This window comes from Polyodon spathula, chromosome 10 (genome assembly GCF_017654505.1).
Source record: "Polyodon spathula isolate WHYD16114869_AA chromosome 10, ASM1765450v1, whole genome shotgun sequence".
Classification (NCBI taxonomy): Eukaryota; Metazoa; Chordata; class Actinopteri; order Acipenseriformes; family Polyodontidae; genus Polyodon; species Polyodon spathula.
Genome location: NC_054543.1, coordinates 20,459,154 through 20,600,463, shown reverse-complemented (window position 1 = coordinate 20,600,463; position 141,310 = coordinate 20,459,154). Strand labels below are relative to the sequence as shown.

The 141,310-nt window shown below is 39.7% G+C and overlaps 1 protein-coding gene and 1 long non-coding RNA gene across 2 annotated transcripts; one reads left to right on the top strand and one right to left on the bottom strand.

Moving 5' to 3' along the window:
* The first annotated feature begins 35,789 nt into the window (after positions 1 to 35,789).
* LOC121321915 (V-type proton ATPase subunit B, brain isoform-like) lies at positions 35,790 to 127,481 on the top strand. Its single transcript, XM_041261305.1, has 14 exons — positions 35,790 to 35,958; positions 58,127 to 58,182; positions 59,240 to 59,338; positions 64,470 to 64,563; positions 65,754 to 65,831; positions 68,193 to 68,332; positions 83,548 to 83,649; positions 86,026 to 86,123; positions 86,406 to 86,529; positions 89,931 to 90,081; positions 105,282 to 105,364; positions 122,977 to 123,081; positions 124,048 to 124,177; positions 126,247 to 127,481. The coding sequence occupies exons 1-14, from the start codon at positions 35,847 to 35,849 to the stop codon at positions 126,387 to 126,389; spliced, it is 1,515 nt and encodes a 504-aa protein (XP_041117239.1). The 5' UTR covers positions 35,790 to 35,846; the 3' UTR covers positions 126,390 to 127,481.
* LOC121321916 lies at positions 126,453 to 128,943 on the bottom strand. The gene is made up of 2 exons (XR_005950988.1): positions 128,793 to 128,943; positions 126,453 to 127,616 (listed from the first exon to the last, which is right to left on the bottom strand). It is a non-coding gene; the product is annotated as an uncharacterized LOC121321916 (long non-coding RNA).
* Positions 128,944 to 141,310: the final 12,367 nt, after the last annotated feature.

The following is a 141,310-nucleotide window of genomic DNA, read 5'->3' as shown; positions in this document are numbered from 1 at the left end:
ATTGGGCACATGAGATAGGTAAGCACAGGGAACATAAACGTAGCAAAAAAGAAAGGGAACAAATTGATAATGTGTTTCCTTTTCACACTGAAATGTTTTCCCCTATTTTCTGTCATAGAAAAACGAATAAGGAGAGACGGATGGCAAAATGGGAGGGAGTGTCTTTGAGACAAGGCTGGGGTCTGGTGGGAAAGTGCTTGAATGGTAACAAACGTCAGTCGAAGGGAGTCGGAACACAGTGTGACCGAGAGGGTGAGGTTATTGGGCCGTCCAGTGCAGATGCTACAACTCTCAATATACACTCAAGCGCAGACATAGTGTGCGGTCAACACAATGACCCGTCACTAGTACACACTTAGGGGCAGGTCCAGTCTATTGAAGGTAAGGATGTTGATGGCGCTGGGGCGCTAGTATATCTACACTTTAGTATCAAGGGGAAATTACTGTATAGGGTAAATCTAGCCGCAGGCACAGGACAGCCTGTAACACAGTTATTGGTTCCCCCGTCTTGTTGGTCTGAGGTCATGAGGCTGGTGCATGATATCCCCCTTTTGCTGGGCACCTCGGAGCTGACAAGACAAGGGAGCAGATATTGACTCGATTCTATTGGGTAGGCCTTCATACTGATGTGTTGAAATATGTAGCCACATGCCCAGACTGCCAACAAGTAGCGCTGGGTCGAATGCGCCCAGCCAATTATTTGCACTCCTTTTGAACACATTACAATGGATATAATGGGCCCTTTGCTACCTTCTGACTCTCTCCATTGAGATCCACTAGTGCTACTGCAATAGCCACCGAGTTAGTACAGATTATGGCTAGAGTAGGGATCCCCAAAGAGATCTTGACTGATCACGGAAACAATTTTTTGTCTAAAATGTTACAGGAGGTATATAAAATATTAAAAATATGTTCTATCAGGATGTCTGTTTATCATCCACAGACAGACGTTTGGCGGAATGTTATAATCAGACCTTGAAGTCGATGCTGAGATGAATTGTAACACAACAGTAAAAACATTGGGTATCACTTATTCCCTACCTCCTTTTTGCAATGAGAGAGGTGCTGCAGAGTTCAATAGGGTTCTCCCCCTTCAAGCTCTTATACGGCCGACAGCCTCACGACATCCTCTATCTGTTGAGAGAGGGGTGGGATAAGCACAAAGGCTTGTCCAAAAATATAGTGAAGCATGTGCTCCTACTAAGAGATCGTCTAGATTTGATCGGTCGTTTGGCCCAGGACAACCTCAGATCGGCTCAGCACCGACAACAGCAGCATTACAACAAAAATGCACTAATTCAAACCTTTCGACCAGGAGACAAGGTAATACTGCTACTTCCCGAATCGAAATTCTGTGCTAAATGGCAGGGGCCATATGAAGTGATTCAGGCTATAGGGAAAGTGAATTATGAAATTAGACAGTCCAATTGCGGTAATGAACGTGAAATTTATTATGTAAATTTATTAAAGCCCTGGCAGGCAAGGGAGGTTTCGTTCATAGCCCTAGGCAATATAAAGGATGATTTAGGCCTCTGTCCAAAGACTCCTAGCACAACCAACAACTGGGTCCAGATCAGCAACGGGAGATGTGTAAGCTTATTGAGGAGTTCAAGATTGTTTTGTTTAACTAAATTTTGTTTAATAAAAAACTGCACAGCCACGCAGTGTTTTGCCCCGCATTCCTGCCTTTGGTGTACTGTTTTCCTGGAACCTGACGTCAAGCACATCACCACATCAACCATCCTGCCACACGTGATGTCCGTCATGGAATATAACAGTGCCTTGGAGGAGTCAGGCCAGGAACAGAACTGCAGGTGCCTTATTTTTGTTTTTCCTTTTTGAACATGAGAAGGAATAGCCGCAAGAAGAAACAATGATAGCAGCAGCAACAGCAGCAGCAGCCACCCCGGCAAGAAGAGACGTGGGTGGAACCATGGGAAATCTGGCCCGGGTGCACCTGGTGCAGCAACTTGGACTACCCAGAGGTGCTTCCAGAATGGTGCGGTCGCTGTGAGGTTTCCGTACTCAGCTGGAGAAAGTGCCCTTTTGTGGGACTGGTGGTGCAACAACCATTGCAGCCTGCACTGGAGGAAGAGTTCAACGCGGCTTCACTGCCATCTGCTGTCTGCTCGGTTTACCTGGTGGATGAGTGGTGTTCTGGTTGCGGCAAATTTGGGCACGTAGTTGCCATTTGCCCCTATCAAAATCAGGGAGAGGTGTTGGCTGCTCGAATGAGACAAGACCAGTCACCCCGAAGAACCCAGAAAGAGCCTTGTGGAGAAGGGCTGCCAGCTCTAGTGCTACCGGAGCAGATTACTTCATGGGGGTTTTGGGACTGGCTGGTGGACCTCGAGGGGGACAGGAAGAGGGACCTACCAGTGACGATTAACGACCTGTGGGATCAAGATGGGAAACGCTGGGAAGCTTGGGAGAAGCAGCACCACCCAGAGTCCTTCCAGTAATCAAGCACCATGGCTGCAGACATGGGAGGGGCTCCACCATTTCCAGTTTCATCGGGTGGTGCCGTGCTTACTCATGAGCCCATGAGGGAGGAGCCCAACTGTCCCATGTCCAAGAAGGGGAAGCCCTTTTTTTTTCTTCCAGGACCTAATAAATACTTAAGATGGTAAAATACAATTAGTCAAAAAGAGGTGAAAATGGCTTGCAGTGTACAATTCAGTATTTTCTATGGTAGCATAAACAATAGATTATGCATGTTGCTGTTAAGTAAGGATCCAAATATTTCCCTTTTTTTCTGCAGAACTACCAAAGCTGGTGGAAGGCATGGATAAAATAATAGATAAATGTCAAACAACTAATATCCCATGAAATCCTCAAAAAGAGGTTGTACAATATTCTAGAAAGGTAAATATATAATATATATATATATATATATATATATATATATATATATATATATATATATATATATATATATACATATATATATATATATATATATATATATATATATATATATATATATATATATATATAGTTGATTATTTATATTTATTATTAAAAATAAATAAATAAATAAATATATGTTTTTTATTCATATGGCCTAAAATGTTTCCTAAAGTCATCTGTGAATGTTCAGTAATCATTACTGTGCTGAAAAACTGTGAACCTGCACATTTATTGTTCATGTCATGACAAATCTTTTAAGCGGGGCATTATTTAAGTGATAGAGCTCGTCGATGCGGATTTATGCATCCTGAGCCGAAAGCGAGGGCGCTAACAAAAGTCAAGGTCATCTACCGCACGGTAGAGGCCACATCGAGAGGGCTCTATCGCTATTAGAAAGTGATTTATTTCTTTATTTTCTCTTTAAAAAAAAAAAACTTTAAAACCTATGTTTACCTTGAACTTCTGATATTTTGCCAGTTAACATTCTGCTGAGAAAAATAGTCCCTAACACAATTAGAAAAGAAGAATGACATACACGCAGAGAGAACGTTATTATTATTATTATTATTATTATTATTATTATTATTATTATTATTATTATTATTATTATTATTATTATTGCTAACTGGTGTTAAAAGATCCATTAATAAACATATTTTTTGATGAATTCCTGTGTCCTTGTCTGCGTTATCAGAATATTACAAATTGTCAAATTTGTCAAATTATTCTGCGTGTAGCATAGCAACGGATGCATTTTGTTGAATACTTTTTGAGATAGCGGCGAAAAAAACTGCTGTTTTTCTTTTTTTTTTGTAATTAACTCAGATGTTTTTTCATACACCTGTCTCTCAAAATATAGGAACCATTATGGATTCCGGAGGTGTAAATGTGCAACTGGGTATTTATATATTTTGGAGGGTCCTAGTTTTACAGAAATTGAACCTCCAAAGATAATGGTGTGACGTCACTGCCTGCTAGTAAGAGCGACTTGCGACCGTTCCAGTGCACTGAAAGGAGAGATGGAATGTATAGTTCAGCACACATGGGTTACAGCTGTGTTTTTGTCTGCATTAAAACAGGTAATCAGTGATACTGTTTTTGTGTTTGTGTCTTCAACACTGGTGAAACTAATGATAATATGTTAATTTAGGAAATACAATTTTCATTTTCCCCCTCTCACTTTTGCTGTTATGGTACAGTCGGGAGTTCAATGATATCGTTCCATTCCACAAACAAACGTTAGGTTATTACCATAACCCTGGTTTCCTGAAAGAGAATGACAACCATTACCGAACGGGAAGATCCTCTCTGACAGTCAATCTCTGAGCAAATATACAAAAGCTGCCCTATCAGGGCCCTGCTGTGAGGGGGAAGTCCCTCCCACCTCCTGCTGAAGAGGGACGCCCTCACAGTAGCATATCGCCATTTCTTTCAAAATCAGATCAGCTGGAGATATGACCTTGAAGGGTAATGGTTGTCATTCTCTTTCAGGAAACCAGGGTTATGATAATAACCTAACGTTCCCTTTGAATTCAAATGACAACCATTACCTAATGAGAAAGCTGAACCAAAGCTGTCGTGGCTCCAGATTACCGACAGTACAGCCTCATGGCGATGGCAACAGAGCCCACATGACGCCTAAGGGCATGCCGCCTGCAAAACTCTAGAGCCCAGAGAGGGTCTCGCTCGGTTTGTCACATCAAGGTGGTAAAAACGCACAAATGTCTGACTACCTGTCCATGTAGCAGCATTGCATAACTCATCTAAGGAGGCGCCATGAAGGAAAGCCCACGAAGTTGCCTTGCCCCTGGTAGAATGGGCTGTAATGTTCCCTGGTAACGGGGAGTCCATCTGTTCATACGCCAAGTGTATTGCTTCTGTCACCCAGTGCGCTAGACGTTGCTTCGATAGGGCCTGACCTCTAGAGCGGGACCCATAGCAGACAAATAGCTGGTTGGACTGTCTCCAGGATGCCGTCCTATCCAAATAACAGCGCAGAGCCCGAACTGGGCATAGCGTGTGTTGTCTACGGTCCTCCTTTGACTTGTGCGGGGGAGGTCTGAAAGTTTCCAAAACCACTGACTGGTTAATATGGAATGAGGATACCACCTTTGGCAAAAATGATGGATTTGTTCTTAATGTTACCCGCGAGTCACTTCCAGTGAAAGCCATACATGTGTCATCGATGGAAAGCGCATGAAGCTCACTTACTCGTCTAGAAGTGGAATGCCACTTTTAATGAAACAGGGCGCAGTTCTGCTGACGCCATGGGCTCAAATGGAGGACCCATAAGGGCCCGCAGTACCAGTTCTAGATCCCACTTGGGGACCATACTTTTCATGGGAGGACAAAGCCTCCGTGCCCCTTTAAGAAACTGCACTGCCAGGAAATGTATCAATGGTAGCAGAGGGAACGCATACAAGAGCCCCTGTGGCCAGGGGTGAGCTAGCGCATCTACTCCCAGGGGACCCCCGTCTCTTTCCATGGAGAACCATAGGGGGCAATGAGTGGACGGCTGTGGCAAAGAGGTTGACTTGTGCTGGCCGAAACCTCTCCCAAATCTGTTCCACCACTTGAGGATGCAGCCTCCACTCCGAGCTGTCTGGAGCTTCTCTGGACAGGAGGTTTGCATCCTCAAGTGGTGGAACCCTGATGGAACGCAAGTTTCTGTTCGTCCAGGACAGGAGTCTGTGCGCTGCGTGGTGAAGGCCCGTTGAGCGCAGGCTGCCTTGGTGATTTATGTATGCTACCACTGTGGTGTTGTTCGTCCGGACCTGCACATGTTTGTGCGCCAATTGCTGGCGAAAATGTAATAACGCCAGACTCACTGCATACAGCTCTTACGCATTTATATGCGCTTGCTGCCAATGTCCCTTCCACTGATCTTTTATTCCTCCCCCCGTTCCAGACCGCTCCCCAGCACAGACTGGAGGCGTCTGTAGTGATCACTTCCCTTCTGTGGGGGGATCCGAGGGGAGATCCGAGGTGCAGATTGCCGGGACGGAGCCACCATTCCAGTGTCTTCCGGCATTGTCTGGATACTTGCACCAACCGGTACCGATCTCGGACCGGGTGCACCTTGAGTGTATTCACCCAGGCTCGAAGAGGGCACATTCTCAGCAGCCCTAGTGGAAGGATTCTTGAGGCGGCTGCAATCAGCCCCAACAACCTTTGATATAGTTTGACCTGTAGGAGAGCGTCCTCTCTGAATAGGGTGTGGTCTCCAACAACCGAATCCTGTCTCCCGACAGTGAGGCAAGCATGCTCACAGAGTTCGGTTTGATCCCCAGGAACACTGAACAACCTCATACCGTCAATATTTTCTTCAAACACTATAGCAATAGTTATACAAACAATATTTTCTGTAATCTGTAACATTGGCTTTCTTGTAGAAACTGCAGTGTTTCACGTGGTAAAATGAGTCACCGCATTTTCTGCAGTATGTGTATGTTTGCACTGGGATTAACCATTCTTCTTTCAAACTTTACAATTGAATATGAATGCTTGCTAAAATTCTGTTATGGTGGAAGCCAATTATGACATTAAAATGTTTCGGTACGATTGCAGATTTCTGCAGTTCGCCATTGTGAAAATTTAACACTACTCAATGAAGTACATAAACGAGGTAGACTGTAATGCATAGATGCTATGATTACAAGAGACATAAAACAATGCTTCATGTACCACAGCCTACAGGTAGCAACAGTATACCATACAATACTATAGCAGACCCCTTTACCCTTTCACTGGCGCCTTTTCAGTGAAATGTAATGGAAAGTGTTAATATACATGTAGGGTTTGATAGATTCTATGCCCCCTGTTGCTTGTTAAAGCACACACTGACAGTAAACATTGTGGGAATGCTAATGCAGTTACTGAACATGTTACCAATCACAAGGACTATGATTTCCCGGTGTTATGTCTGTATGAACAGTCTTCGGGGAGAATTTGTCAGGTGCTTAGTGATGTCTTTGCCAATGTCATTGATGATGTTATATGTGATGACAAGTGTGACGGGAAACATACACATAACTGTGCAGAGTTAAGGCTGCATGACTAACTTAGCTTGCAATTTCCTAACCTTTTTGACATTTGCAACAAAACTTTAACGTTACTTCAATGAAGTTTTTGCTATTGAATATATATATATATATATATATATATATATATATATATATATATATATATATATGCTATATGTAATGCTTTATTTGCATGTTTACCTACAACCCATTGTTTTTAAATATATTGCTTTCATTAACCTTAACTCTAAAGCTACTTGTTATTACTTACTCTCCTGAGCCTTTTGTCAAAATACAGTTGCGCTGTACTGACGAGCCACAAAAAAGGACAAAACATGTATGCAGCTACTGTATTATGACTTTTAAAACAATGTGACTGGAAGCAGTTAGGCAACTTTCACTTGATTTGATTGGCTCTTGTAATGCTTCATTTGCATATTTCCCTACAACCCATACTGGTGTTCTATATATTGTGACATCATTTTTACTTCTATCTTTGAATCTGTATTAATTCTAATTAACATTTGTTTATATAAACGTATATTTATATTATAATGAAATGCTGGCTCTGAGGATGCATCAGCATGCATAACTTTTAAATGAATTGTGTTTATTTATTTAAATGTTATATATTTATTGGAGTTAATTACTTCATTTTTTTTCTGTTGAGTCCCACTGGCATAATCAATTGATGCATCGATTATTGATCATCTGTCCATGAATTTCCCAAGCTTACATATTGGTGAATCGATGCATCAAATTAGAACACAGTTTGAAGTCTCCAGTTGCCGGTTTACATTAAAGGGCTGGCCTGAAGAAGCAAGACTCTTTTGTAAAACCGTATTGACCTGAAAGGTAAACAAGGGGCAGCTGCAAGTAATAAGACAGCTGCAACCGTTTACCTAGATGTCATGCAGGAGTACATATAGGGGCCAGGGTAACGATGATCTTTTCCTTCATTTGGGTAAAACGCTTGGAGAAAGAAGGAGTGAGAGTGGAACTCGTAGTGTTTTGATACGTGTTGTGTTTGTTTCACTGTAGACAGTTAAAGCACTACTCCGGAGCTGTCGCAAATGGTCAGCGCTGTTCGGAGCACCCCTGCACACCACCGTATCCGTGTTTTCACTTAATGTCCCGAAAGAGGCGGAGCAAGGTGTTCATGGTGGCGGTCGTGGTGGGAGGTCCTTCACCCCCCACTCCTTCGTGGCTGGCAGCTCCCTCTTCCGGGGCTCCCGCCACACACTGTCCAGCAGTGAAAATGCCACAGGGGGAGCTGGTTTCTTGACTCCCCCCTTTCTTTGTGGCTGACAGCACCCTCTGGTGGGCGCCCAGCAGCACTGCAGTAGGGGGAGCTGGTCTCCTGACCTTTCCCCCTTTTTTGTAGCCGGAAGCCCCCTTTTCTGAGGTACCGGCCCCGGTGCTTCCTGCGGTCCTGCAGAAATAGCGGCAACCCCAGGTGAAGCAAGACAGGCAGCAGCCCCAGGTGGCACAAGCCAGGCAGCGGCCCCAGGCGGCGCAAGCCAGGCAGTGGCCCCAGGCAAAGAGGAGCCCTCAGCTACCTCATGCGCAGCAGAGCCCTCAGCGACACCAGGTGAAGCAGAGCCCTCAGCAGGCCACACCAGGTGATGGGGTATCCCTGAGTGGAGCGGGCGTGGCATTCCTGGGTGATATGAGGCAGGCATCCCTGGGCGGTGCGTGGCAGGCATCCTTGGGTAGTGTGAGACAGGCATCCCTGGGCAGGCAGTGCGAGGCAGGCATCCTTGGACAGTGAGAGGCAGGGATCCCTGGGCGGTGCGAGGTAGGCATCCTTTGGCAGTGCGAGGCAGGCATCCTTGGGAGGTGCAAGACAGGCATCCATGGGCAGAGCGAGGCAGGGCAGCAGCTGACCCTCAGGAGGCGACGGCGGGAGCGGACCCTCGGGAGGCAACGGCGGCAGTGGACCCTTGGGAGGCGACGGCAGCAGCGGACCCTCTGGAGGCAACGGCAGAAGGGGAGCAGGGACTAGCTGTGGCGCTATGGTTGGCCCTCTTCGCAGCCACTGCGGCCGAGCGGTTTTCCCCTGTGCTCCCCTCAGAAACATATGCAGGGGCTGCTGAGGCTCGGCAGCCTCTTGTCTTGGTCTGGCCTGTCGTGATGGTGGTGGAGATAGAGGCAGCTCCTACTGCTCTGCTCCTGGCGAAGGCAGCAGGGGCTCCTCTCCTTCTTGCGGCGAAGGCGGCAGCGGCTCATCCCCTTCTGGTTGCAGTGTGAGAACCAGCAAGCATGCTCCCTCTGCTGGTGGAGGTGGGAGGTGGAGGTGAAACCAGCAGGTATTCTCCCTCTGCTGGTGGAGGTGGTGGTGGGAGCAGCACGCACTCCTCCCACGGAGGTGGAGGTGGAACCATCAGGTATTCTCCCACTGCTGGAGGTGGGATTGAGAAGCAGTCCTCCCATGGCAGTGGAGGTTGAACCAGCAGGCATTCTTCCTCTGCTGGTGGAGGTGGGAGTGGCAGGCAGTCCTTCCACGGCAGTGGAAGTGCAACCAACAGGTATTTTCCCTCTGCTAGTGGAGGTGGGAGCGACAAGTAATCCTCTCACGGCGGTGGAGGCGGAACCAGCAGGTATTCTCCCTCTGCTGGTAGGTACCTGGGCTGTGGACATTCAGTCTTCCCCATCTTGAGTTGTGGACGCACCGACTTTCCCCTCTTGGGCTGTGGACGCACCGACTCCCCCCTCTTGGGCTGTGGATGCACCGACTGCCCCCTCTTGGGCTGTGGATGCACCGACTCCTCCCTCTTGGGCTGTGGACATTTAGGCTCCTCCCACTCAGGCACAGGAAGTTCAGGCTCCTCTCTTGCGCTGTAGATGCACCACCTTCTCCCACTCCAGGTCTGTGTCCCCTCTCTCCCGTTCCTTCCTTCCTCTCTGCCTCCTCCTCATCTCTGCTTGTGTGAGGGCGATGGCTCTTCTGAGTTCTCCAGGGTGCCTGTTCCTGGCTTACTTGGGCAGCCAACACCACTCCCAGATATTGGGAGGGGCAGATGGCCACTGTGTGCCCAAACTCCCCACAACCAGTGTACCACTCATCCAGGACATAGACCCAGCCAACATCCCTCTGAAGCTGCTGTTGCTGCTTCCTCCGGGTCCTCCTTTTCACTTCCATCCTCTTCTTCAATCCACACGTAATAAAACCAAAAAAAAAAAAAGAAAAACTGCAGTACCCTTCTGCAGTACTTCTTCCGACCTGTGTCCAGGAGGCACGGGTCAACCTGCACTGGACACCACATGTTACAGGAAATGGCTAAGCGGTGACGTCAGGCCAGAAGGAGGAAGTGAAAACACAGGTAACTGCAGTTCAAAAGACATGTGTTGCGCCGTTTATTAAACAAAAATAAATAAAATGTTTAAATATTAAACACTGCTAACAGACTGAAAATAAATAATTGAAGAAAATAAATCTCTAACACAAAATAAACGCTAAGGTCAGGCTGAGCAAATGCCTTCACTGATCCTTAGGTCTTTTAATTTAATCTCTCTTCTCCTCACGCTCTCCAGTTCTCCACTTCCGAACACCCACCTGGAGTGCAAATAACTGCAGGTTTTTATACAGGTGACCATCTCCCAATTAGCAACAAATTAATCACTTAATTATTTCGGGAGATGGCCATCTTCTGCATGAGGTTTTTAATCAATCCTGGCAGAGGACGAAAACAAAACAATAACAATAACAAAACAAATACAGTAAAGAATAAATAAATACACACCAAATAACATAGGGGCAGAGGGGGAGACCCATTCTAAAAATAAACACATTTAATTCATAATACAAAACATTTTACAGCAAAAATACTACTGCTGCTCTGCTCCTGGCGAAGGCAGCATGGGCTCCTCCTCCTTCTTGCGGCGAAGGCGGCAGCGGCTCATCCCCTTCTGGTTGCAGTGTGAGAACAGGGCTTTGCAACTGCCCTGCTACAGGTAGAAATAAATAAATGATTTAGAAAATGCATAAAGGAATAAATATATTTAGAAATAAATATTTTTTAAACAAATAAATGTAGAAATTAATGTTATTGTTATAAATGTATAAGTAAATGAATAAATAGCAAGAAAAAATATGTCATATTAATTGATTTGGCTGATCCTTTTATCCAGAGCAATTGACATTTGTATACCTATACAAAAAAAGTATGTTTCATGTAAAAAAAAAAAAAAAAAAGTTATACAACAAGACATTAGTGCTTCTTCACTTGTAGCTTATGTGGAGTAGTGGTCAGAGCACTCTGTTCTTGAATGGAAGGTCGTGAGTTCCATCCAGGTGAGGGACACACTGCTGCTTTAAAAAAAAAAAAAAATAACATTAGGTTACTTATCATAACCCCAGTTCCCTGAAAGAGAATACGACCACCTCTGACATTGGTATGGGATAACGTATACCAAAGTCATCGCGAGGGACAAGGAACAGCAGCACATGAGGGATGCACAACACCAACTAACCCAGAGGTTAGCAGTGAGAATTTATACCCTCAAGGACCCTTGGATCTACAGAAGGCAAGGCAGGGTCTACCACATTAATGCGGTAGAACGTGGAGAAAGTATGAGGCATAGCCTAGCTAGCTGCAGTACAAATGTCTGACATCGATGCACCATTGAAAAGGGCCCAAGATGTAGCCAAACCTCTAGTGGAGTGTGCGGCTACCCTACCAGGTAGGGGTAAGCCAGCACCATCATACGCAGTCGAGACCACAATCCAGTGTGACAGATGCTGCTTAGAGATGGGCTTTCCTAAGGTCTGTGTTCCGTGACAGAGAAAGAGCTGGTCAGATGGACGCAGAGCTCTTGTGTCCTCAGAGTCCTGTGCATGCATACTGGGCAGAGGAAATTCAATCTCTCATCCTCCATAGAAGTAAACAGAGGGGGATGAAAAGATTGGTTCCACAGATTGGTTGATGTGGAAGGCTGTAATCACCTGGGGGAGGAAAGCAGGGTTGGTGCACAGCAACACCCTACTGCCATTTTCCCAAATACGCATGCAGGAGCTGTGTAGAGACCTCCGCTTAGCGGAGGTGATAGCCAAGAGGAAGGCTGTCTTCATAGAAAGAAACTTCAGATCCATGGAGAGTGAGGGCTCAAACGCCCAGGAGGAGTATAGTAGCGTATTTAGTCTTGTAAATGGTGATTTTATGATTAAATGATGAATAATTTTAAAAAATACAGTGAAGTCAATTTTCTAACGTGGTGTAGCAAAAAGTAACAGAAAACAGTCACTCAATAGGAACTGTGAAACCTCCCGTCATCTCTCTTGCAATGCCAACCCCACTTAATGGTGTTTTACGTTTGTGTTCTCCCTCTGTGCAGGATGTGAAGTTGAATTTGATGGAACCAAACAGGATAACAGGATCAACCAACAATCATTGGGTGCAGTTTTGCAATGTTTAGTGAGGAATTTGTGAAAGGAGGGAGGAAGGACAGAATGTTCCAGTACACCATTAGGTTGGGTCAGATGTCCGGGGGCAGAGGGAGGATAGAAGGAGAAGTGGAATGTGTGCTCAACCATGAAATGCTTGATAAATCCTAAAATCTAGTATTAACTGTTTCTGAAATGTTTCTGACATGAACATAACAAACGCAACGGAAGGGGCAATCAAGCCCTACAGTTGCTATCCATTGGTTAAACTGAGGGAGAAGACAAGTTTAGGGGGTAAGGACAAAGGAATTGTGTGCTGCATGCCAAATCCTGATAGGAGCGAGGAATTTTGTGTGAAACATATATAACCCATGTACGTGCTTTACCCCGGCAGAATACACTAGTTACTGATAAAGTGACTGTTATTCTCCGGAGCGCTCTGTTGTTTGATGACCACTGCAATAAACCTTTGACACAACAATCGGTGTGATTGATTGTCTCCGAACATGTCTGCACTTCATTTTGCGACCCTACAAATTGGCATAGTTGGCAGGATTCTAGGATGTTCGTTGTGCTCCTGTTGGTGTGCGGACTCGTGACTAGATGTCTGGGGTAAGCGATACCTTTTAGGATGCGTAGCGGGTGAACTGGAATCCAAAAACCTGTGGGTTGTGAGGTTGCATGGGTGTAACAAGTAAAAGGTATTGAGTGTTTTCATCTGGTTGTAACTAGGTAGTGGAGTGTGTGTCTGGCGGGCACCATCGCTACATAGTTAGTACTGTGCGGACGAGAAACCTCTAGTAACAGGGGGAGTCTCTGTGAAGCTTAGGAGTGAGTAACTGGTGCAGTAGAGTATGTCTAAGAAGCGTGTGCAGACGATATAGCTCAGTGTGGATTGCAACCACAGAGAAAGGCAATAATTAAGATGGCTAGTTCAAAGCCCCAACCGGGAGTACGAGGGTACTTGACCGAGAAGTGGGCAGATAGCAGGAAGAAAGCGCTCAAAAAAGGTTGGCAACCAGATAGCCCAGACCACAAGCAAACTGAGTGGTTTCAAGAACAGAAAAAGGACAGACAAGCAGTAATCATGCTGCATCTGGCAGAGAGGCTGGCTGCAGAATTAGAGGAAGTGAAAAAGGACTTGGTCCTGTGCCAAAAGGCGTTGGCTGATAGTAAGCAGGCAGAACATGATCTCGATGTGAAGTCATGGGGGGATAGGGCTATAGTTCGTAAGGTTCATGAAATAGAGAAAATTATGGGAGTCCCCAAGGGAGAAGGATGGAATAGACTGGGGTTATTTGGAGTGGAAAGCTAGAGAATGGCAAGAAGAAAAGGCAGCGGTACAGTCAAGGGGAATCTTTAGAATAGCTCCAGTGAAAATTAAAAGGGAACCTGTAGACCCTAACGCCGCAAATATAGTCATGGATGAAAGTTCAACTGAAGTACCTTTAATGGTATCTGACACCCAAATGTACATGAGTATCCTCCCCAAGTTGAACAAGAACAGAAGTAATAGGGAGTTTTGGGCAAAATTGAGAGATTTAGTACAGGGCTACTCTTTAACTGCCCGTGATGTGTTTCAGATTGTAATGCTAGTATTGCCAGGTAGTATAGCACCACGATTGCCTGATAATATTAAAACTGGAGCATACCTTATTGCACCATCTGTGGGGCCAGGTGGCTATGCCACTAAAAAAAACTGTTAACTAATGCTATTACAGCGGCTCAGGGGGACCCCCGTGTAGATTGGGATTATGTAACCAGTATGGTTCAAGGACCTAAGGAGTCAGCTGCTGAATATGGCAGGCGCAAGTGGGAAGCCCTCGAGGATAAAGAGGGGCTGGTTATGCAGGGAAACAATAACCCGAGATTCATCGTTATTCAGGGAGCTGCTGCGTAATGGTTTACTACCCAAGTTTCAGAAAATCATGGATACAGGGATAAATCCCGGGAATACGTATAATGAGATAATGAATTGGTGTAGTAATATTGAACGGCGTGAGGATGCACGTGTGGCAGCAATCACCCTTTAAAAAGGAAATAATGAAATGTGTTATAAATGTGGACAAGGTGGACATTAGTCCACATCCTGTCCAGGTGATACAGGAAAGAAAAGAAAAGACGATAGAAAAGTGGGTAAAGGCAGGAAGCCGTGCTCCAATTGTCAGAAAAAAGGATATAGTAAGGAGACCTGTTGAGTAAAAGGCGGAGGGCTAGAGGGACAATATCCTTCTAGGACCGCAGCTGCCTCAGGGAGAGGTGAATCTTCGTCGTATGATGAGTGTTAGAAATTGTTGAATGAGTTGAGATCTCGGGAAAGCAGACCATGAAGGTGCGCCGCCCCAGTCCGATTAGATGAGAGAGTTCAGGATGATGATAGAATGTTTGTGAAAGTTAGTAGAAGGAATCGAATGTAGGATGTTAGGTGATACCGGGGCTGGAATTACAATTACCGACCTGCCAGTCCCTGTAACTAGTGAATCTATCATGATTGAAGGAGTTAATGGTGGAACTCAAATAGCTTATAAAACCAAACCTGTGTCGTTAACGATCAGGGAACAAACCGAAATTGTTGAAATGTATCATGTAAAAACAATGAAGGGAACATACTGGGATTAGATGTAATGGCACAAATGTGTTTAAATATTGATACTTATCATTGTACACTCTCCTAGGGTCTCAGCACTGAGACCCATAAGAATAGGAGGAAAAGGCGTATTGGAGCCGTCAAACACTGTGCAATAGCAGACTTCTCTACTGAGCTCCAACAGCAAGTGAAGGCATACCCGGAAGCTTGGGCAACACACTCAAACGATTGTGGGAGGGCTAAGGGTGTGGAGGTTATCATAGAAGGTGACGCCCATCCACCTCAAAGGGAATACCCAGTTAAGCCTGAAGCAGTGACAGCAGTAAAGAGTATCATTGCTGATTTACTAATGCAAGGGATTGTAGTGGAATGTAACTCACCCACTAATAGCCTGATTTGGCCAGTCCCTAAGGGAGAGGGCAAGTGGAGGCTTACAATCGACTACCAACGCCTGAACCAAGCCAGATAGTGGCTAACCCTCACACCATATTAACGGAAGTACCAGCTGAAGCCAACTGGTTCTCAATTCTGGACATAAGCAATGGATTCTGGAGCCTACCTATTAGGCCTGCAGACCAAGGGAAGTTTGCTTTCACAGTACAAGGGGTCCAATACACTTGGACCCACATGCCACAGGGGTATCATAACTCCCCCGTGGTGTTCCACCAATGCCTGGCCAAAGCACTAGGGCCATTGAGGGACAACCCGCACGGTACTGTGTTGCAATATGTGGATGACTTGTTGTTGTGTAGTACCTCTCTTACAGAAGCAAAGGAACTACTGAGGGACACCTTGCTGCTGCTGACCGACCAAGGATTCAAGGTCAACCCAAAGAAGGCCATCAGTATCACATCACCATTGGTAGGGTTCACACCACTGATCATACACACTAATCACACCCCCTTACAGATGATGGTACAAGGAAAGGTGAGAGGAGTGGCACCTGCGACACAGGCCCGATGGGCCCTCCTTTTGCAAAGGGACATCACAGTAGTTCGAGACAATCGGGTGTCCATGTCGGACACTATGCCAGAAACCAGGTAGGTGCATGTATGTGAACCAGGGAAAGAGAAAAATGGGATGGTACTAGAGGAAAGGGTCCCTGGGGACCTCCCCATTTATACTGATGGTTCTAGGTACTGGAACAATGGTGTGTTTGTCACGGGGTGGGCAACCTGGTCACCTGAAGAAGGCAACCAGGGTGTCTTTTTGAAAGGGAAGCTTGGAGGGGGCGGTTCTGCGCAAGAAGCGGAGTTGGTGGCCCTCCTCATGGCTTTAATGCGGCATGACAATCAGGATCTCAGTATTTATACTGACACCCGGTATGTGTTCGGAATAGCACACGATTATATGGCCACATGGGCCAGAAGGGGGTTCATTACTACCACTGGGGGGCAATTGAAACATCAGCTGCTGATTGAAGCCATTTGGGAATGAATAAAAGCAAACAAAAGGTCTAACTACAGCAGTGTTAAAAGTTAAAGCTCATCAGGGCTATGACTGCAGTGTAGAAGAGAAACATAATAAAATAGTTGATCAGGCAGCCAAAGAAGGTGCGGAGACAGGTGATGACTGCGCCATCTTGCCAATTGGGAGCCTCACACACGTGGAGGTTACTCAGGAAGTTCTCATGATCCAGAGAGAGATTCTTTGGGATCCTGTGTTGAAAGCACAATATGATGGGTACGGCTCTACCCTGAGTGACAGTGGACTCTACATAAGGGGGGATCAATGGGTTGTGCCCCCCGCATATGAGACGGAAGTCATCCCAACATATCATGACCAACTCCATGGTGGGTACAAAACCATTCTAGAAGTGATACGGGCCCTGGTCTGGTGGCCCGGGATGGCCAAGGCTATCTATCGATACTGTACTAATTGTTTACAATGCGCACAGGTGAACACCGCAAAGTGGGCAAATCCCTCCTTCACCGGCCCACTCCACCTAAAGGGCCATGGGAGAATGTGCAGATTGATTTTATAGGACCCCTCCCACCAGCCAAAGGAAAGACCTATTGCTTGGTGATAATTGACACATTCTCTAAGTGAAATGAGTTCTTCCCTACCAAAAACTGTAGTGCCTTAACGGTGGCCAAACTTTTGGTACAGAGAGTACTGACCTTTTGGGGTACACCATCTTGGATCGATTCTGACCAAGGTATTCACTTTACTGGTAAGGTCATGAAAGAAACGTGTAGACTCCTGTGGGTATGGCAGTGGTTCCACTATTGTATCATCCGCAATCCTCAGGGATAGTGGAACCAGCAAACCGTACCATTAAAGAAAGTATAGCCAAACGGCTAACTGACTCGAATCGAAACTGGGTAACAACTCTCCCATGGGTGCTGCTCAAACTCAGCCACTCCTTCTCGAGCTACAGGCATCTCTCCGTATGAACTCATGACTGGGAGACGTATGAGGTCACCAATGGACCTCATACTTATGAATGATGGAAAACACTCACTCTGGCTCAAGATGCTAAAGTAAAGTTCCTGCGGGAACTAGGGGAGCATCTGCGGCTCCTCAAAGATCTCAACAAAGAGCAACAGACTAAGGTGGAGAAGGAGAATGAGGCCAAATACACCCAACAGACTGAATATGAGGTGGGTGATGAGGTCATGATCATCCATCATGTGAGGACTGGGCTCAGTCCTCGACGGAATGGCCCATACATGGTGCTCATGACTACTCCAACCAGTGTGTGTATCCAAAAACAAAACCAAGGGCTATGGGTACATAAAACCCAGACAAAGCTCTATCAAATGCAGTTGACACACGAACCACCCCCACAAAAGGTGGCATGGATCACAGAACTTCCTTCAGGACACTTGCCTACTCAGGGTTCACCAATGGCCTCTGGCCTTGATTTATACAGCACATACGATTACTTGGTATCTCCTGGGAGTCAGAGTCTCGTCTTGACTGACATACAAATTAAAACGCCACCAGGGTGCTATGCTAGGATCGCCCCTCAGTCTGGACTAGCAGTAAAACATGGCATCAGCATAGGTGCCGGTGTCGTGGATGCAGACTATACCGGCAATGTTGGGGTCCTTGTCCAGAATACTGGAACCGAGCTTTTTGAGATAAGAGCCAGTGATCAAGTAGCTCAGCTTGTTTGTGAACGCATTTGCTATCCACAGGTCAAAGAGGTTCAGGGTCTTCCCTCAACGGACAGAGGGGCACAGGAGTATGGATCATCTGGAACTAATGTTTAACTAACTGTTTTGTCTTGGCTCTGCAGGTCTATCCCCGGGGACAGCATATGTGACGAAATAAGAATTCAAGGGATACCTCAGTACGTGGGGGTCGAACGCCCTTATCCCCTTGATAAAGAATGTAATGAGGATCCCACTCCCCTCAATGACACTTCCTCCTCTCCTTCTACTCCTACTAACATGACCATATACACCATGAGATATCGGGAGCCTCAATGTCAGGGAGGAGGAGGCAACCGTTCCGAGAATGGAATCATACACAGGCTACCCCGTGTGTGGTCCCCTACAGACCCCTACGGGATATGGCAATTAGGTTTATACAATGTGTATGAATCCTCTAACGAAACTTGCCTAGACCAAATTCCCAAAACTCACACATGGTGTAACATAAGAAGCGTTACAATTACAGGAAACCAAACATGGCATCGGTGGATCCATCGGATCCCCCTTTGCCCTCCCTATCCGGTGCAAACAAGAAATTCTATCTGAAGAAGCAGGTTGGTTTGGGGCAGCTCAATCCACTATGAATAATGTGAATGCTGAATTTCAGAAACAGCAGAATGATGGGACAAACTGGTACAATGCTCAAAGCTCTATCAATACAGCTACTGGGGTACATCATAATGCTGTTGCTATTAAACTAGTGGTGAAATCTCTTAAGGACTTAATTACAGCCGTAATGACAGATGTAAATATTACACAGCATGAAGAGAGATGTTATAGAATGGGGACCCTCATGATGGCACACGTTAATCGTGATATAACGGATCTATTAAGTAATAGGCTCCCTATCTCACATAGATCATCTTTAAGGGAATAAAAGAGGAGGCCTCAGAATTGAATGGGCGGCTGACATATGGGACTCTGTACTCACCCACCCAAATTGAGACTCCAGACATATATTCAATGTTACTTACCAAATTATGATCCCTTCGGGGACACCGATACAATGCCAGGCGTTGCGTCGGGTGCTAGCGTTGGTGATGCCAGAGGGAAACCATGTCTATACTCTCAATAATGTAGGTTGGGTGGGTAATGGTAGTATGTTTAGTACTGAGTGTTGTATTCAAGTAAAAGGAATTGTTGTATGTACTTGTAATGCTCGCATGAACTCAACTAATCTATCATTACGGGGGTTTGAGCAAATTGTGCAGTTAAACCAAACCCATTGGTGTGTGACATCTGATCAGTGTCACCTATCAATGGGTACCCAGCTTTGTGCCACTAATATTAGTTACGACCCTGACTGAAGATGTCATTAGCAAAGGGGGCTGGATGTATTAATGAGGTCAAACAATAGGTCACGTTTTAGTAAACATTTTAAAACTAATAGACAATTACCAATTACCATGATGAACACTACTGTAGTATGTTGCTTAAAACATTATAACACAATATTCATAATAAAGTTGAGTTCTTATTTATAAACAGTAACATGTTTAAAGCTTGGGACTCCCTGTCTGTTGCTTGGTGTTGTTTATATTATCTTCAGCTGAAATTTTTTTTTTTTTAAAAACACACTTTTCTTATACCAATACAGTATTGGTGAGCAATAATCAGTTTGTTTGAAAAATAGGTTTTAATGACTGATAATAGGTACACATGCGATGATTCCATGAGCGCTGCGGGGCTCAAGCACCAATGGAGAAAAATAAGGTTCCCTTTCAAGTAGAATGACAATCATTACCGAATGGGAAGAACCTGTCTGACCTGTCAATCACTGAGCATATATAAAAAAGCTGCCCTATCAGGGCCCTGCTATGAGGGGGAAGTCCCTCCCACCTGCTGCTGAAGAGGGTCATCCTCACAGTAGCATATTGCCAACAATATCCTCGTCGCCGACCCCGCCACAAATGAACTCGACCCCAGCTAGAACAGCTCGACATCAACCACGCTCATTTCGGCACCGACACCAACGCAGGGAAGGATAAGATCCATGGTCCAGGGTCATCCTCAAAGGTCTCTGGAACCGCGCCTGCCACTGTGACCAGGGAGTTCCCCCATACCCTCCTGGGTGCTATTGAGTATGAGACACGGTTACGCTCTGCAATTCCACTTAGGCTCACCACCCTTCAAGGGTGTGCTCTTTACCATCGTCAAACCAGTGTGTGTGATTTTCATTCAACAGGAGTTCGCCAATCTTCAACAGAAGAACGCTGTGTGCTTGATAAACCCAAATGATGCCCTCAGCGGCTTCTACTCCAGGTACTTCCTGGTGCCCAAGAGGGACGGCGGTTTCCGACCTATTCTTGACTTCAGGGTCCTCAACATGTTCCTCAAACAAAGGAAGTTCAACATGTTGACTGCACAGCGTACCCTCCAGTCTATCCAGCCGGGCGACTGGTTCACATCAATCGACCTGCAAGATGCCTACTTCCATGTCCCAATCTGTCCCGTGCACAGAAAAGATATGCTTCGTCTTTCAAGGCATCGCGTGCGAATTCTGAGTGCTGCACTGGCTCCACTCAGGCTGAGGGGGATTCGGATTCTAAACTATCTGGACGATTGGCTAGTTTGCGCGCGTTCCAAAGCATGCGCCGAGGCGCACACCAGACAAGTGTTAGATCATGTGACAAAGTTAAGGCTCTCCATACATCAACAGAAGAGCAACTTCCTACTGTCTCAGTCCACAGTGTTCCTGGGGATCACATTTAACTCTGTGAGCATGCTTGCCTCACTGTTGGAAGACAGGATTCGGTCACTGGAAGTCACACTCTCCCAATTCAGAGAGGATGCTGTTCTACAGGTCAGAATATTTCAAAGGTTGTTGGGGCTGATGGCAGCCGCCTCAAGAATCTTTCTGCTAGGGCTGCTGAGAATGCGTTCACTTCAAGCCTGGTAAATACACTCAAGTTGAACTCTGTCCGCAATCAATACTGGCTGGTGGGAGTGTCCAGACAATGCCGGAAGACATTGGAGTGGTGGCTCTGCCCTGGCAATCTGCGTCTTGGATCTCCCCTCACAGAAGCAAAGTTGTCACTACGAACGCCTCCAGCCTGGGCTGGGGAGCAGTCTGGAATGGGAGGGGAATAAGATGTGGAAGGGACATCAGTAGCAAGTGCATATACAGTGCCTATAGAAAGTCTACACCCCTTTGAACTTTTTTCACATTTTGTTGTGTCAGTGCCTCAGAGTTTCATGCATTTAAATGAGCATTTTTTTTCCACTTATCTACATACCATACTCCACACTGTTAAGGGGAAAAAGTTATATATTAAAAATAAAAATATACTAAAAGATCCTAATTGGATAAGTCTCTACCCCTCTGAGTTAATACTTGGTGGAAGAACCTTTGGCATCAATTACAGCTGTGAGTCTGTTGGGATAGGTCTCTACCAATTTTGCACACATAGATTTGGCAATATTTGACCATTCTTCTTTACAAAACTGTTCAAGCTCTGTCAAGTTCCTTGGGGAGCGTTGATGGACAGCAATCTTCAAGTCATGCCACAAATTTTCAATTGGTCATTCAAGGACATTTACCTTTTTGTTCCTTAGCCACTCCAGTGCAGCTTTGGCTGTGTGCTTTGGGTCGTTGTCATGGTGAAAGGTGATCTTCTGTCCCAGTTTCAGCTTTCTTGTAGAGGGCAGCAGGTTTTCCTCAAGGACTTCTCTGTACTTTGCTCCATTCATTTTCCCTTCTATCCTGACAAGTGACCCAGTCCCTGCCAATGAGAAATGATGCTGCCACTACCATGCTTCATAGTAGGGATGGTGTTCTTTGGGTGATACACTGTGTTGGGTTTGTGCCAAACATAACGCTTTGCACTTAGGATAAAAAGTTCAATTTTAGTTTCGTCAGACCACAAAACTTTTTGCCGCATGGCTACAGAATCTCCTGAGTGTGTTTTTTTTTTTTTGCAAACTTCGAAATGGGATTCAAGGTGGGCTTTCTTGAGTAATGGCTTCCTCCGGCTTCCTTCTCGGAGTGGAGACTGCACCCTCAGGTTGTGAAACAGATTTGGGAGAGGTTTCGTACTGCACAAGTCGACCTCTTCGCCACAGCCGAGTCCACTTATTGCCCCTATGGTTCTCTAGGGAGATAGACGGGGCCCCCTGGGATTCAGTGGTAGAGACACTACAGTCTGCTAGTGCATCTAGCACTAGAGCCCAGTACTCACATAAATGGAAAGTTATCCAAGACTGGTGCATTGCTGAGGGTCATGATCCTGTCACCTGCCCTATTGAGACAATTCTAACCTTCTTACAACACCTGTTTGATGCGGGAAAATCCGCATCCACTCTGAAGGTCTATTTAGCAGCAATATCGGTGTGCCATGATAAAATTCACTCTGTGTCCCTGAGGCACACTTCCTGGCAGTGTAATGTCTTAAAGGGGCTTGGAGGCTATGTCCTCCGATGAAAAGCATGGTCCCTAAATAGGATCTGGAGCTGGTGCTGGGGGTCCTTACAGGTCCCCCATTTGAGCCCATGGCCTTAGCAGAGCTGCGCCCTGTTTCCCTCAAAGTGGCATTTTTATTAGCCATTAAGTCTGCCAGAAGAGTAAGTGAGCTTCTTGCGCTGTCCATCGATGACACATGTATGGCTTTCACTAGAAATGACTCGCAGGTAATATCAAGAACAAACCCAGCCTTTTTGCCAAAGGTGGTCTCATCATTCCATATTAACCAACTAGTGGTTTTGGAAGCTTTCAGACCTCCCTCACACGAGTCAGAGGAGGAGCTTAGACAGCACACACTTTGCCCAGTTCGGGCCCTGCGCTGTTACCTGGATAGGACAGGGTAAGGATAGGACTATGGGTCCCACTCTAGAGGTCAAGTCCTATCGAAGCAATGTCTAGCACACTGGGTGGAAGATGCCATACGTTTGGCGTATGAACAGACTTCCCTATGCCGGGGGAAATAACGACCCATTCTACCAGGGTCCAAGTGACTTCGTGTGTTCTCTTTCATGGCGCCTCCTTGGATGAGCTTTGCAATGCTGCTACATGGACAGGTAGTCAGACTTTTACCACCTTAATGTTGCAAACCGAGCGAGGCTCTCTCTGGGCTCTAGGGTGTTGCATGTGACATACCCTTAGGCGTCATAAGGGCTCTGAGGCTATCACCGTGAGGCTGTTCTGTCGGTAATCTGGAGCCACAATAGCTTTAGTACAGCTTCCCCTTCAGTAATGGTTGTCATTCAACTTGAAAGGGAATGTTAGGTTATTACCATAACCCTGGTTCCCTGAAAAGAATGACAACCATTACCGAATGGGAAGAGTCTCTCTGACCCATCAATCACTGAGCATATATAGAAAAGCTGCACTATCAGGGCCTTCTGTGAGGAGGAAGTCCCTCCCACCTCCTGCTAAAGAAGGTCGTCCTCACAGTAGCATATCGCCATTTTTGAAATCGAAGGTTAGCTGGGGTAATGTGTAATGGTTGTCATTCTTTTCAGGGAACCAGGGTTATGGTAATAACCTAACATCCTGCACAGTGTAAATAAGTCACCTGTTCTGTCAAATTATAGTGTGGATGCTTCACAAGCAGAACTGTTATTGCAGTGTTTGAAAATATAAAATCCATTTATACAAAGTCTCCCAGCTTTCTGAAAAGATTTGCATTTCCATGTTTTTCTTTTGTACTTGTTTTGTTCTCATTAGTACCTATAGTAGATACAGCGTCCATCAGTTCTGACAAATTCTACTGTACTTGTTTTAGTGGTTTTCTCCCAGTGCTAATTAAAAGAAATAGCCACTTAGCTAACAATTTCACCCCGAGGGCTACAATGAAACGTATTGTCTTTAAATTGGGACTTTAGTGAAGACTGCATGTGTATGTGAGTACATTCATTATTATAGATAGTAATTCATAGCCAGCCAGCCAGAATTTTTGTGAATAGCAACACATGTAATGCACAATAAAATAAATATTTTATTTGTGTCATTGGTGTCAATTTCAGGCGGAGCTTCATGGTCGGCAAGGTGACACAGCTGAGAGAATTGTTTTCCTCTGTCTTCCTGTCTGGTGCTGTCAGTGTCAGTTTCTCAGCACACAGTACAGCTCAGTAACCAGGTACAAAGAGGTGATTGGTCGATGTATGAGCGTTTACGAAGGTGCTTTTAAAAAAAAAAAAAAAAAAAATGTAAATCTAACAGTGTTTTTTTTTTTTTTTTTTTTTTTAGCAAAATAAAATCTAAGTCTATTTTAGGGACACCAACTGTTGTTGTTGATTCCAACTTAGGCAATTCATATCAGGGCTAGCACATCTGAAAAGGCACAATATTTTGATATTATTGTATTTTTATTAATTTTAAGCAATTTATTTGATGAACAGTCATTACTGTTCCTCTGTAATACTGAAAATCACTGACTTTTCTTTCAAGTGTTTGTTCATGTAGGTATCAATAGGACAGTTAATATACTATGTAAAAGCAGAAAACTTGAAATTTATATTTTAAAAAAGTAAAAAAAAAACAATTAGCCTAAAAGTGTTTTTTGTCTCAAGAATTATATTATTTGATGTCAAATTTGTGAATGTTTCCTATTTCCTTGTGACTGATTAATCAATTTGCTTAATTGAGTGGAATGTGGATATGTGTTGTTCTGTAAGAAAGTCACTGGTACACGTGCAAATAACCCCAATACCAACAACGGTAGAGGGTGTCCTTTATTAATGTGGAACTGTGACGGAAATATGAGTTCTGGTGATGAATCTTCCTCCTGACCTGTGAGGGTGCTAAAGAACGGGACGAGAAGTATCTGGAAGGGCTGGCCTGACAGTTTGTTTCCGGGTCAGGGAAGTCGGTCAGCCTGGAAAGAAGCGAGACTCTGTTGTAAGACCTTGTTGTTTTGAAAGGTAAACGAGAGGCAGCTACAAGTAATAAGGCAGCTGCAACCGTTTACCTAGATATCATGCGGGATTACATATAGGGGCCAGGGTAACGCTGATCTTTTCCTTCATTTGGGTAAACGTTTGGAGGGAGAAGGAGCAAGAGAGGAGCTCTCTGTAATTAAAAGGAAAATACGTGTTGTGTGTGTATTGTTAACTGTTTGTCTTTTGTCACTATAGACAGTTAAAGCACTTCTCCAGAGCTGTCGGAAAACGGTCAGCACTATCCGGAGCACCACTACACTCCACACAAACCTATGTCTGCACCGAGTACCTGCACGTCTGCACGCACCCAAGACTGGTGACCGCGTCTTGCATTTTTGTTCGGGACTGTGCCCAGTTTTTGTTATCCCTGCGCTATACACATTGTTGTGTATAGCCGGGAAGTTATTATTTATTTATCGGTCACCAGACCTGGGTTACCAATTAAAGCACCTTGTTCACTGAATCACTGTTTTCTGTTCATCACTCCTGCACAGCATCACCGCTACACCTGTTCCCCTTACCAACCACTTTGCCACAGGAACACAGTCCAAAGCAACAAAAATATAAATCATAAGTCTCAATAGAGCAAGTGCCTCTCAGCTCTTTGGTGCACTTTCGGGGTGGTGAAAAGTGCAGGAGGGTCCAGTTCAGTTGTACGGGGTGTGTGGTGTCCAAGGTGAAAGTGCTGGCAGTAGTGTGCAACTCCTTGGCGTGACAGATCACTCTGACCCCAATCCTGATGATAAACAAGCAAAAACACTTAGCACACAAACAAAACACACGGCTCAGCAACAAAGGTTCAGTGTTATCTCAAAAGCCCTGCACTTACAAAATGACAGCCCTTATATACCAGGAGAATCAACCCCATGATCAGCACAACTTGACACACCTGCCAGTTGTCTAATGCAGCACAGCTGATCACAGTAATCTTGTCCCCTAATATGGTCATTCCACCCTGCACCAAGATGGCCGACTTCCTTTTCCTCCCCTCTCTCCAAGCCGACCTTCTCGGTACAGACGTGCGAGTACTTCTGCTTAGCGCCCTCTTGGGTTCAGGAGGGAGGTTTGCAGCTCAGAACCTTTCGCTCTCTGTCACACCACCTTATCAACATTTTTACCCCACCTGCATTAAGGCACCTCAAACTGCAGTTGCAGAGTACAATAGGCTCAGAGGGATTTATTGCCCTAAGTTGATAAGCTTGAAGGAGACCAACATGCACAAGGGACACAAGGTAAAACATCGAGTGCATTTTATTCACAGAGCCATCACTCATGTTAAGGAACAGCAAAAGCCTCAATCTTCTAAGAGAACACTTGCAGTTATACGTCCATTCAGAGGCTTGAGCAAACCAAATTTCACCTCATGCTATGCAAATGCAACATTGCAGTGCCTTCTTCACTTGCAGCCTCTGAAGGATTCATTAAAACATAGTCAACAAGAGGCTATCAGGAGCTTTGTTCACAACTATATCACTTGCCATCTACTGCATCTCTAACTGCTGTGCATATTTGTCATTTCTTAGGAGAACCCTTCAATAGAGTTGAGCAGCAAGATGTTGCAGAGTTTCTCACCAAATTTGTCCTGAAGTATCTTGCATGCTGTCAATCACAATAAGTCATTCTATGTACGAGATGTAACTACTGCTCATGAAATTAACAGGTGTTGCTTGTTTACGCTCTACGTATACATGCTGGACAATGATTCTTGGTAGCAAATGTAGGCAATGCAAATTTCTCCAATCGTGAAACATGAACCTATTTAGTCAACAGGAAGAATGATTGCACTCCAACTTAAACAGGACCATTACAAAACATCACAATGCCAAGTTTACTGCTGTGCAGAAGAGCAAAATTACTGTGGACAACAGGAATTACCAGTTAGCTTTCATTATCATACACTAAGGACAGTGTGTTACTTCAGGACCCCATGTTTCTTCCTGCTGTGGGTGCTACTGGAAAATGGATGCATGCAAATGATGCACCTTTTGAAGTCAAACCATGGCCAACAAATGCAAAGGACATAACATGGCCTTTTGTCAAGAGATTGAATGCTTTACAAATGCTTTACATTGGCCTAAGTTCATAACACCTCTATAACAAGGAGCATAATGTTTTCTTCAGCATTAAAATGTGTTAGTATATTACCCTTTAGCACTGACATGCATATGCACCTTTTTAACATTGTAAAATGGTACATATGCAACCATAAATAACATTGTAGTTTTGTACCTACATAAATATCAATATATCAATACCTACCAAAATAAATTGTTTTCAACACTCATGGATGTACATTTGCAACTAAAAGAATACAATGCTTACACTTTCAATACTGTCTAAAAGTCCCTTCTACCATTATTATACTTTCAAATCTTTTCTCATTTCCGTTATATTACTCATTACTTTCTTGTCTTATCTGTCTGTATATTTACCATACACATTCTTGAATATCTTTCCCTCACTTCATTCATTATTTTATGAAGTAAAAAAATAAGTTATATCTATAACAAAAACATACATCAATGTAAAAAAAAAAAAAAAAGTTAGAAAAACCTAACAGATGTTTAAAGTGGTGATATCAAACACAAATGCCCAGGTTAGGAGAAGCAATTGGGGCAACCTTGTCAAGCATCAAGCAAATAGACACAATTGGAAAGGTGCTGGGGCCCAACATTCACACAATTGTTGCTTCTAACTTTTTTTTCATCGCTCCACTTTACATTTAAATGCTCTTTGTACAACTTCAAGGGGATTGTGACCATTCCCTTATCAGCTCAAAAGTCACATCTGCAACAAAAACATTGACAATGCACAACCAAAAAAGATGTTCCAACACCCCCAGCCCTGGATCTGCAATGCTTGCCCCATCAACAATCACTTCCCAAACACTTATCTTGCATTCTCATTATCCCTTGCACTCATTGACATTATTGACATCATCTTCATTGTTGGCAATATATTGCTTCATTCTCTTTCACATATTCTTGTATGTATGGGCTACATGTCTGTTCGTGTGTGCCCTGAACTACCTGTGCCTTATCTGCATATTGTCCGTGTGTCTTCCCAAAGCATACTTGTCTGCACCTGTGATGATGCCTCTCCCATTCCCTGTCTGTCTTTCTAATGATAACCAAGAACACTTCAGTCTGTGTTGAGCACTTTCCTTGCCACATATGTCTCTCAGCATCTTTATTCTGGTTACAACCCAGCTGATAAGGGAATGAGTATTTCAATGTAAAGTGGAGCGATAAAGTGGAGCGATCAAAAAAAGAAGACAAGTTAGAAGCAACAATTGTGTGAATGTTGGGCCCCAGCACCTTTCCAATTGTTTGTTATCACCACTTTAAATGGCTGTTGCATTTTTCTAACTTGTTTTATATATATATATATATATATATATATATATATATATATATATATATATATATATATATATGTATGTACCCATCCCTTGTTATATTGACCCTTGGTATACTGCGGATTTGGATATATCGCAGCCTTGAAGTTGGCTCCCCGTTTTTACTGTCTAACTGCGTATGCCTTAGCTGCAATTTACAGTGCCGACAAAAAGTTTGTGAACCCCTTAGGATTTTCACATATTTCAAACCTAAAATGCTATTAGATCTTAATCTAAGTCCTAATAATGAAGATAACCAGATTAAACAAATGACCCAAAACATGATACTTTTTCAATATTTATTTATCCACAAATGATTCAAAATTCAATATCCATGTGTGAAAAAGTATGTGAACCTTTAGATTCATTAACTGGTGGCACCCCCTTGAGCAGCAACGACTTCAACTAAGCATCTCCTGTAACTGTTTGTCAGTCTCTCACATCGGTTTTGAGGAATTTTGGCCCATTTTTCCTTACAGAACTGCTTCAACACGATGACATTTGAGGGCTTCCTTGCTAGCTTCAGGTCCTGCCACAACATTTCGATGGGGTTTAGGTCTGGACTTTGACTAGGCCATTCTAAAATGTGGAATTTCTTCTTCTGCAGCCATTCTTTTGTAGATCTGCTTGTATGTTTAGGATCATTGTCTTGCTACATGACCCACTTTCGGTTCAGCTTCAGCTCATGGACAGATGGCCTGACATTCTCCTCTAGAATCTTCTGATACAATGCAGAATTCATGGATGTGTCAATGATGGCAAGCCGTCCAGGTCCTGAGGTAGCAAAGCAGCCCCAAACCATCACACTCCCAACATCATGCTTGACGGTGGGATGAGGTTCTTCTGTTTGAACGCGGTGTTTAGTCTTTGCCAAACATAACGTTTCTCATTAAGGCCAAAAAATTCTACCTTTGACTGTTCAGAGAACATTGTTCCAGAAGTCTTGTGGATTATCTATGTGCTCTTTGGCGAACTTCAGATGGGCAGCAATGTTCTTTTTAGAGAGGAGTGGTTTCCTCCTGGCTATCCTTCTATGACCACCATTCTTGTTCAGTCTTTTTCTGATAGTTGAGTCATGAACACACATTAGCCAAGGCAAGAGTGGCCTGCAGATCCTTGGATGTTACTCTGGGGTTCTTTGTGACTTCCTTCATGATTTTCCAATTTGTTCTTGGAGAGATTTTGGTAGGATGAGCGCTCCTGGGTAGAGTGACTGTGGTCTTGAACTTTCTCCAGTTGTAGACTATCTGTCTGACAGTGGATTGGTGGAGCCCAAAATCCTTAGAAATGGTTTTGTAACCCTTTCTAGACTGATGAGCACCAGTAACTGTTTTTCTGAGGTCTTCTGAGATTTCTTTTGATCGTGGCATGACATGTTGCTGCACACCTGTATGGTGAAGACAAAACTTACAAAGTTTCTGATCTTTATATAGGGTGGGGCCTCCCAAACTCACATGAAGATCTACCTAATTATTTAAACATCGGATTCAAATTTTTCCCTTAATTGAGCTGGGGTTCACTTACTTTTTCACATCCCCTGAATCTTAATTACTCATTGTTTGTCTAATTTATACATCATTTTGTTTAAAAAGACATGGAATTGGTTAATATAAAGTTATTGAAGATTTAAGAAAAGACCGGTTTTGATTCAAGAAGGCTATCATGGTAAAATAATTATCATTAGGGTTCACAAACTTTTTCTCGGCACTGTACATAGACACTTAGAATTACTGTTCATTTTATTTCGTACTACACATCTTAAACAACAATTTACAAAACAATTAAAAACAAAGCATTACCATTATACTGTTATCATAGACACATGTATTGCACAATAACACAAAGCTAATTAAATATCTACTTGCTGAAGTGGTTTTTACTTTAGCCAGTGAGGTGTTCACGTGTGGCAGCAATGCATTAGCAAAAGCCACAAGGCAGTGACGCTAGCTCCCTAGCAACAAGCATCCTATGTTGTTGTTGGCAATGGATTCTTTCAATGCTGCAGATCTGTGCATTTGAGAAAGGAGAGGAAGACTCGTGAAACTAATTGGAGACTGAAGTTGATGAGAAGCAATTACCCTTTACAGTACGAATTAAAACATGTGCTGCTTTTATATGAAAAATGAGAAAAAGCAGGTTGCGTACAGGATTTATACTGGACCCTGGTACCCCTGATAAAATGAGGCAGTGGTTGTACAGTATTTATTTGTTAGGCTATTTGTTTTTCTATGGGTCTTCTCTATTTCGTGGAAAAAAAAATGGAAACACCAAATGTAAAGTCACTTAATAGGGCGTTGGGCTACCACGTACGGTCAGTACGGCCTGATTGCACCATGGCATAGAGTCTACCAGCTTCTGGAATTCTGCAGGAGGGATGTGGTACCATTCTTCCACGAGAAAGTCAATCAACTCACTCCTGGTTGATGGAGTTGGAAAACACTGTCTCAGGCGTCGTTCCAGAATATCCCATAAATGCTCGATTGGGTTCACATCTGGTGACTGAGAAAGCCATGACATAGGGATAACATCATACTGGAAGACGCACCCCACCCCACCCCCCCTACCCCCCGGCAGGGAAGAAATGCTGCAAAATGAGGTGAAGATGATCACACAATACCATTAAGTAGCAAGTAGCCTTGACCTTGCCTTCTAAGGGAATGAGTGCACCCAAACTATGCCAGAAAAATGCGCCCCACAACATTACGGAACCACCAGAACCCTTCACTGCTGGAACTGTAGAGTTCTTTAGGTTGGCGCCACATGTGCACTTGTCCATTTGTCAAGAACATGGTGAAAGATGATTTATCTGACCATGTCACATTTCTCCACTGCTCGGTAGTCCATTGCCTGTGCTCTTTGCACCGCTGGACTCGCAAACTTGCATTGCCATGTGTGATGAGCGGTTTGTGCACTACAACCTGACTATGGTATCCCTCTCAGTGGAGTTCTCGGCGGATCGTTTTTTATGAAACTGGCTGCTTGCGCCCCAGGCTGAAATTTGCAGTCAATTGATTTGCAGTTGCTTGCCTGTTTTGCCTTGCACTTCAAATTAATGCACAGATATCACGATCCTGGAGTATGCGCTTCCGCCCACTGTTGTTCTTTGCTGATGATGTCTTTCCCTCAGAGTTCCATGCCGACATCACCTTAGAGACACCTTTGCTCATGAAACATCAGCAAGTTGAGCTGTCTTAGTGACTGAAGCTCCTGCCAAATGCGTCCCAACAATCACAGCTCTTTCAAAGTCACTGAGGTCTCCTCTTGCAGCCATGTTAGCAATAATTATAGGCAAACAGGCCTGTCCAGCATTTTTATACATGACCCTAAGCATGCTGAGATGTTATTTACTTAATTAACGCATGAGCCACACCTGTGTGGAAGCCCTTGCTTTCAATATACTTGGTATCCCTCATTTACCCAGGTGTTTCCATTTTTTGGTCCACTACCTGTATATAGAACACCAGCATGAGATGTCTGACCACACAGACACTGCACCAACACACAGATCAAAAGTGCCAGACAACAACATGGCTGGACCTGTGACTGCTAATGATCCACCAGATCAACCAACACTGACACAACCACCAGTGCCTGATGAAGATTTAAGGACACCTTCAACCACGCTTTACGCTACCAGATCAGGACGCTAAGTTAAACCTAGAACAGTGCTTGATCTGTGAAATGTAAAATGATGTAGGCAGATCGCTGCCCTATTCCAACGCTCTGTTAAAAAAAAAAAAAAAAAGTTCTTTGAAAGTTGTGTCAAATGATTGAAAAGATGTTCTGCTATTACATCATTAAAATAAATACTATTAATCTCGCTATAACAGTGGATATGTAAAGGATAATCGTTTCCTGTTAAAAGTATTTGGTATTGATGCATATTAATGATCTATGTTAAGTATTTGGACTCATGGAAACATACTTGTAATAGTCTTAAAAGTTATTGAGAGTTTTTTTTCAAAACACAGGGGGTGTAACATTTAGAGTATTTGAAACGTGTGTTGTTGTTCGTTGCATGTATGATATACAGCCACTAGGAGACGGAGGCGTGTTTCCCGGTCACGTGGAATTTCCGGTTCAATCAATAAACAAAAGATGCTTTAGCATATTCTCGTGTACGTATCTTTATTAACTTAATGTCAGACACTAACAGAGTGACACAGGAAACAGTACAGCTTCAGTTCAACCTGCTGCTTAGTTTTTCGAAGTTGGAATTTTAGACCCGAATAGCCATGTATTCTTTGTTTTGACTCAGTACTAATAAAATAAATATATACTGCATATAGTGCCTTTATTAAAGTATGCCAGATGCCCTTGGGTAAACAAGCTTTGGGGCTGTTTCTAATCGATTTCTACATCTGTATAACTTGGCAAAGCTTTTCCTTAACCAGTTCAGTGGATGCAGAACGTGCAGTCTCAATGTATGGGCAAGTCAACTGCAGGGGGGTGTTGTATGTTTGCCTTTAACAAATGACAGCACTCTGTTAGTAAGGAAGCAAGCACCACTATTTTTAGGCGTTATAGTGTTCTGAAATACTGTCTGCTTAGGTTTATTTAATGTTTAAACAGGTGCACTAAATCCTAATTTTATTCTGCAACCTACCGGTGATAAACACGTAATTTTACCAGGATTTAAGAAGACCCCTACTCATAATGCATCCGTAAGACTTTTGCACAGCCGTGTATATGTTAAAACATACATGTTTTTGTTTCATCCACATTAAAGTAACATCAATTTTTGATCTGACACTATTTTAGCACTCAAAACGATGATTAATTATAACAACAACGTTGTTCAGAAATAAACTAAATAATTTTCTAAAACAGTCATTTTAATGAGAAACACTATTCTAAAAGTATAAAATAATTATTAAAACTCCCCTTTTTCAATTATACCAGTTAGATATATTTGACGTTTGTGGTTTATCCTTCTAGATAATCATGCGTCCTACTATGTTTTTATTTTTGTGGGATACATCCGTAATATTGTGCGCATATGTTTCTCATGTTACACTGAAAGTATTGGTCTCTGCTGCAACAAGCCTACATATTGGGTTCCTTCATATATTAGCTACCGGTGCTAAACACGTTCATGGTCACTGACTAGTGGTTCAAACGTGTGACGTCAGCTGACTTAATTGAATTTTCTGATACTGACAGCAGATGAGTTATTAACAAATTGTACCCTCCATGATCCTTGAGTGTTATAATGAACACAAAAAAAAGAAAAGAAATATATGAAGTATATTTTCATATATGCAGTTTATAAATCAACAGATTCACGAACACTGTACTTGTCTTGATATATATATATATATATATATATATATATATATATATATATATATATCACCGTGTCTACAGTGTCTATAGAACGTTTACATTCCCTTTAACTTTTTTCACATTTTGAGTTTCATGTATTTAAATGAGGATTTTTTTCCCATTTATCTACACATCATACTCCACACTGTTAAGGGGAAAAAAGTTTTTATTGAGAAAAAAAATATAATACAAAACTGAAATATCATAATTGGATAAGTCTCCACCCCTCTGAGTTAATATTGGTTGAAGCACCTTTGGCAGCAATTACAGCTATGAGTCTGTAGGGATAGGTCTCTACCAACTTTGCACACCTAGATTTGGCAATATTTAACTATTCTTCTTTACAAAACTGTTCAATCTCTAATAAGTTCCTTGGGGAGCATTGATGGAGAGCAATCTTCAAGTCATGCCACAAATGTTCGATTGGATTTAGGTCGGGGCTCTGACTGGGCCATTCAAGGACATTTACCTTTTTATCCTTAGTCACTCCAGTGTAGCTGTGTGCTTTGGGTTGTTGTCATGCTAAAAGGTGAACTTCCGTCCCAGTTTTAGCTTTTTTGCAGAGAGCAGCAGGTTTTCCTCAAGGACTTTTCTGTACTTTGCTCCATTCATTTTCCCTTCTATCCTGACAAGTGCATGCTTCACAGTAGAGATGGTGTTCTTTGGGTGATGCGCTGTGTTGGGTTTGTGCCAAACAAAGCACTTTGCATTTAGGCAAAAAAGTTCTATTTTAGTTTCGTCAGACCACAACCATTTTGTAACATGGCTACAGAATCTCCTCAGTGTTTTTTGCATATTTCAAATAGGATTCAAGGTGGGTTTCTTGAGTAATGGCTTCCTTCTTACCACCCTACCATACAGGCCAGATTTGTAGGGTACTTGGGATATTGTTGTCACATATACACTTTGACCAGTCTTGGCCAGAAAAGCCTGTAACTCTTGCAATGTTGCCATTGGCCTCTTCGTAGCCTGTCTGATCAGTTTCCTTCTTGCATGATCATCCAGTTTGTTGGGACGGCCTGATCTAGGCAGGTTCTTGGTGGTGCCATACGCCTTCCACTTCTTAATAATCATCTTGACCATGCTCCAAGGGATATTCAAAGCCTTTGATATTTTTATACCCATCCCCTAATCTGTGCCTTTCAACAACTTTGTCTCTGAGTTCTTTTGAAAGCGCCTTGGTTCTCATGGTTGAGTCTTTGCTTTGAAATACGCTAGAAATGCAGCAGAAGGAACCTACAGGAACTGCTGAATTCATCCTGAAATAATGTGAATCACTACAATTTAACACAGGTGGAGGCCACTTAACTTGGTATGTGATTTTTAAGGTGATTGGTTACACCTGATCTAATTTAGGATTGCTGTTACAAGGTTGACGGACACTTATCCAACCAAGCTATATCAGTTTTTATTTTTAATTGATTTTCTACAAATTTCTAAAAAAAAATTTCACTTGGAAGTTGTGGGGTAGGATGTGTAGATAAATGAAAAAAAAAAAAACTGTTTTTATGCATTTTAATTCCAGGGTATTTATGTATTTATTTAAAAATAAATACTTAGCTACATGTAGTCTTAAACCAAAGAAACCACAAGAGGCACAAGAAAAAAAAAAAAAAAAAAAAAAAGATAAATATGATCATTGGCTTTCTTTACCTGACCCATTTTACTTCAAAATAAAGTTGTGTGAGTTTTAAAGATAAATTTGTGTTCACAGAGCCATATGGTCACCTTAAGATAATATAATATATATATATATATATATATATATATATATATATATATATATATATATATATATACGCTCAAAGAGCCATATCCCAACGTTTCGATATCATATCTTTCTCAAGGGGTGTGTGTGTTTTAATCAAAACATTGGAGGTATTTATAGGTTTTTGACGGCATGACATATACTTGTTATTGTTTACATTCAATTCTGAACATGTTACAAATCAGAAGGACCAGTCTTGTGTTTTTCATAAAATTTTGTAACGTTTTTATTTCCCAACTAAATCTATACACAGAATGACACAAGCGTAACTTCACTACACTACATTATGCACGCTCCCATTGGCGTGCAGATCCACAGGGACGCGCATGCCTTGATTTCCTCCAGCTCTCTTCCGGTATTTCTTGTCATGTGACTGGTTAAAGCGACCTGACACTTCACTTAATTTAACAATTAACAATGGCGACAGTGCTGGGTAAAAGACCTATGGACAACCTAAATGGCCCTGATGCTGCGGCTAGACAACATGCCCAGGCAGTCAGCAGGAACTATATTTCGCAGCCAAGACTGAGTATGTATTAAAACTGCTTTTTTGTAACAGCTTTGAGCTCAGCGTTAAGTTAAGCTTATCGCTTTGAATAATATATTTCACAATGCTCTGGTACCTGGTGTCACTTCCCACTACCAGCATAATTTATAAAATCATATTCTTTTATTTGCAGAAGTTTATGGAAACGTTTTGTTTTTCAATTTCAGTCGGAAACACTAGCGAAGTTAAGTAGTATTTGCATACCGCACATACATGTATAAATTATTACACTACGTTAGAACAAAACAGCGGATGTAATTTTAGCTTTATTACTGTACTGTTAAATCTGACAAGCAAAGGCACCTTATCAGTCGTCGTGTCACCACAATTATACAGTTTGAACACCACAGTATTTAATTGCATTGTATGTGTTCCATGTAGTTTTATCATAGTGTAACGCTTTGCATACAACCCACAATGAATGAAAAGGTACGATCATTCTGTCATGGGACTTGTTTATCATTTGCACGTATAATAGTAAGGGTTTCAAAGCCATGTGACACACCGGCGTCCTAAATGAGAACTTGATTATTATGATAACGCGAACAAGCGTTTACTGTTGATACAGCTCCGTTTGTGCCAGCAAGTTACGTTGGAAACAATTTGCTCAAGTTCCCCATTTTGATTTCTGAACCCTGCATGCAAGATGTTAAAATAGCACAGATGGGCTATGACTGATCCACATCATGTGACTAGATCATGTGATTTGTAACAAGAGTTTACAATCTATATTGCTGTTTCATTCATTTCCTATAAGGCCTAGCCAAAAACCCAAGAATGCCTGCAATATGTAGCACATATGTGTGCAAAATAACACATTTTTGCAGGTTTTTTTTTTAGGTGTATTCTGTAAACCATTTAATATGCATATTTCTGTTCCTTAGTGGTGCCTTAGCAATTATAAAGGATAGCAATGGCTGTACCATACATTTCGATTTAATCCAGACCTTTGATAGATGGCTGATTGTAGGTGCCTGAATTCAGTGCCTTCCTATACTTCTTTACTGACATTTTGATTACGGTGTGTATCAGATTTCTGTCCTCTGCTTCCTTTTTGTCAGGTGAAGTTAAACAGTATTAGTGCTACAGCACAGCGTTGTTTTGCACCACAACTAAACATTATTGACATTTATCTACTGAAGGAAAAGTCAGCAGTTATCTTAGTGTAAATCTGAATTTCATGAGCCAGAATTTCTGGGTAAAATCTCTCAACTATAGCATTTGGAAAACCCAGGAATTTTTCAACCAAAATGTAAGTTACAGCACATCATTTGAGCAGTAATAGTATTATTTTGGAATACTTTCTGTGCACTAATATGTTCATATTTTTTATTTAACAGCAACATTTTGTTCATCTGAAATATTGTATTGTCAATCTGACCTATAATTCAATACCCACAATTGGGCAAAAGTTTTAAAATAAGGATAGTGAGTCGTAAGTGCAGTGCATAGGTTAAGGGATTGAGCGATTCAGATACCCAGCCAGACTTGTGATTGGAACAGAAATAAGGATGTGATACCTAATGTTCTCTCTTTTCTTTTTATTAGGTAAAGACTTTCATTTTGAAACTGTTGGTGGCTTACAGTATATATTGCATAACATTACAGTTTACCAGCAATTTCAACAAACTATATTTGTACATATTTATTGCAAGTGTATAATAGAAATGGCTACTATAATAGAGCTGTTAATAGTTTAACCATGGGCAAATGGCTGTAGTATGTACATCGTACTCAGGACTGCTGAGTAGGCGTATTTATTTCAGTATTCAATATTTCTTTTTGGTCTTTTCCAGAATGAAATGTGTTCCACATGTAGTGTTACACATAGTGCATGTTTCAGTATAACAAAGGGAGGGCTTCTCATAATGGTGTTTCCAACTGGTAACAAACATTCCCAGTATTTTAAAGTTTAAAAGTGTTTAATCATGAAGTTTAAATTTTGTCGAATACAAACACCCCTGCAATAATCAAACCTAAGTGTGTATTCGTACATACTGTGCACTAGATATTGGTCATATTGTATATAACAACTTTTCATGTGTCTGAGGGCTTTACTTTTGAAGTCTGGAATTGAAAAACTAAGTTGCAAAGAAAGCCGACCTGTGCTGATTTTATTGATTTCAATGGAGAAAACAGGCCCACTGGTTTCTACAGTTTTCCAGCCAGTTAAAACATGCCTCTACACCATTTACTGTACATATTGGCTTAGGGATTCGGCAGCATTACTCAGCCATTTGAGTACTGTAGAATGTTATTGTTTAGCAATTTTTCTCTTGAACATATCACAATATGCTGTACATGGAATTTGTAAACTAGGTTCAGTCTTAAATTATATATTTGTGTCTTTTTCTGGTTGAAAAGTGCTGTGGCAGGGCCTGCACAGTGGTAAATTAGTGTTGATGTGATTTATATGTGGGAATGGGTTTATTTTGTGTCGTTTTGGTTAGTGGATTTGTTTAATTGAATTATTGTTTACAGATGGGCTCTCAATTGAGACTTGCTGCCTGCTATGCTTGGTAGAGGGGAAGGGCAGCAAGTGATTGACTGCAGGAGACACAGTACAACCGAAGAGCCTGGTTGCACACATTTTAGCCAGGGGATAAGGTACTTCTGTTATTACCCAGTTCTGAGTTGAAACTCTTGGCTAACTGGCAAGGACCCTTTGAGGTTACACGTCAGGTTGGGAAGGTGGACTATGAAATCTGCCAGCAGGAGCGACGGAGAGAGACACATTTACCATATCAACCTCTTAAAGCCTTGGTTGCAACCGTAGGCGTTGCTAGTGGCATACACAGATGATGTCCTGGACCTGGGACCTGATCTTTCTGTCTTGGCGAGAAAAGGGTCGGTACAGATTGCGGAGAATCTGTCACCAGCACAGAAATGTCTGGCTCACGGTCTGGTGGCGGAGGTTTCTGACATGTTCTCTTCCATCCCGGGGCAGACTCGAGTAGCCCATCATCACATTTAATATTGAGCAGGGGGCGGCTAGACCAGCAGCTCCAGACCCCCAGTTGGAAAGGCCAACAAAAATGACGGCCGAGGATCGACCAGAAGCCTACTTAGAGGTGTTTGAGGCCATGGCGACCTCAGCTGGGTGGGCTCCAGCGCAGTGAGCTAGCTACCTGCTGCCTCAGCTCACGGGAGAGGCTCAAGCAGCGACGAGGACACTGTCCCCGGAGCGCATGATGGATTACCCCACGCTGAAGGCGGTCATCCTTAATTGCATGGGGGCCACGCCGAAAAGAAATTCTGGGAGGAGCAGTTTGTGGCAGGGGAGAACCCAAGAGCCATTGCCCACCACCGCCTAAAAGATTATGCCCTAGGTTGGCTGAACCTGGACGTGAACACCAAAGCCAGGTTGGTGGAGATCATCGTGTTGGAGCGCTTCTTGGAGTGTCTAGCCCTGGAACCTCGGCTGTGGGTCCAGTGACAGGCACCTGATACTCTGAACTGGGCGGTCGAGTTAGCGGAGCAGTACCAGGCAGCGGAGCCAACGCCCGCGAGACTGTCTGGGAGGTGTGCGTCTACCGGATTGTCCCCTCAACTGGCCCCGGAGAAGGCGAAGGGCCTGGGTGGAAGGGGTAGTCAAGGATTTGGTCGGGGTGTCGGCGGGAGCTCCCGGCCCGGGAACTGGGGCAGGGTGGGACTATCCACGAGCTGCTGCAGTGTCGGACTGGGGTCTCGGGCGGACATCTTATTGGCGAGCCACTTTTATGGCTCCAGTGTTTCCACCTTTTGCCGAAGCCTTGGGGAGAGAAACCAGCCCACCAAGGTGTTGGACGTGCAGGGAGGTGGGCCACCTCGCCCGGGACTGCCCCGTGATGGAGTGTGACCTCGGTCACTTCAGCACGCGGGTTTTGTTATTCCTGTATCGGTGGATGGTGCAAAAACCCAGGCTCTCCTGGATTCATGGGGATGCACGCTCCTATCCCAAGATCAATGTGAATAGCAGGTGACACAGGTGCAGGTAGGATTATGTCCTCAATTGCCAGTACCGGTAGTTCTGGGATGGGACTGTGAGTAGTTTAAAGATTGGCTGGCTGCCCTGACAGCCCCGTCCTTCTTATTGGCTAAGAAGAAGTAATTGGAGAGATTTTTCCCTTTTGTGATCCTGAATGGTTTTGCCATAAATTTAAACCCCGTAAAACTAAATGGGAGTGCTGGCTCGCTAAGAATGAGGGCTGGCAATGGAGGGGGTCGGAGAAGTTTCAGGTGGGGACAGTTGGTGAAGAGTCTAGGGGGGAGGTCGCGGAGCCAGCGCAGGGGTCTGGCTCGGCTGCCTCTGCTCGGGACCGACCTGACCCCGAGTTGGAAGCCATGGGAGCTGATTTCTTAGCTCGCTCCCGTGACTTCCGACTCGAGTAAGGGCGCGACGATGTGCTGGGCAGGTTCTTTGACCAAGGAGCTGTGGTGTTGTCGGTTGAACCCTTAGGGTTCATCCTAAGGAGGGAGGTATGTAATTAGTGTTGATGTGATTTATATGTGGGAATGGGTTTATTTTTTGTCGTTTTGGGGAGTTGATTTGTGTAATTGAATTATTGTTTACAGACGAGTGCTCGATTGAGACTTGCTGCCTGCTATGCTTGGTTGAGGGGAAGGGCAGCAAGTGATTGGCTGTGCTGGTCCTCCAACGGCAGGTGGGCGGGTCTCGACTGAGTGTCCGTCAGGTTAAAAACATCCGTGGGAGATAGCTCGGGGCTGCTGCAAGGCCTGCCATTTTCACGGCACCTTTGATTTATAGTTTGTTGTACTGTGTTTTATTTTGCATTTTTTGTACAGCTTACTGTATTAGTCCTCTGTGCGTTACCATCACTGGTAACGTCACATGGCCACCTTTATTTTACTTTCGTTTTCTATCTGTTTGTTAATCAAACCTGGGCATCTGTGGAGACTTATCCAATTATGATCTTTCAGTTTTGTATTTAATATATCATTTTTCTCAAACTTTTTTCCCCTTAACAGTGTGGTGTGTAGATAAGTGGAAAAAATCCTCATTTAAGTGCATGAAATACACATATAAAATGTGTATATATATATACATTTTCGGGTTCCGGCCTTATGGACTCGGACAGAGGCAGTGATTGTAGTGTCCCTTCGCCTATGGCTTGCTTGCTTCCTTCCTTCCTTCCTTCCTTCTGCAAGGTTCCCAAGGGGGGTAATGGCACAATGATGGTCAGGGCCCTTCTCTCTGCTGGCCATATCAATGGTGGATACTGGTGGTTCTCTCTCTTCCTCTATAGTCTTACTCATCAGTTCACTTGTCGCCTCCCTCTCCTTGTGTCATTCCCGCCGCTCATATGCTGGCCCACCCCCTCTCGTTTCTCAGATCTGGTTGGAGGAGACCGCTTGGCAGCCTTTCCCCTCTGCCCAATCAGGGTCCTCACCACCTGTCCATCACGGGGGTCCTCTGAGATTCCCACCACCTCTTGGGGTCGTGCCAGCACATTCAGTGTGTGCTGGTAGATGAGTCAATACAGAAGGTTTTAGTTTGATTTCATTTTGCCAAATGAAAGCTCTTTAGCATCATCACGTAACATACATGCCAGAAACGGGAGGACAGAGGCTCTAATAGAAACATTCAGTAGACGGCGCTGTTGTAAAAAAACAAAACAAAACAAAAAAAACCCACATGGCATCCAAACGGGAAAAAAAATGTTATAAAACAAATTGTACAGACCAATTACCAGAATCATGTTCCAAAAGATGTAGCCCAAGGAATACCAGTGACGCATGCACACAACTAAAATATGACTGTGATATACTAGTCACAGGGAGGTGATGCAGTCATGGTTTCAAGCATACCCTCTGGTCTCGAAAGAACATTTTTACAGACGGCAAGCCAGAAACACACAGCTTCAAGATCACAGCTATGTCTCCCCAGTGTGTTGAAATGTGTTTTGGAAATAGTAACAGAGTGGATTCGAAGGAGGAATAATTTATTTTTAAAAGGATTCGTCTGACTATGATTTGAGTTTTAACATCAGAATTGGTGCAATATTTTACCGTCAGTAGTCACAGGTGAAAGAACACGGTAAATAAAAAAACATCGTGTATTGTAAATGGTAAGGTCTGGCATTATATGGAAAATATCTATGTGTTTTCAGTTGTTTATAGTATTGTTAAGTGGCAAAAAAATGTTGTTACTTTAGCCACCGTGGTTAACTAAGTGATCTTAGATGGTATGTAGTTATGGTATAATAAAGATTTGTAACAGTGTTGGTTGTTACAGAGCTGTGTATCAGGCACAACTTGGATGTAGTTTCATCTGTCAACAGGGGGGAATGTGCTAATAAAGTTCAGTGAAGTTTAATCTCGTCTCCGTGTTGCATATATTACACACACCGAACTAAAAAACATGCTGTCACAACCAACACATTGAAGAGTATTGAGAGCTGAAACAAATATGTTAAGCAAACCAATTTCTCAGATAATGAATAATCAACAGTGTTTCACAGGATTATTATTGTTTTTTGGCCATTAAGCAAAATGAAAACACAGCTAGCAGCCTGAATACAGCATCATTTTTCCAGGTAACAATGTAACGGCCTGTTGCACTCAACAGCGCTGACGAGAACCCTATATATATATATATATATATATATATATATATATATATATATATATATATATATATATACATTATATATATATATATAATATATATAATTTAGATGGCTCCGAGACTGAAGGTCGAGCAATTTATAAACTGTCACAGAAACCAGAGATGGAATTGTTTTCCTGTAACTCACTGAAGAGGCCCATCTATTATTTTTTTATTACACATGGATACCCTTGTGATGCTAATATTAAAGAAGATGAGGTTCACCAGTGCAGTTTGGTTTTTCAGTGCTATACAGACGTTCTATGTCATCCGTTTCTCTAGCTTCTCTGGGTGAATGTACCAGCTTTAAATTTGTTTTTATTTATTTATTTATTTATTTAAAACGTATTCTCATTTTGTTGATCAAAGCAAGACATTTTGTGTTTGAATTGAAAATGATGGTTTCAAGGAGTCGAATGGGTCAAAGTTCAAGTATATTTATACACCTTTTTTCCTTACATTAAAATTGTAATGATTTAAAATGTCTTATTTTTGTTAAAGTTCTGATACCACCTTTTGAATGTAAAGATCAATCTCTCCTACTTTCACCTGAAGAAGAGACCTTGAGGTCCCAAACTTGTGATTAATTATCATTTTGTTAGTCCAGTAAAAGGTATTACATCTCCTTCTCTTTGTCTATCATCTCTGGACTTATACGGCTACCATTTCATGTATCTTAAACTATCTTAGAAATATTAGGCAAAAGTTAGAGTAAGTCATTACTAATGGGACTTTTGACCTTATTATCCCCTATTTTTATACTGTAGATCATCTCTTAGTTTATTCACTTTTCTTAACTTTGTCTCTAATTCTTGCTTTGTATCCTCCTTTTTTAAGATTTGTTTTTAATACAGTTCTTTTTTACACCGTCACTTTCTTTTGAGCATATTCACATTCTTCTTAGACCCTTTGGGATTGCCCTTTTAGTGTGTATTGTAAGTGCAGAGGACGTGTAAATACTGGTGCATGTCAATAGGTTTACAGAAGAGGTCAGTCTCAATTGCGCTGCCTTCAAGTTTTATCATGGCACCTAAAAATTCTATTTCTTGTCCATCGAAGGTCCACCTTAATATTACTGTGTATTTAATTTGCCATTTTATGAAACTGTAACAGAGATTCTTCTCCATGTGTTCAAACCGCAAAAATATCATCTACAAACCGAATGTATTCACAAGGTTCTCTTTTAGATTTTGTAAGTAATTGTTCTTCCCATTTCCCTATCTATGTACTGGCAAAATTCCTAATTTAAATCCTATTGCTGTGCCATCTTTTTGTTGGTAATTCTTTTCAAAAAATGTAAAATTCTGAAACTACATTGATCATGTTCAGCACCTCTGCTGTTGGTATTGATTTGTCTAGTCTATCACGTAGTGCTTTTTGACAAGTTTCTGTACGAGGGACACTTGAGTACAAGGATTTTACAAACATGCAAAATAAAAGTGTATTCTTTGGAAGGTTGTGCTTTAGTGATTCAAGTCTTTTTGAAAATTGTTGTATCCTTAACATAGCTTGGTAAATTCTCAACGTGTGACCCAAGTTGTTTTTCTGCTATTATGTGTGTTGGATTGTCAGTCTTGCTGAATATCATTCGCATGGGGTGATTTTCTTTGTGCATTGCTAGGCCTGTTCTTGCATTATGTGGCTGCATGTATTTTTTTAAATTCTTTTGGTTATAATGCCTTTATTTTTTCTTCAGTCCTACTATTTCTCGTTTAACTGCTTCAATCTAACCATTTAATATCTCTTCCAATCCGGAGGAGTCCAAGTGCTTGTACTGTTAACCCTTTGAGTAGTACAAACGTTCCGGTACGTTCGCTGCTCTCTGGTCCCCAGGGTTTTTGCCACTGATCAACACAAAAAAAGTCAAAGTGAAAAATAAAATCTACAAATTGTTCTAAATTAATTACAAATATAAAACAGAAAATAATTGATTGCATAAGTATTCACCCCGTTTGCTATGACACACCTAAGTAAGCTCTGGCGTAACCAATTGTCTTTAGAAGTCACATAAATAGTTGAATGGAGTTGAATACAATGAAGGTGTTTCACATGGTTTCAGGTTAAATACACCTGTCTCTGGGAGGTCCCTCAGTTGGTTAGTACATTTCCTAAGAAAAACTACATCATGAAGACGAAGGAACGTTCAAAGCAAATCCAGAATAAGGTTATTCAAAAGCACCAATCAGGGGTAGGATATAAGAACATTTCCAAGGCATTGAATATCCCCCAGAGCACAGTAAAGTCCATTATTAAGAAATGGAGAGAATATGGCACAACTGTTTATCTGTCTAGAACAGGCTGTTCTCAAATACGAAGTATCCGGGGGTAGAAGGGCACTAGTCAGGGAAGCCACCAAGAGGCCTATGGCAACTCTAAAGGAGTTACAGTTTTCCACGGCTGAGCTGGGAGACACTGTGCATATGGCAACAATAGCCTGGGTGCTTCACAAAACTGGCCTTTATGGGAGAGTGGCAAAAAGAAAGCCATTGTTGAAAAAAAACTCGCATCAAATCTTGGCTAGAGTTTGTCAGAAGGCATGTGGGAGACTTTGAGACCAAGTGTAAGAAGATTCTATGGTCTGATGCTTTTTGGCCTCAATGCTAAGTGCTATGTTTGGCACAAGCCTAACACCGCACATCATCCTGAGAACACCACCCCTACCGTGAAGCATGGTGGTGGCAGCATCATGCTATGGGGATGCTTCTCTGCGTCAGGGTCTGGAAAGCTCGTGAAGACAGAGGGAAAAATGGATGCAGCAAAGTAAAGAGAAATCTTGGAGTAAAACCTGCTGAAGTCTGCAAGAGATCTGGGACTTGGGAGAAGATTCATCTTCCAGCAGGACAATGACCCCAAACATACAGCCAAAGCCACACTGGAGTGGCTTAAAAAACAAAAAGGTCAATGTCCAGGAGTGGCCCAGTCAAAGCCCGGACCTCAATCCAATTGAGAATATGTGGAAAGAGTTGAAAATTGCTGCTCACCAAAGGTCCCCATCCAACTTGACGTAGCCTGAGCAATTTTGCAAAGAAGAATGGGCAAAAATTGCAGTGTCCAGATGTGCAAAGCTGGTAGAGACTTATCCAAATAGACTCATGGCTGTAATTTCTGCCAAAGGTGCCTCTACCAAATATTGGCTCAAGGGGGTGAATACTTATGCAATCAATTATTTTCTGTTTTGTATTTGTAATAAATTTATTACAATTTGTAGATTTAATTTTTCACTTTGACATTATGGACTTATTTTGTGTTGATCAGTGGCAAAAATTCATGTGCATTCATAAGTGAATTAAATCCATTTTGATTCCATGTTGTAACACAATAAAATGTGGAAAAGTTCAAGGGGGGGTGAATACTTTTTGAGAGCCACTGTAAACTAAGAATATTTATTATCAACATCAAGTGACAGTGAAGAGGCGGTGCCAAGATCTGTGCGTTGCTCCATACTTCAAGGAGAATCATACGCTGAAGCATTAGACTTGCTCCCTCTGCCCAACAACCTGTTTACCCGGATGTGATTTATTCCCCCCTCTCTCTCTCTCTCTCTCTCTCTCTCTCTCTAGTTCAGCCTTTTTTTTTTGTTAGGATGTGGTGTTGTGGTTGTACCACCCTGTTGTTTATTGACTTACAGTGTTATTTTTTTAGTCAAAACCTTTCCTTATGACTAAATAAAAAATATGTATTGGTTTTATTTATTTGCAGTAAAAACGATTTGTCAATATTCATTACAAACAAACATATAGCTTGCAGCTGGTTTGTACGCTGTACTTGTAACAATCAAGCACATGCAGTAAGGAAAAAAAAAAAAAACCTCACTCCCAGCAGGACCGGCAGTGCATTTTAGAACTCACTACTCAAAGGATTAACCTTAATCCCATACTCATAATTACCCTCTGAATCTGAGATATTTTCATTGAAAAAATATTCTGCTAATCTCATGCGTCCCTGGCCAGTTTCTTTTATTGATCTATTTTTTAGTCTGTATAAACTTGTCCTTTACTCACTACTGCTTTTTGGGATGTGGTTAAAGTTTTACTTGATAAATTAAATACAATGTCTTCAGTCTTATCTTTAGTGTACTTGGTATCATTTCTTTTGGTTCTTTTTCTATTTTGAATTTTCTGTCCTATTCATGCTTAATTCTCTATTTTGTATTTTATTATTTTACAGGTTTTGTTTTTTTTGCCTCCTGGTTTTCATTGTCTTATATATATTGGTTTTCACCCATTTCTTCACAAATGTATCAGGCATGTCACAGGTCTCTGGATTATCCCTCTGCTCAGTGACATCAGAAGGGCTTATGTCCGGTTCTTCAGTGTGAAAGTCGCACATACTTGACAATTTGGTAATTTAAGTGTCTATAGTAAATGTGTAACGGACCATGATAAGTGGTATGGGATTGGCTGTGAAGGAATTACAGAACAAAAGTTTTGCACTCCAGTTGAAAATAAGGGTAGATAAAGCTGACTTATTTTTCCAGGTACAGTATCTGTTATGTTTCCACAAAGAACAAAGAAAACAGTTTTTAAGGCTGCTGTTTTATCCAGAACTTCAAAGCAATCAATCAGAGTTCCGTGCACACTGAAGAAGGCATTAACGTTTGTCTACTTGACTTGCTGTAGTTTCTTATAATTGTATGTAAGGACATTCTTTTACACAAGATAAGGAGGAGGCCAGTAATGGAAGCACCAATGTACACATTTAGATATAGAACCACATGGTATCCAATTGTGATAAAACTTGGTTAGGCCATTTATTGAGCACATATTATTCAGAATCTGTTAACATAAAGGAGGTTGTCTGTCCATTGTTAGGTATGTCACACTAACATTTCATATACTGTAAAATTGGAACTCGATATTCATGCATGCATATAAAAAGGCTTGCAAATATTTATGGCTTTACAGTATCTGGAGAACTAGATAAATTTGTTTACTGTGTAAACTTAGGAAGCCATGTCTCAAGACCAGCATCATGTCTTAACCAAAAGATGATCAAGTATGTAATTGATCTTGACTATTTACAGTATGTCATATTATTAAAACCATTTTGGTTACAACATGGCACGCCATATTTTTCTCCAATTACTCCTGATAGATTATTTGATACGAAAATGATGGGCAATATCTGATGATGAATAAAATTGTAGGGCTGTGTCCGAAGGTTCAAAGGTTCGTTCGCTAGCCAGGAATTTGAAGATTCTTTTAAAACTTCGAAGGCTCGTCAGATGACATTGACACACTAATATGGTGTGTTTTTTTCTTTAGGTTTTTTCTTCCTGTTAACAGAGTCTGTTTGTTTGACAATGTGTGAATATAAATCGCACATTAAATGTCACTCGCATGCAAAATTTGATCTTTTGATTTGTCTAATGCATATTACCTAAACAAAAGTTATTAAAAGCCACTATCAAATCATTGTACGTATTGCAACTCTACATTGCACCGCTGGCGTGTATGGAGTAGGGCGTATTGCGACATCACCGCGCATCAAAGACCGCATAGACATCACCGGGGAGGCCATTATCGCACTGGCCACTACAGCGACCTGCCCATAACAGCGCTACGACATCACCGCGACGGACACTACACAGCCAGACATTACAGCGACTGCCCATAACAGCGCTATGACATCACCGCGGCTAACTGCAATTCAGTTCCCATGAGACTGCGAAGTTCACAAACGCATCACTTACCAGGAACTTACCTGCTGGAAGGTGAACCTCTGTCCCAGTCTCAAATCTCTGGAAGACTGAAATAGGTTTCCCTCAAGAATTTCCCTGTATTTAGCGCCACCCACCATTCCTTCAAATCTGACCAGTTTCCCAGTCCCTGCCGATGAAAAACATCCCCACAGCATGATGCTGCCACCACCATGCTTCACTGTGGGGATGGTGTTCTCGGGGTGATGAGAGGTGTTGGGTTTGCGTCAGACATAGCGTTTTCCTTGATGGCCAGAAAGCTCAATTATAGTCTCATCTGACCAGAGTACCTTCTTCCATATGTTTGGGGAGTCTCCCACATGCCTTTTGGCAAACACCAAACGTGTTTGCTTATTTTTTTCTTTAAGCAATGTTTTTTTTCTGGCCATTCTTCCATAGAGCCCAGCTCTGTGGAGTGTACGGCTTAAAGTGCTCCTATGGACAGATACTCCAATCTCCGCTGTGGAGCTTTGCAGCTCTTTCAGGGTTATCTTTGGTCTCTTTGTTGCCTCGCTGATTAATGCCCTCCTTTCCTGGTCCGTGAGTTTTGGTGGGCAGCCCTTTCTTGCCAGGTTTGTTGTGGTGCCATATTCTTTCCATTTTTTAATAATGGCTTTAATGGTGCTCCGTGGGATGTTCAAAGTTTCGGATATTTTTTTATAACCCAACCCTGATCTGTACTTCTCCACAACTTTGTCCCTGACCTGTTTGGAGAGCTCCTTGGTCTTCATGGTGCCACTTGCTTGGTGGTGCCCCTTGCTTAGTGGTGTTGCAGACTCTGGGGCCTTTCAGAACAGGTGTATATATACTGAGATCATGTGACAGATCATGTAACACTTAGATTGCACACAGGTGGACTTTATTTAACTAATTATGTGACTTCTGAAGGTAATTGGTTGCTCCAGATCTTATTTAGAGGCTTAATAGCAAAGGGGGTGAATACATATGCACGCACCACTTTTCCGTTATTTATTTTTTAGAATTTTTTGAAACAAGTCATTTTTTTTTCATTTCGCTTCACCAATTTGGACTATTTTGTGTATGTCCATTATATGAAACCCAAATAAAAATCAATTTTAATTCCAGGTTGTAAGGCAACAAAATAGGAAAAATGCCAAGGGGGGTCAATACTTTCGCAAGCCACTGTAGCTTTGGGTCACTGTCATGCTGAAAGGTGAACTTCCATCCCAGTTTTAGCTTTCTTACAGAGGGCAGCAGGTTTTCCTCAAGGACTTTGCTCCATTAATTTTCCCTTCTAACCTGACAAGTGCCCCAGTCCCTGCCGATGAGAAGCATCCCCATAACATGATGCTGCCACCACCATGCTTCACGGTAGGGATGGTGTTCTTTGGGTGATGCACCATGTACAGAATGTTTGCGCCAAACATAACACTTTGCATTTAGGCCAAAAAGTTCATTTTAGTTTCGTCAGACCACAAAACTTTTTGCCACATGGCTACAGAATCTCCTTTTTTTTTTTTTTTTTTTTTTTTTTGCATACTTCAAACAGGATTCAAAATGGGCTTTCATGAGTAATTGCTTCTTTCTTGCCACCCTACCATACAGGCCAGATTTATGGAGTGCTTGGGATGTTGTCACATGCACGCTTTGACCAGTCTTGGCCATAAAAGTCTGAAGCTCTTGCAAAGTTGCCATTGGCCTCTTGGTAGCCTCTCTGTTCAGTCTCCTTCTTGCTCGGTCATCCAGTTTGGAGGGATGGCCTGATCTAGGTAGGGTCTCGGTGGTGCCATACGCCTTCCATTTCTTAATAATTGTCTTGACTATGATTCAAGGGATATTCAAGACCTTTGATATTTTTTTTATACCATTCCCCTAATCTGTGCCTTTCAATAACTTTGTCCTGGAGTTCTTTTGAAAGCACCTTGGTGCTCATGGTTGAGGCTTTGCTTTGAAATGCACCTACAGGAACTGCTGAATTTCTCCTGAAATCATATGAATTACTACAATTTAACACAGGTGGAGGCTACGTGGTGTGTGATTTTGAAGGTGATTGGTTACACCTGAGCTAATTTGGGATTGTTATAACAAGGGGGCTGGGCACTTATCCAACCAAGCTATTTCAGTTTTTATTTTTAAATTCATTTTCTACAAATTTTGACAATATTTTTCTCACTTGTAAGTTGTGGGATAGAATGTGTAGATAAATAAAAAAAAAAAAAAAAAAAAAAAACTATATACCACAACAGGTGAACATTTTGAAAGGGGGTGTAGACTTTCTGTAGGCACTGTATGTAGTACATTCCTATTAACACCCCTATTTGTAGTAATTATATTTAGATGCTACATTCCTAAGCTCCCCCTATTCTGTTTTCGAATATAAAAAAGCCCGAGAATAACAAACTGTCAGTTCAGTGTGTTAGTTACTTACTCCTTTTTTTTGTGTGTTGTGCTCTTGTAGCCCTGAATAAATATATTTTCAATGAAATCACTATTTAACGTGTAACTGAAGCATACATTGGGATACCTTTGACGAACAACTGTGGATGTCGGTCAACTGCATATACGATGAGCCTTCGAGGGTGGAAGACGCACTCAAAGAATATGAATGCAATAATAATAATAATAATAATAATAATAATAATAAAACAAAGCTTCTGCTCGGATCTCAGGATCTCAGATACAGGTATTCCGAGGAGAGCTGCAAGTTCGAAGAGCCTGGTCGAGTCTACGTTTTTTAATGTCCCTGTCGGAAGAATCAGCAACGGATGTTGCGACGTTCAGAGTGCGACCAGGGACCTGCCTTAAATATGTCTGATGTATTTCTAAAGGTCTTTTAAATGGACCATCGCCTGTATTTATACAGACTACAGTCCAGAAGACCCTAATAATTATCTGGGATAATAATACTATAATAATAATAATAATAATAATAATAATAATAATAATAATAATAATAATAATAATAAAAAAAAACTACGTGCCCAGAAGGTGTATAAAGGGGAATTATCTGACTACAACATTTTAATTTCAACAACAAAAGCATTATGCTAGAAAGAAAACCATGGGTTCAACAGGGATATGACAGGGCAGAGAAGCAAGGTAAACAATATAAGTGTAAACTATTTTGTTTAAAAAAACAAGTCTGAACAAAATATATAATTAAATAAATAAATAAATAAATCTAAACACGTCATGTCCTTGTATTAGTCTCCAATCCCGGATATCCTGTGGAGGAGTAATCATATACAAATATGTATGTTAGAACATGTGCTGAGTATCATTCTGCAACAACTGAAAAACCAAAAAAATTGATATGCAGTCCTACATAAAAAATGCTTGTGGAAACACGCTTTTATTGCATTGAGGTTTTAATTAACGTATTTACTAGTCTAGTTATGATGGAGCTCTATGGGAACAGTGAAAAAAAATATAGTCTTCTGCAATCAGAAAATCTGTGGTGAACCCTGCTCTGAGTGCGTTGTGTGACCAAGTTCCTGATAAGTGTTGCTTGTCTGAACTTCGCAGAGTCTTCTGGGAATTTGAGTTTGGCACGGTGATGTCGTAGAGCTGTTATGGGCAGTTAACGGTCGGCACTGTAATGTCTGTCGTGGTGGTGTCGCAGGGTATAGTATAGTATCCAAAGCAGTGGGCGGGTAGTTCTAGTAGCTGTATTGCTTCAGTAAAATATGTGCTCAGTACAAGACAGTGTAAGAAAAGTGCAATGGTAGAATATGTTTGAAGCATACAAAATATGCACTAACTCCGCCCGCCCCGCTCCAGCTCGGGCTATCCAGAGGCAAACCTTTAATTTCTTCATTCTCCGTCTCGACAGCAAAGCATTGTATAGTGTAAGCTGTATTGAAAGAAATGTCTCCCAAACCCCTCTGCTGTTTGGGATTTTTTTGTTAAATGCCCAGACGACGAGAAAAAAAATTGAATGCATAATGTGCAAGTGACTCGTATCATGGAGGTATAACCAATCTCTGGGGTCACTTGACAAGCGTAAGTTTTGTTGTTGTTGTTGTTGTTGTTGTTATTGTTATCAGTATATTTTTAGTAGTAGTAAAGAGTGACTGATAACCTGCTTGGAACGATGACTGTTAAAATAAATACATCTTTATTTTTATATAGCGCATTTCATAGTCGACCACCATCACAAAGCACTTTACAAGATACGACTCTAGGATGTGTGAACTATGCAGAGTCACTTAAAGAACGTCTCACTTGAAAGACAGAGCACAAGGAGGTTAAGTGACTTGCGCAGGGTCACACAATGAATCAGTGGCTGAGCTGGGAGTTGAACCGCGGATCTCCTGGTTACAAGCTAGTTTCTTTTACTTACTGTACCACACAGCCTGCCTAATTCTGCTGCAGTTGGTGCTGCTGCAATGCAAGCTTGCTGTTTATCGCAAGCAGCCTCAATTATGTGTAAATAAACAATGTGTATTTTTGTTTAAATTATAAAAACATGATTACTGTTCTATATAATGTATTTTCTGTATGTCACTGCCCTATTAGCAAAATAAATTGCAGATTTCGGATAGCAGTTTGACAATGGTTTCTCTCAGGTGTGAATCTTTTATCTTCTACACCTGCCATGCTAAAAGTGTTCAAATCGTAAGTTGATTAAATCAATTGTGAAATTGCATTGCTATCACAGGTGTGAAGGAGCACACGGGAGCCACACATTTCAAACAATGAACAGCCTGTTTCTGAGAAGGGTGTATTAGAATTAGTTAAGAAAAAAGGGTTAATATTCTTACAGATGCATTTCAATTGGAAAAATGGGTTACTGGAATGAGGTAAAAATCTGATAAAATTTCGTGTTCCTTCTAATTTAAGATCTTTTATTTACTCTCTTGAGTTTTGAGACTGTGCTTGGAGTGTACTTGGTCACCAGTTTGCACCCTGTAACACAGACAAGTTAAAGATAATGCCATAATAAATAGTGCCGGGATGAAGATTCTTTTAAAATTTATTTTCAGGTATTCATTAATTACTAATAAGCAGGAAAGCAAAGATTATAATTCATACCGTATTGCAGTAAGAAAAAAAAAATCTCCTGGGAGTACATTACTGTAAACCTGATGGTACCCTATCAAATTACCTGTTTTAAGCAAAGTTAATTTTCTTAAATTTTTTAATATGAACGAATACGAACATGGTCTTTATTTGTTTGAGTATGCAGTAACATAATTGTATAGATACATACAGATAAAAATACCGTGTTTGCTTGGGTGTGGCTGGTCACTACGTGCTGCCACATTCATATTCAGCTCAATGAGAGTCTGTGGTACACAACCGTTATCCTGATGTGTCATCCTAATTTGGCATGAATACAGAAGTCAAATAACATTGACGCCCTGTGTTATTCATCATGCAGCTCTTCAGTCAGGATCTTGTCCGTTTTCTCAAACATTTCCAGTTGGCATGTGTAGTGAACCTCTTCTATTTCGTTGTCTTTAAGTGGTATTGCCGTGTTCCTCTAGTCATCATTGCTGGGTCGATTGTTCATTATTGCCAATGTCATACACGTAATTAAAATAACTCCAATATGACCCACCCTTACTAATAGACATGTCTTACGAGTGGTTATATGTATATTATAGAATTGATGGTGTAAAAGAGGGCTAGATTCGCAGTTATTTGTCATTGGCGCAGTTTATTTCTCGAAATGAAACGACTATAGATGACTTATGAACCCCAAAGTTGAGTTTCTTTTTGTTTTGTTTTTGGTGGGTGTGCAAGCATTCATATGGAAATGGGTAGTAACATTTAATGTACCCTGTTTAAGAATAACTATCTTGGTCAGTCTGTTTACACCACAATACAAAATATACATTATAATCATGGTGTTATTTGGAAATATGAAATCACCACTGACTTGACAAACACGCTAGCACTGTGCCCATACCAATGTCAATAACTACAGATCACTTATGGGTGACTTTTTGTTGGGGGAATGTAAGTTTACTGACAAAAAAATTGACTTGGAAAATAAAATGTATTTTGACTGTCCAATCAAAGCTTTTGGTTTAAAATGTTATAAATAATCATCCTTGGCTATGTTGCTTCCCGTTTTTTAAATAATGTTTTATAAATGTTTTATAACCAGTGCTTGGGGAAATGCAAGCCACCAATCACATTTACAATTTAGATGAAAATATTTTACTTTGTGTGCCCTGGAGCTGTTCATTCCATAAATGTGTTCACGACCCATAATTTAAGAACAGCTGCCGTGTGTGTGTGTGCGTGTGCGTGTGCATATGTTTGCCAGGGGTACCTGAAAAGGAACACATAGTAATTTCGATGTAAGCTGGGAGAGTCCTAAATTTAAAAAAAAAATGCCTGTAGCACAGGGTGTTACAATGGCCTCGGCAGATAATGGGTTAGGGTCATGTGACTTTTCAGGTGGATACACACTCACTTGTTGCCTTGTTTTTGTTTGTAAAGCACACCCCATTGTATGTGATCTTTATTACAATGGTACATAATTTCTTATATGCCACTAGATTATGTCTGACGGAAAATGACTTTGACGAGTAAGGGGAATACATTCAGGACATGCCAATACAACTCTTGCCTGTATAAACTAAATCCCCCTCTGGCTATTGTAGTTTATCACAGACAAAGCTAGGTGTCAATTCTCCAATTAAATAATAATAAACAGATCCTAATGAACGAAATGAGAAATTGTTAACAATTTCTCAAGATTATCACACTGTGATGAAGTTATTGAAAGATTTACATATCACCCAAATATTTTCTTGTGGGTTCTGTGTGAGATGGTTAGAGAGGGAGTGTTAATATGAAAATAGAGATAACGGAATTCTCTTGTCTGCGACTGTGCAATTAAATCGTTAAAATAAATATAACATGGTAATAAATGAAAACATTAAAATATGGAACATGAACCAAAGTAAGAATATATTTCATAATAACGAGAAATGCCCTGTGTTTAAATGCGTGTATGCATGAACAATAATAATTTAATAATGTTTATTAATAATAATAATAATAATAATAATAATTCATTATAACAATATGTGAGCATTGCAATTAGTATTCTAAGCTGTGTCCCTTTCTAAGAAGCCTCCCTTTATATTGTGTGCAGTGAATGTGTGACATCCTTCACTGTTAATACAGCTTTGTAAGATTTATTCAGTGTTAGAATGATGATGTTCCCCTTTTCAGCCCAGAAATTAAAATGTGTTGGAATGCTCGATGCCTCTTTTCACACTCCCCTGAATGGGTTCTTTAGTATTTCACACCAAGGTTTCCTTCAGGGTGCTAGGTCAGGCTACCAAAACAGCTTCTAGTAGGGGATTAGGACCAATTAACATCTTTGTGCACAAAAGACACTAGCAGCTGAACAGGTGGCCAGATGACCCCACTAGAGCTGCCTGCCTAACAAGGGATTCTGTACTTGAGCTCAAGTGGTCAGGGAGGGTGGAGAAAGTTTTTCATGAAAATTGAAAATGTTGCTACTTGATGTAGTGTGAGGTATGGCTGTTTATGTAGAGCAAGTCTTACAAAAGTGTCTTGAGGCACCTTAAGGTTTTTAAAAAAAAAAAAAAAAACAAACAAACAAAAAAAAAACAACTGGATGAGCTACAATACAAAGATGGTACTGAATTGCCAAGAGTTGAAGTTACTATACCAGTTTCAGCGTTTTGGAATGCAGTCAGAATCACGCTGTACAGTATGTTTAATTATCCCTCAGAACAGAGTGGTAAACAGCTGCAATGAGCAGGCAATGTGTTGGCCATTCAGCTCAGTTCCGTGTTAATTGCTGCCAGACTCATTAACCTACATTTCACAAACTGTACTGCGGATGAAAATATAAACATGTTTTCTGTCCAAAAAAAAAAAAAAAAAAAAAGAGGAGTTGTACAATAGCCATTGAGTTTTTATTAAATCCTAAAACTTCCAGCAGCGATATAGTATTTTGAGGGGTTGTGTTAAAATGTGCATGTTCTCCTTGCTTTCTTCCTTATCATATTATAAGCTGAGAGGAAATCAGTGCATCATATTTCTTACACTGGTAAAACTATAAGCAGCTCAGAGCACTGAAACATTTTGATACTATTACCAATGTACAAATGAATTATGAACGACTAAACTTTTTTATCCAAAAGGACTATACTGGTTTGTATATTGTGCTTGTATAACTTTAGGATACTGTTTGTTTATATTTGACAGTTAATACATTATTTGTTTCACATGACATGTTCCACAGAACACAAAACAACTTTTTAGACTATATAGATTACAATGCAATTTAACATTTTCAAATTTAGATTTGCACAGAAGGATTAAACTAAAATCCGGTTGGTCTTCTCTGCTGGCCTGAAACTAAACTTAAGGGTGCATTTTTTTTTTTTTTTTGCTTTTCTGTTGTTGCTCTGAACCTTATAGATGTTGAAGAATGGGGAGTTCTATAGAGGGTGAAGGCTACACTGTTATATTTTGTCCAATTTTTTTTTTTTTTTCACACTTGAGCGGGTAGTCTTTCTGTCCTGGCCTTACACTTATTAGGGTATGAAATGCAGGTGTGTGTGGGAAACAGCAATTGTGCATTGACAGGCTATTTTGTTGGCCACTGCCTAATTAGTGGCATTGTGGATGCACCCTGCAAGGCTTTAGTACTTTGCTGTAGAGCCAGTCTGTTCTAATTTCCTTGCGCCTTTGATATCCGCCAAGAGATTGACGGTTTGCACAAAAAGCAAGAGCACCATGGAGGCCTTGGTGAAACAATGGGCTCTCTTACTTATAGATACCACAGATGTAGGACCAGTTTGTCAAGCATGGCAAAATCATCTCCAATATCAGAATCTTTAATGTTTTCCCATAGTAAGTAAAAGGTTTCAAACCCAATCCACACCCTCCTTTTTTGTCATTGCATTTCACATGTTTTTGCTAGTTTACCTTATGAACATGACGCAGCAGGCTATACAGGTGTCAAGCTTACATAGAATTGTGGTTTATATTAGCTGTGTTTAGATTTGTGTCGTCCTTGACTTAAAACAGTCAATCGTTATCTCTGTCGAGTGGTGACTACAGTACAGTAAACATTTTAGGTAACGACAGCATGTTTGTCTACTTGACTTTCATTCGTCAAAGTTCTGGTAAATAAAATTCAAGAGTGTTTTTGTTGCTTTATGCATTTGAAAGGTATGACTAAAGAAAGAGTAGCACTGAAGTACATGAAGGAAACCAGCTCTGTTGGTGAAATAAAATAGGATCTGTCATTCAGTGTGATTGCTGAGATCATTCCTTTTGTCCTTGCCCATGGGACGGTCGTATCGCTGTAGGTCACAAAGGTTAAGTGCATGTTGTTTAATGTTCAGGAGCAATTTGTTGGAGCTACTGATATTTGAAATGCAATTATTTAGTAATAATAATAATAAAAAATAATTTATAAAAAAATAATCAAGGGTTAACAAAATACTGTAATAAATTACTTTTTAGAGTAATTTTATTGATGTATTTATTTTTTTGAGCCGGCTCTGATTCTTTATTAAAACTCCTTAGTGCGATCATTTTCCATTTATTTTTTGCATCTGACCAGCAGCTGATCAAATGCGGCTGCTGTGGAGATATTCAAGCCAAGGAAAATCACAGCAAATAAAATGGATGACAATCAAAGTTGATGCTTTCCTATTGACTTTGGGTAGTGGTATCTCCACCGCTATCAATCACAGCAGCAGCGTGCTGGTCAGAAATGGCTCAGAAACTGAAAGTGACAAAACCTGTTACATAGGTTTGCAATGAACAACTCCAGATTCTAGTTTATTACTGTATTGTACTGTACTGAAAAATATATTGCGAAGAGGAGAAAATATAATTGTGTTAAATGGTTGTTATTTTTAAATGTTTTGCAGCCTACTCTACAGTGTCTGGTGTAAATGGACCCCTTGTTATTTTGGACCACGTGAAGGTACATTTTGACTTATTTCTATTTCTATTGTATTTCCAGTTGGATTGATCACCACTTGTATGTATTGTTGTTTCTATAATTTGTATCTAAGTGATCGTGCTATATTAAAATAACTGGAAACTTACACTAGCCTTGCACCAAGTCCTAGGGTTCAGAGCTACCTTTAATAAAGTATATTATGTAAATACTCAGGGGGTTTATTAAATAAATTGTTCCTCCCACAGACTGTTTGACTAATTTGTGCTGTGATACCTGCAATCCATTTAATAACATTTTACCAAGGCCCTAATTCAAACTCCTGGCACCTGGTCATTTCAATTATATACATGACTGGGTAAAGCGCGAGTTTCAAGCCTTGAAATATTGCTTTATTGTAATTAAAAAATGTATTTATTTATTTATTTTTTAATAACGTCCATGCAATCTTATAAGAAAAACATTCTGAAATGTATAACTTTAGTATAAATCTAAACCCACAGCCCCTACCCATACCTTCAGTGATGACTTTTATAATCCTTAACCTTGAATCTGGTAAATCTGGCACGGCTACATCTGATTACCATCCATTCCGTTTCATAAATGTAGATTACACAATTTTGACTAAGATTAACTGCTAGGATTGATCAAATAGCCAACAATTTAATACAAGAAGATCACAATAGTTTTATTTCTTGAAGATATTTGCATAATATATTGCTTTGGCCAATTTGTTCACCAATTTGAATGTTTCTTCACCACTGTAGCCCAGATGAACTCTGTTTCTTGTGCCTAGCCAATTAGCTGTTTTCACCTGCTGAACCTAAGCAATGGATCTTACCCAGCTACAGAAAGCAAGGGCTCAGTCTGGGAACTCTGCCTGGACTTGTATGGTGCCTGACCACTAGCGATCAATGAAGGCAATCTGTCCCAAGACATTTTTCCTCCCTAACCCTGCGGGAGCGCAAAAGCCAATGCAGCACTTTGCTCACACAGGATTCAAATCCTGATTGCATGACTCGCCCTGCACTTCAAGCCGCAGTGCTGTTATTTATGATCTCTTGTTTTTACTGTGTCTTAGTTCCCCAAGTATGCAGAGATTGTTCACTTGACCCTGCCTGATGGCACCAAGAGGAGCGGACAAGTGCTTGAAGTCAGTGGCTCCAAAGCCGTAGTCCAGGTAAGCCTATATAAACAGAACAGCATTGACTATCAAGTGTTATAACTGTTACAAGCAGATACCGTTTACAGCATGCCAGAGTTTCATGTATTATCTTTAAACTGTTTTTGTAACATAATTGCATCATTCTAAATATCCAACATTGGCTTTTGAAACACTTGGATTTGGACAGCTTGACCATTTATTGTAAATTCAAAAATAATTTTCCTAAACATACAGGGATGTACTGCTATAATTACTGTATATAACACATCAAAGCTGGATATCAGATTAGTATTTTTTTATTTTTATGCTTTTTGCCTGCATATAATCTACAGTCTCAACAACAACCTTTGAAAAATAAGTATAAAAAAATCTAATGTAATATATATATATATATATATATATATATATATATATATATATATATATATATATATATATATATATATATACATACACACACACACACACACAGTACTGTGCAAAAGTTTTAGGCAGGTGTAAAAAAATGCTGTAAAGTAAGAATGCTTTCAAAAATAGACATGTTAATAGTTTATATTTATAAATTAACTAAATGCAAAGTGAGTGAACAGAAGAAAAATCTACATCAGATTAATATTTGGTGTGACCACCCTTTGCCTTCAAAACAACATCAACATATCTAACATAGGCTCCCTTGAGAAAGATATGTACAACATATCGAAACGTTGGGCAGCTGGCTCTTTGAGCTAATATATATATAAATATATATATATATATATATATATATATATATATATATATATATATATATATATATATATATATATATATATATACACACACACACACAATAAAGGCATTATATCAAAAGAATTAAAAAAAATACATGCAGCCACATAATGCAAGAACAGGCCTAGCAAGAGGAAATCCTAAAATGCACAAAGAAAATCACCCTATGCGAATGATAGTCAGCACGATTGATAAACACACATAATAGCTGAAATAGCAGAAAAACAACTTAGGTCACACGTTGAGAAATTACCAAGCTATGTTAAGGATACAACACATTTTTTAAAAAGACTTGAATCACTAAAGCACAACCTTCCAGAGAATACAATTTTATTTTGCATGGATGTAAAATCCTTGTGCCCAAGTGTCCCTCGTAAAGAAACTTTAGAAGCATGTCAAAAAGCACTAGATAATAGACTAGATAAATCAATACCCACAGCAGAGGTGCTGAACATGATCAATGTAGTTTTAGAAAACAGTTATTTTACATTTGTTGATAAATTACAAACAAAACGATGGTATAGAAATAGGATCTAAATTAGGAATGTATTTTGCCAGTACATACATGGGGAAATGGGAAGAACAATTACTTAGAAAATCAGAAAGAGAACCTTTAGAATACATTCGGTTTGTAGATGATGTTTTTGGGGTTTGGACACATGGAGAAGAATCTCTTTTTTCCAGTTTCATAAAATGGAAAACGAAATACACAGTAATATTAAGGTGGACCTTCGATGGACAAGAAAAGAAATAGAATTTTTAGATACTGTAGTAAAACTTGAAGAAGGTTCAATTGAGACTGACCTCTTCTATAAACCTACTGACATGCACCAGTATTTACACATGTGCTCTGCACATCCAATACACACTAAAAGGGCAATCCCAAAGGGGCTAGGAATAAGAATATGAAGAATATGCTCTAAAGAAAGTGATTATGTAAAACGAAGACATGTATTAAAAATAAATCTTAAAAAAAGAGGATACAAAGAAAGAATTAGAGAGACAGAGTTAAGAAAAGTGGATAAACTAAAAAGAGATGATCTACTAGATTATAAAAATAGAGATAAAAAGGTCAAACGAGTCCCATTAGTAATGACTTACTCTAAACTTTTGCCCAATATTTCTAAGATCACTTGTGTATTCTACATAATTCAGAAAAATTGAAAAAAGTGTTTCTTAAGGCCCCAGTTGTAGCGTTCAAAAGAGAAGCTAATTTAGGCGATATTCTAGTTCACAGTAAACATAAAAGAATAATTGACAGAATAGGTTCTACAAATACTTGCACTAGTACATGTAAAGTGTGTAAATACATGGACAAAAGTAGAAATATAATTAAACATAAGAACACTACATATCCACTAAAAACTAATACCTACTGTAAAAATAGCAATGTTGTTTATGGAATAGCCTGTGAAAAATGTGATGAAATAAAATATGTTGGAGAGACTGGAACAACTTTATATAAAATAATTCAGAACCACCTTTCATTAATTATAATAAAAAAAAAGTTAAGGACATGACATAAATGATGTAACGTTTGTATTATTAGAACAGCTAAAATTAGACAATGCGACATATAGAAGAATAAAAGAAAGTAAATGCATAAATAGACTGAACACAATTATGCCAGCGGGACTCAACAGAAAATAATTAACTAATTAATTCCAATAAATATATAAAAGTTAAAAATAATTAAATAAACAAAATTAATTCAAAAGTTGGGCATGCTGATATGCTGGGGAGACCATATCAAGGCTGATCCTCAGAGCCAGCATTGCATGATAATATAAATATGTTTATATAAAATAATGTTAATTAGAATTAATGTAGATTTAAAGATATAAGTAAAAATTATGTCACATATAGAACACCATTACATCATGTAAGAATAAATCATGGATTTGAATATAAACAATAACAAGTAGTTGTCATGCCGTCAAACACATATAAATACCTCCAATGTTTTGATTCAAACACAGGCTCCCTTGAGAAAGATATGTACAACATATCGAAAGGTTTTAGGGCAGCTGGCTCTTTGAGCTAATATATATAAATATATTCTAAAACATGCATTTAAAAAAAGATTATACTTTCTGTAAATAGTTATCCAAGTCCATATCCTGACATTGGCTTAATTTCAAGTAATCACGTGTCACAGAGACGGCCGGAGTGGGTGTCATCAGACCAGAAACAGGAAATAAACAACATGGTTTCGCTCAGCATTTAATAAATAAACAGAACAGAAAATAAACGGTGGTAACAAACAAAAACACATGACACGACACTGGTAGCCAAAATAAACAGACAAACAAAACGGACTATCACTAAACAAAACACGGTGAGCTTCTTTAACTATTATTATTATTTTATTATTTATTCTTATTACCTCCGTCTCCAATCCTGTTCTCCACTCACCGAACACACAACCCAAAATACACACGGGAGGGCACTATGCCACATATATCCCCCCCTTGTGCAAAGCACACATGGCCTCAATGGCCACCTCCACCCTTAAAATCCCCCAAAAGTTTTGCTCAAAGTCCTGGGCCAAGAACAGGGACTTTAAGGGGTTGATGGGCAGCAATGTTGCCAGTAGCCAATGCTGCCAATGGTGCAGCTGTCAGCAGACCTGCTGACAGCTCCCAGACTGACTGCTTCAGTCGGGACAAGTCCAGCAGTGGAAAATCTGCTGGGGTTGGTGGTCTCCAGACCTCCCCCAAGATCTCTGGCATCGAAACTGCTGTGGGGGAAGGCAGTCTCCTGACCTCTCCCCCCTTTATTGCCGGCAGCTCCCTCTGGGGGGACTCCAGCCCCCAGAACTCCTGCAGCGAAATTGCTGCGGGGAAAGGTGGTCTCCTGACCTCTCCCACCTTTTTCGTAGCCGGCAGCTCCCTCTGGTGGGGCTCCAGCCACACTGACCCCTGCGGCCAAGCAAAGCCGGCTGTGACCCCTGGCAAAGCAGTTCCTGCGACCCCAGGCGATGCGGAGCGGCTGGCAACCCCGGGCGATGCGGAGCGGCTGGCAACCCCGGGCGATGCGGGGCGGCTGGCAACCCTGGGCAAAGCATGGCAGGCATCCTTGGACGATGCGGAGCGGCTAGCATCCCTGGGCGAAGCATGGCAGGCATCCCTGGACGAAGCGAGGCAGGCATCCCTGGGCGAAGCGAGGCAGGGAGTCAGGACAAGCTGGGGTGCGGGTGTTGGCCCTCTTCTCGGCCACTGCGGCCGGGCGGTTCTTCCCCATGCTTCCCTCAGCAGCCTAGGCAAGGGCTGCTGAGGACCGCCAGCATCTAGTCCTGGTCCTTCTGCTGAAGGGAGAGGCAGCTCCTGCTACTCTCCCCCTGATGGTGATGGAGGCCGAGGCAGCTCCAGCTCCTCTCCTCGTGATGGTGAAGGAATTGATACCAGCAGGCATTCATCCTCTGCTGGTGGGGGAAGTGATACCAGAAGGCATTCACCCTGTGCTGGTGGACAGGGACCCAGCAGGCATTCACCCTCTGCTGGTAGAGGTGGCGGAGGCAGAGGCAGCTCCTGCTGCTCTGCTCCTGGCGGTGGAGGTGGCGGAGGCGTGTAGTCTCCTGGCGGCGGAGGTGGGAGCAGCATGTAATCTACCCTTGTTGCAGGGGACTGGTGTGGCTCTCCCTCTGGTACTGGAGACGGCAGCAACGGCTCCTCTCCCTCTGGCGCTGCAGGCAAAGCCAGCAAGCATTCTTCCTCTGCTGGTGGAGACTTGGGCGGTGGATGCTCTGCCTTCCCCTTCTCTGCCTCCTCCTCACCTTCCTCTCCTGGGCCAGTTCCTCCTCTCCCTCTTGGTAGGGGCAGTGCACCACCGGGTGCCCGAACTCCCCACAGGCAAGGTACCAGCCTTGGTCCTCTAGACCACAGAGGAGGTCCTCCAAATCCTGGCAGCCATCTCTCCAGCTCCAGACTTCAATTTCTTTATTTATTTATTTATTTTTTTTTTTTAAAATGAATTTTTGCAGTTCCTGCTCTGGTCTGCATCTAGGGGGCACTGGTAATCCCGGTCTGACACCACGTGTCACAAAGATGGCCGGAGTGGGTGGCGTCAGACCAGAAACGGGAAATAAATGACAGAGAGAGGTGGAATTTGGTGGAGCTGAGTGAATGGTTTCGCTCAGCATTTAATAAATAAATGTGTTATTTTATTATTTATTCTTATTACCTCTGTCTCCAATCCCGTTCTTCACTCACCGAACACACAACCCAAAATACATACAGGGGAGACCACACCATGTCTCCATTTTAAACCTGTTTCTTTTAAATACATTTTAATTGTTGATTACACAATGCTGCAACCTTTATTTTTGTTAAAGTTTAAAAAAGAATTGGCTATGACTGATCTCTTCTTTTTTCCCCAGGTGTTTGAGGGGACTTCAGGTATCGATGCTAAGAAAACAGCCTGTGAGTTTACAGGTGACATCCTTCGCTCACCTGTGTCAGAGGACATGCTTGGTAAGTTGACCATTCAACAGGAAGACGCTTGTTTAAACAAGTCTTTGTATAGCGGACCATGAAATCATGTATTGAGAATCCAGGTTCTTTTCACAGTGTGTTGCTTGCAGCTGTGTGAATAAAGCCCAATTGCAGATGGTAGTTTCCCCTTATGACAGAATAGCAATGTTATGTTTTAATTGTTGCTGATCTGTGTGAAATGTGATAGTTTTTCTACCTTTCTACCTGTAAGTGTAGCGATCTGAGCCCCAGTGTTAGTCTTAACATAATTCAGTTATAATATCGAATCCCATGTAGGCCCATTTGTGCAGTTTTGCTCATTAAGATCATTTTTCCACCCAAAATGTGAGCAGAATCTTTAAACAATCTTCAATATGTTGTTTGTTAGCCATGAGATGAAATGCATATTAAAACATGATATAGTTTAACGGTGGTGCTCACATATGTTTGTGTATAAGTATTTAATTATATATGTAAAAAACTGCAGCAATATTGAAATAAATTTGCCTACCCTGTACACTTACTACTATGTATACACTAAGCCCAACACCTATAGTTGACCTGCATATTTTTGACAATGGTTAAATATTTAGGTAAAATTCTAAATGCTTAATACTTTAACACTAACTATTAACACCTGTATTTTACATCAGTAAAAACTACAAACTGTATAGCCTTACTGTTTACAATTGCAGTGCTGCCCACTGTAAGATAATAAGACTGTGTCATAGTTAATAAATGCAAACAACTTCACCCACAGCTGAACAAACCAACAGGCAAAATCAGCAAATACAAGTGATTTATTTTGCTTTATTTTGAGGGGGAAGAAAAAAAATCTTCAAATTCCAGAAAATTGTGCCGCTATGAATAAAACTATACAAATGTAATATTAGTGTCATTCATAATCCGCACAACTTTGAGTGTGACTGTCTTGGACATGTTTTCTTTGCATATCATCCCCCTGTACCCTCCGGTTTTGAGATGCTCAGACAATGTTGCATGAATCGCCCTGTATAGAAGTTCATCAATTTGTTTACAGCTAATCATAACAAATACAACCTACTGTACATATCAAAATGTCAGTTGCTTGTGATGAATGTCTGGAATGTAGGTATTCTTAGCCCTGGACAGTTTTCTTACTGGTTGACCATCTTCTGAAGAGCTTGATATTAGAGTCCTGTTTTTTCCAGGTCGAGTATTCAACGGCTCTGGTAAACCTATTGACAGAGGACCCACTGTGTTGGCTGAAGACTTTCTGGATATCATGGGTATGACAGAACACTCAGCAGTGTACTAAATGTGTGCATGTTTGTAGGGTAATTTCACCAATTTAACTAGATTTAGAAAATAAATTAGAGATTTCCTTTAACCTGATTTGTTCAATGTGAGGTCCCTAATTTCTGGTAAAAGTTACATGCTGTCTTTCACACTATGTTTAATCTCTATTCCAAATCAATCTGCTAGAAAATATGTAAATGCAACATTCATTTATGTAACTTATTCTACTTAATGAAAGAAAAGCCCATACATGCCTTATGAATGCTGTCTTCAGTGTAGACTCAAGTCGGCTTCCTCGCTGCCCAATAATTTCTGTATTTTAATTGTAGTGTAGCACTAAAGAATAGCATTTGCTGTCAGTGGCAATACACTAACCAGCAGTGGCAACTAGTCTCTGGTTTGAGTGACAAATTGTAGAAATCAAACAACTTTAATTTCAGCAACTTTATTTCAGCATGTCATAACAACAGCAACAACAACAAACAGCATGATCAGTTTAACACATCTAGGCAACTAGATATTGTCAAAAAAAAATTAACTTCCGCTAATACATTTTTTTTAATGATAACTTAAATATTGAAACTTTCAATGCACGAATCTGCAGTCAAATCCTAATTTAAAAAAAAAAAAAGAAAAAAAAAGATTGGTACTGTACTTGTATTCTTTTACTTGCTTACATTTAAGAGGTCGATAAAAACAAACGTTACAAAACATGTTCACCTTTGTGTGGGAGGTGCCTGAACTGATTTTTTTTTTTTTTTTTAAGTGTTATGTTATTGTTTCGTATACTGTTGGTAATTTAAAGCTTGATACAGCCCACGACCCCAAAATTAAGCCTTGATTTGGAAACAATACAGAGGAACTCAATTTTAATATTGTCAAGGCTTTAGTATTAACCATTTGAACTGGGATAATAAAGCCTAAAGTCTACCACACCATGCATGGAATTCTAAGCAAACCGCATTACTCATGGAGTATTGAGGAGAACTTTGTTAAATCTAATACAATATAAAATCACGAAAACAGCAAATAGAAAAACTTTCTATGTAGATGTTTTTTTTTTTTTTTAACGCAGCCATTTTCTAATAGCAACAGAAGCCTCAGGTGGGTCTTCAGCTTTGGACATTTAACAGCACAAGGCAGGCCTTGCAGACAGTAAAGCCCTCTTCTTCGGGTTCTGCTGCTTATTAAATAACAGTAATCCTAGTACATGGTAACTCTAAAATCCACATTTCCAAAAATTGAGACGTCTTGTAAAAAAATACTTGGAACTCCACGTGAAGGCATTGAAATATTACTTAGGCCTTCAAATGAGGATCACCCAAATTGACCTGTGACATGTGCATTTTAGAAATAATACCTTTGCTGTACCCTAAATTTCATGTATATGCAAACATTTTTCGTGCAGTTGAACCCTAAGTGCTGCTGGGTAGCATGGTCGACTGAGGAAAATAAAATTCTGTATTTATGTTTACAAACATCAGACACATCTATTAAATATTTAAACTGACATATTCCATGGAAAAGTAAATAGAATTCCATTTATGTTTTCAATTGCAGATTAAGCTTTAGCTTCTGCCCTGAACCAATTTCGTGACCCTTGGCAATCACTTTTCCTGCATCTTCTTCTGTTAATCCAACCACATTGTGAAGACCACTAGTGACCTTTAAATTACGTTTATCTCCTTATGAATATACACACGGTGTAGCCAGCATTATATGCAGTCTTGATGTAATTCCGTTGTGTGGTCTGTCTCTAGAAGAGTAATGTTCAAAATGCTTTTGGGGGATGAGTTCCTGAATTCTAAACTTTAAGCAGTCGGATATAAATAGGTATATTTGTAATGTCAAACTTCAGTGATCTACATCTTGATGACTATTTACAACACCAATGAAATGTGTCCTTTAGGATGTAGTTAAACCTGTATGAATGCTGTTTCTTTTGTTATATCTTGCTGTCGTGTTATTTGGAGGCTCTTTGTCTGTCTGTCCATCTGTCTTTCTGTATCTCATTTTCAAGGTTTTCATATATGTAGAGAAGCATTTGTCCAGTTTTCACACAACTTGCTAAGGACCTTCTTTAGCACAAGTTATAGAATGTATCATAATCTCAGGGTACATGGAGGCTGATGGTCTGTATGTCATGTTACAGTTTTGCACATCTAGAGAATCAGGTTATCTTAATAAGGTGTCTTAATCTTTATGTATGTGAAGTCTGTCTGTGTCCCACTTTTTTTATTTTTCATGTTCAAACATCTTTCTTTCATAGAGTAAGTGGATATTTAGCACATTTACTACAGGATTTTAGTAGCAAATGCTCAGATTGTTTTGTTTTTTTTAAACCCCTTTAGGTCAGCCTATCAACCCTCAATGCCGTATCTACCCAGAGGAGATGATTCAGACTGGTATCTCTGCTATCGACGGCATGAACAGTATTGCCAGAGGCCAGAAGATACCCATCTTCTCCGCTGCAGGTCTCCCACACAACGAGGTGAGAAGGTTACATGGAAAGCCATGTGTGTTTGATATAAACTTGATGTATACCTGTATACATATTGAGCAGGGATTTCACCTGATAAAAACTCAGTTTGGTACTGTACCTATAAATGCATTTATATGCAGGGTGATTAGAAAGTAAGTTTACCACATGAGATATGGTGCATTGATGTGTTAAAGTTACTTTCTAATTACCCTGTGTGTGTGATGTCACCATAGCTACTTGTTTTTTTAATTGAAAATCCTATTATTTTTCAGGTAATCCATATAAATCTGAATAAAACATTCACATGTAGTTTAAAAATATTATATAGAACAGCAATGATGTTTTTATAATTATAAAAAAAAAAAAAAATAATTGGTTGTGCCTCCATAATATAATTTTGTTTTTGGTTGTCTGGGTATTTAACACAAAAATCCCAAACAGCAGAGGGGTTTAGAGTGTTTTTCTCAATACTTATGATATATCTGTGAAATATTATGATATACAACGCTTTGCTGTCGAGGTGGCGAATGAAGAAATTAAAGGTTTGCCTCTGGATAACACAAGTTGGAGGGGGGAGGGGTGGATGGTGCTCAGTTTTCGAAATTAAAATTTATTAGTGTTAGTGTATATTATTTATATGTTTCAAACTTATTCTACCGTAGCACTTCTCTTACACTGTCTTGTACACTAGGTATTCATTACATATTTTACTGAAGCACTACAACCTTTATAGGTACCTCCAGTGCTTTGGATACTATGCCCTGCTCCATACACAGCAGCGGCGCCGTATAGAGTATTTTATGTCAGAGCTGCCGATAGGCTCCTCCGGGGAGTGACGTCCCCGGTCCCGGCTACAATGGGATTAAGTAGTCACTCTGCGGAGATAACTTTCTCTTTTGCATTGAACCTGCCAATGTGAGTGATGCGACCTCGCAAGGTTTGTTGGTTGTCTTCTCTTTTCAGGGAACCGGGGTCACAACCATAACCTAACGTTCCCTTTCAATTTGAAGATGACCAACACAGTACTTTTGGAAAAGTATACCAAAGCCATCATGCGGGAGCGTGAGTAGAGACAGCAGGCGAGGGACTACAACCAAACTAATGTTTGTGGTGTAAGCGTGCAACCTCAAGGACCCTTGTGCTTAATAAAGGCATAGAGGGATCTATAGAACCTAGTGGATGTATGCAGAGTAGCCCAGCTAGCCACAGTACAAATGTCAGTCAATGAAGCTCCTCTAAAGAGGGCACATGACGTAGCAACTCCTCTGGTAGAATGTGTGGCCACCCGTCCGGGTGAGGGTAGGCCGGCATTAGTATATGCAGTCAAAACTGTGACCACAATCCAGGGAGGCAGTCGCTGTTTCAAGAGGGCTTGACGCAGGGTCCTTTCACCATGACAGACGAAGAGCTGGTCAGACTGACTCAGCACTCTCGTCCTAGCCACATAACATCTCAATACCCAAACCGGGCAGAGGAAGTTCAGTATCCGATCCTCCACTGAAGATAAAGGAGGGGGGTGGAAAGCCTCTAGTTCCACAGACTGATGCAGGTGGAAAGCTGTAAAACGAGTGATCAGGAGATGATTTATCAGTATGCATGACTATGAAGAAGTATGTAATAAATACAGCGAACAAGGGGTGGGATGGGGCTGGAGATGCAGTAGTGATTGTCCTGTTGATATGCAGTGCCTTCTATACCTGTTTTATTGTGAAAAATACTTTTAAACGCAAGTGTAAAATAAACAGCGCATGTGAAAATAAGTTGGATCTGACGCGCTTGACAGGCACTGAATAAATAGACTGTAATGAGTTAAGGTGGGCCTCTCTTATCCCTTTAGGGCATGTAGGATCCTTAGACAGACCTCCTACTGGAGGGGCTTGAACCAAGGCCACAATGGTAGAGTCCACCGGTGGGAATTCCGCTAAGCCCAGCACCCCCTTGCCTTACAAGGAAGCCAGCAGGGCTGTTTGCTTCAAGAGACTGTGCCGAGGCTGGTCGTTTTCAAGAGGACTATACCTCCAACAGATTATCCGGAAACACCAGGAAGGGCTGGAGGTGTGAAGCCTGCACCATTCTGAACACAGAGCGGTGCTGTTCAGGTGCTGCCACCCAGGGAACATGGAGGCTCGCTCCAATCGTGATCACATCACCCCCCCCCCGTCTTGCTCAGCTGCTCTGGCTACCTGTAAAGTTCAGGATTATTTTCAAAACTCTCCAGCTGACCTACAATGCCCTTCATCATACAGGTCCCAAGTACCTCCTCAATCTGCTGACCTGCTTTGTCCCTACCCGCAAGCTGAGGTCCTCCGACTCTGGCCTGCTTGTTATCCCCAAGCAGAAGTGCACCACACTTGGAGAACGCTTGTTTAGCTTCACAGCTCAAACTCTTTTTGGAACTCTCACCCAGCTTTGGTGTGTGATGCTCCCACCGTCGCTCGCTTTAAATCAACTCTTAAGACCCACCTGTTCTCTCTTGATTTCCATACCTTTTAAGCCTACTCTATCTGCTATTTATCTGCTGTGTTGCAGGTACTATCATGTATTATGCACTTTCCACTGTATCTTAATGTATTATGCTTTATTTTATTTATTTTTTACTGTATAGCAGGTATTATGCATTTCTGTTTTAAAGTATTATGGATTTTCTTGTTGTTTCTGCATGGTGGTCCACTATGAAAGGCGCTATGTAAAATAACGATTTATTGATTGATTGATATGTGCCCGAATTGAGCCCGAGGGAAGGGTAACACCAGTCTGAGGTAACCTCAGAGCTGGGGCCTATCTGTTTGGGTCAGTTCTTGGACCTCTATCTCTTCCTGTGGGAAGGAGCCACCGTCCCAGGAAGCTGTGATTGAATTTGCATCCTGTTCCTTATCGCACATCTTGCTCCGAGATGTCCGGAGCAGGGGAAAGAGCCTGTTGCCTGACCAGGTACTCCAAAACCTGAACCATCTGGCTCTTCAGTTTGGAGATATCCTTTGCCACTGCAAGTGTCTCGCCCGCTTAATACTCCTTGAAGGAGACTTTCAGTGGCTGCGAGATCGATGGGCTGGATCCTGTGTGCAGGGAATGCTCTGTGAAGGGCTCAAGGGCAGATGAAGGAGCTGGGACAATGCACAGATTGTGCAGAATGTCTCTTCTCCCAAGGTGGAGGAGTTGTGCTGCATGCTCAGGCACCTGACACAAAGGAGGTGTTTGGGGGGAGTATCCCTCTATAGGACGTGCAAGGGTGAAATTTGGACATGTTCTTGACATGCTGGGGAGCAGCATTGAGGCACGGAGCATCTAAGCACGGAGGGCGCTGACGCTGCGAGGCGCTGAGGGCACGGAAGCACGGAGCATCCAAGCACGAGGTTCTGGGGCACCAAGGGCGCCAAAGCACCGAGGCAGCCAGGCTCTGAGGCACCGAGGGCAACGATGCAGGGGGCGCTGAGTACCGAGGCTGGCAAAGCACCGAGACTCTGGGGCACCGATGCAGGGAGCGTTTAAGCACTGAGGCACCGAGGCTTTGGGGCAGGGAGGGCATCAATGCAGGGAGCATCTGAGCACCGCGGGTGCTGAAGGCAGTGCTTACAACGGAATGGAGTGCAGCCTACAGATAGTAAGAAAAAAGAGAGAGAATTTTTTTTTTTTAAGACCCAACGCACCAAGGGTTTTTTTTTGTTTTTGTTTTTTGTTTTTTTGGGCCGTGCTCACAGAGTGGACGGTCCGAGTGAATCCAGGGGAGTTGACTTAACAGCAGGCGCAGCAGAGCCGGGTCCCAGTGAAGTAACCACGCATCACTCTTTTCTCTCCTCCTCTTTTTTTTTTTTTTTTTTTTTTATAGCTGCTAGTAGCAGAGGAAGAAAAACACTAAACAGCAACGCTGCAATGTTAGGAAGGTAAAGTACAATCGCCAGGTGTTGTAGACTGTTGAAAAGATTAAACAGCAGCACAGTTGCGCAGCTTATATAGCTCAGTCTTCAGAAGCCAAGTTTCTTATTCTTATTTTGGGGAAGTTGCAAGCCAACTAACAGCAACTCCAGAAAAACTTGAGTGAGAGCTCTTTCACACAGACTCAATCATGCAACTGGACAGGTTAGTTTATGTCTACCATACCTACCTGAATGAGAAGCAAAAAGAGAAAAGTGATCACCGCTCGGTCCCGCCTTTGGTAGGCAGGACCGAGGACGTCACTCCCTGGATGCTCAGTAAATACATGACCTGTGGCAGGCATATCCCATAAAGTATTGGTTGTTGGTCATCTTCGAATTGAAAGGGAACCAAAGATCCAACTTTTGCACGTGAGTGTCATTTAATGTGTGAATTTGTATAATATTCACACATTGTCAAACGGTTTCTGTTAACAGAAAAAAAAAAAAAAAAAAACCTTTGAAGGTTTAAAACTACCTGTGAAATCCTGGTTAGGTTAGTGAACAAACCTTCGAACATAGCCCTACATATATTTACTGGGACTGTTAGAAAAAGTGTGTGTGTGTGTATTAGTAGCAAAAGAACATACAGTGCCTATAGAAAGTCTACATACTCTCTCAAAATTTTCACCATTTGTTGCATTATATCAGTGGCCTTCAAAGTAATTTGGGCACGGGCATAAATTGACCTTACTTGGCTCTTTGTGGGCACACTGACTTAAACACTGCCTTCCCGCGACACATACAGTGTGTGTATGTATATGTGTGTGTATATATATTGTGATGGATTGCCTTCTGGTCACATGTTTTTCTTCTCCAAATAAACACTTTTAGACACAGAATGCCAGGAAACACCGTACCATGTGTTTATTATGTACAACAAAAAGGAAATAAACAAAACAAAACTTAACCCGTTCTCGGGCCCTGTCTAAACAGTTCTTTCTCTAACTAATAACGAGGCAGGCAAAGCCTGTTCCCTTGTCGCCAAAACCAATTCACAATCCGAATCGTAATCCAAATACCTTTTCCAATAGTTCAATGTCCAGTTTCACCGTAATAATATACTGCTCTCTTGCTCTCCAACTCTCCCAATCAACTCCTACTGTCACCACTGCAAACACACACACTCACACCCTTTTAAACATAATTAATTGGCCCACTAATTTATCTGTTGACTAAACCTGGAGTTGGTCCAGACTCCAGTAACCTCTACTGGGTCCTAAAGCCCCCACGTATGGTCTCTACTAAATAAGACCTATTTACTTTAAACCAGATTTAATTATTTTATTTCACATCATTAACATTTGGTAGTTGATCAATTATCCCATCTTTAGTTTTAACCTCAAGCACATTATATTATTTAATTTCTTTGTTTACCCTACAGTTAGTTTATGTTCTCCTGTGAGCGTTCTACAGTGAGCGTCGGGTTGCTTCCATCCTTAAAATTTAAAAGATGGTGGTTCATAAGAACAAGGTCAAGCAGCACACATTGGGGACAACAAAGCTACAGACCGGCAGATGGGGAAAACGACTCTCCACTGACCGGGATGACCACCAACTCATTCGAATGTCACTCAGCAACCATGGGATGACATCAAGTGACCTACAAAAAGAATGGCAAACGGCAGCTGGGGTGAAGTGCTCGACGAGGACGGTTCGAAACAGGCTCCTAGGGGCAGGGCTGAAGTCTTGCAAAGCTAGAAAAAAGCCCTTCATCAATGAGAAGCAAAGAAGAGCCAGGCTGAGGTTTGCAAAAGACCATAAGGATTGGACCGTAGAGGACTGGAGTAAGGTCATCTTCTCTGATGAGTCCAATTTTCAGCTTTGCCCAACACCTGGTTGTCTAATGGTTAGACGGAGACCTGGAAAGGCCTACAAGCCACAGTGTCTCGCACCCACTGTGAAATGTGGAGGATCGGTGATGATCTGGGGGTGCTTCAGCAAGGCTGGAATCGGGCAGATTTGTCTTTGTGAAGGACGCATGAATCAAGCCAAGTACAAAGTTGTCCTGGAAGAAAACTTGCTTCCTTCTGCTCTGACAATGTTCCCCAACTCTGAGGATTGGTTTTTCCAGCAGGACAATGCTCCATGCCACACAGCCAGGTCAATCAAGGTGTGGATGGAGGACCACCAGATCAAGACCCTGTCATGGCCAGCCCAATCTCCAGACCTGAACCCCATTGAAAACCTCTGGAATGTGATCAAGAGGAAGATGGATTGTCACTAGCCATCAAACAAAGCCGAGCTGCTTGAATTTTTGCGCCAGGAGTGGCATAAAGTCACCCAACGTCAATGTGAAAGACTGGTGGAGAGCATGCCAAGACGCATGAAAGCTGTGCTTGAAAATCAGGTTTATTCAACCAAATATTGATTTCTGAACTCTTCCTGAGTTAAAACATATTAATATTGTGTTGTTTAAAAATGAATATTTTCTTTGCATTATTCGAGGTCTGACAACACTGCATCTTTTTTTATTATTTTGACCAGTTGTCATTTTCTGCAAATAAATGTTAAATAAATTTTGTATTACAATTACATCACATTATGCTAAATTCTTCACAAAGTAGCAGAGGACAGTTTGCAGTCAGATTTCACATTCATATATACTGTGATGGTATAATCTGTTGTTTAGTTTGCATCCAAAATACTACAAATCCAAAGCTGTCCGTGTTTTGATTTCTTTTTAAAGCGACTACAGATGTGGTACAGTACCTGGGAACAGCACAGTCTTCAGCACTGCAGAGCACAGTCACTCAAGCTTTAATTCAGCTTGGTAGAAGTAAAACAAACATTAAAAGCAATGAACAGGATTGTTCATTCATGGCATGACCAAACAATCTGATACATCACCCCAGGTTTAGGTCCTTAAAAAGTAAGTAACGGGGTTCTGAAAAATATAGCGTTACACATCCCCATGTGTTGCTACAACTGTTTAAATAACATACCTGTAATTTTTGTTCATTGTTAGCACCCTGACAACTTTTTAAAATCTGTTTCAAAGCTCTTTTCAAAGCAAAATGGCTGCTCTAGTGCACTGGTGGTGTAAGAATTATTGCCCACATTGTCAAACAGGTAACAGCAATGGCAGTCCATGATGTGGTACAGAACACAAAAAAAAAACAAACATACCTTTGTCACCAAAGAATGCTGACTTCTTAAATATAGCAAATCAGTACGTGTATATTGGGGAAACTGACAAATATGATGATTAGTTATGTACTAACACAAAAGTCTGCTTCTTTAGTAACATTTAACTATCTGCAGTATTAAGGCAGTTGCATTCATTTTAAAAACCAAAGTGAACAGTGTCAACTTAAAATCCATTATGAGCAGATTGGCACTTTTATGCTTCTCTTCCAATACATGGTATTGCCATTCAGGCTGACTTCATTAGAAACTGTGAAAGCTAAGGTCATAGCCTGCTGTTTTTAAGTACATCTTCTGTGCTTGACAACATCACACCTGGTGGCTAATGGGTTTCTAAATGCCAGATTTTTCTTGGTCTTTTCTTCTTTTTCTTGGTCCTTTTTTTTGTGTTTGTTTTCCAGATGTATTTTGCTTCATTAATTTGAAATCTGATTAATTCCACCAAGTTTAACATTTCCTCTGAAAAACCTGCTGTATCAGGTTTTACTCTGAAAAAGAGAACCATTGCTGTTCTTTTCAGAAATTTCCCCTGCTCTAAAACAGCAGCCTCTGTAATTTGTTCCATTTTTTTTTCTATCTGTAGCTAAATGTGCCAGGTCTACTCTTTTGTTTTATTCATGATTATTTAAACTAACACTCAAACAGTGAATTATTTTTACAGATTCAACACTTGTCACTGCTATGCCTTACATAAGAGATTCAGTTGCACATAAAAAGAAAAATGGGCAATTCAGTGTCTCTTTTTACTTCCTTGCTTACTGCCCATTTTAACCATGTTAAATAAAATAAAAGAAGAAAGCAAGGGATTATTGTTCTACCGTTTGTGTTTTATATACTCGCTTTCTTGTTGTTTCTGACTCGGGTTAGCATGCACGGTGCAAAATCAGATTACTTTGGCATAGACTGAGAAAGCCCAGTAAGAACACCTTTTGGGAATGCTATTTTGTAAATTGCCAAATACTGTATAAAGTTGCTTTGTTTTAGAACAATTTTCACAGATTTTCTTTGTATAATATACACGTCGTACCATACTTTGGTGTTTTAGACACACGATGTGCCTGTTAATTTCTAATGTTAATAAAGCAACTACCATGTAGTATAATGACTCCCTATGAGATGTTTTTACATCCGAGATGGACCCCTGGAACCAATTAAATCAGATATGACAGATTCTACTGTACCTGCAAGGGTCCTATTGGATTATAGCCAAATATAATCTGAAACATCGGAGGATAAAATTGTATGGTAAAATGTTGGTGCAAAGTCATGGCAGTTCACCCTTTAAAGTGACAGATAGACAGACATGAACAGCACATAAGGGTGCCAATTTATAATTTTTTTTTTATTATTTTTTAACCCTAAAAATACAGACTGCTGTAAACTCATTACAGAATTCTGATTTTGAACTTTTACAGTTGATGTCTGCATGTATTGCCAGTTTGGATTGGTTTGACTATACTGTAAGGTATATAAATATAATCGCTAGTAGTGCAGAGTACATTTTCTGGCTAAAAACAAACAAACAAAAAAAAAGTAATTACCGAGAGGGTCCTGTTTTTAATATGGATCAATTGATTTGACTATATACACATATACATACATACATACATACATACAGTGGCTTGCAAAAGTCTTCAGACCCCTGACCAATTCTCTCATATTACTGAATTACAAATGGTACATTGAAATTTCGTTCTGTTCGATATTTTATTTTTAAACACTGAAACTCAAAATCAATTATTGTAAGGTGACATTGGTTTTATGTTGGGAAATATTTTTAAGAAAAATAAAAAACTGAAATATCTTGCTTGCATAAGTATTCAACCCCCACACATTAATATTTGGTAGAGCCACCTTTAGCTGCAATAACAGCTTTAATACTTTTGGGGTAAGTATGTACCAGCTTTGCACACAGTGTCGGAGTGATTTTGGCCCATTCTTCTTGGCAGATTTGCTCCAGTTTATTCAGGTTGGTTGGACGACGTTTGTGGACCGCAATTTTCAAATAGTGCCACAGATTCTCAATGGGATTGAGATCAGGACTTTGACTGGGCCACTGTAGGGCATTCACCTTTTTGTTCTTGAGCCATTCCAGTGTTGGTTTGGCCTTGTGCTGGGGATCATTGTCCTGCTGAAAGGTGAATTTCCTCCCAAGCTTCAGTTTTTTAGTGGACTGAAGCAGATTCTTTTGCAGTATTTTCCTGTATTTTGCTCCATCCATTTTCCCTTCAGTTGTAACAAGATGCCCAGTCCCTGCTGATGAGAAGCATCCCCACAGCATGATGCTGCCACCACCATACCTTACTGTAGATATGGTGTGTCTTGAGGCATGGGCAGTGTTAGGTTTGCGCCACACATATCGCTTTGAGCTTTGGCCAAAAAGCTCTATCTTGGTCTCATCTGACCACAAAACCTTTTCCCACATCGCAGCTGGGTCACTCTCATGCTTTCTGGCAAACTCCAGACGTGCTTTCAGATGGTACTTTTTGAGTAACGGCTTCTTTCTTGCCACCCTCCCATACAGGCCAGTGTTATGCAGAGCTCTTGATATGGTTGACTGGTGCACCATTACTCCACTCCCAGCCACTGAACTCTGTAGCTCCTTCAAAGTGATTGTTGGCCTCTCTGTGGCTTCTCTCACAAGACTCCTTCTTGTTTGAGTGCTGAGTTTTGAGGGACAGCTTTTTCTTGGCAGTGCCTGGGTGGTGTGATGCAGCTTCCACTTCCTGATTATTGATCCAACTGTGCTCACTGGGATATCCAAACACTTGGATATTATTTTGTACCCTTTCCCTAATCTATGCATTTGTATTACTTTATCTCTAACTTCTGTAGAATGCTCTTTGGTCTTCATTTTCCTTCAGATTCACAGCCTTACCAATGATCCTTCAACAGTGGGGTTTTTATCCAGAAAATGTGACAGCAACTTTAATGGTTCACAGGTGGAGGCCAATGGTAAGGTAATTGTGTCCTCGTTAGGGCAGTTTCTTTCATCTGTGCAAACTGGGAGCTTCCACAGCACAGGGGTTGAATGCTTATGCAAGCAAGATATTTCAGTTTTTTTATTTTTCTTAAAAATATTTTCCAACATAAAACCAATGTCACCTTACAATAATTTGTCACAATTTTTAATGTTTTCAGTGTTTAAAAATACAATATCAAACAATATAAGAGAATTGGTCAGGGGTCTGAATATGTTTGCAAGCCACTGTATTACACACACACATACATATATATATATATATATATATATATATATATATATATATATATATTATTACTAATATATATAATATTACTATATTAATACGGCATGAGTGTGGGGGTAAATCATGACTTCCAATGATTATATTTTAAATTATTATAATTGGAAAACAATGCTCTGCCTGTAAACTGTTAATGGTGGGGGTGTGTACGTGTGTGTGTGTGTGCTATTGAACAGTGCTTGACAAACCAGTCAAGGCTAAGTTCATTGTGTTAAAGTGTTTTCCTCATATTGTTTTCTTCTCAATGACTGGCATTCTGGATTGTCCCAATCTCTGATTATTAAAATAAAATTGAATACACATTTGTTTGATAATTTAGAATAGAATGTTTCGTTCTCATTATTGTGATTGCATAACTGTTAGTTTGTTTAAAATGAATACACTATTTTCAATTTGTAAAGCTCTTCGAGACCATTGTTTGACTATTTATGCGTTGCCCATGAAGAACCATTGTGCTTTCTCTTTGTACCACATGTAATTGACCATTTACTTATAAAGATAGATTTAATTAAACTATTTCTTTTTGTAGTTGCTGTGGGGAGCTCAGAATTCAAAACTAAGCACAATCATTATTGTGATGTCACTGCTGCATGCTGGCCTTTGAAATACAACAAATAACAGACTTTGGAACACCCATACTTTTTCAGTTGTAAGAACTTACTGTGGCTTCTTAGGCCAAGTTCTTCAGACAATTTCAATCTATTGGTACCGAGACCTGCCCAGTTTGGATTAACAGTGTGTTGGTATTGGAGAGGCTGTTGTAAATACTTTGAATGTCTCTTAGAGTGGGGGTGATCATGCGACCTGTGAGAGCGATGGCAGCTTTAGGCTTTTTTCTCCTTGCCTCTCCCCGCTTAATTTGCTTTTTAAGGAGGGCTTAATCCCTTGCTACCTTTCTGTTTTCTATACTATTTGATGTCTGAACTGTCCAAGAATGTCATCTTTGTTGAAAGAGACCTAGCTCTCACTCTTCTCCTTCTAAAGGGGGAAAAAAGTGTGGTGGTGGTGTGGTGTAACCCTGTCTTCTAACACATACTGTTGATTAAACATTTCAGATATCTGGGTATTGATATCCTCCTATCCTTACATTCCACTGTATCAAATAATTTTAACAACATTTTTGTTCAGGTGAAATCAGACTGAGACACATCTTCCTAATTCGCTACAGGCCCACATCTCTTATTAAAATGAGTATACTTCCTTGCGTCAATGTTTTCCAGGTCAGTGCTCCCTCTTTCTCCCCTTCCTGAATACTGGGACGAACTGCACACTTTGATATCTAAATTTATGTGGAAAGGTAGATTGCCACATATTAAATTTTCCACTCTACAGCAAGAGAAGATTTCGGGAGGTTTATTGCTGCCAAACTTTTTAAATTATATTTTTGATCATTTATATTACGTCCACTTACTGTCTGGCTTGATCCTGATGCTCATGTCTCATGCACTTACTAGAAGAGAAATTGGTATCTCCATACAGATTAAAAGATCTGATTTACTCAAACATTCCACTCATGCACTGCAGATTTAGAGTTAATTACTATATGGCGTTCTATTGAAAGACAAAACTCCAGCTAAAATGGCATTCTCTCACACCTATCTTTAACTATGCGGTCTTATCAAGGGGTCGTCCTTTCTTTCCCACTCTGGAGAGTAGGGGAGTACATATTCTTACTGATATGTTTAATACTGGTCGCACATTCCAGGATATACAATCACTGTACAACTTACCAAGCTCTTCCTTTTTCTTTTGTCTTTGATAAAAGTGCTTGCCTATGGGGTTCCCTAGGGTGCACTACATTACCAGTACATCCACTCCATGATATGTTGAACACGGGGTAAAACAAAGGGGCTGGTTTCTTCATTATATGAGTGTCTTTTAAAAACCTCATACAAATCCTTAGTATGATTTGGAATAATTACCTAGCTTCCTTAGATGTTGAGGGTAATTGGGATACTGTCTGGAATAATTGCAGGGAATGTGTTCTGTTCGAATAGGCCCTAAAGCTTACCTGATTACCAGGTTCATTTAAAAAAAAAAAAAAAAAAAAAAAAAAAGAAAACAGTGTGAGCTAATTCACTTGCCTCTATGGGGTTTCACCCTAGCTTTCTGGTCAGGACTGAAGGAGCTAACTTGCTTTCACCTTAAATTCTCATTTAAAAAAAAAAAAAAAAAAGAGAAGGAAAATGTTGCTGCTGTTAAGTGGAACTAATAAAATACAAGCTACACCCATCTACATTTCTTGAAACAATCTTTATTATCCATAACTATTAAACACTATTGATTTAGTGCTTAGATTTATTCTTATAATTGACAAAATATTACCCATGGCAAATTTTTGTTATTTTTTTCACCCAAGGCATTATTCTTTGTGTTTTGAACCTGCTTTACTATTCAAATTCAAACACAAACAAATACGATTTCAGTGTAACTAAAATAATCGTTCTAAAGCTAAATAATGCAATAATGGACCACAATTGTTTTATTAAAACTAAATTCATTCATGACTGCAAAATGTAATCAAATGATGTGAATAGTCATGGCAGTTGAGGTCTGCTCTTATTGTTGACTATAGGGCATCTCCCGGAAACTGAAGAGACCTCCCATGACCTCTTTGACCCGATAGTATGTATGTATTTATTTATTTATTGTATTTATATAGCACTTTTTATACAAAAGTATCGCAAAGCACTGTACAGTACAGAAAAATCAGAACAAACAACAATTCATTTGTATAGCTTGTCACACATACAACTGCCACAGTTAGACCATTTAAATAACAGTATACAGATAATATAAAAGCAGCAATTTTAAAATTACATTAAAACCCGCTAAGATAAGAAAGCCATTTTATAAAAGTGTGTCTTGACTTGAAAACTGTAACGCTCCCAGCTTCCCTGACAAACTAAGGCAGAGCATTCCATAATTTAGGAGCTCTACAAGAAAAAGCCTTACCTACCATGTTGCTGTTTTTGACCCTAGGAATAAGCAGCAGACCCGCATACTGTGATTTCAGAGTGCAGTTTGGAAGATACAGGGTCAGTAACTCCTGCAAATAACTAGGTGCTAATCCATTCAGGGCTTTCTAAGTTAACAGCAAAATCTTAAATATCTATTCTACACTGCACAGGGAGCCCATTTAAATAGGCCAAAGCAGGGTAATAGGTTCACTTTTCCTGGTTTTAGTCAGAATTTTAGCGGTGGTATTGGGACACATTTTGGAAAAACGTGCATTACAATAATCAATTCTAGATTAAACAAATGTATGCATTAGTCTCTGCATCAGATACGGAAATAATTGGTCTAAGTTTGGCTTTATTTTTTAAATGGTAAAAAGATACTTAACTTCCGTAATTTGAGTCTCTAAACAGGGCCACAGCTAGAGTGGGCAGCCGCCCAGGGCACAAACTGTTTTGGGGGGTGGAGGTGGGGGTGGAATGACTGTTTAAAAAAATAAATAAATAAATAAATAAAATGTATTAACCCTTGTCATATCTCGGCTGTTCAATCACCAGTCTTGTTTTTTTTTTTAATTGAAATGACCTGCCCACATCTGATTCCTATTTACTTTGTTTCTGTGTGTATTTAAAGCGATGGATAATTATTTCGCTATAGTCTTTTTGAATAAAAAAATAAGCTATATATATATATATATATATAAAATGAGACCTCTATACACACAAATACATTTATTTTATCACAAACAGAATAATATTATATATTAAGTTTCAATTGTCTTACAGCTGGTCTGCATTCACCATTTCTGCCTTTTTTTTTTTTTTGTAAAATACACATCACAAAACCTTGTGTAGCTCTGCAACTGAACAAGCTATTATAGTTATTACTGTATCAATATCTGTACATACCCAAAACTCCTATAACGTTGGGGGGGAGGGGTTGGTAGGGGAGCAAATATTCCCTGTCCCAGGTGCTGAAATACCTAGTTACTGCTGTATCTCCAATTGATAGATCAGGATCAAAGATGACCCCCAAACTCTTAATTTCTAATTCAAGTTTTGATGAGAGACTGCAAGGGTTGAGCTCATGTAATCACACATTTCCTTTTAGTTGGTTCTGTGATCCCAGTAGCATAGCCTCAGTGTTGTCTGAATTCAACAATGCTTGATGTATGCAAGGCAAGTAGCTAATAACACCCAGGCAGATTTTCCTGGCTTTAGGGACAAATATAGCTGGGTATTCACTCCTTGTCTGCGGATAATGTGACCTAACGGTAGCATATATAATGAAAACAGCAAGGGACCTAGAATGGAGCCCTGTGGAACACCACAGACAACTTCCGATAATGTCGATTTTACCTCCCTGATAGAGACGAACTGAAACCTATCAGAAATATAAGATTTGAACCTCAGTTGTTGAAGGGGGAATGAGAGTGGTAATTATTTGAGTCTGTTCAGATGGTTCTCCTTATGCCCTGCCTCTCACCGCACGAGCTAATTTTAAGGCATGGCAGGATTAGGATTAGGGAGGTAAAATAACATTATAATTTAATCATTTAAAGAGGGTGCCATTTTACAAAGGCAGGATTTTTGGTTTGGCTGGTTTACCATTCTGCAGTGAAGATGAGTCTGGCTGTCTGGAAATTTACAGGGGTATTTGAAAGGTTCCTTCCAGTTTAATACAGTATCCCAAGTTCACGTTTAAAGGTGATTTCCTGGGGCACTGTTTACTGCATTGTTCTGTCGGTTGCCATTTTGTACACTTCATCTACGCCATTCTTTTAAAGGTAGTTTCAGGTGGCAGCAAACCGACTTCATTATTTATGATAGGTCAAGTTTGGCTTTCTTGTACAAGTAAAGATATTTTGCTTTTTAAAGCCCAAGTTCTTCCAGTGCTATTGATACTCTAATGCTTGCCTGTGTGTTTTGTTGTGTTTTGACAGATTGCTGCCCAGATTTGCCGTCAAGCAGGCCTGGTTAAGAAGTCAAAAGATGTCATGGACTACAGTGCTGATAACTTTGCCATTGTGTTCGCTGCTATGGGTGTAAGTAAAGGAAGAGAATGAAGGGTTTGTGTAGATTGCTGAAGGATTGAATGTATATGTGTCAACTAACCTGCTTGAGGTAACTTTAAAGCAACAGATAGTGGTTTAATTGTAACAATCTAAACAGTGGTGAATACAAATACCACTACGTTACAATTTTAAACCATCTTTCCCCATTTTTTTTTTTTAATTTGTTTTTATTTTTTATTGAAACATGTTAAAAACCAGGATTGAATGTTTGCAAAATGTAACTTTTTCCTAAATTCCTACAAAAGAGAGAAAAAAAATCTATCCACTTGTACCTCACTGGGATAAGCCACAGCCAGATTTTATTCGAGCACTCCTAGATTGTATCAGACAAGTGTTATAAAAATCCAGCTGTGGTTAATACTGGTGGGTTTTAGCTTGAAAATCAATCTCTTAGTGAAGGTAAAGTAATTGTAGCAAACAAAATAATTTCATAAGTCTTGCCCAGTTTGCATTCCCATTAGCTACATACAGTAGGTCTCAAATAGGGTGTTTATGTAAAAAATAACCCACGACAGGGTGTGTGGTGAGACAATTCTTACCGCTCGCCCTGGGTGGGTTATTTTGCTTATAAAATGACTACACTTTTAAATTGAAAATAATTATACAAAATAGCTTTTTTAAGGAAAAAAATAAGAAATATATTATGTATCCTTCCACTGAGAAAAAAAGTCTCTAAAGACTGTTTGATTGTAACATATTTTGTACTTTTAATTGCCAAAAACATTACATTGAACATTGCCATTTATAGTAAAATTTGAGATGAAATGGAATTTGGGAATTGAAAGCAGACTGATTTCCCACATCTGAGGGAGGATTCACGGAACAGCCAAACACTGCACTTGACGTCGAGGGAGGAGCTTCCGAGTGTTTGTTTATTTATGTTTTTGTAGGAAATGATCCTGCTTCACACCAATGGACGGTAACTGGCATAATTTCCCTAGATTGTAAACCAGCATTAGATGATATGTGGACTAAACGACTTCCATGTCAGTTTGTGCAGTGCTGCAGTCCTTCCCGTCCGCGGCGAGCACAATAGAATTCTATATCGAAGCCGACCTTGTTTAAAAGCCCAACGGTTGTGTCAGCAGAGAGCAGGAGAGATTGTCATTTTGTTTTAAATATGTTTCTGAAATTGGAGGGTAGTGGTGAGATGTATTTGTTGTGTCTAGTTAGATACTCGCTAGTCAGTTTTATAGGGCGGTATTTAGTTTAAATAGATGCAACTCCTGCAAATAACGCATATGCTGAATGAGACTTGTGTGGTGATTTCTCAGATGGCTTTTGAATAGTGTTACTGCTACTGTTTGCCTCGGAGTTGTTTTTGTTCTGTTCTAATTCAGTAGCACAGTATATTTGCTAATTTTTCTGTAATTCTTAATGACAGAGATGGGAAAAAAAAAGATGTTGAATGATTTTTAAATGCTGTTTCAGTTGCATGTTGACATTTTTACCTACAGAAACAGTGTTTAGATAAGTGTTACTGTTAAGGTGTAGTAATATTAATAGATCAGGTAAGTAAGTTGGTCTATGATGTCACAGCCGTGGGTTAGACAATTATTACCGGATGGTCATGTGATCTTGTTCAGCCAATCACAGCATTTAATTTATCCAAGCCATTTTATAAAAAGAAACAGCATGCATGTTTGTTTGTCCATTTTAAAGCTTGACATCTGGTTCTACACTAGGTTAAAGACTATTTCCAGTTTTCTTGTGTGTTCATGCTTTACTTTCTTGGTCATTTCACCACAGCAGTGTCTTCTGGGTGAAAGGCATGTTACTGGTTGAATGGATATCAGTCAATAGGGGAACCAGCTGATTGGTTATTGACATGAAGTGCAAGTATAAAAACATAACTTGCAAACAGATTTATTTAAGCTAGAGTTGTATTAATATTATATTTTAAAAAGAAAATACATATTTCTTTCAAAACTGCACATTTTGAGATATTTTATAATAAATGGATGTGCATAGCAGACACAGTGTATGGAACTACAGTTAGCTATAATTACTTTAAGAGGTATAGTAAATCACCTGGTGGAAAACAGCACTTGGATATTATTTATAGGTGGCAAAGGGTGATTGTATTTATTCTAACAGTATTTAGATCATGATCACAGACCCTAGTTCTGTTTACAGTATTGGTACATATTTATTTAAATTCGATCATTGCTTACATTTTATATAAATGTAATTTAAATAATGAGAAACTCATTGTTGTGATAGGATAAATGGGCTACACCTGAATGAAAAGAACATGGCTAAAAAATAACCATGTTTTTTTTTTTAAAGAAAGGGATATTTCTTGTAAAGCATTGTTTTATGACCTTGAATTTGCTTGTGCTTTAGGTTAATATGGAAACCGCTCGCTTCTTTAAATCCGATTTTGAGGAAAATGGCTCAATGGACAATGTGTGCTTGTTCTTAAATCTTGCAAATGACCCCACGTAAGTAACTTTAATTTATTTAAAACACCTATTCAGATGCTTACAGTACAACTCTGTGTAGAAACGGACCAATTCAATTTGGTCTAGCATTGTGCTTGAATGTATACCAAGAAATCAAAACCTTGTGAAGGTCATAGGTAGCTGTCAAACTCTCAATAAAATATGAGTTCATTTTTATTACTGCAGCCTTCTTTTTTTCAATAGTATACCTTGAAAGTTTTGCTGCACAATAGTTCATTCTGTGTCATTAGTTGTGTCTAACAAAGATCTTCCTTTTGACAGCATTGAGCGTATTATTACCCCTCGCCTTGCGCTGACTACAGCGGAGTACCTGGCTTACCAATGCGAGAAACACGTCCTGGTTATTCTCACAGACATGAGCTCCTATGCTGAGGCTTTAAGAGAGGTAAATGTATACTTTGCTGTTTTAAATTAGGGCTGTGCAAATACTTCTATTTTCTGAGTAAATCCGTTTAACATGTTTTTATCAGAAACCTGTTAAAAATATGTTCATATTAGGAAAAGATGCCTTCGATCCCCTATACAACAGAGTACCAATCAATGGCAATGAACGTCCGCATTGATTTAAGTCTGTTGGAAGCTAATACTCTCTTCACCTGGGGCAGTGACATTTTTACTGCCATATGTCCTTAACAAGGCTGTAAACTGACGAAAGTAGAAAATGCCACTAATTTGTCACGAACAGGTGACCTTTTTCGAGAGCTGATCGCTCTGACTGAATTATCTGCTGCTGTGTATACTGAGAGATGTATTTCTGTCATGTTTATCCAGAGACTAAATCCTTCCCAGAACTACAATCCCACAGTTTACTGCTGAGATTACACATTTTAAAGTGAAATCCAAATGATTGGGAATGGGAATACAGATATCCACAGATAGTGAGTGTGTGTGTGTGTGTGTAGGTTAAATTAGATCATGACAGGTTCTGTATTCAATCACACTGTCAGATAGTTATTGATTGATAATCAATGTTGGTAAATGAAGGAACACTATTTGTTGTGTAATTAACACGTTTAAAAGTGGGGTTATTCCATTTAATGCCTAACTTAAAACATAATAAAGACATGATAAATGCAACATACGATATTCCTTCTGTAGGTAGCCCTTTTTATTCCTTCGCCATCCTGTGTGCATTGCACTTAAGCAAAAAACAAACAAACAAAAAACGTCCACAAATAACATTTACAAAAAAAAAATCTCTATCGGTGCATCTGTACTGCTTTTCTGTGACCTGTACTGTGCAGTAGGGGGTGAGATAAAGTCAGTGCTGTATTGTTTTGATTTAGGTTGCTAAAATCTAGTTTTCAGCATTGGAAGTAAAATAGTAGAAATGAACGACAAAGCAAAAAAAGCAAAGTATATTTTGATGATTGATCATGTCAAGATATTTCCCAAAGAAACTGTACATGCAGATGGAGGTAACTGTTTTACATATCTTAATGTGTCTTTGGAGAAAATACGATTGATTGCTATTTAGCTTCAGAATCGCATATTAAACAAGGCTACTACAGAGGCTGCTGAACAGAATGTAAAATAAACAGCTTTCAGAAACCAAACTGGAAAGTCAGCCCAGACAAAAAGTATTCCTGTCGGCAAGTTAAATCAGTACTACAATGATCTAGGGCAGCCACCTCGCTTCAGTTCAACCTGGTGCTTAGTTTTTCGAAGTTGGAATTTTAGACCCAAATAGCCACGTTTTCTTTGTTTTGACTCAGTACTAATAAAATTAATTATTGGATGGAACAAATAACATAACAACGAACATGCTGCATATACTGCCTTTATTAAGGTGTGCCAGATGCCCTTGGGTAAACAAGCTTTGGGGCTGTTTCTAATCGATTTCCACATCTGTATAACTTGCCAAAGCTTTGCCTTAACTTCCAACCAATTCAGTGGATGCAGAGCGTGCAGTCTCAATGCATGGGCAAGTCAACTGCAGGGGGATGCTGCATGCTTGCCTTTAACAAATGACAGAACTCTGTTTAGTAAGGAAGCAAGCACCACTATTTTTAGGCTTTATAGTGTTCTGAAATCCTAATTTTATTCTGCATCCTACCCATGAAAAATATATAAATTATTTAATAATTTATATATATATATATATATATATATATATATATATATATATATATATATATATATATATATATATATATATATTCCTTTCACAAAAATGGCCACTGAAATAAAAAGCCTTGACAAGTAAAGACATTGTTATTGTCCAATATCTTTAAAAAAGTGAGGTTTTAAAATGGCCCTCATCTTGCTTGGCTCACTGATGTGCAGCCATCTCCAGCTTCTTCAGTCGTGTTTTTTTTTTTTTTTTTTTTTTAACTTCCATTCTATTCTGGGATTTAAAACCATTCAGTCAGCTGTATAGTGAATTAGGTGTACAATTTATTTAAATATAAATAAGTCTTTAGTCACAGTGTTTAAGAACAACAAAATGTAAGAAATGAGACATATTATATTTAAGTTCTGGACCATGTAGAACTTGGATTCCCTTGGACAAAAAAACAACATTCACACACCGCGTCAGAAATATAAAACAAAGGTTTACTTAAGCATAAACAGGGGTGTACAACTAATCTAATATTATAGAAAGGAAATGCTATTGGTTAGATATATGCATGAATAGTATACAGTTCATTGATTGCATAGTCAAACAATTACAACGACCATAACGTCATTAGCATACATGGTTAATTTACTAATATTGAATATGTCTGATCACACAAAGTGTCTACTTTGCATTAGAATTTTCAATACCCATTTTTCGTTGTAATCGATCGTGTCGGTATGCACGAGAATTAATTCAACTTTTCAATCAGAACGGTAACATTCCAGTACCTAATTGACCAAATTAGAATCCAACATTGCAGTACCTAATTGAGCAAATTAGTTTTACCATGTTAATTTAGTTTAGACGTGATGTACCAAACTGATAATATGTTATCAACCTCAGTTGGTTATATATAAGGCTTCTGTTTTTCTGACTTTATTAATTGTATTTTTCGGTGATTTATTTTTAGCTATTTTCTAGTTTTATGTAAATTGTTTTTTTTGGGGGGCTTTCTTTTTGATATACTGTATGAAATTTAGTTTAGTTTTTTTTTTTTTTTTTTTTTTTTTAAATACATATAGTCGTAACCTAGTACTTGCATGCTTAAGTTGTACCTTCTGTCCTTTGCTGTCTTCCACAACAAAATCCCTAATGTCACAGGCACATTCTTCTAGGGTTTTTGTGTGTAGGCATTTTTGTACGTTTTGCCACAATTCTGTTTTAAATCCTCCATATTTTAACTGTAATACAGCTTTAAATCCTGTTAACAAGCTTTCATTCTGACTGTAATCTTGTTTTAAATCTTGCAAGCAGAGTCTACATTAGAAATGTAGGGATGTGCTGTCACTCGGTAGTTGGGGCGGGTTTAAAATATTCAGAATGAATCAATACTGGGGACCTACATTTAGGTCCAGGCTAACTCTGCTTACTTAAGACTTCAGACTGCTCTACAAGTATAAGAAGCTACTGTACTGTAGTAATGTTTTGTATTACCACTATACACGAGGACTGGCCCTCTTAATTAAAATGTTATTCAGATTCTGGCTCAAGTGAACAAAATTCGTGAGTTTTCACTTTGCTTGGAAACAAAAAAAAAAAGTATTCCGGGATATCAAGCATGAGGTTTGGGTGTGGTATAATTGGTAATGGGTAAATACCCCACCCTGGTAATTAATCACATAAAAACAGGATTGGCTTTTGAATCTTTTTTTTTTTTTTTTAAGGTTTCGGCAGCTCGTGAGGAGGTGCCTGGTCGCAGAGGGTTCCCTGGGTACATGTACACTGACTTGGCCACGATCTACGAAAGAGCCGGGAGAGTAGAGGGCAGAAATGGTTCAATTACACAGATCCCCATCCTTACCATGCCTAATGATGGTGAGTCGACTTGTGTGTGGTTGTGGATTAGTTGTTTTGGTGACAAATTTGCTAATCAAATTTAAAACCATATGTGGCAATGTTGCCCCGCCCCTGTGTGTATTTCTGTGTTGTATGTTGCGTGTTGTGTGTTAATGTTGGTGTATAGTCATTGGTACACGGGATATAAATGGGTCTGTGTAACACGAGTGTTTAAAATGTATATTTGTATTTAGGCACGAGAATTGCACAGCACTTCACATGCAGGTAAAATGTAGTAATATGCGAGCACAGGGAATTGCACTTATTAATTCATGTGCAGTTGTACCGAGACTGCAATTGAATGATTGATTAGCAATTCTCGGTACAGCTGCATAAAAGCAGCATGTTTTCACTCACTCTGGGTTGTGTGTTCGGTGAGTGGAGAAAGAGATTGGAGAAGGAGGTAACAGTAATAATAATAGTTAAAGTAAGAAAATCTCACCTTTTTTGTCTGTGTAGTCCATTTTGTTTGTATATTTATTTTGGCTAAAGTGTCGTCTCCAGTGTTTTGTTTGTCTTGCAACCTGTTATTTTCTGCTTGTGTAATCATTAAATGCTGAGAGCAAGTAAGCGCTCAGCTTCTCCAAAACTCCACGTCTCTATTTATTTTGTGTTCGTTCCTGTTTCTGGTCTGACGTCACCCACGGCAGCCATCTTTGTGACACCATATCAATCAAATAAAAAAAAAAAATGTATTTGTTTGCGTGTTCGGTGGAGGCAAGTACAGAGGGGAAGAGAGAGCAGAGGTTATGGCGGGAGGTGACATTGGGGTAGGTGGAGTAGGGAGAGGGGAGAGACAGAGAAAAATAGATTAAATAGTGAACAGAGAGGTCCAGTGGGGTGACAGAGAAGGTTGAGGGGCGACAGGCCCTGGAGAAGATGAGGTCCAGTTGATGGCCAGCTTCGTGGGTAGGAGGGGATGAAGAGAGAAGTTGAAGGAGAGGGAGGGGGAGGGAGAAGGAAAATGAGGATGGTGGGAGGGTGTCCTGCTTGACCCAAAGACTCAGTGTCCTGAAAAACCATCAAAGCGGAGAAAGTAATTGGTAATGGAGTATTTGTTATAAATAATAAATATTTATTTGTTCAACTTGATCTCCCTCTGATTTACTTTTTTAATATTGTTCAAAAGTTAGCTAAGCACTTACCTTGGGTAGGTGTTTACAGAGCAGCTCTTTTGCTGGTTCTGTGGCACCACCTGGTTTCAATAAGTGGTACTTTTAACACATGCTGAGACACCTAGTAAAGTTAGCGCCCTTAAATGAATATGGTGTGCATATTGAATAGCTCCTTCGTAGTATTTTGTGACATAATTTGCATACATGTCCAACCCTTAACATTATTCATTCTATTTAAATAGACTCAAACGTTGAACGTTTTCCACATGCTTATTTCCATGTGCTAGGTTGTCTGCCACTGGTTAGTGAATACAGCAGGTGTATGAAGCATGCAGTAAAGGGGCTTATTGCTTGCAAAACACATTATCTCTGTTTAGTGAATGAGGCCCACAGTGTCTAAATTGGAGATTAAATTGCTCAATGACCCAAAACCTTATCTGGAGCGCTGTTATTTATTTTAGTTTTAATTCTGTGCAAACTGTTCCAATTTACTATTTTAGCTCCTAATAGTTATATTTTTTAAATCTAAACTAAGTCTGTAAATGAGTTACATCATGATCATCCAGGTTTTTAGAGGGTTTGTATTTCATGGTATGTTGGTGTGACAGGGTAGCCGAGTGGTGACATCAGGCCAGAATGCAGGAACAAAAACACACAGGCAGGTACTGCAGGGCAAAGGTGCGGTGTGCACCGTTTATTTCAATAACAAAAGGAAATAAAATATTTTAACAAAAAAAAAAAAGAGCACTGCTCACGGAGCCAAATAAAAAGGTTGAAGAAAAACAAATCTCAAACACAAACAATAGGTCAGACCGGGCAATTGCCTTTACTGTTCCTATATACAGTGCCTGTAAAAAGTCTACATCCCCTTGAACTTTTTTCACATTTTGTTATGTCAGTACATCAGAGTTTCATGCATTTAAATGAGGATGTGTTCCCACTTATCTACACATGATACTCCACACTGTTAAGGGGCAAAAAAGTTTTTTATTGAGAAAAAAATAATATATTAAAAATACAAAACTGAAAGATCATAATTGGATAAGTCTCCACCCCCCAGAGTTAATACTTGGTGGAAGCACCTTTGGCAGCAATTACAGCTGTGAATCTACTGAGATAGGTCTCTACCAACTTTGCACGCCTAGATTTGGCAATATTTGACCATTCTTCTTTACAAAACTGTTCAAGCTCTGTCAAGTTCTTTGGGGAGTGTTGATAGACAGCAATCGTCAAGTCATGCCAAATATTTTTGAATGGATTTAGGTCAGGGCTCTGACTGTGTGGGCCACTCAAGGACATTTACCTTTTTGTCCCTTAGCCACTCCAGTGTAGCTTTGGCTGTGAGCTTTGGGTAGTTGTCAAGCTGAAATGTGAACTTCTGTCCCAGTTTCAACTTTCTTGCAGAGGGCAGCAGGTTTTCCTTCTCTGTACTTTGATCCATTCATTTTCACTTCTATCCTGACAAATGCCCCAGTCCCTGCCAATGAGAAACATCCCCATAACATGATGCTGCCACCACCAAGCTTAACAGTAGGGATGGTGTTCTTTGGGCGATGCGCTGCACTGTGTTGGGTTTGCGCCAAACATAACACTTTGCATTTAGGCCAAAAAGTTCCATTTTAGTTTTGTCGGACCACAGCATTTTTTACCACATGGATACAGAATCTCCTGAGTGTTTTTTTTATGTACTTCAAACGGGTATCAAGGTAGGCTTTCTTGAGTAATGGCTTCCTTCTTGCCACCCTACCATACAGGCCAGATTTGTGGAGTGCTTAGGATATTGTTGTCACTTGCATTCTTTGACCAGTCTTGGCCATGAAAGCCTGTAGCTCGTGCAAAGTTGCCATTTGCCTCTTGGTAGCCTCTGATCAGTCTCCTCCTTGCTCGGTCATCCAGTTTGGAGGGACGGCCTGATCTGGTCAGGGTCTTGGTGGTGCCAAACACCTTCCACTTCTTAATAATCGTCTTGACCCTGCTCCAAGGGATATTCAAGGCCTTTGATATTTTTTTTATACCCATCCCCTGATCTGTGCCTTTCAACAACTTTGTCCCAGATTTATTTTGAAAGTGTCTTGGTGCTTGTAATTGAGTCTTTGCTTTGAAATGCGCTACCCAGCAGAGGGAACCTAAAGGAACTGCTGAATTTATCCTGAAATCATGTGAATCGCTATAATTTAACACAGGTGAAGGCCACTTAACTTGGTGTGTGATTTTGAAGGTGCTTAGTTACACCTGAGCTAATTTAGGATTGCTATATAAGTGTGGACACTTATCCAACCAAGCGCTTTCATTTTTTTATTTTTAATTAATTTTCTACAAATTTCTAGAATTTGTTTTTCACTTGGAAGTTTTGGAGTAGGATGTGTAGATAAATGTTTTAATTCCAGGCTATAAGGCAACAAAAGGTGAACGTTTTGAAAGGGGGTGTAGACTTTCTCTTGGCACTGTATATATTTTAGTTTCGTTTTTATAATCGCCTTGCTCACTCTCGTTCCTGCTTTCCAACACCCACCACTAAGGCAGCGAGCTGCAGGCTTATATGCAGGTGACCATCTTCCGATTAGCAACAAATTAAAGCTAATTCGGGAGAAGGCCACCTTCTCCACAAGTTTTTTTTTAATAGTGGATGGGGCTTCCCATCCACCCTACCAAACAGCAAAAAATAAAAGAAAGCATTCAGCTATGCCGTCAATACGTTTTTAAATAAATACAAATAAACAATAGCACGGCTTTACCGTCATATTTACCCCTAATAAATCATAACGACAACTACGACAATGTACAGTGCCATGAAAAACTATTTGTCCCCTGACTGATTTTCTGCATTTTTGCACATTTTTCACATTTAATTTGGTCAGATCTTTTTGTGGGTTATAGTAGCATATAGAGGGAGTCTGAGAGTAAAAATTACACCAATGTTTGGTACTTCTTTCATTTGTTTGGTGTGCAAGGTAATCAAACATGCAATGTAGCTGTTTGAATACTTTGGTTAACAGTCAGGCCTGATTTGGGCCAGCCGTGCCCAATATAAATCTGACTAACTTTGGCCCTTACCATCAGAGTGAAGTTGTCAGCACACAGGTTCTAGAGGCACATCATGCCGTGATTAAAAGAAATTCCTGGAGACCTCTGGAAAAAGTTGTTGATATCTATCGGTCTGGAAAGGATTACAAAGCCATTTCTAAGGCTCTGGGGCTCCACCAAACCACAGTCAGAGCCATATTGTCCAAATGGAGAAAGTTTGGGACAGTAGTGAATCTTCCCAGGAGTGGCCGTCCTGTCAAAATCTCTCCAAGAGCAAGGCGTAAAATATTCCAGGAAGTCGCAAAGAACACTGGAACAACATCCAGGGATCGGCAGGCCTCTCTCACATCAGCTAAGGTCACCATCAGAAAGACACTGGGCAAAAATGGGATTCATGCCAGAGTAACAAGGTGGAAACCACTGCTCACTAAGAAGAATATGAATGCTCATCTCAAGTTTGCCAAAAAGCACCTGGATGACCCTCAAGAGTTCTGGAATAATGTTCTATGGACAGATGAGTCAAAAGTGGAACTTTTTGGCCTACATGGGCCCTGTTCTGTCTGGCGAAAACCAAATACTGCATTCCACAGTAAGAAACTCATACCAACGGTCAAGCATGGTGGTAGTACTGTCATGATTTGGGGATGCTTTGCTGCATCACGACCTGGACGACTCGCCATTATTGAAGGAACCATGAATTCTGCTGTATATCATAGAATTCTACAGGAGAATGTCAGGCCATCCGTCCGTGAGCTGAAGCTGAAGCGCAGCTGGGTTATTGCTGCTAAAGGTGGCATAACCAGTTATTGAGTCTAAGGGGGTGAATACTTTTTCACACAGTGACATTGGGTGTTGCATAACTTTATTTAATAAATAAATTAAATAAGTATCAAAATGTTGTGTTATTTGTTCAGTCAGGGTCCCTTTTATCTAATATTAGATTTTGGTTGAAGATCTGTTAACATTCAGTGTCGGAAATATGCAAAAATGCAGAAAATCAGACAGGGGGCAAATACTTTTTCACGGCACTGTATTTACACAAGCAGGGCTTTTCCCTGCCCCTTTTAATAATGTGCAGGGCTCTCCCCTGCTGCCCAGCTACAATTGGTGTTTTCAGTGAGATAATTTAACAACAGTTTGATATGTTTGGGACTGCTGATAGTGAGCTTATTATTGAAGGTGACTTTACATAGCCTAATTCTAATATTAAAGATTAAGTAGCTTCAAATTTCTCTCTCTCTCTCTCTCTCTCTCTCTCTCTCTCTCTCTCTCTCTCCCTCCCTCCCTCGGGTTGTGGAATCAGTGGGAGGAGTTTGCTGAGAGGGTGTAGTGCTAATCGACATGGGTGGTAGGAGCGGAATTTTGCTGTACTTTTTTATTTCTTTCTGTTTATTTATTTTCTCGTTTTCTCTGTGTGTTGACCTCATTATGGGGTCTTGTGAGGGCTTGGGGGTCTCGCTCGGGAGGGCTAGGGGCTCTCACTGGCCAACGCGGGGTACGCTGTTTACTGGACACCAGTGTGTTGGTAGAGTAGAGCCTGCTGGCAGTAGGAGAGGAGGTGGGAGTTACAAATATCATGTCTGCATCCTGCATGAACAAGTGGCTTGTCATCTTTTTAAGAGCTGATACTTGCAAACAAGTCAGTAGGAGAAGGGTTTTCATTAAAAGGTGAATTTGTTCAGAAATAATAATGTCCAATGCTCCACCTTTTTTAAGAAATGAAATATTGTAGAGGGAATTGGCCTGATATGGAAAGTTAGTGTCTCAAATTAGCAACATTTCCCTGGGTTGTAAAAAAGATACCATTTAAACATTTTCGGAGACAGGCTTTCTTGCTGCTAAAAAACCCAGGGCAAATTATTGATGTTGCCTGGAGTTTAAACTTTGAAGGAACCCATTGTGTTGTGTTTGATATAAATGATAATATGCAGTGTTTTAAGTGTGGAGAACAGGGGCATCTAAGAAGAGCTTGTCCGAGAAAGCATGCTAGACCTGAGGCAGGACAGGAGCAGGGTGCTGCTGGCGGGGTGGGTGTTGGGGATGAGCAGCAGAAAGAGCCGGCTCCCACATCGCAGCTGGAACTGGAGCCTGAAGAGGCAGGAGGACAAAAAGCTGAGCCACCACAGGAGATCAAGTAAAGTGACCCAGCCACAGCCAAATGTCAGATACACAAGGCAGCATCACTGAGGCAGAGCTCTGAGTTTGTGCTCGAGGGGAGCCTGCATTCTCAAACTAGGGCTGCCCTCCCTCCCAGTGCAGAGGGAGAAGGGGGTAGCGCTGTCGGGCTCCGGAATGGGTTCGGAACTCAGAGCTGTGCAGGTTTCTCCTCTCCATGAATCTCAGGCAGCAGAGCAGGCTATGGATGCGGTGAGAGGAGAGGAGATTAATGCTACAGAATCAGAGCCAGTCACGGAGGAGCTGATGCCTGGAACGAAGCGAGCAGATGGAGGACGGCCAGAAGAGATGGAAGGGGAACTTTCTGACTCCTCCTTTATCTCGGACACCCTGGTGGACAGGGTGAGGGGGCAAGTGCAGAGATGGCGGAGACTGCTGGCTCAGCTGTCTTTCAGGGGGAGGGTCCTAGTTATCAACAACTTGGTGGCCTCCATGCTGTGGCACAGGCTATTGTGCCTGGACCTCCCCGGGACCTGGCATGGGTTTGACAAGCACTTGTTTTAATTGCAAATTCTAGGATCAACAAGACAGGACTCCCATCTTTTTATCAAAGTGTTTTTAATGCCTGGCGAGCAGTGAGAGTGGCTAGAGGTAAGAAGCCCCTATTCTTTAATCTACTCTTCCCTGTGGAGTTTTTTTTCAGTTAGTGGTGCTCTGTGCTAGCTTTGTGAAGACAGCAGTGACCAGGCTGGCCAATCTGATAGATCTTGAGCTCTCCCACTGGTTAACTGCTGCCCATCTGGTTGGGCCGCTGGGCTGGCATTCGGAGAGGTTGGCAGGGAAAATGAGGAGTGGGCTAAGATGCTCCCTCTCCCCAGGACTCGTGGCCTTGAAGGAGGAATGGTACAGGGCAGAGGCAGGACTCCATCTTCCCTGGGCTGCTAGTGTCTCCAGCAGTAGGTGAGGAAGGAGAGGGAGATGAAGGAAACATAATTTTAACATTTTTAAAGAAACAATCTTTCACACAGCAGAGTAAAATGTTGTGTCAGCTGTGTGTAAACCAGTTACAGGGGCTGGTAGACTAGGTGGAGGGGCAGAGGCTAGTGTGGAGAGTGCTTTAAAGCTGCCCATCACCAAGAGAGCAGGAATCTGGCAGTGGAGGATCCTGCACTATATAGTGTCTATAGGCAGGTTTCTTCACAGGGTTGACCCCAGTATCAGTGCAGTGTGCTGTTTTTGCTCTACATAGCAGAATACTTTCCACATGTTTCGTGAGTCTGAAAGACTGAGGCCAATTTTCCATCTCATACAGGAGCTTCTGCAGGGCCTAGGCTTTGTTTTTAATAAATAATTATTGGGGTCCCCTACAGTTTTAAAATAAGAAACATGTGTTTTAATCAATTTTCTAATAGGTCAGGCAAACTGGCAATTTTAAAATCACGTGAGAACAAACTCTCTGGATCCGGGCTAACCAATATCAGGGTGCAGTTCAGGGTGTTGGTGGTCAGAGTGGATTTTGAATATTTCAAAGTGGTCAGTAACCTGGGAGGCTTCCAGGAGAGGTGGTGTGTGGGAGATGCAATGTGTGCTGTGAGTGAGGAGGGTGAGCTCTAGTTTTAATTTTTCTTTGTATTTTATAGTTTTGCAGTGTTTCATTTTGTATGTCTGTTTTTTTAACAGAAAGAAAAAAACTGTTTAGATTTTTTGTATGGCTTTTATTTTTATTGTGTTTTTTTAGTGATATTTTATGATCCTTTTTGTTTGAAAAACTTGATGTTGATTTTGTAGGATTTTAATACTGATGCACTGGGGAGGTTTTGGCTGTTTCCCGGAGGCAGCAAAAATCTTATTTTTGTTGTGTTTTACCTTATTGTAGTTTTAATGGATTTTAATTGGAATGGTTTAATAGAGGATCTTAAAAGTCAAGTCCAGTCTTTCTCTCTCTCTCTCTCTCTGGCATGACTACAGCAGAAGTATTGTGAAATTACAAAATAAAATAATAAAAAATAAAGAAAATCATCATACAAAATGATTACAAATTAAAATCCCCCCCACAGGTCTATCTTATCATAGTTTGATCAGTTTGAATATGATTATCCCTACTGCACATGTTTATTCTTCCTATTGGCATTTTACACGCAACAAAAATATAAACGCAACATGCAACAATTTCAAAGATTTTACTGAGCTACAGTTCATATAAGGAAATCAGTCAATTCAAATAAATTCATTAGGCCCTAATCTATGGATTTCACATGACTGGGAATACAGATATGCATCTGTTGCTGAAACATGAAGTGATGGCAGCGGATGAATGGCATGACAATGGGACTCAGGATCTCGTCATGGTTTCTCTGTGCTTTCAAATTGCCGTCGATAAAATGCAATTGTGTTCATTGTCCGTAGCTTATGCCTGCCCATACCATAACCCCACCGCCACCATGGGGCACTCTGTTCACAACGTTGACATCAGCAAACCGCTCACCCACACGACGCCATACACGCTTTCTGCCATCTGCCCGGTACAGTTGAAACAGGGATTCATCCGTGAAGAGCACATTTCTCCAGCGTGCCAGTGGCCATCGAAGGTGAGCATTTACCCACTGAAGTCGGTTACGACGCCGAACTGCAGTCAGGTCAAGACCCTGGTGAGGACGACGAGCAGGCAGATGAGCTTCCCTGAGACGGTTTCTGACAGTTTGTGCAGAAATTCTTCAGTTGTGCAAACCCACAGTTTCATCAGCTGTCCGGAGTTGCTGATCTCAGATGATCCCGCAGGTGAAGAAGCCGGATGTCAAGGTCCTGGGCTGGCATGGTTACATGTGGTCTGCGGTTGTGAGGCCGTTCGGACGTACTGCCAAATTCTCTAAAACTACGTTGGAGGCAGCTTATGGTAGAGAAATGAACATTCAATTCTCTGGCAACAGCTCTGGTGGACATTCCAGCAGTCAGCATGCCAATTGCATGCTCCCTCAAAACTTGAGACATCTGTGGCATTGTGTTGTGTGACAAAACTGCACATTTTAGAGTGGCATTTTGTTTTTCCCAGCACAAGGTGCACCTGTGTAATGATCATGCTGTTTAATCAGCTTCTTGATATGCCACACCTGTCAGGTGGATTGATTATCTTGGCAAAGGAGAAATGCTGTCTAACAGGGATGTAAACAAATGTGTGCCCAAAATTTGAGAGAAATAAGCTTTTTGTGCATATGGAGAATTTCTGGGATCTTTTATTTCAGCTCTTGAAACATGGGACCAACACTTTACATGTTGCTGTATGTTTTTGTTCAGTGTAATACTAAACTTTTAAATTATTTTGTGAATGATGGAAGAGGCAGAAAGAGGCTTTTTTATCACTGAGACAATGGTGAGACGCGAGTAAAGTTCAGACCGACTGTTTTATCAACATTACACAATGAATGCTACAAAGAGCACTAGCGAGGCAATGAGAGAGCTATTACGTGTTGTGGGTTTTTTCAGACAGTATATGGCTGAGGCTGTGGATGGGTCTGAGGGGACCCAGCAGTTCCTCCAGGGGCTAACACAGGTTCCAGCACAAGAGAAATAGAGGCTGGAGAGTGCAATGACCTTGCAAGAACTCTCTAAAGCTCTGGAAGGGCTCAACGCGAGCAAAGCATTCGGAAGATGGACTACCTGTTGAGTTTTATGAAACTTTTTTTCTGGTCTGAGTTGTGAATTAACCTGTTGGAAGTGATGGAGGAATACATTGTGGAAAATGAACTGCCACTTTGCTGCCGGAATGCGATACTGACTCTGATGCCTAAGGAAGGGGACTTGTGTCTTATTATGAACTGGTGACCTGTAAGTATTTTTTGCTCTGACTACAAAATCTTGTCGAAGGCATTGGCAAATAGACTAAGCAGAGTAATGAGCACTATTGTGCATTCAGACCAAACGTACTATGTACCTGGCTGATCAATATTTGGGACTTAATAGCTGCCTCCAAGCTCTTTGGTTTTAAAGCTGGATTGCTTTCTCTTGATCAAGAAAAAGCTTTTGATGTTTTTAGGTCATTTGGCTTTGGTCCGAATTTTTGGGGAAAAATTAAGTTGCTCTACAGTAGCATTTTTAGTGTACTTAAAATCAATGGTGTGTTTTGCTCTCCTTTTAAGATCCAGAGGGGAATTCACCAGGGTTGTTCGCTATCAGGAATGTTATATTTTCTGTTGTTTTGAACCCCTAATGGTAAAATTGAGAAAGATATTGAACAAATATAACAAATAGAAAGACATTCAGATAATAGCAAAGAGCTTGAGTGTATTTGAAAGAGTATCAGGATAAAAGTAATGCTTTTCTAATTGGGGAGTGGGACAACAGCCGACCACCAGAATTACCATCAGGGCTTAAATGGCAATTGTGGTGGTATTCAGTATTAATAGAGTAGTATTCAGATATCTGGGAGTTTACTGGGGAGAGCAGGTACGGGATCAGGTAAAAGGCCGACCTGGACAAATGGAAGTGGCTTTTAATTAAGCTTTCGTATAGAGGAAGAGTTTTAATTGTTAATAACCTGGTCATGCCATGCTGTGGCATAGATTTAATGTGTGAGGATCCCCCTCCATCTCTGTTGGAAATTCAGAGACTTGCTGAGTTTCTTTTGGGACAGTGCATTGGATAAAGCAGGGGGTGTTATTTTTGCTTGTAGAAAAATGAGGGTAGGGGCTAATGGACATAATTAGTAGAATAATAGCTTTTAGAATCCAGTCGCTTCAGAGGCTGCTGTACTTTCTAGAACTGCTACCCTGGAGAAGAGGTGCTTTTGCGTTCTTTCGTTTAGTGGGGAGGTTGAATTTTGATAGGCACCTGTTTTTTTTGGATAATGGACATAAATGGATAAATCTCTCTGTCTTACCTGTGTTTTATAGGATGGTGCTGAATGCGTGGAAAGTTTTTTAGAACGAACAGAGGTTTGAAGTCTTTAGGATTGTACTGGATGATTGAAGAGCCTCTAATTTTATAATTTATTGTTAAAATGCAATTTTTTTTTGTTTTGTTTTTGTCAAAGAGTTTTATGTTTTACTTTAATTTCCAGAGGAGTAGTTAAGGTCAGTAATTGAATTAATTTGAAAAGCCCAGAATCACTAGCAAGTGAGCTGGGTTTGAAATCAGTGTGTCTGGTGGAGGGACTTTTAGTGCAGCTCAAAGCTGTTTTGTCTGCAGAGGCGCTACTGCAGCTGACTCAGTACCTGCATTAGGTCAGACCAGTGACATCCCAGGGTAGATCCTACAGTTTGGGGAAGGGTACAAGGTTCATTGCGGGAGGTGGGAGATATGTATCAGGTGTATATGTAAGGTGTTGCATTTTAAAAATTTTAAAAACTTGCCTGATACACTTTGGCGAGAGAGGTTACAGGTAGAGAACTCCATCACATCTGCATGGAGGAACCTGTGTAGATCACCAGTTTCTAAGAGTGGGGAATCTACAGTTACAGTCTACAGTGGAGAGTATTGCACACCATTGTGGCCATCAGCTCCTTTCTCTCCATCATTCATCCTGGGGGAGAGGATACATGTCAGTTTTGCTTGACAGGGAAATAGTTTTTCATTTTTGTTTTGTCCTTGGTTAAAGCCATTGTTTGAGTTATTAAATGAATTATTTAGTGGTTTGGGTCTGAGTTTTACTCAGACTAATTTTATTTTTGGGGTGAATAATGTTAAAAGAAACAAAAACCTGTGTCAGTTTGTAAGTTTTCTACTGAGCCAGGTGAAATGGCAATTTTGAGAAGTAGAAAAACTAAAATGAATGGAGTTTTAACTGATGTGGTACTGCCTATTTTTAAAGTATTGGTAACCGCAAGAATTAAAGTTGATTTTACTTTTTATAAATCGGTGTACCAGCTAGAAATGATTCAGACAATTTGGGCAATTGGGGAGGTGGTGTGTTTGGCGGAAGATAATAAATTAATAATGTGTTTGTAATTATTGTAATGGAGAGGGTTTTGTATGGACATTTGTGTTTTTCTTTTTTCTATAATGGTTTTTTGATATTAAATTGATGAAAGATATTTTTATTTTTGAAAAATCCTTTATCTGTCTATCTGTCTGTCTGTCTACCTATCTAATTAACAACTGATGAAGGTTTTTTTAAAAAAAAAAAAAACTGTTTTCTGGAAAAGGTGGAGAGCACAGAAAGATGTGTACTCCTCTGTAAGGCAGTGGTGGGATGTGGGTAAGATAAAAGTGTGGTCTCTGTAGTACACTAGGGATGCCTTTAGGAGAGTGGCTTGGAAGCAGACATTTTAGAATTGCAGCAAGTTGTTAAAGCAGGCAAAAGTAATGTACTCATTGAAAGGTTTAATTAAAAAAAAAAAAAAGTTGTAAGATCTATTAGACACAAAAAGTACAGGGCTCACGTTATCAAAAGTATAATTGAAATGGATGCACCGATGCGGAAGCAGCTATCTTCTTTGTTTGTGTCTGTTATCTCGTGGTGCAGGGGCTATGTGTATTGCTCAGATTCTCCCCTTTTTATTTATTTATTTATTTATTTATTTATTTATTTATTAGTTTTTTGGCTTTTCTCAGACTGTAACAGGGAGAGATCTGTGCTGACTCTGCTGGCGTGTTCACGGGCTGCAGGAAGAGGGCGGCAGTCGCCCAACAGCCTCCTGTGAGTCATGGCAATGACACGGGGAGGTGGTAAAGGGTGTGTGTGGACTTTCCCCCTCTCTGAATGGCTGGGAGGCGGGTCTTGGGTGATTGTTGGTCCTATAAAATAACGCTCTGTTGTTTCCTCAGGTCTGCCCACTTAGACGCACCAAGAGTGCGGAAGCTTTGATTCAGGACCGGGAATCAGCCGGGAGAAAAAGAAATTCACAGCGAGAAAGAGAGAGAGTGGGGAACCCTTGGGCAGACCCCGGCATATTGTAAAAGAGCAGGCTAGATAGCCGACAGAGTAGGACGGTGATCTGGGTCGTGCGGGTAGCGGCGACCGGGATAACGCTGCCGAGTGCAGCACCTTTTATTTGTAGTTTTATTACTGTTTTATTTTCCCTTGTTCTTTTCGCCTTCTGTTTTCATTATTATTTCTTTGAGCACCTGCGAGTGCATTTCCTGTTCACATACCAGCTGTGGTATTTCCGTGGTGCTGTCTATCATCGGTCGACAAGACTATTTTTTTTTTTTTTATAGATGAGGTAGATGCATCAACAATGGCACAGCATTTTGAAGGCCTGGCAGTGGTTAAGAGTTCATAGGAATATGGAAAGAGTTGAGTGGATTTTAGAGGAACCTTTGTTTTTTTATATTTTATTATCACTAGCCTTGTTAAGATCTCATGCATACAGCAGCAAGTTGATCAGGTCAGGGATACAACAACTAAAGCACCTCATTGATTTGCAGCTATGTTGCTGGATTAGCCCAGAGGCACTGGCAACAGCTATAGGAATGAATTTGGTCCAAGTAGCAGCAAAATTAATGAATCCAGTGAAAGAGGCTCTACCTAAAGAAGGGCTGGAGTGCTTAGAAGATTTATTATAGAAATCAGTCTTTTAAATGCAGCAGCTCCTTTTTTCCCCCACATTAAAAGTATCAGCAGATTTTATAGAGGGTCAGGATGTGTCTGGCCGTCTCCTAAATGCAGGGAGTCTAAATGAATTTCCTCTGCAATCGGTGGGTATGTGTGAAATCCTGACATCAGCAGCAGCTCAGACCCCCTCCCTGATACTCACTGGAAGAACAGGCTGGGGTTGGGGGTGGAAGAAAGTATTCAGCCAGCTTGGAGAACACTATAAGCCACCATTACCGAAGAGGGTGGGAGATTTGCAATGGAGAATACTCCATACTATAACTGCCACAAACTCATTTGTAAGCATCATAAATTCGGAGGTGTTGAATAAGTGTCCATTTTGTCCTAAAGGAGAGACTGTGTTTCGTTGTTTTATGTGCTGTAACAGGTTAAACTCAATGCTAAAATATTTGAAATATTTAGTTGAGGAACTGGGTTTTCAATTTACTGAGGTAAATTTTGTTTTTGATTTTAAATATTGTAAAAATCAGAAATACAGAGTGCAGCTCGTTATTTTTTTTTATTAGGGCAAGCAAAAATGGCACTGTTAAAAAGCAGGAAAGACAGGGTGAGAGGTTTAGCCAACCAAGATGCAGTAATGATTTTTAAAATGCTTGTTTTGTCAAGAATTAAACTAGTTTGTTTTTTATAAGAGATGCATAACTTGGAAATGTTTGAACTAATCTGTGAGAGGTGGGGGTACTGTGTAAAAAAATAAGATGGAAAGAAAAGTGTATTTTTTTTTTTTTTACTGGATATGGATTTGTGTAATAGTTTTGTAATTAATGTATTGCAAATGTATTTTGTGAAGATTTTTTAAATGTATTTTTAATAGTGAATAAGTCTTTCAAAAAGTTTGTATTTTTTCTGTTTTATATATATATATATATATATATATATATATATATATGTTTATATTTTTTGTAATGATCGCTATCATTCGGAGTGGCTTTTGCTAAAAAAAAAAAAAAGACATCAGAGGAGTTTTGTGTTACAATATTAAGTTATCGTTTTTTCTATAAATCTGTCTTTCCGTGCCTCTATCAACTTATGGGGAGAGGGGAGGACATGACTGCTTGTATTGTATCTACTTATCTAACTTTAGAGTCAGGTTTGTTTAAAATATCCGTTTGTCGTTGCTGTACAAACTAAGAATGCAACAAAATGGCTACATTTTCTTATTAATTAGAAAAAAAAAGATATGGGTTTTGTGCACTAGATAGGAAAAGGGGTGAAAAATAGGGGGGGGGGGGGTGAAATGTAGGGGAAACAGGACCTTTCGTTTTATATAACAGGCAAAAAAAAAAAAAAAAAAAACATTGGCTCATTTTTATTAACTGTCTTGTTTCCAAATAGTTTTGAACCTGTGTCAATCTTTGCTTGTGTTTTCTTTACAGATATTACCCATCCTATCCCTGACTTGACTGGCTATATCACCGAAGGACAAGTTTATGTTGACCGACAACTTCACAACAGACAGGTAAAGAAATAAACTTTTAATCAAAGGAGACACCCACCCAGGAGAGAGTCACATATAGCCATTGGTGCCGGGTTTGTACAATTTTTGGTGGTGCCCAAGGGTCAGGGGATAGATTTCCCTATAGTTGGGGTTAGGAGAAAAAATGAATTTAAAAGCTATGTTTTTAAACAACAAAAATGTCTCTTGGATAAAACATCTACTTTATGTGCAGTTATCACAGCTGTGTATTTACAATATCTAATTTGTGTGTGTATATATATTGTTAGTCTATGGATAAAGATGATGCCCCATTGAATATGAAAAAATATGCAACAATGTATCATGTATAAAGATATCATTCCCATCAAAATGTATGGAAAATTATCAGCTCACACATTGATGGTGCTGGGCCCACAGTCCAGAATATCAGTGGAGCATGGGCCCAGAACCCAACGCCTATGCATATGACACGATTTAAAAACTTCATGAATATTTTATTCTATGTACTTTTATCTTGATTAATTTGTGTTCATTCACTCCTTGTTTCCTTTGACAATAGGGAGCTAGTCCAGAACTTGTAACATACTAAAACATAATTTGATATGCACTTAATTGTACAATGAGGGTGTGCTATTAGTGTTTTACTTAACATTTTTATTTAATAATTTCATTTGCTATTAAGTTTTACAGAATTTCAATTTTAGCTTAAATTTCTATTTCAGTTTTAATGATGATTTCTATTTGTTTCATTAGTATCTGTTTCATAGATTTCACTTTATTGTCATTTGTCCATTTTTCTGTTTTTTTAAGTTTTTTTCCTGTTAATTATGAAGACCACAATGAAGTAAAAACAGTGCAGACATGATATACCGTAGTGTCTGTTATTCCAAATGTACAACATCTGCTTATCAAAATAGACAGTAGATTAAAGAACCACATACAGTGTCTCTGAAAAGTATTCACCCCCCTTGGACTTTTCCACATTTTATTCTGTTACAACATGGAATCAAAATCGATTTAATTAGGAAATGTTGCCAGATCAACACAAAAAAAAGTCCATAATGTTAAAGTGAAAAATAAAATCTACAAATTGTTCCAAATTAATTACAAATACAACACTGACAATAATTGCTTACATAAGTATTCACCCCCTTGAGTCAATCTTTGGTAGAGGCACCTTTGGCAGCAATTAAATCCATGAGTCTATTTGGATAAGTCTCTACCAGCTTTGCACATCTGGACACTGCAATTTTTGCCCATTCTTCTTTGCAAAATTGCTCAAGCTACATCAAGTTGGATGGGGACCTTTGGTGAGCAGCAATTTTCAACTCTTTCCACATATTCTCAATTGGATTGAGGTCCGGGTTTTGACTGGGCCACTCCAGGACATTGACCTTTTTGTTTTTAAGTCACTCCAGTGTGGCTTTGGCTGTATGTTTGGGGTCATTGTCCTGCTGGAAGATGAATCTTCTCCCAAGTCCCAGGTCTCTTGCAGACTTCATCAGGTTTTTCTCCAGGATTTCTCTGTACTTTGCTGCATCCATTGTGCCCTCTATTTTCACAAACTTTCCAGACCCTGATGCAGAGAAGCATCCCCATAACGTGATGCTGCCACGACCATGCTTCACAGTAGGGATGGTGTTATTAGGATGATGTGCGGTGTTAGGTTTGCGCCAAACATAGCGCTTATTTTTGAGGCCAAAAAGCTCTATTTTGGTCTCATCAGACCATAGAATCTTCTTACACTGGTCTCTGGTCTCAGAGTCTCCCACATGCCTTCTGGAAAACTCTAGCCGAGATTTGATGTGAGTTTTTTTTCAACAATGGCTTTCTTTTTGCCACTCTCCCATAAAGGCCAGTTTTGTGAAGCACCCAGGCTATTGTTGCCATATGCACAGTGTCTCCCAGCTCAGCCGTGGAAGACTGTAACTCCTTTAGAGTTGCCATAGGCCTCTTGGTGGCCTCCCTGACTAGTGCCCTTCTCGCCCAGATACTTCGTTTTTGAGGATAGCCTGTTCTAGACAGTGCCATATTCTCTCAATTTCTTAATAATGGACTTTACTGTGCTCTGGGGGATATTCAATGCCTTGGAAATGTTCTTATATCCTACCCCTGATTGGTGCTTTTGAAGAACCTTATTCCAGATGTGCTTTGAATGTTCCTTTGTCTTCATGCTGTTTTTGTTAGGAAATGTACTAACCAACTGTGGGACCTCCCAGAGACAGGTGTATTTAACCTGAAATCATGTGAAACACCTTAATTGCACAAAGGTGGACTCCATTCAACTAATTATGTGACTTCTAAAGACAATTTGTTGCACCAGAGCTTATTTAGGTCTGTCATAGCAAAAGGGGTGAATACTTATGCAATCAGTTATTTTCTGTTTTATGTTTGTAATTAATTTAGAACAATTTATAGATTTTATTTTTCACTTTGACATTATGGACTTTTTGTGTTGATCAGTGGCAAAAACTCCTAATTAAATCCATTTTGATTCCATGTTGTAACACAATAAAATGTGGAAAAGTCCAAGTGGGGGGGGGGGGGGGTGAATACTTTTGAGAGCCACTGTATTATTCCCATTTTTATCCCAATATTATTGTTTGTATTGTGTTTTTTGTTTTGGCCATTTTAAGTTAACCCTCCTATTATGTTCAGAATTTAGGTACATCTGTTATGTTTTGGGTCATTGACCCGATGCAATTTCAAACTAATTTAAACAGCCTTAAATTGATTAACTGTTTTTATTTGCAAAGGTTTTACTCTTTTCTGCTCTTTTAGTCCAAGAGCTGTAATAAAACTTCATTGACGGCCAACCTGGGAGCTCCTCATTTTGGAGTGTCTTTACGAGTGAGATGCTGTTGCAATACTGACAGTGAAAATTAGGCTCTGCCTTGTAGATATATATGTATTGTTGTTTTTTGTTTATAAATATCTCCAGACAGGTGCAGCTATTTCCAGAAATAATAATACAAATATAATAATAATAAAATAACAAAGTGAAGAAGTTTGTTTTATTCCTGCACACAAATCTACACAGATAAATGCCACGGGTCACAGTGACCTGAAACATCTTATTTGTATACATGACCTGTTCTAAAAAAATAAAAATCTCACAGGTTCTGTTTTCTGTGTATAGGTTCATGATCCCAACTAAAATATCATAAAATATTATACAAAAAATGAAAAGAAAAATAGCATTCAAGCTAATTGGAAACTAGAGTCGGATCAAATAGACCCGAAACCTAATAGGAGGGTTAAAGCTTCCATTTGAGTAGTCTAAATTGCCTTTCAGCTGCCGTAAATAGAATCATTTACTCCCTAATTTTATTTTTTAGTTTTAGTTTTGATTAACCCTTTGCCATCCGTTCATTCAGCACCTGTCAGACGTGTCAAGTCCAATTTATTTTCACACGTGTTGTTTAAAAGTAATTTTGTTAACAGTAAAACAGATTTAAAAGGCACTGCATAACAACAGGCCACTCAGTACTGCTTCAGCCCCGCCCACTCCTTGTTCACTGTATTTATCACGTATCTCTTCATAGTAGGGCATACTATAAATTATAAATCATCTCCAGATCACTTATTTTTATCACCAAACTCCTCAATTATCAATCTTTCAATCAATCAATCTTTATTTTATATAGCGCCTTTCAAAGTGGACCACCATCACAAAGCGCTTTATACATGATATACAGTAAAAATAAATAAATAAATAAATATTAATAATAACACTGTGTAACAAAACATTTTATTTTTTTTGTTCCTGGGTAGTAAATGTTATTTCCTAATTTCTTATGCCTCAAAAGTATAGAACATGGCTATTATTCCCCGCAAACTTTGCTTTTGTGACCAGGACAGTGATATTTCAAAATATCACTATTTCCAATGGGAAAATGGGCAAATATGTGTCTCTTGGTTCACATAAAGTCATAAAAAAACAACATATGAATCAAAGTTAACATGTATTTATACTAAAGTAATACAAAGATGTATACAAAGATGTAAATACAGTATAATTGTAAATCTCGAAAAACTACTCACTTCTAAATCTTTTGTAGTCATCTTTGTATTACTTTAGTATAAATACATGTTAATTTGGATTCATACGTTGTTTTTTTCTGACTTTATGTGAACGAAAAGACACACATTTTCCCATTGGAAATAGTGATATTTTGAAATATCACTGTCCTGGTCACAAAAGCAAAGTTTGTGGGGAATAATAGCCATGTTCTATACTTTTGAGGCATAAGTAATGCCTCATGATCATTTAGATATTGTGGAGATAGTCCATTCAGTGCTTTAAAAACTAGCAGTAGAATTTTAAAATCAATTCTGTAATGCACAGGAAGCCATTGCAGTGATGTCAACACAGGCGTAATGTGAGCCCTTTTGTTCTAGTTAGCATTCTAGCAGCAGCATTTTGCACTAGCTGTAGGCGTGACATAGAATGACTTGTAAATCCAGAAAAGAAAGCGTTACAGTAATCTAACCTAGAAAAAATAAAAGCATGTACAAATTTCTTTGCATCATCCAAGGACAAGAATGATCTAACTTTTGCAAAGTTTCTTAAATGATAGAAGGACGCTCTAGTAATGTGTTTTATATGTGGTTCAAAGGAAAGTGCAGAATCAAAAATAACCCCCAGGTTTTTCACTTGAGATTTTACATTTGATTTTAGCATACCTAGATCAATATTTGTCAAGTCCATCTGTTGATTAGAGCCTAAAAGTAAGACTTCTGTCTTATCGGAATTTAACTATAAGAAATTCTGAGACATCCAGCTTCTAATATCGGCTAGGCATTTGAAAAGGGCATTGATAGCTGTTGTGTCACCTGGTTTAACAGATATATAAATCTGTGCGTCATCTGCATTGCTGTGGAAATTCACCCCATGTTTACGAATAACCTCCCCGAGTGGCAGCATGTATAAAGAAAATAACATGGGACCAAGAATGGAACCCTGCGGAGCTCCACATGTAATATTAGCTAGTCCAGATGTAGATTCTCCTAAGGCAACAAAATACTGTCTATTCATTAAATAGGATATGAACCAATTTAGGACACTACCAGAAAGGCCCACCCATTCTCTAAGACGATTAATTAAAATCTTGTGATCCACAGTATCAAAAGCAGCACTCAGATCTAAAAGGATCAGTACAGATAAACAAGTAGAATCTGTACTAATACGTAGATCATTTACCACTTTGACAAGTGCAGTCTCAGTGCTATGGTTAGCGTGAAATCCTGATTGAAATTTCTCAAAGATGTTATTATTTCCAAGGAAACCTATTAATTTGTTTAAAAATGACTTTTTCAAGTACCTTTTCTAAAAAAGGAAGGTTTGTTATAGATCTAAAATTACTTTGAACTGAACTATCCAGATTCAATTTCTTAAGTAAAGGTTTGACTAAGGCAGTTTTTAAAGAAGAAGGAAACCTTCCTGATGACAAAGAGCTATAACTTAACTTATTAACTATATCAAGGACATCATTGGACAGCTTACTAAACACCTTCAAGAGACTGGTTGGTATAGGATCCAAAAGACACGTAGAGGATTTAATGTTCATAACTATTTTATAAGCCTTGTAAGTTAATCAGAGAAAAAAAATGTAATTCTGTTTCAATTGTTTTTGGTGGCAGACAGAGCTCAAAATCATTTTGTGGAATTTGATCCTTAATACCGAGTATTTTTCCATCAAAATAATTACGGAATTCTTCACATTTGATAGGTGAGGTCACAATGCAATATTCAGGTGAAGGAGATGGGTTTACTAATCTATCAGTAGTTGAGAAAAGGACTTTAGCATTGTTCTTATTTTCTGCAATAAGACTGGAGAAGTAAGCACTTCTTGATGACATTAATGCTGCATTATACTTTGATAGGGATTGCTTTAAAATATCGTAATATATTTGTAGTTTTGTATCTCTCCATTTACGCTTTGCGACAATTTCTTCTTATTTGATGTATATCATTATTCATCCACGGTGTCCTACGTTTTACAGAGACACTTTTAATTTTTACTGGAGCCACAGTATCGAGCAGTTTTTAGCTGATGGTTGTATCTGTCAACTAACTCATCAGTTGATAGAGAACTTGTTGAGATGTGTGGTGTCACAAAGACGGCCAGAGTGGGGAACGTCAGACCAGAAGCAGGAACCAGGAAATAAACGACAGAGGTGGAGTTTGGTGGAGCTGAGTGAATGGTCTCACTCAGCATTTAATAAATGAACACAGTCAGAAAATAAACGGTTGTAAGACAAACAAAAAACACAGGACACAGCATTGGTAGCCAAAATAAACAGACAAACAAAACGGACTAACACTAAACAAAACACGGTGAGCAGATGTTTTACTTCTTCTTCTTATTATTATTATTATTACCTCCATCTCCAATCCTGTTCTCCACTCACCGAACACACAACCCTGAGCGAGTGAAAACATGCAGCTTTTATGCAGCAGTACCGAGACTCGATTGCTAATCAGTCATTCAGTTGGAGTCGCAGTACAACTGCATGTGAATTAATAAAGTGCAATTCCCCGTGCTCATATATTATTACTTTTTACTTGCACGTGAAGTGCTGTGCAATCCTCGTGCCTAAATACAAATATACATTTTAAACACTCATTTTACACAGACATGTTTATATCCCGTGTACCAATGACTATACACCAACATTAACACACGACATAAAATACACACAGGGGTGGGCACTTTGCCACAGTGGACATAGACTAACTACTTCAGAAAACTTTTGAACAACTGCAGGATTTATAATGCACCTTTTAACAGAACTCACTACAGTCTTTTTACATTGATGCAGTGTAGCCTCAAATGAAATTAAGAATTGATCTGATAATGCAGGGTCTATAGTTGGGGACATGATCATTTCTAGTCCTCGAGATATGACTAAATCTAAAGTATGACCGTGTTTATGTGTAGGCCCTGTTACATGCTGAGTAAACTCAAAATAATCTAATAGACTTAAAGTCCATTGCTGTCGAATCAGATATAATATCAGTGTGCAAATTAAAATCTTCAAGTATAAGAATCCTGTCCTATTTAGTGGAAATTATAGACAGGAATTCTGAAAATTCTGGTAAGAAAGATTGTGTTGGTTTAGGTGGGTGATAGATATTTACCATAAGTACAGGGAGTCGACTATCAAGAAGAAGGATAAAGATTCAAAGGATAAAACTTCCCCAAAACTATTCTGTTTACAATTGTAGATATCAAGGAAAATGCTAGCTAGTCCACCTCCCCACCCTCCAGCACGTGCTTGCTGGATAAAAGTATAGCTGGAGGGTGAGGCTGCAATTAAAGAAGCATTATCATCCACACTATGCCATGTCTAAGTCAAAAATGTAGCGAGTGGGTGAGATCACTAATTAAAAGAGCTTTGTTAGATAGGGACCACACATTAAGTAGAGGTACATGTATTTTATTGCACTGAGATAAAGGAGTAGCTGTGTTTAAAGAAACTTTAATAAGATTATTGGAAATCAGCCCCTGAGTGTAGATAGATCTACCAGAACAATCCCTACAACTTGCAATAAGGATTTCAATTTTATTATTACCCTCATCAACAGCTACCTCACTATGGTCAGGTTGCTGAAATAAAGGGTTTTGTGTAATACTCTTCAGTGTACTCCCTGCTTGCATTTTAATACTAATTACATTTTCAGTACATGCACCCCGGGTAAAAGAAAACATTTCTATAACGGGGGACAGTTACTGTTTTTATAGGATACACTGATTGTTTAATCTGCTTAGATAACTGAGACCCAAACAATGGTCCACTAAGTCACAGATTGTTTACAATAATATCCTATGTTTTCTGTTAATCTTCGTAGTTCTTTCCAATTTGGATGGAGACCATCTTTTTTAAAGAACCCCAGCGTCTCCCAAAAACTATCCCAATTATCGATAAAACCCAGTTTCTCAGATGTACACCATTTGGATAACCAACTATTTAGGGTAAATAGTCGATTAAATGTTTCACATCCTCTGTTAGTAACAGGTAAAGGTCCAGAGAAAATTACGTTCTGACATAATGGCTTAGCCTTTTGATACAGTGAAATGTATTTTTTCTTTAGAATCTCGGATTCTCTGAATCTCATATCATGTGTTCCAGCATGAATGATTAGTGTGGAAATCTGATTGTGATTTTCAGCTGTCTTATTCAGGTTGGCCTCAATATCAGAGACCGGGTAAGCAACATACTGCCACCTCCTGAGAATTTCTAAGGGTTACGTTGGCATTTCTAATAGTAGAATCTCCCACTGTGAGCATCTTGTTGTTAGGTGTGTCACAGTTCTCGTGTTGGCAAAGAGTTTGAAATCTTTTTCTAACTTCATCTGAAACATCCTCTAAGAGTGACTCATTTTTTCTGGAGGCAGTTTGTTCCTGGGTGACTAGGGGCCCATTCCCTCCAGTTTCCTCTGAACTGTCAGAATCCAGATCAATATCTAGTAAGGGCTGGTACTGATTGGACACAGCAAGTTCTGGAGATGTTGCCCCTGTGCGGCGTGCACGTCCTTTCTTTATGTTTTGGCCAACAGTCACCCATCTATCTCTGTCTGGTTGGAATCTCTCTTCCTTACTAGTGGCGTGCACGCAATCTTTATGTAGGGCGTGTTTATTAAGTCTGCAAATTCTGCTAAATCTTTATTGCAGTACATGTCAGCCAATTACTTCTCAAGGCCACTTATCCTGGATTCCAGGTGTTCTATTAGTTGACATAATTTACAAACAAAATCCCCTTGGAAATCTTCCTTTAAAAAGTCCATCATTGTGCAAACAATACACTGCAATGGCCACATTTTTTACAGTTTTGTTTTCCTTAGCCACTCAGTTGGAATATTAAACTATAGGTTATGTTATTATTAGAAATTAACCCATTAATAAAACAAAAAAACAATTAAAATGCACAACAAACAGTAGTAGTAAAATAATAAAATTAGTGTATATAATAAAACAGTCAGTGAGTAGTTGTAATGGTGAATTGCAGGCCTCTGCAAGCCAGAGCTTTCATGCCACCTGAAGCTGAAGGATCCTGGAAATAGAGGGGTGGATGGAAGTGGATTATGTTGCACTCCAGGGATTCTGTTGTGTTTGGATAAATAAATGATGTTATCCAAGTCATTATTTTATTACTATAACATCTCAAAAAGCTTGGCAAATGTCTGTGATGTTCTTTGAGCGCTTGCTGCGGAAGCAGCTATCTTGTTTGTTTAATGTCCATGTAATTTCTGGGGTGATGGCACTATGCATATTGCTCAGATCTGCCTCCTTTTTTTCAGCTTCTATCGGCCTCATTCGGCCATTGAAAGCTTTTCTCGACTTCCTCCGGAGAAAAAACAACTAGGGGACCTGTGCTTGACGTCTTTTTTATGATGTCGGAAAAGCTTTCTTTTTTTAAGATTGCACCTGACGTTTTACCAATTCTGTCACACGTTACTTCTACATGAATTTTCATGTGTTACACAACATTTCCCTTTATATATATATATATATATATATATATATATATATATATATATATATATATGGCTGGAGGGGCTGGAGATACAGTACTGAGTGTCCTTTTGCGATTTAAGTGCCTTTTAAACCTGTTTTACTCTGAAAAAAAAATATTTTAAACAGCGCGTGTAAAATAAACAGCACGTGTGAAAATAAATTGGACCTGACGCACCTGACAAGCGCTGAATAAATGGACTGCAAAGGGTTAAACAAGGAGGGCGATTAAACTGTGTAACAATTTATTTTTATTTTTTTTTGGTTCCTGGGTAGTAAGTGTTATTTCCTAATTGATTATGCCTCAAAAGTATAGAAAATGGCTATTATTCCCCACAAACTTTGCTTTTGTGACCAGGACAGTGATATTTTGAAATTTACCTATTTTCCAGAACATTCCAGATAGATTCAGTGCTGAGTAAACTTGGAGTAACTTCTAGAACTTTCCAGTAATATAAATAGTAGTATAAATACAGGGGCCTTAAGCCCACCAGTTCAGTTTAGTTCCAGCTGCCTAAGTGGATACATATCTGCATTTTTCTGAGATGGCATCAAGAGGCTGCAAGCATCCGGCAGATGCATTTTGCTATGTCTGCGGCCAATTTATCAAGACAAGAGCGAAAAAGTACTCCGTGGAAGCATCTGCTAAGATGTGTGAGGCCTACAAGGCATATTTCGGCATGCCTGTCGGGGATCAAGACAAACCCTGGGCACCTCATTTCACCTGCGAGCACTGCAAAAAAAACTCTGGAAGGTAAGATGGACAATTGTTGCTCGGAATTTTATGTTATAAAATTTGTTAAAATTTTTTAAATTGTAAAAGTTTTTAATTTTAAAATGTTTTACAATTTTCAATGTTATTGAAAAAATATATCATATATGAAAAATGTTGCGAGAATCTCTTACACATTAGTCATGGGTGAAATAAATGTATTTTTGTAGGATGGTACAGAGGGGAAAAGAGAGCCATGAAGTTCGCTATCCCAAGAATTTGGCGGGAACCCACTGACCACTCAAGCAACTGCTACTTCTGCATGGTGGACCCTTCCAAACGTCGGACTGTCAAGGATGCACCTGCTATCATGTATCCGGACCTTCCTTCATCCATCGCCCCGGTGCCACACTGCCATGAGCTCCCCGTACCCACTCCTCCGGAGAGAGAGCAGCTGTCTTTAGAAGAGAGCAGCAAGTCAGAGAGCGAGGAAGACGTTGTAGATCCAGATGACAATTTCAGAGGTGGAGCTGAGGAGAGAAACCCATACTACCCCAACCAAAAAGACCTCAATGACTTGATTAGAGATCTTGGTCTTACCAAGTTCAATGCCGAACTTTTGACGTCTAGGCTCAAGCAGTGGAACTTGTTGGATGAAAGTGTGCAAGTCGCAGATCAGAGGAAGCGTCACCAACCTTTTTCCAGCTTCTTCACCTGTCAAGATGGGCTCTGCTTCTGCCACAATGTGACCAGTCTGTTTGAGGCAATCGGAATCGCCTGTAACCAGAATGAGTGGCGCCTCTTCATTGACAGCTCATCCAGGAGCCTCAAAGCCGTGCTGCTCCATAATGGTAACAAGTACCCGTCTCTTCCCCTGGCTCACTCGGTGCACCTCAAAGAGGATTACAACAGCATCAAGACCTTGCTGTACGGCTGAGAGGTCATAGGAGACTTCAAAATGGTGGCATTCCTGATGGGTCTCCAAGGCGGTTTTACCAAGTTTCCCTGCTATCTTTGCCTTTGGGACAGCAGGGACACCAATGCGCACTACCACAGGCGGGACTGGCCACAGCGGACCGAGTTCTCTGTGGGGAGGAATAACGTCAAGTGGGAGCCACTGGTGGACCCCCGGAAGGTGCTGATGCCACCACTGCACATCAAATTGGGCCTTATGAAACAATTTGTCAGAGCTGTAGATAAGGAGACGGCAGCCTTCAAGTACCTTCAGGACTTCTTCCCTAAGCTGTCTGAGGCAAAGGTCAAAGCCGGTGTCTTTGTCGGACCACAGGTAAAGAAGATCCTGGAGTGCAATGAATTCTCCAAGAAGCTCACTAGTAAGGAGAAAGCGGCTTGGAACAGCTTTGTTGCAGTGGTTCGGGGCTTCCTGGGCAATCACAAGGCCGAAAACTGTGGAGCTGGTTGAGACTCTGGTGAAGAACTATGGCACAATGGGCTGTAGGATGTCCCTCAAAGTCAATATCCTTGATGCTCATATTGATAAATTCAAGGAGAACATGAGAGCATGGACATGGGAGCTCAGAGGAGCAAGGCGAGTGCTTCCACCAGGATATACTGGACTTTGAACGCCGCTACCAAGGACAGTATAACGAGAACATGATGGGAGACTACATCTGGGGGCTGATTCGTGAAAGTGATTTACAGGATAATCGTAAATCTCGAAAAACTACTCCCTTCTAAATCTTTTGTAGACATTTTTGTATTACTTTAGTATAAATGCATGTTAATTTGGATTCATATGTTGTTTTTGTCTGACTTTATGTGAACGAAAAGACACATTCGCCCGTTTTCTCATTGGAAATAGGTACATTTCAAAATATCACTGTCCTGGTCACAGAAGCAAAGGTTGTGGGGAATAATAGCCATTTTCTATACTTTTGAGGCATAAGCAATTAGGAAATAACACTGACTACCCAGGAACAAAAATTATGTTACATAGTGTTATATGAGGGCGAATTTTATTTAATAATACTATGCTTTACAAACGCTGCGGTATTTTATTACACGATTTAAGGCATTTTAGCTATAACACACTGTATTGTGATTCAATGTGTATATTTTGTAACAACTGCTAATAAAATAATAATAATATGTGATGTGTAGAATGACTTTCATTAGTATTTCAGAACTCGACAGGAGTATATAATATGTTCTTTCACAATGACTTTGATTTTATTACAAAGCCCAGACTAAATTGCTGGCTGTATTGGATTGATTTCAATGTGCTGCATAAACTGCCGGTCTGGCGATTGAAGAAGCAAGTGCTTAGAACTTATTAATTTTTACAATTCTGCAGCTGAAACACCGTATGGGTATTTCATTCAAATATTTAGTAACACTTAAGAACGGACATGCACGAGATATTAACATACACTGAGATATTTAAATTTGAAGTGCAAAAGCCATTCAAAAAGCAGCTATGGCGGTGCTAGTGTTAAAACGCAGAAAATATTTTTTAATACAACAAATGTGTTTTTGTTTTAAATCGGTACATTTTTTCTTAGTGAATATTTGCAAAGATTTGGATCAGGGACTGTAAAGGTTTTTGTGGGCACTGGGCAGGGGACCTCCAGTGGGCCCCCCTTCACCCCCAAATCAAAAATCTGAATTGTTTTTCCTACCCGTATTCCTGAAGAGACAAGTCGCAGTGAAGCTGGGAGAGTGACAAGCATGTGGTTTCAACTGAGAGACTGTTGTGATTGAGTACAAATTGAGAAGCTATGGCTGCTGTGATTGGGCACAGAGTTTTGAAGCAGGAATGGAGAGGAGGTGAGAGAGTAGACAGCATTTACCAGACAGGGAGAATATATGATACAATTACAGTTAATTTTTACCTCAGTCTAATATGTTGAATTGTTGTGGTGACATTTTTTATAATAGTCTACTAGATAGATATAATATACGTATATTATTGTAGTTTTCAGTATTATACAATATTGTTTCTCAAGAAAATATTTTAGGACACTGTGACAAAGTGCCCGGCCCTGTGTGTATTTTCTGTTATATGTTGCGTGTGGTGTGTTAAATGTTGGTGTATAGTCATTGGTACACGTGATATAAATGGGTCTGTGTAACACGAGTGTTTAAAATGTATATTTGTATTTAGGCACGAGGATTGCACAGCACTTCACGTGCAAGTAAAATGTAATATGTGAGCACGGTAATTGCACTTTATTAATTCACATGCAGTTGTAACGCGACTCCAGTTGAATGATTGATTAACAGTCGAGTCTTGGTACAGCTGCATAAAAGCAGCATGTTTTCACATACTCGGGGTTGTGTGTTTGGTGAGTGGAGAACGGGATAGGAGACGGAGGTAATGAGAATAAATAATAAATTAATAATCGTTAAAGAAGCTCACCGTGTTTTGTTTAGTGATAGTCCCTTTTGTTTTGGCAAATGTGCCGTGTCCTTGTGTTTTTGTTTGTTACCACCGTTTATTTTCTGTTCTGTTTATTAAATGCTGATCGAAAGCATTCGCTCAGCTTCACCAAACTCCACATCTCTCTCTGTTTATTTTCCTGTTTCTGGTGGAACGTCACCCACTCCGGCCGTCTTTGTGACACGTGGTGTCAGAACCGGGACTACCAGCACCTCCTAGACGAGCAGGAACTGCAGTTTTTGGGCCGAAAAAAAAAAAAAGTTTTTTTTTTTTTTTGTTGTGTGGGGGGAAAGAAAAAAAGAAAGTGTTTTTGGATTACAAAAATAAATAAATAAAATAAAGAAAGAAATGAGGAGAAGCAGGAGAGGAAAGCAGCAGTAACGATTGCAGGAGGAGGAAGAGGAGGAACTAGAGCCCAGGAGGGAGGAAACAGAGCCTTTCCCGTCATCTGAGGAGATGCTGGACCGGCTATCGGACCCGGAGTGGAGCAGGGAGGACCTCCCACTGGTTGTTGACCTGCTGTGGGCCAGAGATGGGGAACGTTGGGAATGCTGGGAACAACACTTCTACCCAGTGCCCTTCGTGAACCCGGCAGCCGTGGTGATTAACTACTTGGCTGCCGATATGGGACTGCCCCAGCAAGTTGCATTCCAAGTGGTAGGAGCCACACCTACCTGCAACCTCAATGGGCTAAAGGGAGACGACATACAGCTCCAATCTCCACCAGCAGAGGAAGATTGCCTGCTTGTTTCGCCTCCAGAGCCAGAGGGAGAGGAGCCATCTCCAGCGCCAGAGGAAGAGGAGCCGTTGCTGCCGTCTCCAGCGCCAGAGGGAGAGGTCCCACTGCTGTCTCCAGAGCAGGAGGGAGAGACACACCAGTCCCCTGCAAGTGAGGGAGAGCCGCACCAGTCCCCTATAACAAGGGTAGACTACACGCCACTCCCACCTCCGCAACCAGGAGACTACAGGCCGCTCCCACCTCTGTCGCCAGGAAACTACACGCCTCCAACACCTCCACCGGCAGGAGCAGAGCAGCAGGGAGCTGCCTCCACCGGCAGGAGCAGAGCAGCAGGAGCTGCCTCCACCGGCAGGAGCAGAGCAGCAGGAGCTGCCTCCCCCAGCAGGAGCAGAGCAGCAGGAGCTGCCTCTACCCCCGCCACCTCCACCGGCAGGAGCAGAGCAGCAGGAGCTGCTTCTGCCTCTACCACCAGCAGAGGATGAATGCCTTCTGGTATCACTTCCCCCACCATCACGAGGCGAGTAGCTGGAGCTGCCTCTGCCTCCATCATCATCAGGGGGAGACGAGCAGGAGCTGTCTCTCCCTTCACCAGAAGGACCAGGACTAGATGCTGGCGGACCTCATCAGCCCTTTTATAGGCTGCTGTGGGAAGCACGGGGAAGAACCGCCCGGCCGCAGTGGCCGAGAAGAGGGCCAACACCCGCACCCCAGCTTGTCCTGACTCCCTGCCTGGCTTCGCCCAAGGATGCCTGCCTCGCTTCGCCCAAGGATGCCTGCCTCGCTTCGCCCAAGGATGCCTGCCTCGCTTCGCCCAAGTATGCCTGCCTCTCTTCGCCTGGGGTTGCCGGACGCTCCGCATCGCCTGGGTTTGCCCGCCGCTCTGCATTGCCTAGGGTTGTGACTGTTGTGATTGAGTACAAATTGAGAAGCTATGGCTGCTGTGATTGGGCACAGAGTTTTGAAGCAGGGATGGAGAGGAGGTGAGAGAGTAGACAGCATTTACCAGACAGGGAGAATATATGATACAATTACAGTTAATTTTTACCTCAGTCTAATATGTTGAATTGTTGTGGTGACATTTTTTATAATAGTCTACTAGATAGATATAATATACGTATATTATTGTAGTTTTCAATATTATACAATATTGTTTCTCAAGAAAATATTTTAGGACACTGTGACAAAGTGCCCGGCCCTGTGTGTATTTTCTGTTATATGTTGCGTGTGGTGTGTTAAATGTTGGTGTATAGTCACTGGTACGCGGGATATAAATGGGTCTGTGTAACACAAGTGTTTAAAATGTATGTTTGTATTTAGGCACAAGGATTGCACAGCACTTCTCGTGCAAGTAAAATGTAATATGTGAGCACGGGGAATTGCACTTTATCAATTCAGGTGCAGTTGTACCGTGACTCTAATTGAATGATTGATTAGAGGTCGTCTCAGTACAGCTGCATAAAAGCAGCATGTTTTCACATACTTGGGGTTGTGTGTTTGGTGAGTGGAGAACGGGATAGGAGACGGAGGTAATGAGAATAAATAATAAATTAATAATCGTTAAAGAAGCTCACCGTGTTTTGTTTAGCGATAGTCCGTTTTGTTTATCTCTTTTTTTTTTTTGGAGAATGTGCCGTGTCCTTGTGTTTTTGTTTGTTACCACCGTTTATTTTCTGTTCTGTTTATTTATTAAATGCATTCGTTCAGCTTCCCCATTCCTCTTTGTGACAGACACATTACATACAGTAAATAACAATCAGTTTTTGTATACTTAAAGAAGTTTTAACATTTAAATAAGGGAATGCTATTTTCTTTTAACACAGTTGCATGATGATTATTATTACTGTATATATAAAATATAAAATAAGGTACTGCATATAAACGTCTTAAGTGTACAGAAAAAGATTGGTGTGTCCTAAAAGTTGTAAGAAATATAGCAATAAAATCTAATGAATACCTGTAGTGCACTTTCTTTTTACTTTAGTCTACCGGGAACACAAAATAAATCATGTTGCTGCAATTTACACATTACTGTACACTGTGAAAATAATAGTAAAATTATTTTTAATTGACACTAAATGATTCTAGCGCATTTTCATTTTTACTGTAGCCTACTTAGTACACAATTAACAGAAAACAGGACCCACATAGAACATTTGACAGTGTGTTTAGTTTTTTTTTTTTTTTATTTTTTTATTTTTATTTTAAGTCTTTTCATTACATTTGACATCCAGGTTTGTTTCTTTTGATTTGGAGGTTCCAGAGTTTCAGCAGGTTTCGTTTTTGATGGTTTAAAATCATATAATTATAATTGGCGTTTAGGTGTTATGGTAATAATAGACGTTATGATAATGGTGCTTGAGAAAACGCTTGTGAAATGAAAGTGATGATTGTTGTAAAGTAAATGTGCTAATTTTAAAAGAGAAGAGGTGGAACTAAGGCAACAGGATGCAAGCAGGAAAAGTGAAAAGAAAAAGGGAAGATCTGAGAAGTTTCTAGCCCTAAAGGCAGCTGGCACACAAGTAGTACATTTAGTTATGTCTGCAATTTCATTTCTGTATGTGTGTGGGCTCACCTCTGGTATCGGGGCCCCGGGCGGTTGCCCGTGTTGCCCGGGAGCTGATGCCGGTCCTGATTTGGAATAATTAAACCCATAAGAAAGTAGTAACCCTATACATTGCAGTGTTCTGTAGTCTATACTGTGCTACATGTATTTCATAACATTTCAGTACTGTACAGCAAACTCACTTGCAGATCAACTGCGTATACTTTTGTTTCTCAAATCATATTAAACTGGGTAGAAATCAATCGTCTGATAACTGTGATTGAAATTAACGTGAAAGTCATGTTAATTGGGCAGAATCTTTTGGATCCTTTTAAGACCCAACCTGACAACGTTCTGAGATCAATCAGCTACTAGGAAACAGGCAGGTTTCTTATGTTCTTAACTAGCCGATATAGAGTGCTGAATTTGGTGCAATGGTCTGAAAAAAGTGTCTGGCAGTAACAGCTATACAGAAAATTGCTCCTGGTGTACTCCAGGGTGGTCCTTTTTTGCTTCTGAATACATTTCAAGCAAAGTTTGGGTGTTTTGATTGTCTTTAAATTATTAAAGCAGAAAACTAAATGCTTCAAGTCATTTGTCTAAAAAAATTAAAAAACGCTCATACTGCACATCTATGTTTCTTTGTCTGAATGCTTCATGTGTTCCCACAGTATCAAAACATGTGCTGTCTATTAACAAGAAAACAACCCTTTCTCTTTCAGATTTATCCTCCCATTAACGTTCTGCCCTCGCTGTCTCGGTTGATGAAATCCGCTATTGGAGAGGGGATGACTCGTAAAGATCATGCTGATGTGTCCAACCAGCTGGTAAGACACTTTATTAATACCACTTCTCTTAAAATGCAATATGGATCTCACAGCCATGCTTTATTTGCCCTTCCATTATTGAGTAATAAAACAATGGCTGACATTTTAGGGTTCTAACTCATAAAGGGAAAATAAAAAACAAAGTGAATGTCAAACAATATATATTTTACAGATTTGTTATTTTAAGAGTTTTTTTTTTTAAAGAAAACATAGTTGAATATCAAATAAATGCAGTATTCACATGTAAATTATTAGTTTTTTTTTTTTATAGTATATACAGAAAGTACAGTTGTAGTCAAACGTTTACATAACCCAATGTAAATTTATAATCTCTAGAAATTTTTCAAAAACAAAGAATTCAAGGAAAAATCTTTTGTAGCAAAATTTTGCTTTTGTGGATGAGGAAATGAAAGAAATAATGTCTACAATTATTTATTTCAGTATTTTTTTTTTTTTTGCAAAACTCCAAAAATGCTATTTTAAAAGTATTTATACCCTGACAAGGAAAGTGAAATTAATATCTAGCTGACCTTTAGCAATACTAACCTCTTTTAAATTATTAGGATATTTGTCAATGAGCTTTTGGAATGATTCTTTAGTGATTTTTGAAATTATAAATTTTCCATTGGGGTAGGTAAACTTGTGATTACAGCTGTATTCGTCAATGTCATTGAAATGATACAGGCCCTTTTGTAAGTGCAAGTCAAGAGGTTGGAGGCTATGTGTTTCACAACATAGTCTGTACTGAGATGGTACATGGAGGGCAGTCAATCCCCATATCGTATAATGCAGAGTTTGGTTTTATTAATTCAGGTTTTAGATATGATTGACCCCTGGCTATTTTACAGACTTGGATATCTTTGCCACTGCCACCCTTATGTCAGGCTGTGTTTTTTCTGGTCAGAAACTAGACTCGAAGTGGATTTACTATATGCTTTAAGTCAGACTGTGTTTTCTCCCCCACAGTATGCCTGCTATGCTATTGGCAAAGACGTCCAATCAATGAAGGCAGTGGTGGGTGAGGAGGCTCTCACTTCAGAGGATCTTTTGTACCTGGAATTTCTACAGAAGTTCGAAAAGAATTTCATCGCTCAGGGTAAGATGCGTCTCTCAGCTTATTTTAAAATGTAAAAGGACAAGGGTCAAAAATATGAAATATTTACTATGGAAATTGTCACCTTTAATGGAACTACCATAGTGTATATTTGCAGAAAGTAATGTGTCTATTTCCACATGTGTATTGAATCCTATGTAGGCCTATTTGTGCAATTCTGCTCATTTTACTTAGCATTTTTTGTTGAATTTTAATCAGTAATATGTTTAAATATTCATCGCATCTCATAATGTTAAACAGATACTGAAGACTGAATTTGGCACTCACGTACTTCATTAGTAAATGTTTTACTTTTGACCGTTGGAGGGTTAATGAAGTTTTGTATGGAAGAAACTGTTCTAAACTGTTAAGTATGGGTGCAATCGGCAACTTAATTTCCAAATAAAAAAGGACTTGAGTTAATAACTGAAAAAAAATATGCATGCGTCCACATCAGATGTCCCTTTTACTTTAACTTTATAATACAAAAAAAAACAAAAAAAAACAAACTATATTTTAACAGAAGTCATTTCTATCTCAGGTTGTAAATTACTGTTAACATTTTATGTCCAAAGCAAAAAATTTTAATTAATCTCACAAATCCTGACTAATTTAACTACCGTACTAAAATCAGCTTCTTTTTACATAATATGGACATATAATTCAAATACAACATGCTTTGAAACAAAAGGTAATCAGTAGATTTAATATATATATATATAATAAAAAAAAAAAAACATATTCCCTTAATTTTACTATAAGAAAACATGCCTACAATAGGCCTACTTCTGATTTTGCTTATCCAATGCCAATGTAGAGGCCTAATGTGTGTATCCTAGCAACGCGCTGATGTTGCTTATCTACCGTACTATCATTAAAGGAAGTCACTCTCACACACTTAAGGTTTTAATGCAAACTGACAACAGGAGACTTCAAACTGGGCTGTAATTTTGATGCATCAATTCACCAAGCTCTGGAAATTTAAGAACAGATGATCAATAATCGATGCATAAATTTAATAGTTGTACCACTATTGTTAAGTAAACCAACAATCTGGAACGGTTTCATTAACCCTTAGTGGGGTTTATTCAGCGCTTGTCAGGCACGTCAGGTTCAATTTATTTTCACACGTGCTGTTTAAATCTTTTTTTTTTTTCCAGAGTAAAACAGGTTTAAAAGGCACTGAATTGAAAAAGGACACTCAGTACTGCATCTCCAGCCAAGCCCCACCCCTTGTTCACTGTATACTGATAAATCCTCTCCTGATCACTCACTTATCACCAAACTCCTCCGCGATCAAAGTCATTATTTTATTACTATAACATCTCAAAAATCTTTGCAAATGTTTGTGATATTCTTTGAGTGCTGGATACGGAAGCAGCTATATCCTTTGTTTGTGTCCATGTTATCTCTGTGGTGCAGGGGCTATCAGATACACCCCTTTTTTTCCAGCTTCATATGGCTGCTATTGGTCACACTCGGCCATTGAAAGGTTTTCTTTGCTTTTTCCGGAAAAAAAAAAAAAATGACTAGAGACCTGTGCTTTCGTCTTTTTGATGATGTCAGACAGGAAAGGGAAAATGTGGACTGCAAAGAGTTAATATATAGCGGATGCACCATGAATGTTCATAAAGTACTGTAGTTATTTCACTAATGAAGATACAGTAGCAATATAACACAGATGAGCATCCGAAGTGCGTTGTGTATGGCTGTGAAATGACCACGCACTCTATGAACATTCATGGAGTATTCTGTTTATATTACAAGGATAATTGTGGAAAAGAATATGTTTAAATAACTGGTTTCCAAGGGACTACTTTCCTTGCATCAAGCTCTGCATTTGCTTAACAATGCAGTGTAATTCGGAAAACTGCAATTGACTTAGTCATCCTGGTGTTGGATTTGAATGAATACTAGATTCTAAAATGAGATCCGGGGGAAAAAAAAAACAGTGCCCTAGGTTCTAGCAATTCACCACAATATTTGTTTTAAAAATAATTTGTGCAATTTCAACTTGTAAACAAAGGTATGTATATATGTCTATTAACATGTACTACTTTTGTTACTCACAGGTCCATATGACAACAGAACTGTATACGAAACCTTGGATATTGGGTGGCAGCTGCTTCGAATTTTCCCCAAAGAGATGCTGAAGAGAATCCCACAAAGCACTGTGGCTGAGTTTTACCCAAGGGAATCGTCTGCTCGCCATTAAAACAAAACGGAAAGATGTTGATAGAGAACTTCCCATTTATGTCATTGTAATTTTAGGTGATAGACCTTTGCGTTTTCAATGGTATACTTCCATATGACCTCTCTCCGATAACTTTACTGTTTTGAAGTGTAGTGGTACTAAGTTTGAAATAGTATTGTATCTGTTTTTTTAAGTGTATCTTTTACCTTTTGAATAGCATTGAAATTAGCAGACAATGGGGAATAGTGCACACTAGGAATTGAATAAGGTTTAATAATAATGCCAACATGCAATTCACCACATAAACAATGTGTAGAAATTATCATTTGTTAAACAAGATCAAAGTAATAGAGAATAATGGCTTCTTTTTTTATATAATAAACTACATTTAGCATACTGGGGATTTTCTTGCACCCGGTCAACTGTACGTATTAACACATTATAAATTATATTGTATTAAAAGAACGCAATAATTTAGTCTCAAATTTAGTGTTATTTAATTATTTCAACACAGCAGATCATGGAAAGATTCCAAACAGACCAGCAGTTCTACTATACTTATACTTAAGAATAAATAAAAATGGACCAAGATAATACCTATAAGACATGCACACTATTAAATTGGTCTTTCTGTAAAGTCGATTAGTGCTGAAATGTACTTTTATCCACTGAATGGCTTTTTATTTATGAACAAAAGTACAGCAGTAAAACACCCTTTTATTATAACTAAAGCCCCATGTTCTACAGTGCCGAAATTGATTAAAAAAGCAAAAAAAAAAAAAAAAAAAAACACTTATGGGAGGCGCAATAAACATAAATAATCAGCATGTGCTATGGCCGATAGTAATTCTGTTGACCTTGTTTAACGCATTGAATGAATACCTGCAGATCTCATTGATAACTGACTTAAAGAGCATTAAAAAAGGTATCTCTTATTTGAGAATTGTTGTCTGTTCATAGTGGTGATATGTTTGCTGCATTGCTATTAACCCTTATTCATATCCATACTTAATCTTTGGATGTCAGATGCTACTGAAAGATAACAACTGTATGTATACAATGTTTACAATCTCTGTGTTGTGCAAAAGTTCAAATAGAAAGCTCTTAAAGTCATTCCTGTTTGTCCTGATTGTTCAACCATGCCCTGTTGGGATAAGCCACAGCTGGATTAATTTTTAAGCTCTGGGGAATCTCCACTTCTACACGAGATAAGCTCCTGGGTTTGATGGGAGTCTATAAACACATGCACTGTTGAAGAGAAAAAAGTGAACATCTATTAGAAATCCAACTACAAGGCTTTAATATTATCAATTTTACCCAGTGTTTTATAACCATACTGTAAAATAAAGCAAGTTTAGAAACATCTCAGCACCCACGTCTTCCATTTACACTTCTCTTCAACCATGGAGTTGCTTATGGTTGGATGCAACCGCTTAGACTTATACATGAAACCAAAGGAGTAACTGCATTTTGACAGAAAACACTGTGAACACAAGAATAAGCCTGGAACCTGTTTGCACAAGAATACAGTTGGATTAAGGGCAAGTTAAAAATCAGAGAGAAATACAGTAATGTTAATGCTGGGATGATACCGGGTCAAAATATTCAGATATCATTTGAACGAGGGGTGTCACTGGTATAATTTATATTTTCTGGGTAGAGAATAGGATTGTTTAGGATTTTAGTGTATGACTCCTGCAGTAAAATTATCAATTCAATAGTATATCAAACCCGGTTAATGGGAGTCAAAGGGAACAAGCGCCTGCTATTATACATGTAACACCCCATTCACACTTGCTGAGCTGGCCTCGGGCCGCCTCAAAATTTCCGTTCACAGTTGAGGTTTTAGGGGGCCTAAGTGCGTTCACATATATGGCTGAAAAGGAAGGCTAAATTGCGGGGACATGCTTGTTGGGAATGTAAACAGTGACGTAAACACCGCATTCCCGGAAGTCAACATAAGAGATTGAGCTGGGAAATTTGCAGATGTAAATATGGTAATCTAATTTTTTGAAACACTGTTGGTATTGTACTTATTGCATAAGATACGATAAATGCATGTGTTGACATTGCAGTTGGTTACTGTGGAAAGAAGCAATCGTGTTTGATTATGCGAAAATGCAGCAAACAAGGACGTGTACATTACATTAGTCACAATACTGATTATTATATTAATAGTGACTGAATATGCAACATCGTATACATTATCAATATTGAGATTTATAATCTTAGCTACAATTTGAAATGTGTGTGTGTGTGTGTGTATATATGTGTGTATATATATATATATATATATATATATATATATATATATATATATATATATATATATATATATATATACACACACACACATTTCAAATTTCAAAAACACACACAAGTTTTATTGTTTTAATGAAAGCTGTACGATGAAGAAATACTTACCATTTATGATTGACCCAGCATCATCATCATCAAAGTGTCGGTGTATTCCATGCATTCCTCATTGCTATTTAACAGGCTGGAGATCGCCGTAGGTTCCATAAAATCCAGGATCCGTGGTGGGTTTATTTCTGGCCTGCTGCTCAGTATTTCCGAGAGTTGTCGGACAAACTTGCAGGTTTTCACCAGAGAACACTGACATAAAGGAAATAGCTGCTTCTGCATCCAGCGCTCAAAGACCACGGACAGATCACAGACATTTGCAGAGCTTTGTGAGATGTTATAGTAATAAAATAATGACTTGGATCGCATTATTGAGGAGTTTGGTAATAAAACGAGTGATCAGGAGAGTACGTATATAAAGAGGTATGTGCAAAATACAGCGAACAAGGGGTGGGGCTTGGCTGGAGATGCAGGACTGTCCTTTTGCAATTCAATACATTTTAAACCTGTTTTACTCAGGAAAAAAAAATTTAAAACAGCACGTGTGAAAATAAATTAGACCTGACACGCCAGACAAGTGCAGAATAAATGTACCGCTTAAAGGTTCATTTCTGCATCGTCCCAGCTGCTACCCCTTAAAACCGACATTGTTTTGATCTACTATGCTCGACCTAGTAGGGGAGTGGATTGAGGTACGTCACTGCACTGATGAGTTAAGGCCGCATTGGAACTTTAGGCCACATCAAAAAGCTGGTCTAAATTTCACCCGGCCCTGGACTGGCCTAAACCCCAACTGTGAACGGGGTGTAAGTACAGTATTGAAATATTCCTATAGCATCATTTACATCGTTTTTGTCGCTCAGTCCTTTGAAGTGATATTAAAATGTTTTGACTGTAACTGTAATGGGAAATTGCGTAAAAAACATTTATTAAACTACTGTAGGATATGATGTTTAACTGCAGCAGTCAAGTGTACACCAAAATACGACACAATCATAAGAACATAAGAAAGTTTACAAACGAGAGGAGGCCATTTGGCCCATCTTGGTAATTTAGTTGTTAGTAGCTTATTGATCCCAGCATCTCATCAAGCACCTTCTTGAAGGATCCCAGGGTGGCAGCTTCAACAACATTACTGGGGAGTTGGTTCCAGACTCTCACAATTCTCTGCATAAAAAAGTGCCTCCTATTTTCTGTTCTGAATGCCCCTTTAGATAATCTTTATTTGTGACCCCTGGTCCTTGTTTCTTTTTTCAGTTCGAAAAAGTTCCTTGGATTGACATTGTCAATACTTTTTAGAATTTTGAATACTTGAATCAGATCGCCGTGTAGTCTTTTGTTCAAGACTGAATAGATTTTCATAGATTCCTTCTTCAATTTCAGTATGTCCCATATGGTATTTATAATGCACATTTTTATTGCCTGTGTGCAGGACCTTACACTGTTCTGTATTAAATGTCATTTGCTATGTGTCTGTCCAGGTCTGAATGCTGCCTGGATCATTTTGAATGACCTTTGCTGCTGCAACAGTGTTTTCCACTCCTTATATTTTTGTGTCATCTGCAAATTTAACAAGTTTGCTTACTATACCAGAATCTAAGTCATTAATATAGATTAGGAAGAGCAGAGGACCTAATACTGATCCCTGTTGTACTTGTTATCTCGCTCCATTTTGAGGTTTCTCCTCTAATCAATAAGTTCTGTTTTCTACATGTTAACCACTCCCTAATCCATATGCATGCATTTCATTGAATCCCCACTTCATTCAGTTTGAGAATTAATCTTTTATGCGAGACTTTGTCAAAAGCTTTCTCGAAATCTAAATAAACCATATCATATGCTTTGCAATTATCCATTGTCAATCTTTCATCCTCAAAAAAATCAAGCAGGTTAGTTAGACACAATCTCCTTTTTCTAAAACCATGCTGGCTGCCTCCCAGGATACTCTTACCTTATAGGTAGTATTCCATTTTGGATCTTATTATAGTTTCCATAAGTTTACATATAGTAGAAGTCAGGCTTATTGGTCTGTAGTTATCTGATTCGGTTTTGTCTCCCTTTTAGTGGGTCGGTATTACATTTGTAATTTTCCAGTCTGTCGGTACAACCCCTGTGTCAAGAGATTGTTGCATGATCTTGGTTAATGATTTGTAAATAACTTCTTTCATTTCTTTGAGTATTTTTGGGAGGATCTCATCTGGCCCAGGGGATTTGTTTATTTTAAGAACTCTTAGTCCCTTTAACACTTATGCCTCCATTATGCTAAAGTTATTTAAAACTGGATAGGAACAGGTTGTCCGTATCCTACTTTGTAAAAACTTGTGAAAAGTAATCATTAAATATATATGATATTTTGATATCTCTTAGACAGTTTACCTCCTCCTTGAATGTTCTCTTGCTGTTATAATATTGGAAAAAACTTTTTGGAAATTGTTTTAGCCCCCTTAGCAATGCTCATTTTTCTCTCTCCCTTTCTAACTCCTTTTTTTTACTTGTGTTTGCAGTTCCAGTATCTTTCTGTGTGCTTTGTTCTTGGTACCTTTTAAATGCTCTGTAAAGTGCCTTTTTTCTCTGAATATTTTTTAATGGATCTATTAAACCATGTTGGCCATTTTGTTTTAGATTTTGATTTGTCTACTTTTTCTGTGGATGTTTTCTCTATTTTACTCCAATCTACTTATGTTATTCTCTGTTGCTTTCTTTCACAGTTGGCCTTTTTCAAATTGTAAACCATAGCATTAGTCATTACTTTTGGGGTTTTAAAAAGCACTTCAAATGAGACCATGTTGTGATCTGAGTTTGCCAATGGTTCTCTGACATCTGTTTTAGTTATTCTGTCTAAATTATTTGAAAAGACTAAATCAAGGCATGCCTCCCCTCTGGTCAGTGCCTTCACAAATTGCATTAGGAAGCAGTCATTTGTCATTTCAACCATTTCAATTTCGTCTGTTGTGCTCCCTACCAGGTTTTCCCATTTTATATGGGGGGAAGTTGAAATCTCCCATTGATATGGCTTCTCCTTTACTGCAATCATTTCTAATGTTATTGTATAGCAGTTTATTTTGCTTGGTGTCTGAATTTGGTAGTCTATAGCATGCCCCTATTATGCCCTTTGAATTTTTGTCCATTATTCTGACCCATATTGATTCTGCATTGCTTTTATTCTACCAGATTTAACACTCGGGCTTCAAGACTATTTTTGTTGAAAAGCGGTACCCCTCCACCTTTTCTATCCTGCCTGTTTCTGTAATGCCTATTTTTTTTTTCTCTTTAAGAGTATACAAAAAAATCTTAAATGATGCATTTATGTAGGCCTATTTATTTATTTGTGTAGGGGCCAGGGAGCAAAAACAACCAAGACTAACACATCTCGAGTAACCTCAGTTAACATTCTTTTCACTGTTTCTTTTGGTAAAGCAAACACTGCAGTTAGCATTTTCTTTACTATGTACTTGTTTTCTTTACTATGAACGTCTGAAACTTGCGATAACGTCACGACAACAGGATTTTGCTGAACAAGGAAGTCCTCACTTCCTACTTACAGATCACAAGTAGCTTATAAAATCTGAAAACAATAGTTAATAAATATGCAAATGAAAAGATGTGGAGGTGGAAGACGAGAAGCAAATAAAGGCTGTAACAAGTTTCTCAGATCAAGGTGCTAGAAGTCTTCTATTCATTTCTTTATACCAATTAGCTACAGAAGTACCAACATGCAGTTATAAATTTGGAAACACTTTTTTTTAATCAGGATGTGCCGGTAAGTTGAGAAAATTCATCCTCTAAAATTCTTAAGTCATTTATTTAAAAAATAAGAAAAAACATAGACAAAAGAATGCGCTGTAAAGTTTGACATAAAAAAGACTGAGTTTCAATGTGTAGTTTTGGTGAACTGATACATAGACGTTGACTTGAAAAAAGTGACAAGTTCTGTGTGTATGTTTTTTAATGCTAGCGGCAATTTGTTTAAATAACTAAGACTATATTACCTTGTGGAAGGGTGGTGGGTAATTCACTGACACAGAAGACAGACAGGTGAATTTGGCAACACCACACAGGTGCACAGTTTTATTTTGGGTTGCTATTTTTTCTTTTGTCCCGCAGATGGCGCTGTACCATACCAAGCGATGGTACACAATACCGACGCCCTTGCAGGTGCTTCGAAACAATAATTCAAAACAGAAGGCACAAAGAAACAGGGAAAATAAAACAGTAACAAAACTACAAAGAAAAGGTGCTGCAAGTGACAGCTATATCCCAGTCGCCGCTACCCGTGCGACCTGGATCGCTGTCCTACACTGCCAGCTAACTAGCCTGCTCTTTTACAATACTTCGGGGTCTGCCCAAGGGTTCCCCGCTCTCACTGTCTCGCTGTGAGACTCTTTCTGGACCAGAGCTTCCGCACTCTCGGCGCGTTTAACAGGGCAGACCTGAGGAAACACCAGAGCATTAACTTATAGGGTTAACAATCTCCCCAAGACCCGCCTCTCAGCCATTCAGAGAGGGGGAAAGTCCATACACCCACTTTCCCACCTCCCCGTGTCACTGCCATGACTCACAGGCGGTTGTTGGACGACTGCCGCCCTCTTCCTGCAGCATTGTGAACACGCCAGCAGAATCAGCACAGATCTCCCCCTGCTACAATAATGATCTATACTAATGCTATCTTATATATACTGTATATACGTCTATACTGTATATATATATATATATATATATATATATATATATATATATATATATATATATATATATATATTATATTTTTTTTTTTTTTTTTTTTTAAACAAACCATACATGTGTATAACATAAAAAGTTTTTTTTGCTGCAAAGGGAATTCAAATATTTATTTAAATCAGTTGTGCTATATTAAACCAATTTTTACACATGTGTTATTATTATACACATTACAATAAAGACACATGTATAGTTTATTGGTATGTCTAATTTTTATTTGGGATGTGGTCTGGGTGTGTTTATTGTACGTGGATAAAGAAAGCCCCTGGAGGCGATTGTATCCTTTGCGTATGTTGAAAATGTGTCTTCATATTCTTTGGAGCGCATCACTACCAATATAAACAGACTAAATTCTTGTCGAAGCACGTTCTTTGGTGTTTTCATTAATATTAACAATGTGCTTTTAAACCAATTCGAGTAGATAGTTAAGTGCTCTCTTATTTCAAATAAATAAATAATAAATAAAAGAATATGCAATATGTCAAAAGCTTTTACATTTACATTTCCCCCTTTTAAAGAGGGCACTTTAAATAACACTGATGGTATTTGAAATTGCCTTTTTAAATTAAGTGTTTCAAAAATATGTCTGTAGATGAAAGTTACCAACTGCAAGTGGGGTTCATGCAAGTGGTACCTTACACTGCAGCAAAAAGTTTGCTTTCTGTCAAACAAAAGTTAAACAATTTTCATGATTATGTCGTATTTATACCTGTTAGGTCTTTGTTATTCAATGTCTGTTTTGATATATTAACAGTTATTTTCCTAAACTAATGCTAACCAGGGTCTGAAAATCTATTTTTGTAACGCCTATTAGTACGACAATTAAATCACTGGCCCCCCTTTTCTTTTGCTGATTGTTGATTGATTTTTATTTATACTTCAGTTTTGGAATAGGAAGATATAGTTTGCAGTAGTTAATAGGTGAGAATGAGACACAATAATGTCAACCATGCCTATTTTAAACTTGAAATGATAAATGACTGATTATGACACACATATGGAAAAGTATTCACATGTATTTTAATACCGGATTTCTGTTAAAATCAAATTTTAGATTGACAAAAAAAAAAATCTTCTGTTGAATGAAGTAACTGAATGCTCTCAGTAGAGCTCTCCCACTCCACAGCCTCTGGGTATTTTAGTAGGCTGTACTGGTAGTCTTGCATTGAAAATGACACGTTAAACTAATGCATTTGCTCACCCTTTTAAACAAAGTTGGTGCACAAGTGGCTAGCAGCTGTAATGCAAGCAGTCCTCATTAAACTCAACAGGGTTGTGTTAATTACTGTCTTTCAGCATGCACAATGTGGCACTGTCCAAATCACAAACCTGGACATTAACAGTGTCTGTACCCACATGTGTTAAAAATAATACAATTACATTAAAAACCATTTGCGCATATTATGAAGAAGCAAAATGTTTGTTGTCAATTATTGTGAAGCGCTGGAACTTAAGACAGATGTCACTGCATTAAATCTGCAATTCTGAGCCAATTGCTATTGAATTTTGTAGCTGCATGTGTTCAAAATACTATTATTTACAGGACTTTCAGTGGATTAATGAATGGCTCCAAGATCTCATTTAAATCACTGTTAAAAGTAGACAGTTGATTTATTTTTATATAATTTCAATCAGGAGAGTTGACTTTATCAGGATTTACCATTAAAACACAGAAAAAGTGTTGATACAACAAATGTGTGTTTTTTTTCTGTGCTGTTAGTATAAGGTAATAATAGGTATTGCATTAATTACAATAGTGTATATTTATATATTATTTATATATTATTTCTACTATATGGTCTAGTAGCACAATACAATAATTAAAACCCTGTGTGCTATATTCTGCTACTGTACTTTGTATGTCAGAACAATTCAGTACTGGTCAACGGCGATTTAATTATTTTGCTTTCCCAATGGATACTAGGTGGGCTGGATGTCAGTTCTATTATAATTGACAGCTTCCATGGCATTGCAACATGGTGATAATAAACGGAGAGTCACAGCAACAGTGGTCATACAGTATTAAGCAGGTTTGAATGTATTAGAAAATACTGAAATATATGCTATTACAACAATGTCATTTTAAACAGCTATACATACTGCGCTCCCACATCAGCCCTTTATACCAAAGAACAGGTTATAAGAGATGGCTCACATTTGCCCCACAATGCCATTACACTAGCACTTGTATCCCTGTTATAAAGCGGAACAAAAATCACACACTCTTACCAATGGCTTCCGACTACACGTTATAAAGGAGAAGCGCAGTACATATGAATACTTTCTGCATATTGTACTACTGTACTTAGCACACAGATATGAATTTCTTTCTGTTCTATATTGTACAGCTGCAAATGTGTATGTTGTTTATCTCTGCCCTGAGTTTTATAATGTTTGCAGGCATTCCAAATGGTCCAGAGTTCTGTTGCTCTAATATTAAGATTCTTATCTTCTTTTCTGGGTTTGAGAAATCCGATGTAATTGTGAGATTTCAACTTTTTGTTTGTAAGCCATAAAGCATGTGACTCTGATGACTGTGCCATCTACTGGGTTAGTTGAGACACAAATCCCATTGATGCCTTTAATTTTCCATGGCATCTGCACACAATGTTTCCACATTCTATAATTCAGGAACTACAGTCCATTTTGATCTGACCTTGCAAAGCTATAATTTGAGTCTTAGCTAACAGTGTAACTTTGTTTTGACAGCTAATAATCAGTATGACGGTTTACAGGAGAAGCATAAGAAAACCAAGCAAGAGGTATGTATATCTTTCTTTTTTTATTTTAATATACTTTATTTGTGGATTTTCTGTGGCTTTCTTGCATCATTTGAGCAGATAACATTGGAATACTGTAGGAAACCAAAGCAGATTTTCATTTCCCTGATGCATACTCTCCCCATTCAACTCCTGGGCTTTGTAGAGATGTATGTGCTGAAAGAGAAGGTGATGCAGTACTCTGTTATGCTGGAATTCAAGTCACTGCCAGTACTATAGCAAGTCATGTATAGAATAATACATGGGCTGCAGTGAAAGAACCCAATTCAGTAGCTACTGTTTGCTTTATTATATAGTACAGTTGACTCCACTTATTTGCATACTGGATAATTGCATAAAGCTGCACGGTCCCAAACTTTATTGCACATTGCATTTTAATTTGGATACTTGCAAAACTCACAAAGTCTGCTTCTTTCATGCACTGCATCTAAACTGCACCTGTTGCTACTCAGCCACTTTGTCACAAGCACTTATAATATTAGATCTCAAAACTGCTCTAAATGTTTTAGTTCCTTGCATACAGAATTTGGGGTAAAAAGGCATCCAGTTTTCTAGCTCTGTGGTCTTAGAATAAACTTTAGGAAGAACTAAAACTCACTGTCTTAATAACTTTGAAGGCTTTCAAACAAAAAATATACATCTATGTAGCGGATACTTGTTTTTGTTTGATTAACTTGTTTGTATTGGTTGTGTTGAGTTTTTTGTTTTATATGCCACCTTCTTGATCAGGTCTCGCTTGTTAAAGAGATTTTAATTTTAGTGAGACTTTCCTGGTTAAATAAAATGTACTGAGCACTGATCCCTGGAATGTGACCACTGGTTTCTGATTGTTCATTCGACGAATCGACAATCTTGGGGTGGTGGACTTGCTTCATCGAATCAAGTGTAATTGTCCACAGAGCACATGCGGTGGGTTTAGAACTGAGCACTTTGGGTGGCTGAGCCATGGCGTCAGTCAGAGTTAGAACAGAGATGCTGTTCGAGATTTTAAAGAGTCCAGTTTGACCCCTGTAGTCTGCTGGGTTGGGATCTGTGGGAGATCTTTCAATACCACTTTGGCCTCCTTACTTCTCAGTTTTTCTTTGAGTATGTCTTAGGGCAGTGCTCAGTGCCATTGTTAAAATACTCAAAAGGTGTTTTTCTTTTCCGAATTTATTTAATATAAAATAGAGGGGGGAACGAAATGCCATACAATGATTGAGGGAAACCTTTCACATTTGACCTCATGGTCAAGCTCACTGAAACCATGCCATTGTTTTTGACTTGCTCATGATAGTAGTAGAAACTGCTAGAATTTAAGAAACTTAATTCCTATGTATTTTCAAGGAACTAGGTGAAGTACAGTAGGTTATGGAGTCCATCTTTTGAAACCCATCATCATGTAGATCACCTGGAGCTGGTGTTATGATGGTGTTGTCAATGTAAGATACCTGAACACAGGATTCTAGTTTGTGATGCAGATTATGCTAATGTACACTATGGTCTAACCATTATGACCTGATTTGGTTTTGAACCCTGGCCCCCCAGTGTACTACCTGTACCCCTTCTGATTGACCAGAGCTACACAGACTATTTTCTATTCAGGGATACCAAGATATTTTTAAATAGTAGTCTGTAATATTTTTCCTGTATTTCTGCCCAATCTCAAATTCTGAATTTGAACGTTTAAGCAAACACCAAATTATTATTTATTGAACTAAAAAAGCTGAAGCTTAAAAGGATCAGCACAACCTCTAATTAGATGGTCTGTTCTTCTCTCTTCTTGTAGACAACTGATTGGTCCATAAAGAAAGCTGTTAGGGGGTATTAAGTGCCATGCACTGCCATTAAAAAGCATCAACAATTCAGTTCCACCTCTGTTGTGGGTTGTGGTAGAGAACAGAATTATGGCTTTAAAAAGCCAACATGTGAAAAGCAGACTGAAAAAGAAGAGAGTGGAAGAGAGGAAGAACAGCTAACTAGCGAGAAACTCTGAACACTGGAAGTTAATAATGGTGGTTATCATGATCATTTTATACAATAATCAATCACTGACAATTGCATTATCATCCAGCTCCAGAGGTTATTTAGATCTGTCACTCTCTAGCTCTTTACATTGACCCCAGTGAATTTGAAGCACTGAACAATGCAACACTGAACAGTACATCCTCCACATGATGCTATAGATTTATTTAACATGTGCATGTACACAAACAACAATGCAATATAACCAGAAGCAGATGTTGCATTTGGTTTACCAGCTGTCTAATGAACACAACCTATTGAAACATATTTTGCCTTTCATCAAACTAATCCATTTGTACATTGCAAGGTCTGTATATGTTTTACTGATTACTCGGCCTCTAATCTCCATTATGCAAATGACGTTCAGCATATTGTTTGTTGTCTGCTGACTTTCGTTTCACCACAGATGTACAAGAGCATATATCAACCCATTCACAGTTAATCAACAGGGATTTGCATCACAACTGCTGTTATGATTACAGCGATGATTTTATTTTTGAAAAACATGAATCTGCTAATTGGTATCTGAGTGGCCATTAGCAGGGATATTAATTTGTATCCCTATTCAATGAAAATAACCCAGATCAAGATTTGGTTGTTGACTAGGCTAATGCATTAAGACAACTTTGAATTAAAATGCTCATTTGTCTTATTTATTTATTTATTTATTTATTCAATTTTAGGATACTCACACTAACTCTGCACCCTGCCATGGGTTTCAGAACTTTTATTCTTTAGGTACATTATTGAGATGACCAGGTGCTTGAACACTCATATAAGAAGAAAATTTTGCCTACAAGTGACGACAACAATTAAATGTTTAACGAGGGAATTGGTTTCCTCTTTAATGGAACTACCATAGGGTATGTTTAAAGAAATGATCTGGAAATTATGGTATGTGATAAAGATCATAAAGATGGTATTGCATCTCTGTGGCAAAGATGACGTGTGTGGCAACGTCAGGCCAGGAAATAGACAGGACACAGACAGCACTGGTGAGTGAATTGCGCTGCTTAAACAAACGAAAAACACTGTACACAAAACAAATGGCACTTTGGCCAAACGAACAGACAAACAAACAGACAAACAAGTATTGTGCTGGTTGAAAGCCAGCACATATAGCAATTGCTATTTTAACTTTTATTTAATTTCTCCTCTCTCTCTCTGTTCTCCACTCACGAACACCCAACCCGAGTAAGTGACTCATGCATCTATATATACAGTTGTGCCGGGATTCAATTACTAATTAATCATTCACTTGAATCCCAGCACGTAAACTAATTTGTGCAATCCCTGTGCTCACATATTAGTACATACTTTATCTGCATGTGAAATGATTGTGCAATCCTCTTGCCTAAATACAACTATAGAAATTTAAATCACTCATGCTACACAGACCGTTTTCTATCCCTTGAACCAATACATACACACCAACGTTAATAGACCACATGCAACATATAAACATAAAATACACACAGGGGTGGGGCACACTGCCACAATCTCATAATGCGAAACAAAATACTAAAGACTGAAGTTAAAAATAGGTGCTTAGAAATTAAATGAAGTAATGAAATTAGATGAAGTAAATTGCACAAGATGACCTATGTAGGATATAAGACACATAGGACAAAATAAAAAGGTGTCATTTCAGTTCATTTCAGCAATCCTTGTGATATATAAACATGTTCTGTATTAAATATTTCATTTTTGCCATCACTTTTTTGGAAGTTCACTCAGTAACCCTGATTTATACATCTCTGTAACCTACATGAAACACACAAGTACAATGAAAAGAGGTATTTACAAACAAAAAAACATTTAAACATACAGCCTATATGTCAATGAATTATTGTTATATTTTTTACTGTTATACAAACAGTTCATTTCCTAATGTCTTCTAGGTTTTAAATACCACTAAACCAATACATCTAGTTGCCTAACTACAAAATAATAGAGTTGGAACACATTCACTGAAAGATGTAAAGAATTGGATCTATACTCCATTTTTCCAATACAGCTAATGAAACAATTCCAGTAAATCTTATGAATTATCATCAATTTTAGGTCTTCATGAAAAACACAGACAATGTGGAACATTTTATCTAAAAAGCAGCATATCTAAATAGCGCCTGTTTAAATCATTACTGATAGCTCATACTTCCAACAGTGCATGTTACTCTCTTTATTTATCTGAATGATTTAAATGACAGTTGTATTTACATTCATCACTGTTTCAGATTAATGAATAGAGTCAAGCATATTAAGTTGATTTCTGATTTATTTATTTATTTATTTATTTATTTAAATGTTTTCCTTGTGCTGCAATTGTTGAAGTCTGTGCCTTTCATATACGCTTCAGTTTAGGCTTTGTTTTAAAGTCTCTCTTTATTTTTTTCTCCTTTCATTGCCAGTTACATTCTCAAAATGCATAAAGCTTTTCCAAATAATGTGCTACTGTTGCCAAACAGAAATTTTTATTTGAAAGTAACCAACCCCCTCACCTACAGTATATTAAAAATGAAACAATTCTTGCATTGTCTGCATTTCAGAAAATGCATTATGCACGCAATTTGAACTGTGCTCCAATGAAAATGTTGTTTAATATAAAAATCACAAATTCACTTTATTGAAGCATTGATTAAAATCTGCTTTGATACATTTAGCTGCATTTAAACACAGTCTTTGTCGCAGGGAGAAACCTCGTAGTAGCACTAAAAGAAAGTAAAGAATGATTCAGGTTTTTTTTAGTTTGTTTGTCGTGACAATGTCTTGCTTTAGTTAAGGTGCAATGTAAGAAGGTAGTTATTTTGATGAAGTAGTATACAGGCTTTGTGTCTTTGAATAAACTTGGCCTCTACTCCACTTCCATTTGTTCTTCTGGCATAAACACATATTGTGTGAAATTCCACTTTAATAGGGCCTCCGTTTGTATGCCAAGCAGCTGCATTTTAGGACCTATTACGTGATTTCATAGCTCTTGGAAAATTGCTTCTATTCAGTGCAAACGACAGAAAAAAAAGCTTCAACACACAATCATGTCTTTTCAATTGGCGATGG

Bases quoted from the DNA above. Each gene is read 5' to 3' on its own strand.
- LOC121321915 (XM_041261305.1), top strand. From the start codon at position 35,847: ATGGCGACAGTGCTGGGTAAAAGACCTATGGACAACCTAAATGGCCCT. The intron at 35,959-58,126 runs GTATGTATTAAA...AATGTTTTGCAG, and splicing joins TATTTCGCAGCCAAGACTGA to CCTACTCTACAGTGTCTGGT. The intron at 105,365-122,976 runs GTAAAGAAATAA...TTTCTCTTTCAG, and splicing joins GACAACTTCACAACAGACAG to ATTTATCCTCCCATTAACGT.